Raw genomic sequence first — 144179 nt, 5'->3', positions numbered from 1 at the left:
GCCCTACGCTCCGATATGCCCCATTGTCTAGACAAGGGATAGTGTCCATGAGAAGTAGATGTTAGCCAGATAAAGATAAGCCAGGGGGCTGGAAAGATGGCTCAGCAGTTAGAGGTGCTTACTGGACCCATGTTTGTCTCTCAGCACCCACAGATGGCTGATCACTGTCTGTAATTCCAGCTTCAGGGAGTCCAATGCTCTCCCAGCCTCCTAAGAACCTGCAACTGTGTGCACACACGCATACTCACACACACATATACATATAATTTTAAAAATTGGGAGGCAGAGGCAGGCAGGTCTCTATGAGTTCGAGGCCAGCCTGGTCTACAGAGTGAGGTCCAAGCCAACCAGGGCTAAAAGAAGGAGATGAACATGGTCACGGGAGTTTAGATTCTAGAACCCACATCAAAGCCAAGTGGGCAGCAGCCTGCCTGGAATTCCAGCACTCACTGACAAGCTGGATGGCTAGACTAGCAGAATCAGCAAACTCCATGCTTAGCTGGAGACATGGCCTCAGTAGACAAAGAGGAAAGTGATTAAGGAAGACCCCCACTCAACCTTTGGCCTCCACATGCACGTTCACACATGTGCACCTGCTCCTGAACATACATGTACTATATACATGTGACATTCATCTACACATGCATGCACATTACGAGCACACACACACACACACGGTAACAAGTGTCAGCTTCTTCTCTAACAGTATACACATTTAGGCCAGCCCCCCAAACTCCTGGGGAAATAGTTCAGACTGTCTGAGGAAGGGTGAAGTCACTGTACCACAGAGGCAGAGTGCAGAGAGGGAGCATAGTCAGGAATGTGGCATGGGGCGCTTCTTGTTACTTGGGGAAGTTTATATGTAACCTTTCATCTGACCCCACAATCTTTAGTAAGCTCAGCTTATGGGGGAGGGAGGATGGCACAGTTAATAAATCGCTTGCCTGCAAGCATGAGGAGTAGGATTTGAGCCTCAGCACCAATATTTAATAACGTTTCTTGAGGTCATGTGTGCTTGTAATCGCAGCACTGGGGAGGCAGAGACCAGCCAGCCTACCTCAGTCAGCATGTTCCAGGCCTATAAGAGACCCTGTCTCAAAACAAGACAGACAGGACCCTGAAGAATGACATGAGAGATTGCCCTCTGGCTTACACACACACATACACCCACGCACACACAGAGGTACACTCACACTCATGCGCACACACACACACACACACACGTGCGCACGGACATACACATACACATATATGCACATGCACACACATGCATGTGCACACACATGTGCACACATACACACACGCATACACATGTGCATACACATGCATGTAAAGAGGAACCTGCACAAATACACACACACATACATTTTAAAATAAACTTTCCTTAAGCCATGCTGTTTTCCTCCTTGGAGTTGAGGAGTAAGCTTGGTTCCTTGATCAAGCTGGATCTGAGGCGTAACCCAGAGCACTGCTCACAGCAGAGCCAAACCTGGGTTTTAGCTGTGCTAGCGGCTATTGCCAGTTGAACTTGTACACGTGCAGTGCTAAGTGCAAACATACACTGAGCATCCGATTTACTCACAGCCCTACATGGTGGAAACTGACAGCCTTCTTTTTTAAAAGAAGGAAAAACTGAGACTCTAAGTTAAACTCAATTAGTGACGAATCTGAACAGCCCAGGCCTGTGACCTCAGATCTGGGTTTTAAAAACTTTCTCTCCCAGAGGTGGTTTTCATTATGCCGGTGCAATGAACAATCTGAGGCCTGTGACCGGCAGCCAGGGCTGGGGGCGTGGGGCATGAGTATTGGCGAGAGTTCTGGCATGGACAACACATACATGTTGTTATGGTCAGCGTGCCCCGTGTGTTTGAAGATACACCCATGTCTTTTTGCACACTTCTGCTGGGAACAAACCTTCTGCACCTCTACTCTGCCCAGTCTTCCCCTGAGAACCCTGAGAACTTCTGATGGGAGACCTGGAGCCATGGGAGTTTGGCAGAGAAAAGACTGCAGTTGCTTCCTCCGGTCTACAGATGTTGCCTAGTGACCTGGCTGAAGCCATGCAGGGTGCTGCAGGGCACACAGGAGCACCAGAATCATTAACCTCACTGCTCTCATGGAGAAGTCACACTTCAGTCATCTCCCCAGACAAGCACTCAATTGCACTGACTCTGCTGTGATGGGGAAGGCTCAAGGGACAGATATTTGGGCTACAGAGGCTGAAGAGTGGAAATGAGCAGATAGTTGTCACCCAGGTGACAAACAGGAGGATCATTTCAGGCAGGGGGAATAGCCCGAGTTCAGGGACCCTGTGGTGGGAAGGATGCAGGGGAGCAGCCAGGGCCAGCATGAGGTCCATGGTGACAAAGCCCTACGGGGAGCTGAGACGCATAGGACTGACCCTCTGAGGAGAGTAGGGAACCAAAGACCACACACAGGAATTGTGACAGATGTGCATTTCTGAAAGGGAAGTCTGGCTTTCGGGGGAACAAGGGGGCATACAGAGAACCCTAGAGGGAAGCACCTGTTTAGGACATAGCCTTGGCTATCTAGACGATGATGACAGAGGCTGAGGCCTTTAGAAGCAGCTTCCCCCATAGCTCCTAAGTCCTTAGGATCTTCCAGGGGTCCATCCAAGAAGAGAGGCCCAGCCTCTCAGTCTATGTGAGAGCAAAGCAGTCCCTGGAGGTAGGGGGGATGCTCTGCCATATTCTCAGAGTCTCTTATGTTTGGGCTTTGCTCGGGCTTTTTGGAAAAATGGTAGAGGGATAGGGGAAGGAGCAAGTTCTCCGATTTCTGGGCCATTTTCCCACTTTTTGTGGGAAAGTGCCCTGCAGTTATCTGTATAGATTGTCAGAGTGGATGGCAGGAAGCCCAGCCCAGGCCCTTTAGGGGAGAAGAAATGCATGATTCAGCTGGCAGGAGCCAGGGAGGTTAGTAATTGATGACGGAGGCCAGAAGAAGGCTGGGGGGAAAGGGGAGACAGTGAGGGGCCTGAGTTCCTCTGGGCAGAGATGCTCTGGAGAGCATGAGGAGACAGGGGCGAGACTTTGGGGCCCCTCTGCAGGCAGAGAGGCTCCTGGGCACTGCTGCCTGGAGGCAAATCTGCCATGCAGGGAGCCAAGAATTAATAGGCCAGGACCAATGGGGTGGCTGATCCAGTGGTAGAATTGCTCTTGGTCCAGGTCCAGTCTGCAAATTATAGGCCTAGGTTGCTGCTTCTGGAACAGCTACTGGAATCAGGGCCTGCTGGTGACTGTGGTCAGCAGTCACACCACCCTGCCTTGCCTTTCCTGGGCCATGGTCATTTCTGATGGGGGGGAGGGGCTCTCCAATGTGTCAGGAGCTTTGACATCACTGAGATGTCAAAGAAGGATTTGAGGGCTCCTGGTTGTAAAAGTGAACCTGGCTTCACTGGGCCTAAGAGACAGGAGCAGCAGGGCTAATCCTCGCGTGCCTGCCTGGCGTCCTAAATGGTATCCAGGAGGCAGGAAGTGGATTTCCTAGCTTGGCCATGACCACATGGCTTTGGAAAATTTGTTGCCTCATTCTGAGCCTTGGTGTCCCAAGCTGGGAAATGAAGATTTTCGATGGCCAAGGTCAACACCAAACAAAAACAGGATGGCCGTATGACTTTGACAAGCTCATGTCCACCGGAATGGCGCTTCCTCTGGCCTTCTGCCTTATAAGCTACCCTGCTCCCTGGATAAAGCCAAGGCTACAGAGTGAAGGGTTTTGACTTCGATCACGTGGATGGTGACTAGCTGAGCCAGCACTCTCTCCCCACCCCACCCCCAACCCTATATGACTGCCTGTGGGTTAGTCTGGAGTCAATTTACATTTAAAGAGGTTTTTAAAAATATTAGTTCTGAAATTCAGACCCAGAGACAACAGTAGCCTTGTTAATTTTCAGGCCTCAAAGTGGGGGGAGACTGAGGGGGTCAGCTCCAGCCAATGCCATGTGAACTCCAAGCAAATAAAAAGCCTGGAGCAGTGCCACCAACATCTTTGGAACCTGTGTAGTAAGGTCAGACGGGGTGGAGTTGGTTTACAAAGATCACAAAAGATCAAAGATTTCAGACATCGAGTATTTGCTTACTCCATCCCAAAGTTTTTATTTATTTGTTTTGCTTATTTCAGAGTATGAATGTATGTAGTGTGTGTGTGTGTGTGTGTGTGTGTGTGTATGTGTGTAAAATAGGTATTTGGGTGTGCACACATCCAGAGGCCAGAGGTTGATATCAAATGTTTTCCTCTATAACGCTCCACCTTATTTTGAGACAGGGTCTCTCACTGAGCCCAAAGCTTACCAATCCAGCTACACTGGCAGGCCAGCCAATGCTCTCGTCAATGCTGGGACTACAGGCACACACTGCTATGCCAGGCAGTTTTTGAATCTGGCTGCCAGGGAGCCAAACTCAGGTCCTCATGCTTGTCTGGTAAGCACTTTACCAACTGAGCATCTCCCCAGACTCCACCTCCACAGTTTCATAGCTACAGAACCTGAACTCACATATCCAGCCAGAGAGAGACAGAGAGAGAGAGAGAGAGACAGAGAGAGAGAGAGAGAGAGAGACAGAAAGAGAGACAGAGAGAGACAGAGATGGAAGAAGGGAGGGAGGGGAGGGAGGGGAGAGAGAGATAGAGAGAGTCAGAGAGAGAGAGAGACAGAGAGACAGAGAGAGAAGACAGGGGGAGAGAGAGAGAGAGAGAGAGAGAGAGAGAGAGAGAGAGAGAGAGAGAGAGAGAGAGAGAGAGAGAGAGAGAGAGAGACACAGGGAGAGAGAGAGCTGTCTGAGACCTTGAGTCTTCCTTCTCCACAGAGCTTCAAAATGGCAGCAGCCTTCTGGATTCATCACAGATGACCAGATAATCTCAGGAAGTGAGGTGCTATACGTCCCAGAAGCCCTTCGGCAGTCACAAGGAGTCCCGCCGGCCTCTACAAACATGCTCAGAGGCCTTTAGCCAAAAGCTCATCCTTACCTCTGCCCCTGCCCCATCAGTCGTACCACAGGGACCCCTCAGCAGCCAGCTACTACATCCACATGCTCCTCACTACCCCCTTGCCCCAGTTTCACCATTGCCAATTGTTCGAGATTTTATTTGCTTGCTTGTTTGTTTGGCTCCAAACATGGCCTTTGCACGTGCCGAGCTACTGATAACCCTACCACTGATCTGCAGCCTCAGCCCTAGTGTTTAGTGAGATGTGACCTCGTGTAGCCCAGACTGGATTTGAACTTGCAGTCTTCCAACTTCAACCTCTTGAGTGCTGGGATTACAGGGGGTACCACACCGGGTCTAACCCCCCCCCATGTAATTTTAATAGTAAGTGCTAGGAACTGAGGGCAGTACTCCAGCTGGGGCTACAGTCTGCCTGCTACTCCATTTTTAAGGGTGTGGCCCTGCCTGTTTGCAGAGGACATACCCACTCTCTGAACCAGGAGTATGACAGAACAATGGTTTGTAGATGCTTGGCCCAGGGAGTGACACTATTAGAAGGTGTGACCTTGTTGGAGTAGGTGTGTCACTGTGGGTGTGGACTTTAAGACCCTCATCCTAGCTGCCTGGAAGCCAGTATTCTGCTAGCAGCCTTCAGAGGAAGATGTAGAGCTCTCGGCTCCTCCTGCACCATGCCTGTCTGGATGCTACCACGCTTCCTGCCGTGATGATAATGGACTGAACCTCTGAACCTGTAAGCCAGCACCAATTAAATGTTGTCCTTGTCCTGGTCATGGTGTCTGTTCACAGCAGTACATCCCTAACTAAGACAGACAGTGATAGCAACTGATGCCTACTGAAGTGTAGTACACTCTCAGAAGGCTTTGTGCCAAGGCCACCTCACTGTAAACCCTGGGCACACAATCACTCCCTGTAAGTACATTTGCACATTCTGAAGATGTTAAGGACTTTCCCAAGTCAGCAAAACTGAGTCACAATCCCAGATTGAATGGTACAAAGAAAGAAAGTGAAGTCCTATGGGGAAGGTTCTGGCCAATCACAAGAGAGTGGAGAAAGGCACCTTCCCAGGGCAGTGCTTGTGGTGAGGGGTGTGTGAGGGGCATAGAGTGCAGGTAGGGGCTCTGACGGATGAGAGCGCTGGCTTCATTTACATAGCCAGCTTAGTTCATTCTGGCTTCACTTACCCATGTGCTTTTGGTCACCACTGTGCTTTTGGTCAGCCTTACCTCCGTGGTAGACTGCAAGCTCTCTTCTTTTCTGTGCTGTGCCCCCAGCACCCCCGGGAGCTCTCTTCACAGCAGCATTTGATAAAGAGCTGGGTGAAAGAGCAAGACATTTTTATCCCTAGGCCATGAGGATCCCAGCTTCCCTGACACTGGCTCCCCAATCCCCTTAGTTACTGTATGTAATCACCTTCTCCCATTTATGACTTTTTTTTATACTGTCTGTGTAGAACAAAAAAAAAAATTCATAATTTTAAAATGTTTTAATATACAAAGTATTAGTTTTCCTTATGGCATCTTTGAATGTAACTTAGTTTGGTTTGTCCTCCCCCCCCCACCTCCTTTCCTTTGCTGCTTCCCCACCCCCACTGCCTCTACTTGGCTTCTGTCACCTGTGTTCTGTTGAGCTCCCCCTCCCTCAGGACCTCCCTTTCCCTTCTCTAGGTCCCTTTCTATTTTCATGATCTGAGCCCACATAGATACATACATAAACATTAAAGCCGGGGTTCACATATGAGAGAGAACATGTGGTATTTGTATTTCTGAGCTTGGGTCACCTCACTTAATATAATAATTTCCAGACCCATCCATTCTCCTACAACTTTCATATTTCCATTTTTCTTTATAGCGGAATAAAATTCCATTGTGCATTGGGACCACATTTTCCTTATCCTCCACCCCCAGCTGATGGGCATCTAGTCTGGTCTCATTTCCTGGCTACTCTGACTACAGCAGCAAAGACCATGGTTGAGCAAATGTCTCTGTGCTAGGATGTAGAGTCCTTTAGGTATAAGCCCAGGAGTGGACCCAGGCTAGGTCATATGGTGGTTCTACAAGAAAATACAATCTTCATTTTAATGTAGTTTATTTCTACAATGTCCTCCTTATGACTAGTACTTACTGGGTTTGGTTTAAGAACTCTTTCCCCAGCCGGAGGTTGTAGATATATTCTCTTATATTGTCTTCCAGCCGTGTCATAGTTTTCCCTTCGTTCCATCTGGAACCAGTTTTTGTAAATCACTTAGGGTAGAAATCTAATTTCACGTTCCCTCATATGGATAAGCAATAGGCCAGCGTGATAGACCCGCAGTGTCTGGCCACAGCCACAAGCTTCCACACGTGTGAGGGGTTATGATGTCTGGGCCCCCTCATCTGTTTCATCCCTGTGCTGCTGGCATGGTGTGTTAATCTCTGATTATTATGATAAGTCCTGGTATCTGATATAGCAAGGACACCACCTGGTTTATGGACTGTACTTAACTTTTTTCTAAAAAAAATAAAATTTTTGTTACTTTTGTATTTGATATTTTAAAATGTTTATTGGTGTCCACTAGAGAACACACACACACACACACACATACACACACACACACACACACACACACACACACACACATATTCCTAAGTTAAACACACATTAATTGTTACAAACTGAACATATCCATTTATATGGCACCAATTTGAGAGTCAAACATCAGTATAGATCCCAGATCCCCTCAGGCACGGGCCACTCCCCACCACCTAAGGCAACTTCCTCTTACCCAGGTCCCAGTTAGCCCCACCTGTGCTTCTGAATGCCCCTTAATGAAGTGAGACCAGATGTTCAGCATTATTTTGGGGGAGAAATATTCACATTGCTACGTGCAAAATAAGAGCCCTCCTTCTCATGGTGACATTGGAGGAAAGACCACAGTTTGTGGCCCTTTCCCCTTTGATCATCAGCATCTAGTAGCTTTTAGTTTGGAGTTACTACACCCAATACAGCTTAAGGCATTCCAGGAACAGTCCTCTGGGAACAAGTCGTGGGGCAAAGTTGCCACTTCGAAGGGTTCCTGTGTGCTCATTTGAGAGCTGCTGTCTGACTGTGTCCCGAAGTGACTGTGGATTTATAGCCCCATCAATGCCTTTACCCGTGAGCCTGCCCTGCTCACTGGCTTGTGACCCTGGACTTCTAAGATCCTCCTGCTTCTACCTCCCAGTTTCTGGGTTGATGGGCGTGTCCCACTATGCCCAGCCTTATGGAAATGGGATCCATGGCTCCTTGTACACTATGCCATCACCCTACCAACTGAGCCATTTCTCCCACCCTTGGGTGGGTTTTTTGCACATCTCCATTAGACCCACTCATATGGCCTGTCTGTGTCTGCCACCACCTTCCGGTTCATAGGAGGACCCTGGGGAGCACAGAGAGATGGCAAGTTTCCTTTAGCTAGAAATAGACTCGTGGGCTTCTTCCTGCTTATGACCAATTCCAGGAAATGTCTCTTTCCCCTCATGTACCCATCCATTGTCACTCTCTGGCTTTCATCTGACCTCCTAGGCTTCCTGTCTCAAACGCAGCAACACTCACCTAACGTGGCCTTATGGCCAGAGGGACATCAGCCTTCATGCCTTGGGGAGGGGTATAAGGGCAGCCTTGAGGATGAAGAGCTGTCCTCCGGTCCCTGAACACCCTGTACTTCTCTGTCTGTGTGTCTAATGAAGAGGAAATGGAACCCAAACTCCCGTCCCTTCATCACTGTGAGAATCCATCAGTCATTCAGTAAATGCTTGCTGTACATTGGCCTGCACTTCTCCACACAGTAGGCAGCAGCTCACCCAATTCCCATGCAGACCCTGAAGTTAAGAGATGTTGGGGGAGAGATGGCTCAGTGGTTAAGAGCACTGGCTGCTCTTCCAGAGGTCCTGAGTTCAATTCCCAGCAATTACATAGTGGCTCAGAACCATCTGTAATGGGATCTGATGCCCTCTTCTGGTGTGCATGCAGACAGAGCATTCACATAATGAAGTATATAGATATAGATATGGATATAGATATGAACTCATTTACATAAAATAAATAAATATTTTTAAATAGAAAGAGATATTAAGTCATTGACTCAAGGTCCCACAATTCAGGGTAAGTTCACCTGATTCCAGAGCCCATAACTTTGACTCACTCACTGCTCCTTCCTTATAATCCAAACACTCGCATGATCTGAGAAAGCCAAAACAACTTAGTCACGCTATCAGTGGGTTCGTGTAATGGTTAGCTTTAAACTGTCACCTGGGAAGACGATTAAGGAACTGTCTAGATCTAGCTGGCCTGTGGGTATGTTTGGTTGGGGCTTGTCTTAATTGCTATGTTGAAAGACTCGGTCCACCGTGGTTGGCAACATTCCCTAGGCTGGGAATGCTGAATTGAGGGAAGGAAGTCAGCCAAACAAGTAAGCAGTCCCTCATACATTTATTTCCCTCCACTCAATTCAGGTAGCTGCTTCGAGTTCCTGCCACTGTGACTGCTCAGCTATGACGTACTGTAACCTGGGACTGTAAGCTGAAGGAACTCCTTTCTCTCTTAAGTTTGGTCAGTATAGTTTATCACAGAAACAGAAATGAAACTAGGATACCTTGTCTGATTTGCATTAAGTTTTTTCCCTTTTGGTGCCCTACAGCAATGAGTAAAGAAGAAGCTCTCTCTGTCTCTTCCAAGGTCCTTCATGGCCCATATGACACCATCAACTCTCCAGGGCTTGCATTAAAGAGAGATTAGAGGGGGTGGGGGTAGGGAACCTGCCCCTTTGACACTCTGTCTACAGCCGGGCACACAGAAGCAAGAGAACTTGTAGGAAGCGGCCCTTCTCTCTTCTACACTGTTACATAGCCAGTCACTGGAGGCAGGTGCCCAGGGTCCTCCTCTCCATCCTCCCTCTGTTGCTGTGGTTGGGAAGCTGCCCAGCATGGAAAGTATGGGGTCCGGCTGGGTTTCCATCTTCTCATCCCGTCTCAGGCCTTCCCAGATCCTCAAGCAGTAAGTGGATTCGGAGAAAACTGCAAAGTTGGCTCTTCCTTCTGAAATATTGTGGAAAGAGAATTCCAAACAGAGAATTTGGAAATATGGAACCTCCAGGCCATGGCACAGTTAATTGAAAGACGAGTCTTCCTCGGGACAAAGCCAGGCTGGCGAAGTGAGCCAGCTGCAGACAGGAAAGCGGCAGGCAGCAGCCTTCTGTTTTGACTGTTCTGTTTTGGTTGCTTCTCTCATCTCATGTTCCTCCTGGGAGCAATTTTCTGAGAGAGTTGGTCCCTGCCCAGAAGTGCACTGTGTATAAGAGAGGATAGGCAGATAAATATGTGAGGAGTTGGGGGGGTCTTTATGTATTATTTTTAAAATATGGAACATTTCATGAATTTGTGGGTTATCTCGCACACAGAAGGGCCATCCTTATCTACTCTGTATTACTTTACTCTTTTTGTGCATGCTGCTAAAGCAAGCACTTTGCAGCAGCTCTGTAGAGGGGAGTAAGGAGGAAACGGAAGCTGGCTGAAGGAAGGAACGCTGTGGCTTGTTGCAGTAAGGGCCTCTCTCCTTGAGGACCAGACAGCATCCTTCATTGCATTAAGAAGCTGGGGCACAGGGAGAGGGAGTGACATGCCAGAGGTCACACACACAGCTTAGGGTCCAGAGTTCCTCGTCCCTGAGACAGCTTTAATTCAAAGCCTGACATTTATTAGGGGTCTCAGTGAAAGAGCTCCTTTCACTGTGGGCCAGAGGAGGCATCAACCCAGTTTCATGATGGTGGAACTGAAGCTAGTCCGATGGGCTTCACTGGAGATCTTCCTTGGTGTCTTTACAATCCATCTCTCACCTCCAGGGCTGTGCTGTGTCATCCAAGACACTGACCTCCAAAGGTGTAGCATACACAGTTCTCAGGCCACACCTCCATGTCAGAATGTGAGCTTCTGAAAGACCATCTCATTGTGCCAGCCCCAAGCACACAGTAGGCACTCAAAACATGTTGAGTGTGTGAATAAGTAAGGGGATGAATGCATTCACGTTAGACCAATGGATGAGTGGGCCAGTAATTCTCCAGGAAAGACCTGTTTAATAAGACACACAGTCTCCTGTGCCTGGAATGGAGAATGGACGATTACATCTGAGCTCTCTGCTCTCAGAATAAACTGTTAAATCAAGTCATGCCCTTTAAAACTCTTCACAAACAAATCAGGTACCACTGTTCCCATTTTACAGATGCACCATGGTGTAGAACCCATAGTGAGTCTGGGGCTTGACTCAGTTGGTAGAGTGCTTACCCAGAATGCACAAAGCCCTGGTTCCATCCCCAGCACTGCACAAACCCAGGTGGGGTGATACACACCTGTAATCCCAACACTTGGGGTGTGGGGGGTGGGAAATTCAAGACCATTTTCTGCTACATCATGAATTTGGGGCCAGTCTCAGCTACATGAGATCTTATCTCAAGAAAACATAAAAGGCAAGACATGGTGGTACCCACCCATAATCCCAGTACAAGGAGGCAGAGGCCAACAGATCTCTGTGAATTCGAGGCCAGCCTTACATAGCTGGTTCCAGGATGGCCAAGGCTACATACCAAGGTAAGTATGCATGCGTGTGTGCATGCGTGTGTGTGTGTGTGTGTGTGTGTGATTTTTGTTTTTAATTTATTCTCTCATATATTATGCTCTGACCATCATTTCCCCTTCTTCCTTTCCCCCAGCCCCTCCCTCTTCCTCACTCCCCCTTTTCTGTTCCTCCTCCATTTCCCCTCAGAAAAGGGCAGGCCTTCAAGGGATATCAACTAAACACGAGCATATCAAGTTGCAGTAGGACTAGGTACCTCCCCTTATATTAAGGCTGGATGAGGCAACCCGGTAGGAGAAAAAGGTCCCCAAAGCAGGCAGAAGAGTCAGAGACAGCCCCTGTTCCCACTGATAGTCCCACAAGAAGACCAAGCCACAGAACCATAACATCTATGCAGAGGACCCAGGCCAGAGTCGTACAGGCTCCCTGGTTGGCAGTTCAGTCTCTGTGTGTGATTTTTAAAGATTTACTTTTTATTTATGTATCTGCCTGCTGTATGTATGTGCACCACATATGTAGATACCCTGGGAAGCCAGAAGAGGGCATCAAATCCCCTGAAACTAGAGGTACAGGCAGTTGAGTGCATCTGGTATGAGTGCTGGGAACTGAACTCAGGTCTTCTGCAAGAGCAAGAGTTCTTAACCACTGAGCCATCTCTCTAACCCTCTACATAATATTTTTTTAAAAAGAGCCATGATGTCATATCAGACCTGAAGTCCAGGCTCAGTGCTATATGCTGTCCTGACATGGGTGACATCAGGAAGTCCCCTTGCATTGTGTTCCCTAGGCAGAGTCCCCTAAGTCAGGCAGGTTAGCTGGAATTTCTGCTTATCCCAGAATAGCATCTCTGAGTACCCTCATAGCCACAGAAATATCCAAACAAGCCAGCCCCATCCCCCTGTGGGAGCCCAGAGGCAGCTCAGCCCTTGATGCTACACAGCCAGCCTCACACAGACCCTGTCATTCACTCTGTTCCAAGGGCATCGGTATAATCTGTGTAGTCGGGGTTTCCTCCTCCAGGGTGTGAAACCAAGACTCATCTGCCCAATACGGATGTGCCCACACCCCACACTCCATATCCCAGGGTTGAAATCACCCCTCACCAGATGGGTAAAGAGGGGCTGATAAACCAGAGATTCCCCTAAGTCCTACATCTGTGAGTCTTAGGACCGCAACTTAAATTCAAACACCCAACAGCAGAGCTTCCCCTCTTTCCTTTTGTGCCATAGCATCCGATCTTACTGTCCCACAAGTCTGTTCAAAGGTCAAAGGCAACGCCTTTTTGGAGTCTAATGTAGGCCCTGGAGTAGGGAAGGTGGGGTTTCTGGGAAATATTTCTGAACCTCCATTTCGTCTTCCAAAAAAATCAAAATCATGGTAACCTCCCCCCAACAACAGTGCATCTAAGAAGTTAAAATCAACTTTGGATTAACTCCAGGCTCCACCAACAAGTGCTCTGTAACACTCTGTGGCTCCTTGGTCACTGTAAAAGGATAACAACAGGATCTACATCGCCAGGCTGTTAAAGTCTGTGATTGGCACGTGTATAGCCATGGTAGACTCTTACCACTGCTTTTCAGGGTTAGGGTGAGGAGCGCATGCGGGGAAACCTCAGGGGATTGTGGGTCTAATGGTTGCTTCTTGATGATGCTGTCTCACTGCTGCTCCCAGACACCTACAGTGGACACCACCAGCTGCTTCCAAATCCCATTCACTTCCTTCCTTCTGCTCTTTCTCTTCTTCCTCTTCCTCCTCCTCACTCTCCCCCACTGCCCTACTACCTCAATTTTGCTGAGGAATTAGCTTCTCATGCAAGCAGGATCCAGTTACAATCAGTCTAAGCCATCATGACAATTTGGATTTTTGTCTTAAGATCTGTTTTGTTTTTAATATGTATGCCATGTATGTATGTATGTATGTATGTATGTATGTATGTATGTATGTATGCACATGAGTTGCCCACAGAGGTCAGAAGAAGGTGTTAGACCTCCTGCAGCAGGAGCTGGTGTGGATGCTGGGATCTAGACTCGGGTCCTCTGCAGGAGCAAAAGCAGTGTGTGCACTTAACTTAGCCACGTCTCCAGCCTCCAGCAGTGATTTCCTTCCCTCCGCCATGACTGGAACAGAAGTGAACATAGATCCCAGTTCTGACCAGATAGAAAAGTGGGAAAGTGTGCTAGGGGGCTCTGGGTAGCCTCCTCCACCCCATGTTGGCATGCATACACAGAATAAATAACTTCAGCTGCCATTTTGAATCAGTCCAAGAACAATGAGAAGCAAGAGACTCAATGGCCTCTGTTGGTAGCCTCTGGGCTTCTTGTTGTGACAGATGATGCATTCAGTCATTATTGAAATCCATTTAGACTTGGTTTTCTGGTTCTTGCAAACAAAGCAACACGATGAATGCAGCTCTTGGCTCTCCCTCACCTTCCTGTCACAATCGATTGCTCTCAACCAATTTTCCTCTCCATCTCTCATTATATTTGAGAGCAGCTTTTAAAAAAGTAAAGCACTTTGTGCCTCCTTCTCCCTGTCTTTCTCTTGAGAAAGGGTCTCACTGTGTAGCTGTGGCTAGCCTGAAACTCATAATGTAGACCAGGCTGGCCCCAAACCCAGAGACCTCTGCCTGTCTCTGCTTCCCAAGTGCTGGAATTAAAGGTGTGCACCACCACAGCCAGCCCATCTTTCTATTCTTTGTGAAGGAAATAAGGGAACCTGCTTTGCCTAGACCAGTTCTTGAAACACAGCACAGATTTGATAAATGTTTCTCGGATAAGAAAATATTCTACTCCTTGAATTATCCTTTAGATTTGTCTGGACAAGATGACTGTCCCTGAAGTGGTTGGATTGAAAGAGAAAATTCTTGTTAAGTTTTATGAGCTATTAAGGGCAACCATGAGGAAACAACATTGTCATATTTTGGATTATGTGTCCAGTTTTGACAGCCTGCCTGATCTAGGCAAATTCTCCCTCTAAGGAGAATTTGAAAAAGTGGGCAAAATGCTTTCCAGAAAAGTCAGCTTGAAAGTGTGGGGAAACTATTAAGGTAGGGAAAAAAAAGACAACACAACAGGGCTGGCTGAGATTTGAAAGAGGTCCTGAGCCTGGCAGAGCACAGGAGCCTACTGTGGCCCTACGGCATTTTTGAGTCTAGAAGAGGTGGCTGAGGGACTGAGAGACGTCCTGGAATATCTGTGTAGAGAAAAGTGTCAGGGTTTGTGATTTGTGATGAAGACCTTCCAAGACCTGAAGGCCTATTCCCAAGTACATGAGTGTGTGTGAGCTCCTGTGTGTGCATGCTTGTGCATGCGTGCATGCATGCTTGTGCAAGGGAACTGTTGGAAAACCAGGTCTCACACAGACCCTGGCCCAGCTTCTGCTTAGATGGCATCTCAGTACCCAAGAGAGTTCCAGGCCCTGCAACATAACTAGCATGTCATGTGATCAGGCAATCCTGTCATCTGGAGAGAAAAGTTCAAGTCTTCAGTCTATTCTCACAATCTTCCGTTAGAATGACTCATGGCCAAAGATAACTAGCTACAGAACAGGACAACCTGTATAAACACTGGGAGAAACAACATACAGTAGAAAAAGACCCTAAGATTACAGCTTATGGCTTGGACTTTAAAAGGTTTACTGCAGCCAGGCCTGGAGGCAGAGGTGAAGTGGAAACTTACAGTTTCTTTGAAAAGTCGGACATGTGTAGGACGGTATTTTGCTAGGTAGGGCAGACAGACATGTGAAGCAATGTTTCCTGAGGCAGACACAGGTGAAAAGATGTTTTGCTAAAGCAGACATGTGAAAGGACACGTGATGATAAAAATGACCCTTCAGACTTCAGATGATAGACCACCCTTGATGGTATTGGTATGCCCCGCCATTCCTTACTGGTCATCGTTTGCCATGACTTCACAGAAAGAAATGCACCAAAAAACTTCCAGTGGTGTTCTTGGTGGCTTCTTGCTGTTTCTGAGGACTTCGGTCAATTGACAAAGTGATATCAGCTGATATAGAGTCATATAAAGTTTTACTAAGGCACGGCCCATGAGAGAACACAGGGTGTTTGGACAAAATATAAATTAGATTCAACAGACGGTGACAGGGTGGGGGTGGGGGACTGACTTATGAAGGTAGTTTTACATTGTGTCTTTTTATTTATTTTTATTTATTTTTTAAAATTTTTTTATTGGGGTTGGGGATTTAGCTCAATGGTAGAGCGCTTACCTAGCAAGCTCAAGGCCCTGGGTTCAATCCCCAGCTCCGAAAAAAAGAAAAAAGAAAAAAAAAAAAAAGAAAAAATTTTTTATTGATTATTTTATTTATATTTCAAATGCTATCCCCCTTTCAGATTTCACCTCCGAAAACCCCCCATTCTACCTCCCCTCCCCTGCCTCCACAAGAATGTTCCCCCACCTACCCACTCCCACCCCACCACCTTAGCTTCCCCCTACGCTGGGGCATCGACAGGACTAAGGGCTTCTCCTCCCTTTGATGCCAGACAAGGCCATCCTCTGCTATGTACGCAGCTGCAGCCATGAGTTTGTCCAAAACACAAAGCTCGAAACAGACTGGAAGCAAAGAATGGACAATGAAAGGCTGTGCAGGCCCCAACCGTAGGAAAATAGGGGAAATTATGCTAATGCTAGATAAATGGATTCCAAGACACAAAGCATTGCTAAAAAGTTAATTTAAGAGGTAATTTAAGTTACAGAAGTCCTGAGTTCAATTTCCTGTACCCATATTGTGGCTCACGACCGTCTATAACCATAGTCCCATGGGATCCGATGCCTTCATCTGGTGTACAAATAAATGAACACACAGACCAGACATCCATAGAGATAAAGTACATTAATAATAAATCTTTAAAAAAGAATTAATTTAAGATTCTAGTCACTGAGAAGATGGGAAATACTAATTTCAAATGCATCCAACAACTTAGCCTTTAAAAAAATCTATAAAGCAAAAAAGTGTTCCAAACTATAAGGTAAGATAAAATCCCACAATGTGTGTAGGAGAAAACCATACACTGTTTTTATTTCATATAAACAAGGAGCAGTTACTACACGCAAGGCGCTCTCCCAAACACTGTACATATGTTAGCTCCTTTAATCTTCGCAGGAGGCCCAGGAAGCAGCTGCTCTCACTTACTAGATGTGGCTTTGGAAATACTAAGAGCTTCATTAATTTGCCCTAAGTCACAGATTTGGTAAGCATCGGGGCTGAGACTCAAAACCAGGCGTGGGTCCCAGGAATAATTATTTACAAACTCTCTGAGAATCCTTTAACTCAGTCGAGTTGACACCTAAAATCAACCATCACAGATGTATGGGGAGAGTGTAGGAGGGCTCCAGATGTGGAGCCTGGGAAAAAAACAAAAAGGAAACCCTGGAACCCAGGGGCGTCATTTACATTAATCTCTTAGTAGCTTTTTAAAAATCGAGTATCACAAGCTTGAGATGAGAGCATGGCAGTTTGTGGATGATTGAAGCTGCAGTTCAAATGTTTATTATCTGACACCTGATCTGTGAGTTTCATTCTTTATTTGCGGGTGACCTTGTGAGTTTGTGGCATGTGCCTTTGTGAGGATCCCTTCCATTCGCTTCTGCATACAGGTAGAGTCTGAATTATACCACAGCCTAGACAGCTGAGTGCTAAAATGTTTGTGTAAACACAGTCTGAGCTAACCATACTATAAGGTCACGTGCTGTTGGCCCTTCAGCCCACACAGGCTCTGGGATGTCCATAGAGACTTGCTGAATGATGGAATAAACTTCTACAGGCCACTGACCCTCTCCTGCCTCCCAAGCCATCTGCTGCCTCCATGGACTTCAGGGAGGATTACAGGGCATATCCTTCAGAGAGCTTTCTGGATTATAGACACAACTAAATAAATGTCAGGCGTCATTAAGAATCTCAAATGAGGCGGGAAGCTTGACTAGTCTGCTCTGTGTTGCTTCGTGTGCTGTTAATAATAAAAGCCAACATTTATTGAGGGTTTGCTCTGGGGTAGGCACCAAGCCAAGCCCTTGTTCACAGCAGCTTCAGAGGCAGGAGCAGAGGGGTCAAGAGTTAACACAGCCAGTTTGCCTGAGGCCATCTCCAGGCTCCACCCAGCACTGCTGAGAGTCCCCGACAATCTCTTGTGCCTTAGTTTCTCCTCTAAAAAAAGGGGAGTGGAAGACAATGCCAGCTTTAACAAAGCTGCGATTTATTAATAACAAAAATATGATTAATAATTTGAAAAATATTACGGGAAGCAGCATTATAATTTTGTTGCTATCGGTAAATCAAAATGTGTCAAATACTTAGTGTGGCACTCTGTGTGACACCTGGCAAACACTGTGCAGAGGGCTGAGACATCCTGACTTATAAATGGTGGTACGTGAGTTGTAAGTGTGAAGTCCTCTAGCTGTTGATGGGCGTCTCCCTGACAGCCCCACAACCCAGAGCCCATGCTCTTTGAGACCCTGCATTAGCTACTTTACAATTTACAGGTTCAAAACACATGGTAAAAAGCAACTTAAGGAAGAAAGGGTTTGTTCTTGGCTCACAGTTTGAGGGTACTGTCCAGCAAGGCAGGAGTGTGAGGCAGCTGACTACCCATAGTCAGAAAGCAGAGAGGGATGCGGCTGCTGCTTGGCTTGCTATTTATTTATTTATATTTATTTATTTATTTATTTATTTATTTATTTATTTATTTATTTTTACAAAGCCCAGGATCTCATTAGCGATGGTTATTTTACTTGTCAACTTGACACAGTTGAGGAAGGACTGGGTGGCTCAGGTTAGTCTGTCGGTAAGTCTATGGAAGATTTCTGCGTTATATTAAATGATGTAGGAGGATCCAGCCCACTGTGAGCAGCACCATTCCCTAGATTTGGATGCCGCACTATATAATAGTGTGTAAAGTGAGCTGAAGAGTGAGGTAAGTGTGCAATCATTTCTCCCTACTCCTGGTTTCGGATGAGTTGTGACCAGTTGTTTTTTGGTTTTTTTTTTGTTTTTTTTTTTGGTTCTTTTTTTTTCGGAGCTGGGGACCGAACCCAGGGCCTTGCGCTTCCTAGGTAAGTGCTCTACCACTGAGCTAAATCCCCAGCCCCGTGACCAGTTGTTTTTGAGTTCCTACCACCCCGGCTTCCTGTTATGATGGACTACAACCTGGAATTGTGAGCTAAAGTTAATGCTTTCTCCCCCCACAGCACCAACATTTTAGGCGGGTCTCCCACTCAGTTCACCCCATCAAGGAACCCCTCATGGACACGCCCAGAGGTTCTTCTAGATACCGTGAAGTTGAAATCGATAGATTCCCTGCTCATACCACCCTAGAGAACTGCAGAAGCACCAGTCACTGGCTGAGTCTGTGTCATGGCTTTGTCGAGACCAGAGGCAACTTCTCCATTTCCCTTGCAGTGGTCTTCCATGCCATGCTTAGGACTTGACCTTTCCTGAAGGAGATGTTCTCCAGGGGCCTTTGACCCAACACTGGTGCCCATCTTTTTCTCACTAACACCCAAAAGAGACAAAGAATATTCACAGAAGCATCTGTTCCTCAGACGGCAACTGCAACGTCCTGCTCACCAATCCCTCCAGCCACCACTGCTTGGCCTCTGGTCCCAGCTGCAGATTGCTCCTGGAATGTTTACTTCTGGTGCATACTTGAGATGAGCAGCAGCAGCTGGGGCAATCTGGATTGACCTTTGCAAGACAGTGGGTCGCCACCCTTGCAGAAGCAAGTGGGGAACCAGCTAGCTTTATGTAGGCTCCTGTGGGTGGCTGCCCCAGCCTGGCAGGCACTTGTTCCTCAGTGGCAAGCGCCTCAGTTCAGTGGCAAAAATATAGATAGTAGAGAAAAAGTCCTTTTTTTTCTGGATGCTCTGTTTAGTGATGCTGGCCAGGAAGTCCGTCTGGCGGCAGAGATCAGAGAGTAGCTGTTGTTACTAGTCCTGCAGTCACGAACGTTTTTTCGTGGTTTGTGTCTATGTTTGCCTTGGGTCTCATCTTTCAAGATGAACTATGAAGCTCTTTAACATCCTCCCAGGTCGACAGCATCCACAAAGAGGTCCAGGCTGGCTCTCAGCCAAACAAACAGATAGAACCTGTTGATTTTTGTGGCATTTTTTCAGTTGTCCCTGCACGGGTCTGCTTCTCCTCCTGGCCAGGGGTTCCTGCATCATAATACCTCCAAATCCCCTATTAAGGTATCCACTCTGCTCTGGGATCTTGGGGAAGAAAAAAGATTTAACAAGTATATTCCCATTGTGAGTAAGTAAGTAGTTGATAATAGTTTTAGATTTCTCTGGTGTGTGTGTGTGTGTGTGTGTGTGTGTGTGTGTGTGTGTGTGTGTGTGTGTGTGTGTGTGTTCTTCAGGAACCAGAGATGGACCCTCAAAGGTCAGGATGTCCAAAATTCCTCAACATTCTAGGCATTTGCCCAGATGTGAGTGGGTCTAAAAGCAGTGCTATAGGAGTGGATGGGAGAGACCATCAATGCTGCATTCATCCCTGGGTTCAAATCCTGCCTCTGCCACTTGCTGTCTGTGAAACCTGAGATAAGCTGCCTCATAAACCATACCTCTATAAACCATGGGCCTTAGACTGAGTTATTATTCAAGTTACGAGCTGGGTGTAAGTAGTTTTCTCTGGGAAAGGCAAGGTAATGTCAGGATAAGGAAGAAAGGCAACCCAGGATATGGCCATACTGAGGATGGCACTGCTGGACTGTGGGGCAACATCATACTGTCTCCCCTGGAAGACTCTGTAAATCACTCCCTAGAGTTATCTCTCTGGAGTTTGAGTCTGGGCCTTACCTCCTGTAGGTCCCCTCAGTTACTGACTCCCATTAATTACCCAGCATTCACAGCCTGCGGACAGAGCTCTAAGTTGTAGATAAAGGTCATAGAATCCAGCACTCACAGGAGTGGAGAATGCCAAGAGAACAGAGTGCTGAGAGGGAATGGGGTCCCTTACAGGGGAGAATGGAGTCCTCTGGTCCATGACCAGTGAGCATCAGTCCTGCTATTCACAGCCTGGGGTGTGCTTGGGTGTGCCTCCCATGCTTTGAGAGTGAGGTAGAAAACCAAGCAAGGAAAACAGGAGTAAGTCTTGTTTCTCAGAACCCTGTAGGCAGGCCTTAGATCTGCATGCAGAAGATTGGGGTGCAGGGTCTCACAGAAAGCAGAGGATATATACTTGCAGAACCCAGGTAGGAGGAAGGTGCCCTCTTGACAGAAGTCTGAGCAATGTTACGGAGCACTCAGCATCCCAGAAGCGATGTGGTATCTAAGATGGTCCATTAGCAGCAAATCTCCTCCTGAGTAGTTGAGGGCACATAGACCCCCCCCTTCTCCCTGCTCACTTTTTGAGAGTCCTGTGCTCTATCAACTGAGCTACCCAGTCCCCCTCACTTTTTAAAGCCTTTTAAAATATTATATTTTTAGAATTGTGTGTACCCATGAGTGCCAGTGTCTTCAGAGGCCAGAGAAGGCATCAGATCTCTTGGATCTGGAGTTATAGGCCATGAGTGTCTTGACATGGGTGCTGGGAACCAAACCATTGGTTCCCATATTGCATATTGCAAAAGCAATATGGTTCTTAACTGCTGAGCCGTCTCTCCAGTCCCTTATCCCTTTCACTACCTAGGAAATGAAGACCACAGTCTGTCACTACAGCACTGACAGACCCCCGTAACTTGACCTGAAGTGATATCTCTGTATTTAACTATGTATCAACCCTCCCTCAAAACTCCGAGATTTGCCTCCTTAGAATTTGTTTTTTTAAAGTGGGAATGTAAAGGTTTTGACTGTGACCTTTTTGGTAGCCAGAGTGTCCTGTGGGGGCTCTGTCCCTGGCACTTTAGACATGGTTGCCATGCCATGACTCATATCCTCCCCCACAACGTGGCACTTGAAAGCGGGAGAAAGAATCACAAGGCTCAGTGCCGCCCTGAAGAATAACACAAATCTACTCTGAGCATGCCCACAAGGCTCCTTTCGGAGTGAGCTCTCAGCTGTGATGTGGGTTTGGACTGTGCTGGGCATAAATAGTGTTATTCCTGGTGTGTGTGTGTGTGTGTGTGTGTGTGTGTGTGTGTGTGTGTGTGTGTGTGTGTGTGTGTCTGTGCTGTGTCTCTGTGTCTGTGTCTGTGTCTGTTGTTTCTGTGAGATGTGTATGTGTCTGTCTGGGTGGTGTTTGTATCTGTGTGTGGTGTGTGTGTATCTGTGCACATGTGTGTGTGTGTGTGTGTGTGTGTGTGTGTGTGTGTGTGTGTGTTGTGTCTGTGGTTGTCTCTGTTTCTGCTTGTGTGTGTTAGCGTGTTGGAGATGTGTATGTGTCTGTCTGGGTGGTGTTTGTATCTGTGTGTGTGTGTGTGTGTGTGTGTGTGTGTGTGTGTGTGTTCTGATCATGCCTCCTAAAACCCACAGGTGAGGTAGATCTGAATAGTCCTCCCCTGCTAACACAGGCTAAAGAACAGCCTCAGACCAAAGTAGTTGTTCATAAGGGGCTCCTCAGGATACAAGACATGTTTCCCCAACCCTGGCAAGTCTGCACACATCTGCCACCTCTAACTTTTATCCTGTGTGGTCAGTTAGTGTTTGTTTTTGAGACAGGGTCCCAAATAGCTCAGACTGGTCTCTTCCTTTACATATAGTTGGTATTCTTGACTCCCGATCCTCCTGTCTCCACCACCTCCCAAGTACTGGGATTACAGGTCTTCTTCACACTCCACACACTGGATCCCAGGGCCTGGTGTATGCGAGGCAATCACTCTACCAACTGAGCCGCATCGCCAGACCCTCCCCCTCCCCACCCCAGCACACTGAGCCTTTGTGGGTTTGCAAACTCTAGTGTTTGCAATTTCCCCTGCTTAGAATTCCCATTCTTCCCTGGAAGAGCTCCTACTGCAAGGCCCACTCAGCTGTGACCAACCTCCCGACCTCTCTGCACGCCCCTGCTCTCCCTACCACAGTCCCCTTACCCAGGCTGAGTCAGAAAAGCGACAAAGCTTAGAACTTGGGAGCTCGGAATGTAGTCAGACAAGACTAGGTTCAAATCCCGGGTGTGCTCTTTTCATGTTCTGTGCCCTGACTAATTTGGTCTCAAGCAGAAGGCTGCTCCACGTTCCAGATGTAGATGACAAGGGGTCTGAGATGAGAAAGCACCTAGACCAACAAGCAGTCAGTCAGTGGCTGCTGTCGTTTTGGCCTTTACTGTCCACATTTGTCTCTTTTCCTATTTTGGAGCTTTGAGGGGAGCGGGGGTTGGGGGGAACCACATCTGGTTTGCTGCTGCGTCTCAGCATGGTGCTCCGTGAATGCATTAGAGGAAGGCTCCTCTGCTGCTGGTTGCTAGCCACGATGTGCAGGGGCCCTGAACCCTGTGCACCGAGGCTATTCTCCGCCCAGATCATGTTAATGTTGTGACTGCTTCCCAAGTGTCCTCACTAAGTCTGTCTTTATCTTTACACGCTCAGACAGACCCTAACTTCCACGGCTACTTCCTGACAGCTCAGTCAGTCACCTGCAGTGTGGGAGTTTTGATGAGCCCCTCTAAGAAAATGAACGTGGGGTATGAACAGCATTGAGCCCACGGTGAGCGATCTGCTGAGGCTAACTCCACACAGCGTTTCTGTTGCCACGGTGGCTTTTCTGAGATGATTCTTCTCACTTGTTTATTTTTTAGACAGGGTTTCATGTAGCCCAGGCTGGCCTCAAAATCCCTAAGTAGGCAAGAATGAAGTCTAATCCTACTGCCTTGAGTCCCAAGTGCTAAGATGACAGTCAGGCCTGCACTACTGTGATGCCTGGCTGTGGTTTTTCCCCACCAGCTCTGGTGTCAGAGGTTTTGACATCATAAGTCTCATCTGTGCACTGCCCTAACAGGATGTCTATACCAACCCTCTTCCAGGGCTGTGGAACACTAGAGAAAAGGAGGCAGAAAGAACGCAAGAACCAGGAGCTGAGGAGGACAGCTGTGAGATGCTTCCAGACACAGCGGGACATGGCTATTGCACTCACGGACTCAAAGCAGCGATGGTTACCTACACAACCCGATCAAGCCGGTCAAGTCGGATGTGGTGGCCCACACCTCTGATCCTGGCACTGTTAAGGCAGAGGCAGGCAGATCTCTGAGTTCAAAGCCAGCCTGGTCTACAGAGTGAGTTCTAGGACAGAGAAACCCTGTCTTAGCCAAAAAACAAAAACAAAAAAAATCAAGCCAGCCAGCATTCCAGCCTGGAATGGGTGATGCCAGTGGAGGATGGGGGATGCTGCTGGGGGTCCTGAGACCCCATGCCTAGCTGGAGAGATACTGAAGACTGATGTTTTCTGAAGAAAGGAAGAGTCATTTTTCTTTGGAGTAGACCACTGATAGGTGTCCAGGCTCCAACGGATAGGATGCAGTGAGTGTTAAGAAGATAAAAGGACAAGAGGATGAGAGGGAAAGTATGGTGGGGGTGGGGAGGACCTGAGGTGAATGGAAAGGAGACTTGAGGTGGCCATGAGCAAGATAGAACAAAGAAAGAATGAATTTTAAACATTCATAAAAACAGAGGGGGCGGGGGTGACCTCTCAGTCAGGATGTTGATAGCACCTGATGGGGTTCCGAGCCATCTATATTCTCCATACCCTTCGCCTCCCTTTTCCTCTGAAGGGAGGCTCCTCTGCTCTGCGTGTCTTGTTTGTGCTTGGGACATATTTCTTTCCTTTGATATCTTTCCTGCAAATGCTGAGCATATTTGTGGCTTGAGAAGCAGAGATCTCAGAATAACTCCCTGTGCAGTAGAGAGCGTGTTCAGGGCTTGCTCACTGCCCTCAACTGTGGGGATACAGCCAGGCCTCAGGGGACAGGATTGTGCAGAGTGGTACGCCCGAGAGGTAGCCTTGTTCACTTTACTGTTGGTAATGAGACCTGGCTTGAGAAACAGGAAACAGGGGGACCCTCTAGGACTATCTGTGCATAAGAAACGTAGTCACCTCCCACTGCACAAATCTTACCCCGGAGGAGTGGCATGTCACTAAACTGCAGCTAAGGAATGCAGTATGGTGACTTTTTCTCTTTTGATGGGGGTGGAGGGCTTTGGAATTTATAGGCTTCGGAGTTTATCATTTCGTTTTGTTTTTGTTGGTTTTTTACTAAGGTGAATCTTCCCAGGAAGATTGCTCAAGTTTATTTAAAAAACAAAACAAAACAGAGTTTGCCTATCCTAAACACAAACCAACTGATGACAGAGGAACATGAAGCCATCTCTGCCGGAGGTGACCCGGCTGCAGAGAGGGGCCTGGAAGCCAGGAGTGCCTCCAAGGACTCTCCCAGCCTATATGGAAACTGGCTGCACTGGGGTTGGGGCAGATCAGAGGAGAGGGGCTGGAGAAAAGTAATCAGGAGAGTTTGGAACTAGGCTTGGAGAAGAGTCAGAGGAAGGCTGGGAAGAGTGAAGTAGATCATTCAAGAAAGAGATGGGCAGCAGGGTGTGTGAGTGTGTGTGTGTGTGAGTGTGTGTGTGTGTGAGTGTATGTATGTGTGTGTGTATGTGTGTGTGAGAGTGTATGTGTATGTGTGTGTGTATGAGCGTGTGTGTGTGTATGAGCCTGTGTGTGAGTGTGTGTATGTGTGTGTGAGTGTGTGTACGTGTGTGAGTATGTGGGTGTGACTGTGTGTGAGTGTGTATGAGCGCGTGTGTGTGTGTGTTAGTGTGTGTATGTGCGTGTGTGAGTGTGTGATTGTGTGGTAGTATGTGTGTATTTGTGTATGTGAGTATGCATTAGTGTGTGAGTGTGTGTGTGTGTGTGTGTGTGTGTGTGTGTTGTATAACAGAGTGTCACTGTACAGTTCAGGCTGACTTCAAATTTACCTCTCTCTTGCCTCTGACTCTCCAGCATCAAGGACACAGGTTTGCACGACCATGCCCCACCATCTTCCCAATTTTGACTCTGAACATCCAGCAACCTGGGAAATCCCTCAGTCCAAAGCAAACCAGGACAGTCATAGTCTCAGAGGCGAAAAGACAGAGTAAGAGTAAAAGAGACGCCTTGCCAAAGCAAAGGCAGACCAGGCTACCCCAAGTGCTTCCCTGGAAGAACTTAACAGTCCCAGAGAAGTCAGGCCTCACCATCGGTGCCCACCCACCACAAGCTTACTCTTAGAGAAGCCACCAGTGGGGCCTTCCTTCAGGCTGCCCAGGATCCTGCAGTCCCGGCGTGGAATGCCTACCTCCTCCTTTTAGGAGGGATGTTGTAAGTTCTAAATATGTTGACAGAATCACTAGGTTCCCATTACAGCTCTGCTTGTAGGTGCCGTGGGGACTGGAGGAACTTTTCTGCTGTTGCTGCTGCTGCTCCTTGGAGCATAGGTCTTTGCAGTGGCTTTGGCAATTACGGGCTGTGTGTCCAGCAGGCCTTACCCTCCCGCCCCTCTCCTTTCCCTGGTTCCATAGAGAGCGTCTGTTCTATAATACGAAGCCTTGGTAGAACTACCATCATTGTGCATCTCCTCCCAAGGCCCCAGGGATGGGTGTGTGTCCCAGACTGGGATGGCTATAATATCATGTCCTCCAGACACTATGATTTTGTGCAGTGGAGGGTGTGAGCCCAAATCCTGGGCTTCTCTGCTGGTTCTAGAGGAGATTGCTTCTGCCCCTTTAGAATCAGTGAAGACAAAGGTTGGGAAACCTGACTGCTGTCTTCCCAAAAAGGCAGAGAACCCTTTGCTAGATAGGAAAGGAAACCAGACAACTAAGACAGAGAGGAAAGGAGGGACATTTGTTTGAGACTCTTGATCCAGCAGCTAGCCCAGTGCCAGCAGCTAACCCAGTGCCAGCAGCTAGCCCAATGCCAGCAGCTAACCCAGAGCCTACAGCTAGCCCAGAGCCTACAGCTAGCCCAGTGCCAGAGCCAGAGCCTACAGCTAGCCCAGTGCCAGCAGCTAGCCCAGAGCCTACAGAGCCTACAGCTAGCCCAGTGCCAGCAGCTAGCCCAGTGCCAGCAGCTAGCCCAGAGCCTACAGAGCCTACAGCTAGCCCAGTGCTTGCAGCTAGCCCAGTGCCAGCAGCTAGCCCAGAGCCTGCAGCTAGCCCAGTGTTACAGTTCCTTACATGAGGAGTTTTACATTGCTTTTTTTGCTTCTTCCAGTGGGTATTGAGTTTCAATACCTTGCAACTAGAATAATCTTCGCCTATTTAATATCTTTATCTACAAAAAATGCACCAGCCCCTCGCAGGGATATTGGGAGGGTGAAATGAGGTCATTGTTGTGAGGCGGGTTTCAAAAGAGAAAAACACTACATACAGCCATTGCGTGTGGCTGGTAGGGACACAAAATGGTACAGAGACTGTGGAAACAGTTTGGGAGTTCCTCGAGCGATCAAATATAAAGTTACTCTATGACTCAGCAGTGCTGTTCCCAAGTGCAGCCATGCATCCCTTACCAACTGACAGAAGTGAATTGCTGGGCCTGCTCGCTCCTGTATCGGTCTCACAAAATATCCTTAAGCAAACCCAGACTGCATGGTCTACTACGTGGCCAGACTTGGTGGGACCACCTACTCCTGGCACAGTATGTGTCACTGCATATTACCCAGAGAAGTGAAGACATATGTTCAGAGGGAAACGCGTGTCCAGATGTCTGTAGCGGCATTACTCGCTCACCAGAACCCAGAGCGGAAACACCCAGAGAGCATCACCTGCGGAATGTATAAACACTGGGGTACCGCCATCCAATGGAATGACAAAAAGAAACAAAATGTAGACGCCGCTGTGTCCTGCATGAAAGTTGGAGACATTACAGAATGGGAGAAGCCAGACACAGAGGCCGTGTTCTGGATGATTCCATTTACGTGAAATGTCTAGAACATGCAGACCCAGAGTCTGAAAGGTTAGTGGTTGCCCGGGGCCAGGGTGAGGTAAGCAGAGGCTCATGGGTGCAGGGACTCTTTGGAGGATGATGACAGCATTATGAAGTTAGTGGTCGTGGTGAGACAACCCTGTGACTACTCGAATATGGCTGCACTCTATGTACAAGTGTTGCCCTTTTAAAGAGTTAGTAGGAGCAGTGGCGCTATCGGTCACACCAAAGCCCAGCTCCCATGAGGCTGTTCATTCAATTCTGAGTTCCTCGTGGCCTTGGAATCCGCATCAGGAATCTCTCACATGCCTTGTGTGATGTGAATAATTTGGCTGCGATGGCTCAGTCTGTAAAGTGTGTGCCGCATAAGCATGAGGACCTGGTTCAGACCCCGGTAACAACTGAAGAGCTGGGCATGTCAGGGCATGTCGAAGCACATCGATAACCTCAGCGCCTGGAAGGTAGAGACAGGAGGATCCTGGGAGCTGGCTACCCACCCAGTCTAGCCTAGTTGGTAAGTTCTGGGTTCAGAGAAATCCTAGCTCAAAAAATTTAGTGGAGAGGGGCTGAAAAGAGGGTTAAGGAGCTAAGAGTGCATGCTGCTCTCCCAGAAGACACGGGTTCAGTTCCCAGCATCCAGGTCAGGGGGTTCACACCTACCTGTAACCAAGGGGCTCCAACGCCTCTGCCTCTGGCCTCCGTGGGCACCTGCATCCATATGCACGGATCCACATAGAGACACATGTATATGCACATAATTTTTAAACCTTTTTATTGGTTCTTTTTGAACTGCACATCGTGTATCCCAATCTCACTCATCTTCCCCTCCCCTGTACCTGCCCTCCACCCTCCCCAACAAGAGAAAAAAACTTCGTGGTGTGGAAACTGTAGTGTGTCGCAGTATGTCCCACAGTATACCCCTTTGTCTTTTTTTTTTCTTTTTTTTTTCTTTTTTGCTTGCAAATGTTCATTGCAATGGGTCAAGTATGAGTCCTCTGGCTTCTACTACACCATCAATACTGGATCCTCACTGGGACTCCTCTCAGGTATCCTGTTGTTGCCCTGTGTCATCAAGATCTTGTCGTTTTGGATCTGTAGGACTGGACCCTTCTCACCCTCCAGCAGTTCATTATTGGGGTAGATGTTGGGGTGGACCAACTCAAAGCCCTGGAGCTGGACCTGAGAGGTGTGTGAGCTGGTCAGCCTGCCAGACCTCCCACACCATCCAGTGCCACAACCAGTAAGGAGCAGGGGCCGCTCTCCCACTCTCCTGCGTTAAGGCTGGCTCGTTCATCCCCATGCCATCAGGGCCAGCTCTACTGTGCTGCCCAGGTGAGGTACAAGGCCTGCTCTCTCCTCTCACACTCTCAGGGCTGCTCACCCACAAACCCCGACAACCAGAGCCTGTCCAGGGAAGATGCGGGGCTTACTTTCCAGAGTACTCCAGAAGATGAAGGGCGGGGACAGCACTCCTGCCTGCTATGTGGCAAGGGCTCTCCCACACTCATACCCTTGGTGCCAGTTCACCCACAGCCCCCCACATCCAGGGCCAGATCTACTATGCTTCCCAGGCAAAGTGCAGGGCCTGCTCTCTGGAATGCTGCTGTAGGTGAGGGACAGGACCAACTCTCCTGCCTGCTGTATGTGAGGAGGGCATCTCTCCCTCACCCACGTCACCATGTCACCACGTCACCACCACGCGGGCAGACAAGTGGTGGGGCCAGCTCTCACATGCTTTTGTCCTCGGGGCCCACCCACCAGGGTGAGCTCTACTGTGCTGGCCAGCTGAAGAGCAGGACCTGCCCTCCTGAGTGCTGAAGTTCTCCCTCCCCCTGCCCCTCTCTCCCTCCCTCCCTTCCTCTCATTCTACCTCTCCCCACTCCCCCAGGATAAAAACAGCTTCCTCAGCCCTTGTGAATGGTAGACCTTTTCAACACCCAGCGCATCCTTCAAGGATCCTCCCTGAAAGCCAACTATTCTGAGACGCCCTTCCCATCTCTCCCTGATACTTTCCCTCAGGGCTCCTATGCATCCTTTCTATTCATCCATCTATTTATGCAAACACTAAAAAAAAAACCTCTTCTGCTCCTGAAGGCAAGGAGTTAAGTGCCCTTACAAATCAAGGAGATTTGAGAGAGAGAGAGAGAGAGAGAGAGAGAGAGAGAGAGAGAGAGAGAGAGAGAGAGGTCAAACAAATACACCAGTTGATGTTGTTAGGGTGTGGGGTGTGTGTGTGTGTGTGTGTGTGTGTGTGTGTGTGTGTGTGTGTGTGTGTAAATCAGTAAAGACAAGAGCAGGGAGAGACCAGCTTGCACGTGTCTGCACATCTGCGCGGTAGCCTTGAGAAGGTCCTGAAAAAGTATGTTCCGTACTCTTCGTATCCCCCACACCGGCTACCTTGCCGCCTTCTGCTCCTCCCTTGCTGGGAAGGCCAGCCACCACACCCACAGGTTGTGGCCCAAAACCTGATGAAAAGCTCAGGCAATAAATGTGCATTGATGTTAACTGTCCATGGGTACAATGGCCGGGGAGTAGAGTCTGGGTTCCAAAGAGAAGCGTCAAGTGTAGTCCCTGCTCAGATGTGGAGATTGAGATGGTGGAAATTGGAGGTATTCTGCCCAGGGTTCCAAGAAACGCTGTGCTCTTGACATTTTAAGGCCCAGGAAACGGGGAGACAAAGGAATGTTGTTAAGGGAGGGGGAAATCCATCCACCTTGTCCGAAGAAGACCTGTCACAGAGTGGCCCTGGGTCATCTTAGGTTCGCCTACGGTATTTATTCAGCTCTTTCCCCCTGGAAAACCGACACCATAGCTCACTTTTCCTGAGCAGACCCTAATTTGGTTGGGAATGGAGGAGAGGCAGGTACCAAGCTGGCAAGGTGGCTGGTTCCCAGAAGCCATCCTCTAGTATGACCCTGAAGTTAGATGGGGCTGGGAGTTGGGGGAGGGCAATATCTGAGGGCATCGGGGCAGCAGCTTGCTGCCGGCTCAGGTGGCAGAGGGGCCGAGTCTGGCCTGGAGCCAGGGCTGCCGTGGTGTCCGCGCCCCTCCCCGCCGCCGGAGCCCTCCCACTTCCTCTGCGCCGCTGTCAGGGAGCTGGAGCTCGGAACAGTGCTGGCTCAGGACGCTGCGCTCGAACCGAGGCTGTCGCTCTGGCTCTCAGCCCCGCGACCATCGCGACACCCTCTGCCTCACAGCGGGCCATGGACTTGCCCAGGGGCTTCCTGGTGGCCTGGACCCTCAGCCTCTGGCCAGGTACGTGTCTCCCTAGCCTCTCTTTCCTTCGCGGAGCCCCTTCCTAGTCATCCAGGACCTTAGCACCAGTTGAGAGAGATGCGACGCGCCTCCTTTGGCAGCACTTGGGGACACAGGTCTGCGGGGAAGGGCTACTGTTAAAAAAAAAAGTCCCGCCAAGATAGCAGAGGGAGGTGTGCCTAGGAACCTCTTTCTAGACTTTGATGTGTTTGGAAAGAGAAGACGGGACTCGGGTTGCCGAGGCCAGTGAGCATTTCTGATACCCCCCTATCCCCCATGCAGCTCTGGGGACAAGTTCCCGAGTGTGCACTCTGTCATCCAGGCATCCCTCCATTGACGAGGGACCAAGACTGGGGAAGAAGACAGACCGTGCCGAATGACGGTGACCCGACTGCCCGCAACCCGCCCCCCGCCCCCCGAGGCGGAGCATCCTAAAGCCTGGAAAGCCAGGTTGTGGCGACACTGGAGACCCGGGAGTCCTAAGAGACCCCGGAGTCCTAAGAAACCCCGGAGTCCTAAGAGACCACAAATCCCTCCAGTTTGGCTTCTAGGCATTGGTAAGCCCTTTTCAGCCCTACCAGAGATAGCAGGCACAATCCCTCAGCCCAGGGCCGGTGGGAAAGATGCTTAACACTAGTGTAGGGACAGAACAGTTAACACTAGTGTAGGGACAGAACAGTCCGCAGCTCGCGATCGGAATTATGCAATTATTCAGTAATTCGGGGGAAGCCGCCGTCACTGAAACCAGCGCCACTACTTAATGTACTCCAGGTGTGGGGGCGCAGCGGGAACCGCGGCACCCGAGGGAAGGAAAGAGAGACAAGTCTTTGGGTTCTCAGCCTGGGGTACCCCAGTTCAGGCCTCCACACTGCCGGTGCCCAACCCAGCTTCAGCCAACAGCATTGTGCTGCGGACGGACGGCTAGTGAAAGTTTTCCTGGCCCCTTCACAGCGTGGCAGAAGGCTCCAGCCAGAGCCAGAAGCCAGAGCTAGATAGAGCCTAAGGAACAAGCTGGCTGGGTACTGACTGCCAACCTTGCCGCTCTTTCTGAGTGGCTCTGGCTCTAGCTGAGACCAATAGGAGAGGAGAGAGGCAGTGACAGCTGGACAGGTGCCCTAGGGTAGTACAAGTGGAAACTCACCCCTACCCAGTTGAGTGGCTCTCTCCAAGCTGTGGCCGGTTGTCCCCATGAGGGGACAAAAGTACATCTTTCTGTCCTTTGCTGCTTCTGGAATCGCCTGCAAATGAAAGGCCTCTTGAAACTAGCTGGGTTTCATTCTGATCCCAGAGAGACAGTTGGAAAGCAAACTTTCCTACTTGAATTTGGGTTGGGGGAGGGGCGGGGAAAGGGTTACCGCCAGACCAGAAGCTTTTAGAAAGCTCCAGGGAAAGAAACCCACTAGAGGTCCACTTCAGGGAGGAACTGTCTGCAGTCACTAGAAATCCATCCACAGGAAGGAGATAAAAACTCCTGGGGACACCCTAGGCAGGTGTCCCCAGAAAACAACAGTCCAAGCACCCCGAAGCTAAGAGCAAGACCTTGTGGGCTCTCTAAAAGCTTTTCTCATGAGGACAGTGGAGGCAGAATTCCGAGTTGTGGAAGTTGAGGCTTGGTGCACAGTGGGGTTCCATCAGTGGTTGCTAATGTTGGTGCAACTGAAGTGGGTGGAGCTCTGAGGGATGGGGTGTTAAAGAATGGCTCCCTTTATGTGGAGAAAACCACTTCTGCGTTATGGCTGCTCAGTTTGGGTTTTGGAACATGGGACTCATTAAACATATCTGTCAATGCTAGATGGGCATCTGCTTGCAAGAAGGTAGGGCTCATGTGCCCCTGCCACCTGGGCTCATGGCTGTGGCTCAGGGTAGAGCAAGAACTGAGGCGTGAGGGAGTGTAGGGAGCAGAGGAACTAAGGCCTGTGTGTGTTCAGACAGGAGAGACTCAGTGTGCAGTAGACAAGTAAGGAAGTCTTCCTGGAAGAAGAACTAGATTCCCCCATCCTGCCCCAAAAGAATAGTGAGTGGAACTTAAAATGACATCGTTCATAGTTCTAGGGACTAAAGAGTAAAGGAGGGACAATTTGTGTATGGTGCTCAAGTGTGTGTGTGTGTGTGTGTGTGTGTGTGTGCGTGTGTGTGTTTGGGTGTTGTGTGTGTGGGTGCTTGGGTGTGTGTGGGTGCTTGTGTGTGTGTGTTTGGGTGTGTGGGTGCTTGTGTGTGTGTGTGTTTGTGGTGTGTTTGGGTGTGTGGGTGTGTGTGTGTGTGTGGGTGTGTGGGTGCGTGTGTGTGTGTGTTTGGGTGTGTGGGTGTGTGTGTGTGTTTGGGTGTGGTTGTGTGTTTGTGTGTGTGTGTGGGAGAGTGTGTGTGTGTGTTTGGGAGTGTGTGTGTTTGTGTGTGTGTGTGTGTGTGTGTGTGTGTGTGGGTGCTTGTGTGTGTGTGTTTGGGTGTGTGGGTGTTTGTGTGTGTATGTGTTTGGGTGTATGTGTGTGTGTGTGTGTGTTTGGGTGTATGGGTGCTTGTGTGTGTGTTTGGGTGGATGTGGATGTGTGTGTGTGTGTGTTTGTGTGTGTGTGTGTGTGTGTGTGTGTGTGTGTAGATGAGTATGTAGGCCTTAGAAAGGCTTCAGGTGTTGTTCCTGGCACTATCCAGTACTATTCACTATTCTGAGACTGTCACTCACTGACCTGGGACTGACCCTAACTACCTGAGACTGTCCCTCATTGACCTGGGAATGAGAGGAACTCTTTCTTCTCCACGATGCCCAACTTTTTTTTGCCTCTCTTTTTTTTCCCCTCCAGTATGGGGATAGTATTGAACTCAGGACCTCATGCATCCTAAGCAAGCACTGAGCTAGATTTCCCCCCATCCTCCACAGCTTCCACTCTTAATTCATGCAGGATGTTCTCTTAAAAACTGAGCCTTGGTCCCCAGGTGGTGATTTATAAGAGCCGGCCTCTCCCGGGGTTCTATCTCCTGCCTGCCTCCAAGTTCCCACAACACTGAGTGCCCAGGTGGTCCCACAACCCACTATCTCCCTCCCTACCCCGCCCCAGTCAAAGCCTGCTCAGAGTTTTCAGGCCTAATAAGCTAATCGGTGAGTGAGGACAATTTGATGTGTCCTACCTACCGGAAGGCATTTACATTTTAACTGAGTGGTTTCTTGAACCAGAGGAACTAAGGGCTGGTGGCAGGCCTCAGGTGAAGCAGGGGCTCTGGTACGGTCCAGCCCCTCAGTCTCCTAGGCTGACAGGCCTCTGATGGAGAACCCGATGCTACAAGGAGGAAAAACCCTGTCTGGGGCTTAGGTGATGCTGCTGCTCAAAAATAGGCTGAAGGTTTGTTTGTTTGTTTGTTTGTTTGTTGTTTTTTCTCTGTGGCATGTAGAACAAGGTAGGTGAGTTTCCATGGCAATACACCCCAGGATGCCAAACAGAGTAATAGCTAGCTCTCTTCCCCCAGCATCACCCAACTAAGCAGAACTTCCAGGACTCCTGATAGTGCCACACCCAACAGTCTAAAAAGAGCACTCCAGGTGTGCTGTGTCTCAGATGGATGGGGAACTGAGGTGCATGGTTGAGTGGGTCCCATGATTTTTCCAGGATCACATGGGGACTGGACCAGGTCTCTTGGCCTGGGGTTAGATTTAGAACCTAATTAGCTACACCCACCAGAGGGAACTGAACAAAGAATTACAAGGAATGAGGCTTGGTAGGTTTTCTAAATCTGTGGCAGGTAGGTAGTATAAGGTCATTCAAATGGTTCTCTGTAGACCACTGGGGGTTCTGGGTAGACTATTGATGATTCTCTGTAGACTGGTGGGGGGTTCTCTGTAGACCACTAGGGGTTCTCTGTAGATCACTTGAGGATTCTCTGTAGACCACTGGGGGCTCTCTGTAGACCTCTCTCCATCTTCACCACCCTCTTCTCTGTCTGGTGCACTCTTAGGACCCTCACTTTTTTTCTTTCTAGGAAAGGAACCACAAAACTATCTTATTTCCTCACCTCCTTCTGGAATTGTTCTTTTCCTGGAAATCACAGCCCCTCATAGTAATTGGTGGAAATGATGAAAGCCATAAATAGTATGTAGACAAAGCTACATCAGTCGGATCACCCCAATTACCATACATTCAGGACTTACTTTATATAAACTGTAGTAGTCCATGCAAAATCAAACTCAAGGCTTTTTTTGTTTTGAAGCTATTGAAAATTTCAAGAAATAGGCTGTGAATCCAAGTATGGAATCCTTCTGATTATGGTTATCTCTGGATTTGGGGGGCCTTGTAAAGTGGATGGAGAGGCACTCAGGGCCAGCTCAGCTAGAAGCTCAGAAGCTGATAGGACCAGTGTTTGCATTGGGAACCGTCCCACGGCTGCCTGTAGGGACTCACAGACCGAGTAAGTTCTAGCACCCAACATCACAGAGGCTGTGTTCCTCTACCCCCCTTCCAGGCCACAAGCAGTGATTCATGCCCTAAACTTAAAGAGAACTCCAATCCTGGTTTTTAAAGAGCAAAAGAAACCATCGAGAGAGCCAGGCCAGACCGCAAGCCAATCACCAGTCATGGAATGTGCTGGCTGCTGACGGTGAAGCCAGCCAGAGACAGAGGCACTGGCAGACCCCGAAATAGGCCCTGTCTGTCATCCCAAACAGGACCAAATTGTCACTCAGATGTTCTCTGGTCCTTTCAGTATGGACCTGCCTGACTTCTATCCCACACATCTTAAGCCCAGCCCCTCATGCCACCTCTGCACTAAAGCCTGGTCCCACACCACCCTGGACCTCAAGCCTCCCTTCAAACCCTCAGTGTCTGAATCAGTCATTCCAGAGGACCAAGACCAGGAGGCAGGCAGAGACTGGGGGGCTACCACAGGGAGGGCTTGAAGAGGTCTCCATGGCTCGTGGTAATGGGTATCTAGCAGGTCTCCCTGACTTTTTCCTTGTCCTGAATGCTGTTCTGCCCTACAACCAAGAGGATGCTGCTAGGTTAGCTTGGGCCATGCTGCCCACCCTCCTGGGCTCCCCGGCTCTCGATGAGTAGACCCCTGATTTTCTGACTCTATCTTCAGCTAATCCCAGCGTCCCACAGCCCCTGACTCAGGAGTGTTGGTTACTTTGCGTTAGTTATTCTGGTACTAAGATAAAACACTGTGACCAGAGAAACTTAAGAGAGAGTTTTCTTTGGCTTATGCTCCAGAGAATAACCGTCCACCATGACTGGGCGGAGGCATGGCAACAACCGGCCGTCATGCCAGCAGATGTGGGCAGCTGAGACAGCACAGCTTGGTGAACAGGAAGCAGGGTGAGGCTTTAAGAGAGGCCCTGCCAGTGACATACTTCCTCCAAGGCTGTACCTCTCCGTATCCATTTTCTCCACAAAGCAACACCAACTGGAGACCAAGTGTTCAAATGCCCGAGCCTATGGAAGACATCACTCATTCAAACCACTGCACCTCGAACGCCCCCCGGGGACCCTATCTCACTTCTTTTTCCAGCTCCCATCTCACCAAGGCCCTAATTTTAGTTACTACTCACTAAGATCGTACCTTCCTCTGCAAACTCTCACAGAGATGGGCTGTGTAATCCAAGGAGAGCAAGAGTGTGTTTCCTTAGATACTCTAAGGTCCAGTACTGCATCTGAACAGAGTAGGCAAGCAATAGTTGTAGAAATGAGCAGGTGAGGCAGTGGAATTAGCTTCTAGCTCTCACTCGTAATCCCAGTGGCTAATAAATAGCCCCAACTTGCCTTTCCAAAAACGCCAGACTGCTGTACCGATGTTTATAATGATAAAATTTCCCAGCCATCTATAAATGAATGTTTCCAGGTTAGAAGCGTTTGATAGCAGTCTAGGGTCACAGGTAGGTGTGGCAAGGAAGCCTGTTGAAGGGTACGGAGGCTTCTTGAAAGAAAGACTTTAGAAAGTAGGGAATGGGTGTACCACAGGCTAGCCCAGAAATACCACAAGCTGGCCTGGATGGACCACACTGTTCACTACCATTCTCTGAGAGGCTTCAGGAGCACAGAAAAGGCCTTGCTTTCCTGTGGTGGACATGCAGGCATATAACAGGACAATGTTGTCCCCCAAGCAACAGGGGACAACGGAGAAGAATTTTTTTTGCCACATTCAGTTGCCATTCATACAGTATAGAACGCAGCATATGTCATCTTCCACCTGAGAAGATGGGGAAGCTGAGCATGGACCCAGGTTAGCCCTCAGTCTCTGATCTGAATAGTCCCTGGTGGCTTATGGGAAACCTGGGTACAGGTAGAAGGTCTGAGTCTGCACCCAACAAAGCCCTTCTCAGGAGCATGGCCCTCAGATGTGGGGATTCGGACCTGCCCTGAAAAGTCCTCTTTTTAGAGAGTGCAATGGAAACTACAATGCCCACCCTATAGGATCTGTGCAAACAATCAGAAATACTACTCAATACCCAATATTGGCCAGTGGTAGGATATTCTGCAAATTCTAGTAGCAATAGCCATATTTGCTGATATAGACATGAAGTCACTTAGTCACGGTCACTTAGGTGATAAACTATAGCCTAGGGTTCCATCCAGGCAGCACTCCACAGACTGATTCTAACAGACTTAGAAGGGGCTTTCCCAAGGCCAGACCTCTGCTGTCAATCAAGAGAAACAGACCCCAAGCTCAGCACAGTTTGACTATCTTTGGAAACTTTCTTCTTGGGTTTTTATTTTTATTTTTTTATTTTTATTTTTTGGTTTTTTTTTCTTTTTTGCTTTCTTTTTTTTTTCCATTCCTCTCTTTATTTCTCCTTCCCTTCTCCTCTTCTCCAGGGTCTCATGTAGCCCAGGCTAGCCTTGAATGCACTAAGTAGCCAAAGATAACCTTGAGCTTCTGATCCTCCTGCCTCTACCTCTCAAGTACTAGGCCCAAGGGTGTGTTCACCACATTCAGGTCTCCAAGGTCTGGAGAGGCTAGCAGGTGCCCAATTGTCAGGACAGTCGTTTTCTCTCACTTTCCTCAGGGTGCGATGTGTGTTCTTGTGTGTGCAGGTACACACAGAGGCCAGGGGACAGCCTTAGGTGTTACTCCTCAGGTGCCACCCAACTTGTGGAGAAAGTCTTTGACTGGTGTAGAGCTTGCTGGTAGCTTAGGTTGTTTGGGCACTGAGCCCTCTGGTTCCACCTGGCTCCACATGCCTAGCACCGGGCTTACAAGTGCACATTTGCCATATCCAGATTTTTGTCATCGTGTGTTCTTGGGGTTCGAACTCAGGCCTTCATGCTTGTACAGCAGACACTTTACTGGCTGAGCTATCATCCATCCCTAGGGACTCTATTTCAAGATAGTTTCTTCTAGCACCAGGAAACAGGCTACACATTGATCTTCCCCACATTGGTGAGGAATTCTGGATTCCAAGACCATCCCTTGCCCCTCGATGCTTAACAACAGGACCTTCATAGAGTCTGAGCATCCCAGACAGGTGGCCCGCCCTTGGCATGCATTGTTCGTTCTGGTGTCAAGATGCTTATGTTCACCAGGCAGTCCTCTGTTTCCATGACAACAGATGATTCATGAGAAAGTACAGAGGAAAATACAGATGGTTTTGCAACCACAAAAAACAAACAAACACAAAAATCTGACCCATTCCCAGTACTCAGGAAGCAGAGGCAGGTGGATCTCCAGACTCATCTACAAAGCAAGTTCCAGGACAGCCAACGTTGTTATACAGAGAAACCCTGCCTCAAAACAAAAACAAAAACAAACAAAACCCCTAACCCACACCCAAACCCAGAAGGACATGCGCGAGAGCCTCAAGCAGTCAAAACTTCCCTCTTCGAAGTCTCCCAGCAAGCAAGCCAGTGGCATCTAGTGGGCCTACGTTGAGTCCTACGCAGCTGGAGATCTTTCTAGATGGGTGTGGGCATCCACTGCAGGGTGAGCCTGCTGGCTTGGAAGGGAAGGGCCCCCCACAACTCCTTTTTTTAGTTGACATTCAAAGAACCAGATCAGGGTGGCCGGCAGCCCTCATTACCCTCCTTCCTCTTGTCCCAGGGAAAACCCTGCCACAAATTACACATTTCCAGCTTTGCTCTGCTGTTTGCCCGGCTTTGCCCACTTCCCTGACTGAGGCTAATCTTGGATGCACAGATCTTTTTATTTACACACCCAAGGCAAATGAGACCCAAGCCCAGGAACTGGAAACCAGGCTCTCAGGGCTGGTTAGTATGTCAGGGAAAGGGGGTCACGGGGCAGCTGTCGAGGTGGCTACTGTCCCACTTACATCTGTGCAAACAGCACCGGGCAGCTGTGCTACATAGTGACCTCAGGAGTGGAGACACAGAGTGAGAGTGCAGGGGTTTCTTTAAACCCTATGCTAGGACTTAGAGATCAGCCTCTTAGTCCAGCACGTTACCTTTTCAGGAAAGGAAATTGAGGACCAAGACAAAGAGCCCCACTGGGAATGGAGCTAAGACTTCCGGGGCCCAATTCACCACTCTAAGCTTCTCCCTACCCTAAGGTTGTAGCTACGATAGCCCCGGTAACCTCTATCGGGAGGTTATGTCTCACAAGTGTATCCTTACTTTCCTCCTTCTCAAACAATCCCTTACTGTGTGCCAAGCATTGTCCTGGGTGCTCAGGATAACGGAGAAAGGGCAGAGTCCCTTCCAGCTCTGAGCTGTGAAGCTGTGAAGCTGTGAAATGTTTATCAGTTAATGTTGTCTCTTGGGATGAAATGGAGTGAGTGAGTGTGTGTGTGTGTGTGTGTGTGTGTGTGTGTGTGTGTGTACAGCTGAGGGCATTGATGTGGTGAATGCATGGCACATGTGGAGGCCAACCCTGCACGTCAGTCCTCAGGCACCTTCTGCCGTGACGGAGACAGGGTCTCTCATGGGCCTGGAACTTGGCTAGCTGATCTACAAGTTTGCAGGGCTCTGCCTCCCAGAGCAGGCGAGCACCACAGCACCTGGCTTTTTTTCTCGTGATTTTTGTGGGTCTGAACTAAGATACTCAGGTTTATGAGGCAAATGCTTTACTGAGGGAGCTGCCTCCCCAGCCCTGGAGTAGAATCTTTATTTGAAGCAGGCGTCAATTACCCTGGTATAAGTCTTCCCACCCTGGTCAGTGTTAAAACTCCTAATGCATCATGACTAAATGTGAACTTGAGTATGATAAACTCCGTAGAGAACTGCAGCCATTTTTGACTGGTAAGGAAGTAAAGAAGATGCTATGAGGGAGAAAAATGGGTTCTTCATAAGATGGTCAAAAAAAATCTCAGAGGCTTGGCATTTAAAGTTGGTGTTGAGAAGAAGCCACCAGAGGAGCAAACATCTCATGGAAAGGGGCTGGCAGATGACTCAGTCAGAGAAGTGCTTGCTCGGAGCAGGGCTCAGTCAGAGAAGTGCTTGATTGGAGCATGGCTCAGTAAATGCTTGCTGAAAGGGATGAGGTGGCTTCGTTAGTGAAACATTACCTTGTGACTATGAAGGCTTCAATTTGATTTCTACAAGTCAGTAGCTGGGGCACACATACTTGTAATCCCAGATCTGGTGAGCCAGTGACAGGTGGATCCCAGGATTGCCTAGCAGCAGCCTAGCCTAGTCGGTGAGAGACCCTTGTCAAAGGCAAGGTGTATAGCATCTAAGGAAGGGCATTTAAAGCATGGCACTAGACAAGCCTCCACACACAGTTAGAGAAGGCTTGCACACACATGGCCAGTTAGACAAGTGCTTGCTCAGAGCATACAGTTAGAGAAGACAGACAGAGACAGACAGTAAATGAGATGAAGGAGATGAAAAGAAACAGACCTTGTGACAAATGAAGGAGATTTGGAAAGTCAGATGGGGCATACATACGGTGTTCCCAGATTGGTGAGCCAGTGACAGGTGGATCCCAGGATTGCCTAGCAGCAGCCTAGCCTAGTCGGTGAGAGACCCTTGTCAAAAAGAAAGGTGTATAGCATCTAAGGAAGGGCATTTAAGGCTGCACTCTAGCCTCCACATACACTCAGGCACACACACCAGTACACTACACGCACACATACATACAAAGACAGACAGAGACAGACAGAAAGAGATAAAAGACAGAGAGAAAGAGACAAAGAGAGATGGAAAGAGATGGGGGCAGTGTTACCTTGGGGAAGATTGTCCCAGGTAAAAAGAACAGTTTCCAGGTCTGTGTGTGTGTCTGTGTGTGTATGGTCTAGACTACGTATTGTATGTGTATGTTTGTGTGTGTGTGTGTGTCTGTGTGTATTGTGTATGTATCTGTGTGTTTGTATGTGTGTCTGTGTGTCTGTCTGTCTGTGTGTATTATATGTGTGTGTCTGTGTGTATATTGTATGTGTGTGTCTGTGTGTGTGTCTTGCGTATGTGTGTCTAAGTGTCCGTGTGTATTGTATGTATGTGTCTGTGTATGTCTGTATGTCTGTGTGTCTGTGTGTCTGTGAAGAGTACTGGTTGGGGTTCCAGAAGATTTTAAGCAAGAAAGTTACAGATTGAGTCTGGCTTTAGTCTTTGTTTTTGTTTTGGATCACTCACTGTGTGAAGAGCGGAGCATGAAACTACAGTATTCTTCATGGTGCTCTGAAAGCTTGTAGATGGAGTTCTGTCCAGACCAAATCCAGGACCCAGAGAGGAGGAGACGTGGTAGTAAGAAAGAAAGACACCTTATAGTCATGATATAATAATAAAATGACAAAAATTACAATGTAAAAAAAAAGACAGAAAGAAGGATACCATGGCCTCCATCCATCTGTGGTCCTTATTCTTGAAGGGGCCATGCATGTGTCCTCTGCAGGCATCAGACAGGGGTCATGTGTGTGTCCTCTGCAGGGATCAGACAGCTCTCTGGGGTGGAGAGGGAAAACCATGTTAATTACAGCCAACTACAGCATGCTGTTTGCTGCTTCCAATCTCCAGGCCTGTTTTCTATGAGTTTGACATCTGCTTAACTAGCACATTGGCAAACTCCTGACTTACCCCAAATGGACTGGGCCGTGGTGGCCCTTCCCTCTCTGCTGCCTCTCTGGGTGTTTCTCCTGCCCCCCCCCAAGCCCCACCAGTCCACCTGGCCTGCAAACTCCTGCTCTCCATAGCCCAGGTAAAGGCATTTCAGTTCCACCCAGGCTGCCCAGCCTCCACCTAGCTGTTTCCCATCCTGAAAAGTCTTCCTCATGTAGGTCTGTAAGAGCTTTAGAGAGCTGTGGGAGATCATATTGGCTATAGCAAGTAGTCGCTCTAGCACAGACTGTGGCCCTAAGAGAATGGACAGACTGAAGGTAAGCATTTGCTAAGATGAGAAGCTGAGGAAGGACAGAGGCAGGGGAATAGCCGTCTTGTGACCCTTCTCTGAAACTCCCTGAAGGAGCATGAGGTGAATGGGCCATGTGATGCCCTCAGTGTGCTCACTCTCCACTCCTCCCAGCTTCTGTCAGATCCTCGGAGTCTTCCAGACTCTCAAAGCAGGCCCTGTCAACTCTGGAGTGAGGAGGTCCAGCCTCTAATTATTTGTGAGAGGGAGTGTTCAGACACCTGGTGTCTTTTTCCACGTTAGGAACTCATATAGTGTCCATATAGAGCCAGGGACCAGGATTTGCTACTTCCTGCTGGCATGCTCAGGGCCAGAAGCATGCTGACTGCCAGAAGCAGCAAGGGTGTGGCCTGGGGACCTGCTGCTTCCCAAATGAGATAATGTCCCTATGGATTCCTCTAGAGCCAGGGGTGTTGCTCATACAAGGTGCAAGAGGCAACGCCTTTCCAACGAAGCCTCCCCCTCGGCTTAAGCCCCCTCATCCATTCTCTGGTTACCCCCAGCACTGACCCAGACACCCTCCTCCCTTAAGCCTCACCCTTTTCCCGGAACTTAATTGGAAGAAGACATTTCTTCCTCTGTGTATCATGCCCCCACCTTATTCCAATCCCTTGATTCTGTTCACACACATGCACACAGCCCAATTTCTATTAGAGCATGGAGTTCTGCACCTGCCTAAGGGAAGGAAACCTATACAAGCCCTACCCAAAGAAACACCTCTGTCCTGCTTCTCAACAGGAGAAGAGGGAGAAGAAGGAGTAGGAAGAGGAGGAGGGTGGGGTGGGAGAATAGAAGGAAGTAGGGGACATGAAAAGAAAGAGAGGGCTGGAGAGACGGCTCAGCGGTTAAGAGCACTGACTGCTCTTCCAGAGGTCCTGAGTTCAATTCCCAGCAACCACATGGTGGCTCACAACCATCTGTAATGAGATCTGATGCCCTCTTCTGGTGCGTCTGAAGACAGCTACAGTTACTTATATGCATAAAATAAATAAATAAACCTTTAAAAAAAAGAAAGAAAGAGAAAGAGTACATGATGTCTGGCCACTGATACCAATGGCTGGAGGAATATAAAGTTAGACGGTGGGCCCCATGATGTTGCCTTCAAAGGAGAATGCACAGTGAGCCAGAGGTTGGAGGTCCCTAAAGGCACTGTTGGCTAAAGAAGTGTGACACTGTTGAGTTAACTGAAGTAGAAAGTGTAAGGTGGACTTTGCAAGAATAAACAAGGGCTCGTGTCTCCCCTGGGAAGACCCAAGTGTGGGCAAGTTTACTGTATAGAACAGAAGACCTGTGGTAAGAAGGGACTTGCTGTCACAAAGCCAACACCATCCCTACCTGTTTCCATTGCACCCCTGACTCTAACAGCAAGCAGGCCAGGCTAGGTGCTGAATCACTCACAGAGGTGAGGGTATAGTTCACCTTCACAGGAGCCCTAAAGCTGAGGGACACTTGTGTCGGACTCAAGTGCTAGCAAAGAAGTAACACCCCTGGAGACTCCTGGGGAAAGCCACCAGTCTGCCCATGGGGTACTCCCCAACAGGGTGCTGCCCCCCCCGGAGGGCTCCCCAACAGGGGTGCTCCCAGGGCTGTTCTGCAAGCTCCTCGTCTCTGATGAATGATATGGAAATGAGGACAGAGAAGCACACAGACTCAGGACATCATCAGAACTGGAAATGGTTACCCTGATGGTGCCCAGAGAGACCTAATAGCTTCTTTAAGACCACACAGCCAGTAACAGTAAAAGCAGGGAAGAGACTCCTTACACTCAGCCTCGCTCTTCCTACAGCAATCTCAGCTCATAAGAGCTGTCCATTCTGTACCCATACACCCTTCTCTCAGCCCTGTAAGGAGCTGTTTCAGTCAGAAGTCCACTCCTGGGCCTTTGACCTTGACACTTGCTCTCCAGCCATCACTGTTTCCCACCCCCTCTAGATGGTCACATCCCTAAAGATGTGTAGAGACTCCTTAGCCACTCCAGCACTACACGGTCCTGAGGGAACCTAGTAGGCAGCTGTAGGATGTTAAGAGTTCTGGTGGAGACTGTGTAATGGTGACTTGTTATTTCCACAAAGGACTCAAGAAGAACAACTTCATCAGGACTGGAAATGGTTAGGCTGATAGGAGACTGGTGCCCAGAGCTAGTTTATTCTCACTCACAGTGTGAGGGTACAGTACGCCATGGGGCAGGAGCCTGTAGCAGCTGGTCATACTGTACCCACAATCAGGAGGTAGAGTGCAATGAATCCTGGTACTCATCTCATTCTCTCCTTTTCACGTGGTTCAGAATGCCAGCCTAGGGAATGGTGCCACCCACATTTAGAGCACAACTTCCTACCTCAATCGTGATAACCTAGATAATCCCTTACATCCAGAGATTTGTCTCCTAGATGGTTCTAGATCCTATCAGGTTAGTAATCAGTATGAACCATCACAAGGATGCCCTGCTCTCTCTTGTTCTGGAACCCACTGAGGGTTTAGTAGCACCATCCAGCTCTGGGGATGAAGCTAGGATTTATATGGAAAGAGGACTGCTCTCCCTGGTCACCCACCAGTGCTCCATCTTTCTGGTGTCTGATGTGTTCAGAAGCTCCGGTCTGTGGCCAAGTCTTCATGGTGCAAACACGTGGAGGACAGCCAAGCCTGGATAGTGCAGAGTGGGAGCTGATGGTTTCCCTTAATTCTTCCCCTTGGCTTGGGAATGCAAAATATTATCATTTTTTGCCTGGAGATTTCCCTTCCCAGATGTGTTTAGCCAACACTCAGATGAGCTTGCATTCTTCCTGGCTGCCTGGTCTCCAATTCTCAATTGTTTGCAGAGATTCAGGGCAGATGCTTATGCGCTGACAACTGGAAGTCAGCTGTGTCTCCCCCAGAGAACCACTAATATATGTGGAGATGCACCTACGGTGTGGGGCTGGACCCGCTCATGTCACAGTACCGAAGGCATAGAGAAGCAGAAATAGTCTCCATGGAGAGAAAGACAGACAAAGTATAACAAAGCTGAGATTAGAACTCAGATCGCCCCACCCTATCCACACTCCTCTTGGCATCTCTTCAAACTCTACTGACTTACAAACAAGCCTGTTGGCCCACTCACTGCGGCTGAGGACTCTGACGACCTTGTATCTTAGCAGCCAAGCATTCCAACCCCCAGAATAGATCCCAAGCAGACACTTTTCTGAAGCGAAGATTTGTAGAAAAAGTCACACCAAAGAAGAGGTAGAGAATAAGCAGGTGAACCGGCTCCGTTGGTAAAGGATTTGCCTCACGAGCATGAGAACCTGAGTTTGAACCCCCAGAAGCCGTGTGTGATTGTAATCCTACAATACACGAGTGGTGTATGTTTGTAATCCTAGTGATGGCAAGATGGGAAAGACAGGCAGATGCATACGGCTCACTAGCCAGCTACTGCAGCCTAGCTGGTGAAATTTCAGGCCAATGAGAGACTCTGCCTTAAACCAAAGGTAGAAAAGGCAGGTGCAAAACAACATATGACCTCTACATGCACTCACACATATGTACACATATGCATCGACACATATGTACATGCATGCATACATGTATGCATACATGCACATACACACACATACACACATACACACACACAGAATAAAGAGGGGCATGAAGAAAGGCTGGCAACTTTGGGGAAACCCCACTCTTATGTTGCTTTACTTTGCTCACTTACATCAAGGGTCTTAAACCCAGTAAGAACAGCTCCCAAAGTGCTTTGCAAGAATCCTCGTGCTCTACAGAAGTATCTTAGACCTGACAGGAGATCACTCACTGTCGACATCTGCCTCTGAACCTTGCACAGCAAGCACTTTGCCAACCAAGCCAATCCCTTGACTCTCACCGGAGATGGTGGGCACCCTCTCCTAAAATCCCTGGGAAGCTATTTGGGAGAGCAAGGTGAGCTGGTAAGAAAGTGTGGACACCTAGCACACGTTCCTTACGCTATCTCGGAGCACTGAGCTGACAGCAGCCAGGGTCACACTGGGCCATAACCCTCAGCCCTGGAGACCTGATGGGAGGCAGCAGCTCCACCCTAGTCTCCACCAAGTGGATTGGAGAACTGGTCTACCAAGTGACATTCAAGCGTGAGTCTGCGGCTCTGATTCCTTGGGACCAATGGGTCGTTTTCAAAAGCCAAATAAGAATCTGAAAAAAGAACAGGACTGCCATCGGCCACAGAATGAGAATCATCAAGGAACTGTGGATTCTCCTTCTGTCACCAGACTTGAGGCAGAAGAGTGGCACACTGCCCAGCCAGCCTCCCTGGCATCCCTGTAGCCAGCCTACTGAGTCTCATCAGAAACATTTTTGTTTTGTTTGAATCTGAGGTCAATAATCCTTGAGAAGGGTATACTCACCCCCACATCACCACCAGGGAAAGAAAGCCATGGATTTCAGAATGACCAGAGATTGGTGAAAGCCAAGGTCAGGGGGACAGGCTCAACATTGTTCTTAGAAAATCCACCCTCTGGTTAGTTTGGTTTGGGTAATGAATGCTGTAACTGGATTCTGGTAACTTAAATGTCTCTTTCCTGTGGCCAAGATTTATTCCTCTCTTCCCCAAAGAGACTGGGTGAGGGTGGCAGGGGGAAGGGGCAGACAGTTCTAGACAGAACTCCATGAAGGACACCGTAATCAGACCCCAGGGTGAGACCTGAGGTGCAGAGGGGGACCCTCTTTGGGTTGATACAGCCTTCTTGCTCCTCAGTCCTCCAAGTCTGGCCCTTAAAGAGGGTGACCCAAGCGCTTTGATCCTGTCCCCAACTTGCTTGCTGAGCAAGTTCCCACAGATTAAGCTCATAGAGGTGCTGATGTCCATCTCATAAGGCTGGTTATGAAATCTACGGTGCAACATAAAAGTAGTGGGCGTTGCCAGAATCCTGGTCTCTAGTTATTCAGTCAGCCACTATATGTTAGCAAGACCTTGGCTCAAGTGCTGAGGTACCAGCAATGAGAGAAATGGTCCTCTGTTGAAACTGTATCTTCTCAAGGTAGGGTCTTCTTGTACCTTTCCCGTCAGACTGTGGGTTCTCCTAGAGACTAGTCGATCATCTCACACAAGGACTCCTCCAAGACAAGGGCACCCACCTGCCTCACAGCCCAGCCTCTGGGCCCAGACACACCCCTAGGGAGTACCTGCATCCTGCACACTCACCCGTTTCTCTTTTCTGTGCCCACACAGGATTCACGGACACCTTCAACATGGATACCAGGAATCCCCGGGTCATCGCTGGTCCCAGTGCTGCTTTCTTTGGCTACACAGTACAGCAGCACGATATCAGTGGCAAGAAGTGGTGAGTGACAGATCTGGGGGCCACCTAGCCCAGGGCTGTGTCATACCAGTGCCTGCTGTCCTACCCTCCAGCCAACCAGCTGCCCAGACGGGATCTCCCAGGCTTTCTGATTCCTATGAATCTACTCTCCATCCCACCGGGTCAAAATCCCATAGGCTGCATGCATGAGACCCAAACATCCAACGTCACGGGCTTCTCATTGCCTCATCAGTGAAATGGGGGTGGGGTTATATGACAGAGGGAACAGGCACTGGGAGCCACTGATGAGGCACCTCAGAACCTTGGTGCCTGGACCGTGAGATGGTAACTCTGTCCTCATCCGCTTAGAGCGCAGAAGGTGGCAGGGTATCTGAAGGTGGGGTGAGGTTGCTCACAAGATAGAGACAGCGGGTTGGAGGCTGAGGAAGGAGGGGAAGCTTTAACCTCTGAATTTTAGTAACTTTGTTATACAACAGCCTCCTCGATCATAGAATCTAATCGTGAGAAGGGTACAAATCATTGGTGATTTTACTAAGTTTACTGGGTTGCCTGACCGTCCCCAGCAGTCAGCATAGGGACGTTTCCATTGCCCCCAAGCATGTTCCTCACACACCCGCACAGTTCATGCAATCATTCTCACTGCCGGCTCAGCTGATAGAAGTACTTAGCCTTTCAGATACTCTCAGAGCCTTCCCAGTGAATGCTGGCCACAGATGCCCCACACCTGCTCTCCCCAATCTGACCCCTGCCTGCCCTCTCACCTCTGACCTTTCTACTCCCCTCCCTTTCTTCTGCTCAGCACTCTCTCCAGTGACACCGTTCACTGCTCGGTTCTCTGGACCTTCCTGTAGACTCTCCGTCCTCCTGTGACCCCTTCTCCTGCACCCCTGCTGTGTCTGTCTCCCAATCCAGACAACCCTCTTCCTTTTATCCTTCCTCCCCTTCCACTGCTACCTTTTGCTCTTCCTCTCCCTTCTCCTCCACCTCCTCCTCTTCTTCCTTCCTCCTCCTCTTCCTACTTTTCCTCCATGTCCCTGTCCTCCCCCTCCTCTTCTCCCTCCCCCTTTTCCTATTCCCTACATCTCCATTCTCTCCTCCTTCTTTGTCTTATTTATCTTTCTGTTTAGGTCTCGCTTACCTAGTGCTGGGATTAACTTGGGTGTACAGTGAAGTTTTTACCCATCTGCATGCAAACAGTCAGTTCCCAGTGTAGACGTACACCACACAAGCACCCGAAAGGATCATTTGTGCCCCTCCCGAGTCAGCACCCCTCCAGATAGCCATGACTGGTGCTTCTCGCCATAGATTCATTAAGCCAGGCTTTGTGTGTGTGTGTGTGTGTGTGTGTGTGTGTACACATGCATGTGCATGCATGTGGTGATGATGTCATTTTGCAGGCACTCATTTCCACCCGGCTTTTTAAATTCAAAACCGTGCCTGTGCAGGTTATCACATGGTCCTGAGCATTTGGGTTATCACATGGTCCTGAGCATTTCGCCGCATGCCTTTTCGTTGCTTGTGGAGTTCCGTGGTATCCCTATGTCACTATGATCTATAGTGCTACTGATGGATTCTGGAACTATTTCAAATGTGGGCTGCTCACATGGAGCCATTGCTCTCCTCCTTCTGCTGCTAGGCGTGTCTTTTAATGAGCATTCATTATCCTTTGCTTGGCGTGCCAAGGTGGTTGAGGTTGCAGAGATAAAGGGTAGGTAAATAACTGACATTACGAGGATCTGCCAAGCATTTTTTCCCCTCAAAGTGGTTTACTATTTAAACTCTCTAATAAAGTAAGAGAGCCCCAGTCATCCCGCTGCCTCACTAACACACGGTAGTATCATTTTAATTGTAATCACTCCCACTGTGCGTAGTGCTGGTGCCTTGCATAACCAGTTCATAAAGTTGGTGGGCATCCTGACATTGTATTTAGTGAAGTTTCCGGTCAGGTCTTGTGTCCTTTATCTCTTTATCTAAACTTGTATCAGTGAAGCAGCAACTTCTGTCTGGAACTGGAAATGTACCTCAGTTGGTACAGTGCTGGCCCACTGTGCACAAAGCCCTGGGTTCAGTTCCCAGCACCGCCGAAACCAGGAGTGGTGGTGCACATTGTAATTCCAGCATTAGGGGCAAAGGTAGGAAGATCATGAACTTGAGGGCATCCTCAGCTACATAAGCAAGCTTGAGACTAGCCTGGGTAACATAAGACTGTCTCAAAAAAATAAATTTTGAACTCGGGCATGTGAATTCTCTGCATTTGTTCATTTTGGGTGAGATTGTTCCATCTATCTTTAAGCTCTGTGTTCTTCCTTCTGCCAACTTTCCTCCAGTGACATTTGCTGATATTTTGACTATAGCAATACTAAACGTATGGGTAAATTTGAGAATAAATGAAATCATTATAATAGCAAATGCCCTGATCCCTTAATTTATTTATTTTTAAAATTTTCCTCATAGTTTTCAATGTAAAAGTCTTGATCATTGCTAATTACGCTAATATCTACACATTTGTACCTTAAGCTGCTAGAAATGAGATGTTTTTGTTTTCTAGTCATGCTGCTACAGAAGAATGCAATTGATTTTTGTGTACATTATATCTCACAACTTTACTGAATCTTTTATCATTTCTAATAACTTGGTTAGCTTGGTAGATCCTTTTTATAAATTTATTATTATTATTATGTTGTTGTTGTTGTTGTTGTTGCTGCTGCTGCTGCTGCTGTTGTTGTTGCTGTTGCTGTTGTTGTGTTATTGGAGACGTGCCACAACCATGTGCAGAGGTGAGAAGACAACTTTGAGGGGGGTCAGCTCTTTCCTTCCACTTTGAAGTGAGTTCTGACGTCCAACTTGAACGGCCAGTCCTGTGTGGCAAGCATCTTCGCACACCGAGCCGCTCATCCTGTCCTTGCCTGTGGCTCTTTAGGTCACCCCACATGATCACTCTGCTGCTTCTTTCCTACCTCCATAGCCCCTGGATTTGGGGTTTTACTGACTCCTGCCCAATCTGTTTATGTTCTGCCTCGTTGCAGAGCCTAGAGCTGCCCGGTCAAGGCTGGTTAGACGCGGTGGCTTTATACGGAGCATGTCTGAGCACAGAATGGTGGACTAGGATAGTGTCTGTGCTTCACTCGTGTGTAGGTTGTAGACGCCACCAGACTAAAGAAGTATTTCTTCTATTTCCAGTTTGCTGAGGTTTTGTTTATTGGTGTGTGTGTTTGGCTGGCTTCTTTTCCTTTCTAGACAGGGTCTCACACAGCCTCGTCAGCTGGCCTCAAATCTGTTATATATAAGAATGGCCAGGTCCCCCACCTCCACTTCCTGAGTCCTAGGACTGCAGGCGTGTCCCACCGTGTTTGGAACTGGTACTGGAAATCAAACCTAGGACTTGTGTGTGCTCGGCAAGCACTCTACCAACTGGGCTGGATCCCTAGCTCCCTGGCACCATTTTTTCTTTTGTTTTTAATGTTATCAACAAGTAAGTATTCCGCTTGACTAGGCTCCTTTCTTGTAAGAATTGAGACATATGTAATTTTTCTATATTTTGTTAGTATGTTCTTTTGTTTTTAATGTTATCAACAAGTAAGTATTCCGCTTGACTAGGCTCCTTTCTTGTAAGAATTGAGACATATATAATTTTTCTATATTTTGTTAGTATGGTTTTTTTTGATGGGTTGAGTCTTTTAAATTATGAGTTTTTGTTTTGGCCATTGTCATTCCTTCTCCTTTTCTTTTTATCCTTTTCTTCTTTGTAGTTTGAATTCAAACTTGAATTCTTGAGCTAACATAGAGAAACGCATTATCTATCATCTATGTACGTATGTATGTATGTATGTATGTATGTGTGTGTGTGTGTGTGTGTGTGTGTGTGTGTATGTATGTATGTATGTATCCATCCATCCATCCATCCGCTTGTTTGCTTATTGGTGTTTCAAGACAGGGTCTCTCTGTGTAGCCCTGGAACTGAATCTATAGACCAGGCTGGCCTCAAACTCAGAGATCCACCTGCCTCTGCCCCTTGAATGCTGGGATTAAAGGCGTGTGCCGCCACCCATTGAGAAAGACTCTAGCAATACTAACACAGGCAGTTGGAAACCTTGTACTTTGAGAGATGTTTCCTTAGAGTCATCCACTATCTGCCTCTTATAACCTTTCCATCTCCTCCTCCAAATAGACACCCTCAGGTTTGATGGGTAGGGGCTGGGCTGGGGGATAAAACCATCTCACTGAGAACTCAGAGCTCTAAAGTCTCTCACTCTGCTCATTGCTGTGAACAGATTTTCAACTTCCTAAAGAGAAATGGTCCATGCAGATCCCCAGTTGCTTGTGTTAGCATTGATAATGTGTTTCTCCAGTGATTCGACAGTTTCATTCAAGTTTTACTAACAAAGTATCAATCACTGGCCTCCTGTTTATATTTTCTGGGTCTTTGAGTTCTATAGCTTGTCTCCCTCATTTCCATGCTTCTCTGTCTGTCTCCCTTAGTCACAATGTGTCTTGCTATAGGAGTGCCAATTTTATTAAAGTTTTATAAGGAGAGATTTGGGTTTTGGGGTTTTGATTTTTAAATATTTGTTTCTTTTTATTTTGTGTGCATTGGTGTTTTGCCTGCATATATGTCTGTGTGAGGATGTCAGATCCTCTGGTGCTGGAGTTACACATGGTTATGAGCTGTCATATGGTTGTGAGGAATTGAACCCAGGTCCTGAGGAGAGCAGCCAGTGCTCCTCCAGCCCCTGGATTTGGGGTTTTACTGACCTCTGCCCAATCTGTTCTCTTTCACTGGTTTTTACTTGTTTTTTTTTTTTTTTTTTTTGGTTCTTTTTTTCGGAGCTGGGACCTAACCCAGGGCCTTGCGCTTCCTAGGCAAGCGCTCTACCACTGAGCTAAATCCCCAACCCCTGGTTTTTACTTGTTATGAGTTGTTTCTTTCTCTCCTTTGGGGAGTTAATTTGTCCTTTCCTAGATTCGTATTTAAGGTGTTGGTTTCCTTTACACACAGAAAAAAATACACATAAAGGCTGTAATGCTCTTTTGCTTAAGCTGCATCTCATATTTTCATGGTTTTAATTTCATTGCAATCACATGAATATCTGATGCCTTTTTTGATCCGTGTGTCGTTGAGAAATGTGTTGCTTTAGTTCCCAAATATTTGCCAATCTTCTGGTTATCAGAATCCTAGCTTCATTCCTGGTAATCAGAAGCGGCGTTATATTTTTTAAACTTATTTTTTTTTTTAAAGATACACGTATACCTGTATGCATGTCTATGTGCTGTGTGTATGCACAGTATCCATAAAGCCCAGAAGAGCTTTAGGTCCCCAGGAACTGAAGTTACAGAGCTCTGAGCTGCCTTGTGGGTGCTGGGAATCAAAACTGGGTCCTCTGGAAGAGCAGCCAGTGCTCTGAACTGCTGAGCCACCTCTCCAGCCTCATGCTGTATAAATCACAACATGATCTATTTTAATAAGTTCCCAAGTCATTTGTTAAGTCTCTTCTGTGATTTTTGTTGTTTGCTTGTCTTTGTTTTTGTTTGTTTTATTTTGGTTTGGTTTTTCCAGCCAAGGTTTCTCTGTTTTACAGAGCCCTGGTAGTCCTGGAATTCGATTTGTAGACCAGGCTGATCTTGATCTCACAGAGATCCTCTTGCCTCTGCCTCCCAAGTGCTGGCACTAAGGACGCACTACCATGCCTGTTCTGGTTTGTGTTAAGTGTTGCTCTCTATGCCATTAGATCGACATGGATCGACACGTTATTTTCGTGTCTACAGCTTTACTGTTTGTGTTTGGTGGCTTTGTTTGGAGTAGGGAGTCTTTCGATCTAATTCCGTGATTCTGAGATATGTGTTAAAATCTCCAGCTATCATCGGGAAGTCACCACTTAGTTCCGTCAGCCTTGCTTTGTATTTCTTGAAGTTGTTAACTAGGTATATAAATTAGTTAGGTATGTCAATTTAGCATGACAGCCTAATACTCCATTTTTGCCTGGTTGCTGTGACTCTAACCAAAAACAACCTGGAGAGGAAAGAGTTTCCTGGCTATTTCCAGGTCACGGTCCGGCAGAGGGAATTCAGGTCAAGAACCAGAAGTCAGAACTTCTCATTACTCCACACAGTGTCACCTCCAACCTGGGAACTCAGTCACAGCCAAGGGAGAACAGCAGAAACTGTGGGATAACGTTGCCTGCTAACCACTCTCAGGCTCATGCTAAGACAGCTTTCTTGTATAGCTGAGACCCACCAGCCCAGGGAATGGTGCCGCCCACAGTGAACTGGGCCCTCCTCATCAATTTACAATCAAGACAACCACTTCCCAAGATGTGGCCACAGACCAGTCAGTGTGATCTGGCAATCCCTCTGTTGAGACTCTCCTTTGGTGATTCTAGACAAATTGGCTGTTAAAGCTAACTAGAGCACCTAATAAATCTTACATTGTATCTTAACATTTTATATTGTAATCATATTGCTACTCCATATTTATTACACACACACATATATATCAATGTATATATATCCATGTATTATTTATATTTATATATATATATATATATATATATATCAATGTACAATAGCTATCTTATGGTACATTCCTGTGTGGTTTTTTTTTTTTACATCCTTTTGCTTTCAACCTTTCTGTATCCTTACCTTTGTTTTGAAGATTTATTTTTAATCTTTAATTATGTATATGCATGTATGCCTGTCTATGTGTGGGTATACACACATGAGTGCAATTGTCTGCAGAGGCCAGAAGAGGGCGTTGGGTCCCTTGTAGCTACAGTTGTAGGCATTTGTGAGCCATCCATTGTGGACTCTGGAAACCCAACTCAGGTCCTATGCAGGAGCAGTTTGTGTGCTTATCCAGTGTGCCATGTCTTCAGCCTGCTGTGTCTTTATATGGAAACATTCCTCTTCTAAGTGACATATGAGGTTTTAATCCATTCTGATAAGCCTTGTCTTTTAATTGGACATTTAATAGAACATAGTTGGATTGATAGCATAGTCTCTTCACGTGATGTACCTGCTTGTCTCGTGGTCTTTTTCCTTCCTGGCTTTCATTGTTCCTGTTATTTGTTGTCCTGTTGTTTCCAGTGCTGATGTCTGTCCAGCGTCTCACAGCTGCTAGGCAGGATTCTGCCACTGAGCTACTCCCCTGATGGCTCAACCTAGACATTTAAATGTGCATTAGTGACTTACTAAGGTCTATCTCTTCAATTACATTTGTTTGCTTTTGTTAGGAGGCACTAAGGCATGCATGTGAAGGCCAGAGGTCAATTAGACTATCTATCTTTTGTTATATCTTAATATTTTATATCATAATTATATAACTAGTTATGATTTTAATTAGGAGGTTTTTCCCTGCTTCCCCCATGTGGGTTCCAGGGATGGAGCTTGGTATGTCAGGCTTGGCAGCAAGCACCTTTACCCACTGAGCCATCTTGCTGACCCAAGATCTATCTTAAATTCATTGCCTAAGTAACATTGTCCCTTGCACCATTTCTGTCATAGATTTTTACCTTTGCACAGTTGTAAGTTCCACAAGGCCATTAACTGTCAGCGTCCTATCTGCTTACTCATTTGAGTAAGCCACTGTTCTGCGGCTCTTCCTTATCTTCACACAATGCTGTGCCGGTGTTTGGAATAATTTTCTTTATAGAAAATAGGAGACAACAGCGTCAGCGCTCCTGTCTCTAAGCTTTGAGCATTGCATTGGACTTGATGTTTGTTCCTATGTCTCAAATAAACTTTATTTCACCCGGATTCCTCAAACGTATCTTCCGGGCAGTTTTTCTCCCATCATCTTAATATTTCTTCCTGTTACATTTGTATTGTTTTATCATGCATGCACGTGTGTGGGTGGGCGTGTCCAACTGTGATGTACCACAGTTCAAGCATGGAGGTGAGACGACCGCTTTCAGGAATGGGTTCTTTCCTCCCATCGACTGGACTCTAAGGATAGAACTCAAGTCATGAGGCTTAGTTGCACGCGCCTTTACCCGCTGAGCCATTTAGATGGCCCTGCCAATTTAAATGGTGGTCCACGGCCTCCTGACTTTGCAGCACCTATGGAGATGTCTTGTCTTTCTGATGTCTGTATTTTCCTTTTTATAGCATCTTTTTTCTCAAGCAGGGCCATAATTCTTTGCGGAGTCAGTGACATATTCCCTGCTCAAATTCAGCTACTTAAGCCTCTCTTCACTGGCCACAGAGGAGCAGGACATCTGTACTCTTTTCTTCAAGGCTTTTTATTTTTTTGTAATGCTAAGGATTCATGATGCTAGACAAGGCTACACCATCCTAGTCCTGTATACATATTCTTTTTTTTTAACTTCGTCTTTATCATTTTAATTATGTCTTTGTGTTTACATGGTGGGGGGAGTCAGATATGATGTCAGTGAAGGCGCCTGCGGAGGTCAGAGGTATCAGATCCCCTTGGAGCTGGAGTTACAGGGAGCTGTAAGTCACCTGATGTGATGCCAGGAACAGAACTTGGGTCTTCTAGAAGAGCAGTAAGAATTCTTAGCCACTGAGGTCTCTCCAGCTGCCCAGTATACATATTCTTTACAAGGTATGAAAGACAGAAAAAAGCAAGGTTGAGGAACTGGGGAGGTAGATCAGTCAATAACTGACTGCTGTGCAAGCTTGAGGAACTGAGCCTGTACCCCCAGCACCCACATAAAAAGCTGGTCATGAGGGCAGATACAGACAATCCTAGTGCTGAGGGAGCTCATGGTCAGCCAGTCTTGCCTAGTTACTGAGTCCAGGTTAGGGAGACACCTTGTCTCAAGGAATAAGGTGGAAACTGATGGGGTAAGCACTAAACATCAACCTCTACATGCACACACACACTAACACACACACACACACGTACACACATGCATGAGAGCACACATGTACACACACATGCATACAAATGCATGAGTGTGCACATGCATACATACATGCACACATACCACACATGCATATACAACCACACCCACACATGCCTTTGCACACATGTATACATCACACACATACATATGCACATATACACATATACACACATACAAATATGCATACTCATACACTACACATGCCTATACAACCACACACATATGCCTTTGTACACATGCATACATCAACACACACGCATGCCAGTATACACAAGAGGTTGAGTTGAGGAGTTGGTTGATAAAGCACGAAGTCATGGGTTCGATCCCCAGCACCGCATTAACTGGCTATGGTGGCACCTGTACTGTCAGCACTCAAGAGGTAGAAGCAAGCGGATCAGAAGTTCAAGGCTGTCCTTGGCTATATAATCTGAAGCCAGCCTGGACTACATAAAACCAAGTCTCAAAAAAAAAAAAATGCTTTCAAGATAGAACTTATTTTGACCAATAGTGTTAAACATCTGTTAATAAGTTTACAGGCTCTGCACAGTACTGGAATTCTAAATGCATGGTTTCACTCTGGAGTAAGCCTTAGACCCACTGAGGAGGCAATGACTCAAATGATTGAAAACAATACAAGATGCAAGATGACCTGGTAGCGTTTATACCCATCTTGTGGGTTACTTTCTCCATCTCTCCATGAGGGCTCTCTGGAGCTTTTTCCTGTCCTGGAATGACCCTTCCCTCCTGAGGCTCTCCCTCAGACTTTGACTTCCAAGGTACCAAGGGAGTCTTTCCTCCTGATGTCTCCTGTCCACGATGAGATTGCATCGAATCCCTGCAACCCGAGAGCAGCCAGCACAGCACCTTCCTCAAGGCAGAAACCCAGCCAGGTTCTAAAATGGGGAGCCTTGGGCAGGGTCTCTGGAAGGCCTCTGAGCAGAAGACGCCTCTGAGGTCACGAGACGCCTTGGCTTCTTAGACGCTTTGGCTGACCTGAGCGTGACCGGAGTGTGCGCCCCGGGAGGAATGGACAAGGCCACACCCACTGGAGCCCCTACACCTGAGCTTATTTACTGCTCCTGCTGAGCTTAGAGAAGCGGAGAGAGCAGCCTTGGAGACTTGGGAAGCTGCAGGACCTGTGAGGTGGACCGCGGCACCCTGGGCCTTTCAGGGGATCCTGTCCCCAATGATAGGAACCTCGTTTACTATGCTACTTGTGTCAGCCATTTGTCTTGTTGCTGTGACCAATACCTGAGAAGCGCACTTTCAGGAAGGAATGGAGCGTTTATTTTGGCTCACAGCTGGAGAGCACAGCCCAGCACTGCAGGGGCATCAGGGGCAGCGGGTCCACTGCATTTACTCAGGAAGCAGAAAGGCAAGTGCTACAGCTAGCTCCCTCTTTGCTTTTACTGCAGTCGGGGTCCCAGCCCATGGAGTGGTGCCACCCACATTCAGGGTGGGTCTTGACACCTCCATTAACCGAATCTAGATCATGCCTCACAGGCATGGCCAGAGATTTGTTCCCATGGTGACGCTAAGCCACATCAAGGTGGCAATCATGACTGACCGCCACATTCCTTTCTCTGCTCCTCCTCTCTCTCTCTCTCTCTCTCTCTCTCTCTCTCACACACACACACACACACACACACACACACACACACACACACACACACCCGATGCTTTTCTCACCTTGCAGCTTTTTCTGGGAGTTTTATTCACAGAGAGGACCCATGGGTGTTGATCTCAGGGTGAGAGACTGATGGCAGTCTCTCCAGGGAGAACACTGGTTGATCACTATGCATGCCTCAGTGGCAGGTGTTGATGTGGCCGTCAGGGGGCACCTCAAAGAGGGACAAGAGAGGATTTGAAGCTCAGAGCTCTGCCACTTGGAGACAGGCCTTGGAAGACTCAACCTTACCGAACCTCTGTTCACTCACACGCCAAATGAGACTGGACCCTCCCCCGCTCCATCTGGGCGTGTTGAGCAAGGTTAAAGAGCACTGTAAGTGCAAGTTCACACGTGTTTCATAAAGCAGGAAGTGACTTGCAGCTGGAGGCAGGGAATTCTGAAATCAAGACAGTGGCTGAGGCTTGGGAAGTCCTGTGCACCCTGGGCAGAGCTCATACTCACAGGCTGCCCCCTGGGTCAGAGGATCTGTGTAACTCAAATTGCTCCCCGGTAGCCTCCAGCATCGAGATGGGCCTCGGAAGCTCACCTTCTACACCACATCATGAATCTAGAACAAGGAGATGCCACCAGAGGGGAAAGCGTCACTCCCAGACACCAGTGTGTCCCAGGGGAAGAACTGGCCCAGTGCCACCCACTTTGGGTTCCCACAAGGAGGCCTGGGCCATCCTGCTGGAGCCTCATGGGGCATCAGGGACACAGTAACCTGACTAAGAGGTCAAGGGAAGGTCTGGTGGGGTGGCCAGTGGCTTTAATTCTTAATCCTTCACCTTTTCCTACCATGCCCAACTCAGAAGCCTCCTTGGGCTCTGCTGAGCATCCCAGGGATGCTGCGGGCATCTTGAACCGTTTCTGACATGCTTCAGGCTCAGCAACAATAACAACACTCACGGCACACAGAAAGGAAAGAGAAAACAAATTCCTCAGGGACTGAGTGTTCTCTGTCTCTGCTCTTTAAGCCCTTGTGTATTTTCAGAGAAATTCAATCCACATGACTTGAGCTCGTTTACATTGAAGTGATTAAGACCATTTGATGTCCCCATGCTCCAGCGCCGGTCTGCAGAAGCCCCTGCCTGTGTCCTCCGGAGCAGGAAGCCTCCTGATGCTGGGAAGAAAGAGAGCTGGGCCCCATAAGGTCCCAGTTTGTGCTTGAAGCTCTGCCCCTCAGCTCTCTATAAGGCAGAACATTCCGCTAAAGGAGACACTGTTAGACTTTGAGACACAAGGCCAGGGTAAGCTGCCTGCGTGTGTGTGTGTGTGTGAGTTACATTTCAATTCTAGGACGAAACACATGGCAGAGCAATTGAAGGCAGGAAGGGCTTATTTAGACTTCCAGAGAGAGGGGAAAACACATCACGGTACAGAAGGCATAGAGTGTGAACCAACCAGTCACATCTGATCGCTTCTGCCATTGGGGAGCAGAGCGAGGCGAACACGGTGCTCAGATGGCCGTCCACGTCTTATTATTGGGGCCCAGATCTGGTTTTGGGAGAGCCAGGGCTGGGGATTCCTGTATTAAAAAGATAAAGGGGGAAGAGGGAGGGGCCAAGCCCAGCTAGGAAGAGACAGGCGTGCTCAAGGAACACAGATTCCAGCTCACAGGTACCTAGAGAAGGATGCACGAAAAGGCTTGGGGTTCATTCGTTTGAGGTTCATTTGAAAGAATCAGTTTCAAACATGGCAGGAAAAAGTGGTGGAGGAATCAGAGGAGGATGGGATTTTAATGTCAAAACATCTTCCTGATTCCCACCCTGCCACCCTCGCCCTTCCCCTCCTTGTCTCCCCTCCCCATCTTCTTCCCTCACTTGCCTTGTCTCCCTCCTCCCCTTCCCCTGTTCTCATCTGGCCCCTCCTTCTTATCCTCCTTCCCCTTTTCTCACCTTCCTTCACCTCCCTGCAACCCCTGTTCTCCCCACCATACCCCCTCAATCTCTCTCTTCTTTTCTCCCTCACCCAAATCTCTATTGGGGCCAGGATAGAGGTTGCAGGGTACCAAGCAAAAGGAAAATACCTCCCTCCTGCCCCCCCCCCCCGCTTTCCTAGGAAGCCATCAATATCTCAACAACTCAACTCTTACCTTAAGGACAGGGAGAGAAGGTGCCAAAGCTGAGCTTCCCAGAACCTGGAACATTCCCTGGGTGAACAAGAGCCCTGGTGGGAAAGAGGGAGGCCCTGTGCTTGTGCGCATGCGCATACGAGAGGGCAAAAGACAGGGAAGATCCTAGACAACAGAGAGAACAGCAGAAAGTGAGTGGGTGGAGACTGTGTGGGAAACCGGTGAGGTGCAGTCTCTTCAGGAGTTACCTTGGGTTGGTTCCTAAATTCAGTCTACTCTAGAGGGTAGAAACTTCTAAGGGGAGAGAACAAGTGGTGGGCCTGGGTCAGAGCGCACGGCTTTACTCACCCAATCTCAAGTCCCAGCCTTCTGATCAGGGTGTTCTGGCAACCATTTAACTGGGCTATGTGGTCAGGAGCTTCAAGAGACATGAGACTGCGCGTCTTACAGGGGGATTGAGGAGGGGGAGGGTGCGACCCAGACACCTGCAGAGTTTGGAGTGAGGTGCACCATGCACGATCTGGCCACCGTGCTCACCATCACCTCCACCAGAAGCGGGCCATCACGAGGTGGTCCTAAGATGATGAGGGCTGAAATACTCGCTCAGGCCACTAACGCCTTCTGCTTAGGTTTTATTATCAACGGGACGAGCAGGGCTGAAGAGATGACTCGATGGTTAAGAGTGCTCCCTGCTTTGCAGAGGACCCAGGTTCCCAGCACCCATATCAGGCGCTTCACAACCAACTGTAACACTATTCACACCCTCTAACCTCCACCGGGACTCACATGCATGTGGTGCACGGAAACTCGTGCAGTCTCACATATACACATACATAAACCGAAACAAATAAATCTAAACAGACAAACTCAACACAACCTAGAGTCACTAGGGAAGAGGGACCCTCAACTGAAGATTTGCCTGTGGGCTTGCCAGTGGGGTGTTGTCTTGATGGCTGATTGACTCAGGAGGGCTCAGACCACTGTGAACCTCACCCCCCCCACCTCAGGCATGCGATCCTGGGCTGTATAAAAAGCAAACTGAGCAAGGAAGAGAGTGAACTAGTGAGAGGCATTCTTCCACGGACCCTGCTTCAAGCCCCTGCTTTGATTCTGCCTTAACTTCTCTCAGTAAAACATTGTGACCGGGAGTTATAAGCTAAATAAACCCTTGCTTTTGGTCAGAGTATTTCATCACTGTGACAGGAAAAAAAAAAAAAGTAGAACACACCCTAGTCTCTCCTCAGAGTCCTATCAGGCATGGTGTCTTGTGCTATGGAGATGCCAGGCAGAGCAGACAGCTCCTCATCCTGAAAGCAGGGCCACCATTGCAATGTCCTCCAAGGACAGTTCTCAGAAGCAGAGATGAGTTCGGGGTCGTCCAGGGCTAGGAGCATCCCGTAGGATGCCCAGATGGACCACACGGAACCATGGGTGGGCCTTCAAGGTTGCTGTGCCCTGTGTCAGTTCTACCTTACATAGAGGATGGTCTGAAAGGTCCTCCCAACCTCCTTACTTCAAAAATGAGGAAGCCGAGGCTCGGGGTAGAACAATATTAAACCAAGTCCCATGACAAGTCAGTGGGAGAGCGAGGGCTGAAACACATGTCCAGCTGCCAGCCCCGGGCAGCATCTCCATCCTGGGACAGCTCCACCTGACTAGTGAGCACTTAGATGAGACCTACTAGAGGCAGTTAGTTCACCTAGCATCCTGGGTCCCAGAGCACAGGATGCCCTAGATAGTACCCATCCAGAACAAGACACAGGTCCTCTCCTAGGACTTTCCACAGCTCCTTACTTGTAAGCTTGTATTGCCCTAGGACTCTCCGTATAGTCCCAGAGGCTCACTGAGGGAGGACACTGAGAACACTCCCATCTAGTCTTCAAAGTCGCACCAGTGGGGCAGGGATGCTGGCTCAGTTGTGCCTACCATGCACAAGGTCCTGGGTTCAATTCCTCGAACTGTATAAACTTGGCATGATGGCCCACTCCTGTAACCCCTGCACTTGGGAAGTGGAGACAAGAGGATCAAAGGGTTATTCTTGGCTACTTAGTAAGTTCAAGGACAGCTTGGGTCATATGCTGCTCCCACTTTCCAAGCCATGAGACTTGAACAGGTCACAGCCGTTTTCTGTACCAGTCCCTTTATCCAACAAAAGGGTCCAGGGATGCAACTTGGAGAGCATCCTTGTGAAGGAAGGCAGAGGAGATGATGTAAATGTCTATCACAGAGCAATCACCGAGAGAGTTTGTCTCCTTCATTGTTCCTTTCCTGAGGGGAGCAGACAGGGGCTTCAAGGAAAGGGCAGAATGACAGGTCGTCAATCTGTTGTTCTTCCTCGGGGACAGGCCTAGAGCAGGCTTGACCTTCATGCTGTGGGAATCTCTCTGAAAAACTATGTGTCTTCTTCCCCAACTCAGGCCCCCCAGAGCAGGCTCCCAACCCCGTGGAGCAGAAATGCCGTCCGCTATTTTCCCTTGGAACAAATCAAAAATCCACACCCTGACTCATTCTGGTTTGAGGATAAATCACGGTAGAGGCAAAGCTGGTGGGTAGGATGACATCCACTGTGTAAGGGCCAAAGAGAAGGGGAAAACCATATTCTAGGGAAATGCTGGCTTAGGCCCCAGGCCAAGCCACCAGGCAGGCCCTGGCATGGCAGGCAGGCGAGCAAGGCAAGAGGGGATTGTGGGAGGCTCAGTGAGGGGAGTAGAAGGCCAGGCAGTTGTCCTCGTTGAAGGGGTTGGGAGCACCTTATGCCTCCAAATGACAGGCAGCAACCTTGAGAGGTGATACAGGGAGGGGGGAGGGGGCTGCCAGCCCCAGAACCCAGTACAAACTCAGGAGCCGTGTGTGTGTGTGTGTGTGTGTGTGTGTGTGTGTGTGTGTGTGTATGTGTAGATGTGACAGCCAGCCAGCTAGCAGCTCTCAAGGCTCTTTCAAGCCCCCAAGTCATTTCTTCCCCTGCTGTCCCCTTATTTATTTATGTTTTTAGTTCTAAATCAATGCAGGAAAGTGCCAGGACTTGAAGTACGTGAGTGATGGCTTCGGTAGTTCTTCACAGAGTCAACCGCAGAGCTGGAGCCAAGGGCATCTTACAAACAGCGAAGGTTCTCAGTGCTGAACTCTGAAAGGCAGGGAGCCAAGCAGTGTGCGTTGTGGGGGAAAAAGAAACACGGTCTTGGGAGTGCAAACACTGAAGGGAAGCCTCCTGGTTACTAACCTCCAAGAGAGAAAATAAACGGGCTTTGGTCAGTTCAGGGAAGCCAGGGAGAACTGCCAACTCAGCATCTTCTTGGCCTGCCTGGTCCTGTTCTCTACCTCTCCTCACCCCTGCACAGTGACCTGAAGCCTCCTCACCCTACCCTCTTCCCCAAAGCCTACACCACCCATCTGTGACTCCCAACCTCCTACTAAGTCCAATGCAAGACAGACAAAGGGAGCGTCTTACGTGAGCAAGAGAATAAGATCAGAATGAAACCTACTTCGCCTTCAAAACAGATCCCTATGATTTCAAGGCTGGTACACTCCGCCCTCCATGTCTGTGAGTCCCAGATCTGCAAACCCAATAACAAAAGAGTGTCTCTACTGAGCATGCCCGGGTTGCTTCCTTATCATTATTCTCTAAGTCATACATCACAGTAGCCATTTAAATAGCTATTTGATTTGACTAGCCTAGAGGTGGCTTAAAGTATATGAGGTTCTATGCAAACGCTAAGTCATTGTGTGTGCATGTGCGTGTGTGTGTGCGTGCGTATGTGTGTGTGTTGTATGCACACGTGTCATGGATATGCATGCGCCTGTGCATGCACTTGTAGAGACAGAGGACATTAGGTTCCTGCTCTCTCATTCTCTACCTTATTCTGTCAAGACAGGGCCTCTCATTGAACCTGGAGGTAAGCTAGCAGCCAGCAAACTGCAGCAACTCTCCTGTCTCAGCTCCCATCCCACACAGCACTGGGGTTACATGGACACATGGACACACCCAGCTTTTTATTCAGGTCCCACTGCTTCTGTGGCATTCTTACCACTGAGCTGTCTTGTCAGGCCCCGCCTCGAGCCATTTTATGTAGGAATCTGAGCAGCTGCAGATTTTAGTGTCCATGGAGTCCTGGAGCCAATTTCCCATGAACACTAAGGAACGGCTAGAGTCAGTTTGAGGAGGGGGTGTTTTTGAGACATGGTCCCACTATGTAGTCCTGGCTTGCCTGAAACTCTTAGAGATCCACCTGTCTCTGCCTCCCAAGTGCCAGGATTACAGGTGTGCCACCATGCCATACGTCACAGTCCGTTTTCATGGCTCCTTACAATTTTAGCTTCATCTATCCTAACTGGCACCAGAGGGCACAGGTTGGCCCCTCGTGATTCTGCTACTGATTCTGTGGGTTCACCATAGGTGTGACTGACCAGCAGTGTGAACTTCCCATCAGCAGGCTGCACCACAAGAAAACAACAAACAAACAAACACTGACCTTTTCTTGACAGTCAGAAAGCAGCCACATTTTCAAAGGTTGTATACAATTTTACCACACTGATGAGGCATAAATGTCTTCCTCACTAATCTTAGTGATAATCAACTCCATTAATGAAACCAGGGTTTTCCCCAGGCTTAGAGAGGATGCTTCCTTTGAACTACCCCTGACTGCAACACAACCAAGATCTTGGTGCTTTTAGCCTCTCTCCATGCCTCCTTCCACGCATGGCCAGCGGTACCATGTTTGTTTCTGAACAGAGCTGGCTGTGGTTTTTCTCTTGAGTTCTGAAGTCTATCCCTAACCGCTGGAATGTTTCCCTCCTTGTTCTGCTGCCATGAATCAGACAGACACAGTAGCACGGAGCCACCTGGAAAGAGCGTTGTAAGAAAAACCAATTAGGAGAAGTGGAAAAAGGGAGATGGAAACAGAGGTGGATGGAAAGAGGGAGAGAAAGAGTGTGAGCCCCACGGGCAGGGCTTTCCTCGTGTGGTCTTTGCAGCTTCAGGGTGAGACTCAAGCTCACAGAGGGGAACGAAGGAGGAAGAGGACTCTAGAAGTCTGAGTGAGAACCATACTAAACCTCAGGGAAACACAAAGCTAGACATCTTAGATGGGGTTCTGGGACCATGGTCCCTGTGTAGGACACACTGAGATCCCTTTTCCCTGCCGAGTAGGGAAGGATCAGCCACAGTGAAAGCAAGAAAGGAGGTGGGTAAGAGGAGGGCAGGCCTGGCCCACAGCAGACAGCACAGCCTGTGGCTGCAGCTCCTCTCTTTCTTGTGCTCTGCCCCTTCCCAACTGCAGAGCTCACAACTCTGAAATGCAAGATGAGGGCATTTTCAAATGTGTAACAACAGACTTTACTCACTAGTAAAGGTTCAAGTGACTATGTAGCCCTTTTCTTTCTTTAGGGCTCCTCAAGCTAAGATACATTCTATAAGAATGGCCAGTTGCAAGGCTGGAGAAATGGCTCAGTGGTTAAGAGCACTTGTTCTTGCAGACCTGGGTTTGTTTTCTAACACCAACATGGCAGCTCACAGCCATCTATAAATCCAGCTCCAGGGGATCCAATCATCTGGCCCCCATGGATACAAAGCACTCAAGTGATCAGACACACGTGCAAGCAGAACACTTTGCTTTAAAAGATTTATCTACTATATATGCGCACACTGTAGCTGTCCTCAGACACACCAGAAGAGGGCATCTGATCTCATTACAGATGGTTGTGAGCCACCATGTGGTTGCTGGGAATTGAACTTAGGACCTCTGGAAGAGCAGTCACTGCTCTTAACCACTGAGCCATTTCTCCAGCCCCAGAACACTCATACATAAAATAAGTAATTTTTAAAAGAATATTCATTCATCATGATCTGGAGGGGGGAAATGAAGAGAATCTGAGCTTTGAGTCAAAAAGTGTTTGAAGGATGCATCATAGCCAGCATCTCTGCTCTGACACTACACTGGACCTGTACCCACCCCTCTGCTTCTCAAGGAGGGTCCGGGACAAAGGAGGAGGCCTACACATGTTGAGTCTTCATGAACTTCCAGCTAACTTAGCATCTCTAGTAGTTTCTGGAAACTTCAAATATGAGTTCTCTTCTCTCTCTCTCTCTCTCTCTCTCTCTCTCTCTCTCTCTCTCTCTCTGTGTGTGTGTGTGTGTGTGTGTGTGTGTGTGTGTGTGTGTGTGTCTGTCTTCTGTGGGGTCATTGTGAACTAGGACTAGGGATGAAGCCTAGGGATGAAGCCTAAGGAGTAGAGTGCTTGCCTAGCACACAGGAAACTCTGGGTCTCATCCCCATAACCATAAATATCGGGTGTTGTAGTACATGCCTGTAATTCCAACACTTGGAAGTAGAGACAGGAGGATTAAAATTCAAGGTCAGCCTGGACTACATGAAACTTAGTCACAGAGATAGATAGATAGATAGATAGATAGATAGATAGATAGATAGATAGATAGATAGATAGATAAGAAATGTCATGGGACTTCATGAACACTAAGGGAACCTCAGGGGAAGTCTTTAGCATGATCCCTACCAGAAAATTAGCTCCCACAAAGTATCTATTCATAGAACCACTTCCTATGGCTTCTTCCTATGGAGGGATTTGAGAATGGGTGGGCGGGAGCTCCAGTGCCCAATCAGTTGGCATGGCACACTTAGGTGAAAGCAGATGAACACGTGCCTCGGTTTTTGTTAATTTGGAGATGGGGCAGGGCAGGAGATGAACCCTGGGGCTTGCTTTTGCTATACACGTGATCCTGCACTGGGCATTCCGCCCCACTACGCTAAGGATCCCTGCCTGTACACCCAGGTGCTGTCATTTCCAAGCCCGGCGAGTACCAGTTACTACAGACCAAGGCTCCCAGAGCCCTGAACAACAGAATCACCTACTGAAGTGAACCAACACTCGGGTGTCTCAGCCAATTCCCAGGGCAGACTTGCTGGGGTAGAGAGGTAGGCCTGAGACTTCCACTTTTAACCAATGCCAAGATGAGTTTAGGGGCCCCTTTTGAAGACCACTGATGCCTCCTTGGTGAGAGGTCTGTGGTGTGAGAGGCTGAGGTACCCCAGTAGGTACCTTTAATGCCTGAATCCAAGTACGTGACAGATGGTAGGAATACATCCCCCTGAAAGCAGGTGGGGACAGCTCAACCAGAACCATAAGCTTAATTACAACACTTAGAAGTTTGTTTTGTTGTGATTTTGGTGTGCCGTTCTTGAAAGCAAACTGTAGATGACAGTGTTGTTTTTGCTAGATCTGAAAGCTGGGTATGACTGGATATGTAGACGTGCCTTAGCTAGAGTTCTTTGGACATGTGAAGGGAGAAGAGATGGATGGGGGTGTTGGTGAGGTAGGGTGAGAAGGGTCAGGAAGGATTGGTAGGACTGTCTCAGGGATGTCTGTCTCGGGGTTCATCCCGGCACAGCCTTCCCCAGGAGGCATATGTTAGAAGATGCACAGACAGGCACTTGCACCTTGACATGGGAGTCACACCATTCTCCCCATGGGTCCAGACCTGCATCCCCAGTTGACACTATTCACAATGCAAGCCTCTGCCAGGGCCTACTATTCAGGAATGGGTTCTCAAACGGTCAAACAAGAGCCATCCCTCTGTGTCCCTGCCTAGGCCCTGTCACAGCATGAGTCTCCATTCCCCCCTGTTCAAGCACACAGTACCCTGCACACAGAACCTACTCAATACCAAACCCATGCAAGTCCCTCGTTTTACAGATGAGGAATGGAGACCGGCCTAGGGAAGGTAATTCAACCCAGGTTGTTTAGCTCAGTGGGATAGAACAGCGTGAAACACAAGCACTCCACGGGGCCCAGGAACAATAGAGTGTCTGTCCCTCAGCCTCCAAGTCCTCTGCCCTGTCCCAGGTCTCTGTGCTGGAGGAAAGATCGCTGAACCCACCAGGGACAATGAATGTCCCATGATGCCTCAGCCAGCTCTGCCAGCAAAGTGGTTGGAGGTCGGCGGGTCCTGACATTTGTGTGCTTGCTTCCTTCACTGTCTGGCCATCTCCCTAGTCAGGGACACCCTGAAAAGGGTTGCTGGGGTGCACTGTGGATTCGACTTAACAGTGAGCGTCTGCACAGAGGGCAGCAGGAACTTCAGAGGCCCTTCCTGACAAGCAGGCAATAGCTGGGGAGCCAGTCAGATGAGCCTCACATCCCACTGAGAAACATCTGTCCAAACGGCCTCAGTGCTTAGGTTTCATTTCAAAGGAAAAGATTCGTTACAAAATGGAAAGAAAAAAGTCTCCAAGTGTGGCTTGGACAAATAAGGCAGGGCTTATCAAGCCTTCTGGAAAGAGGAGGAAGGGTTTTTACATGTGGCTCTCAGCCTTTCTGCCCAAGAGAACAGAACCTGAGGCATGCAAAGAATGCTGGGAGCAGGAGTTCGTGTGCAAAGCTGGGGCCAGGAGAGCTTCAGCGAAGCTCACCAGGAAGCTTTATCCCAAGAAGCAAAGAGGACTCAGCCTGGCATGGCAGAGTGAGTGCTCCTCTGTCTGTCCACCCGCTTGCTCAGTAGTTACCAAGCACGGACTGCTCAAAGGACCTTGACCAACTCTGGAAGCCAGTTCTCTATAGGAGAAAAAGGATACACCAGAGGCAAAAACAAAGCATCATGGGAATTAAAACTACTTCCGGTCCGGAGATTTTAGAGGGCTTCCTGAGGAAGGAACATTGGGAATGGGTGGAATGAGGAGAGGTAGAGAGCTTGGGGTGGGGGACTGCACAAGCGGAGCGGAGTGTGACGTGCTGAGCAGTGGGCGCATGCGTGGCGAGAGAGAGAGAGAGAGAGAGAGAGAGAGAGAGAGAGAGAGAGAGAGAGACAGAAGCCAACAACCCCAAATCTTGTTTCCCTTCAGTGGGTTGAGAGCCTCCCTTGCAGCTACCATCCCTCTCTCGTTCCCTCTTCTGTTCTAAGTGGACACAGAGGTAAAGTCACAGGCAAGGACCCAGACCTGTGAGGTCAGCAGAAGGGAAGGTGCAAGTTAAGACCAGACACCAAAATGCAAAAGGTCACCCTCATAACCAGCCCTCAGAGTGACACCACATCTGGTGTCTCATCTACCCATTCCGCTGGGGCTTCAGAGCGCCTGCATTGATTAATATTGACCGTGGCTGTGCAATAGAAAGTTTCCCTGAGCATGAGCAGATGGACTACCAGTATGAAAGTGTAGCAGTGTTTTACCACCATGAAGAACTGGGCTGGACCATATTCTCCATCCATACCAGATGGTCCCAGGAAGGCTGAGAGACCACGAACAAGGTGTTTGGCCTCAGCCGACACTGTTTCTCCCCACATACCCACCCTCTCCACTGCCAATCTGCCTCCAGGGGCAACACTCTGCCTACACCCTGGCAAACTGCTTAGCTGCCAACTTCTGTGATGTGGAACTTCATCAGGAAGATTCAGGGAGGGGATGGGGAGGAGAAAGATCCGTAGGTAAAGCACTTGCTGTGCAGGCGTGAGGACCTGTGTTTGGTTCTTAGATCTGGGGCACTGTGGTGCATTTTGCAATTTCAGTGCTGGGGAGGCAGAAGCAGATGGATGCCAGGGGTTCCCTAGCTAGCCGGCCTAGCCTAACGGTCAATCCCTGGTCCCAGTGAGAGACCTGCCTCAGAAAACAAAGTAGGGGGGCAACTGGAAGTTGATCTCTGGCTTCTGTACATGTAGGTGCACACACACGCACATACACACACACAAATACACATGTGTGCATTCACCCACACAGAGAATGAGGGAAGGGGGAAGAAAAGGAGGAGGAAGAGAAAGAAGAGGAGGGAGAGGAAGAGGAGAGGAGTAGCCCCAGACTGTCAGGAGACCCAGACTCTCTGGATCCTGTTCCCTTCACCCTAGGACTCCTCACTCCACAGGAAAGAACATGCCCAAGAAGGGCTGCAGTGAAGCCTAGATTCAGGGTCCGAGGTATCACTGGGTATCCAAGAGTATCACTGACGTAAAGTGATGTGGGAAGGTGTCCATGTGTAAAGCATCCACATACGTGAAATGATTCCAGTTTTCCCAGCCTCTTCACATCTGCTTGTACAGTGCAGCCTTCTAGAAAGTCTGTTCACAAGGAAGCCAGGGTCTTTCTGGTCTCACCCCCCACCCACCCCTAACCTGAGGTATGAACTCTGCTCAATAAACTTGGACTCCCTTTGTAATGTAAAAAGAACTAAATCATATGAATGAGTACTGTTTCAGCTAGCTAAAGGAGAGCGTGTGTGTGCAGGAGTGAGATGACTCGGTGGGCCCCATGCCTCACAACCTGAGTCCCATCCCTGGAACCCACATGGTAGAGGAGGGAACTGACTCCCACAAGTCATCCTCTGGCCTCCACTTGCAAACTGTCTGTCAAGGCTGTTGGACAGTTAAGGGCAACATCTGCAGAGTGATAAAGATAGTAGGAGAAGCATATAAAGAAAATAACACACACCTCTGGTTCAGGCTGAGACCGGAGGATTGTGAGTTCTAGGATAGCCTGGCCTATATAATGATTCATTTCCAAAAAGAAAGAAGAGTCCCAGTTAGTGAAAAGAGAAAAGAGGAGGAGGAGAGGGAGGAGGAGGCAGAGGAGGAGGAGTAGGAGGGGGGAGGCAGGTTGTGACAGGTGGCAGGGAAGACGACCTTGAAGAAGACCCTAAAAGACGAGCAAGAGGAAAGGAGGCCAGCAGCTATGTCGCACTAGTGAGCCTCAGAGGCCATGGCAGAGGAGGGAGGAGAGCAGAGACTCAGACCTTAGCACCCAGGGAAGCCATAGACTCTGCTCTCCCATGTAAAGATCCCACAATCTTCAGATTCAAGGTCACATTAACATCCCCTGAAAGCTTGGGAAACAGGGACTGGGCCCCATCTCCAGTACCTGACTCTATAATCATCTGAGCTTGGACCCAACGCACTTCATGCCCACAGGTCCCTTGAGGGGACTCATCCTGCTGTGGGACTGGGGCCCAGTCTGACAATCACTGAGAGGTCACTGCCTGCTGGCCAGCCCGTCCTGTCTTTCAAACCAGCCTCTTGGAGGTGCCTGTGATTGGTACGTCAGTGGAAGGCCCGTCAATGCTGCCAGTGACTGAGGGCGCAAACTGCTAATCACAGGAAACGAAGTTTGTAAAGTTCTCAGAACATTCTAGATGCTCTGCTATTCCTATTACAGTTTTATTTAGTGTGTGGGTCAGAGGGCAGCCTGCCAGAATGTGTTCTCTCCTTTCACCGTTGTGAGTCCCAGAATTAAGAGTGTCAAGCTTGGAAGCCATCTTGCTGAGAGGAGGTGTGGTGGGGGTGGGGGTTGGATTGTGTGATCATGGAGGTTAGCCATTTCTAAGACCTGTGAGGAGAATGGGCAAACTAGAGACCACAGAGCAGATGACAGCATTCCAATCAGAGGTTGGCAAACGTGAGAGCCAAAGAAAGCTTTATTTCTGCTCACATCTGAGGACAGGGGACTCTGGTGCCTAAGCTCAAAGGCAATCTAGCAGGAAGATTCTGTCAGTTGGGGCCAATCTTGACACTGATCAGGCCTTCACCATCCACATCACAGCGAATAGTCAACTGATTTCATTGCTTGTCAGGTACAAGGACACTCACAGGAACACGTGGATGGTATTTGACCAAATATCTGAGCTACCTGTGCCAGTCACACTGACACACAACATTAACCCTTACGGTGGCTGTGTTTGTCTAAGACCCACACGGAGGATTCTGGTCTCTAGAGAGAGTTTTACAGAGCCAGGGAGAGTAAGGGAAGCATTGGCAGAGTGGCCTCCTTCGTTTGCCCAGCTGCTCAGAGACCAGGCTTTGCCAGGTGTCTGGGCCAAGGTGGGCATGAGCCCCTGTGGCTCTCCTCAGCTTTGGCAGCCCGTAGATTCTCCCTGTACACACACACACACACACACACACACACACACACACACACACACACACACACACACACACAGCCCTGCAGCCCTGAGCCCCGATGCCTCAGGCTCTCTGTCTGCTATGCTCAGCACTTCCCCCACTCCATCTTGAACATATTAGCCACTAGGCTCACACTGGCTGGAGGAGATTACATTTTCCATGAAAGGAGGAGAGAGAGAGAGAGAGAGAGAGAGAGAGAGAGAGAGAGAGAGAGAGAGAGAGAGCCTCTCGGAAGGAGAACTGTCTTTCATTCTCTAGATTGGTGAGCTCCCACACACCGTGCCTCTATCTGATGTCAGAGGGGAAAGTGAAGGCAACACAGAAATGGGGGACAGATGGCCCAGGGCGGTTTTGGGGTCGGAGGCAGTAGAAGAGGACCAAATGATGAAGGGATGGATGAAGAGAGGAGAAAATGCAGGTCATCGTTGAGAAATGAGTCCATTTGGCTTTATGGAGGCCAGCCCAGTCCACACTGTGAGCTTCTAAAGTCTTTGCAGTGAGGAGGGAGCACTGAACCTGGAGTCCTAGCTCTGAACCTAGACAGGCTTCCGACGTATACGAACTGACCTTGTAACCAAAAGCATGTGTCCGTACGTCCTGTACACGTGACTCATTAAAATCCACTGGGTCGACACTGATTATTGAGGCTCCTGGGGTACAAGGGGGAAGCATTACAGAGAGTTGCTACCAATGGCCAGGAAAGAACCAGAGCCTACAGTCTGCCCTTCCTCAGCAGTCCCTACTAGCCTCTAGACTCGAGATCTCTGCAGAGGCTGGCCTGGCTCTCGGAATCTGCTTTCCTAGACATCCAATAGCCACTAGTGCTCACGGCTCTGGCTTCCACCATCTGTGTGGGAGTTGAGCTGCTCACACCTGCCTTGGCAGACGCAGGCAATAAAAGATGCGGCGGGATTTAGAGCACAGCCCTGCCTGCCAGCTTTCTACCCTCCTCGACTTGGCGCAGAGGGTAGACACCCAGAGACAGGACACTGGGCCCTAACATGGCTTTGTCTCCTCCTGTCCTACCTGGCACAGCATCCATCCTTGCTCTGGGTTCTGGGTGCCTCTTCCAAGGCTGCCAGAGGGTTTTCCCAGCTCTGTTAGCCTCAACACCCATTACCAGGTACGCAGAAACATCTGCAGTCCGGGGTTCCCTCTCAAGGAGCTGTTTTAAGGAGGTCAAACATAAAATGAAAGAGTTTCTGTTCTCCTGAGACTAGCTGGGGGACAGTTCCGGAGTTCAGTGAACAACAGAAGAGGGCAGGCAAGATGGCTCAGTGGGTAAGAGTGCTTGCCACAAAACCTGGGACCCACATGATAAAAAGAGAAAAGCGACTCCTGCAAGCTGTCCTCTGACTTACACACATGCACTGGGGCATGTGTATACAGAGAGAAAGAGAGAGACAGACAGACAGACAGAGACAGAGAGACACAAAGAGGCAGAGACACAGAGAGACAGAGACAGAGAGATGCAGAGACACAGAGAAACAGAGTCGGAGAGATGCAGAGACACAGAGAGACAGACAGAAAGACAGAGACAGAGAGGTAATGTTTTTTAAAAAGAAGTAATGAGGGGTTGGGGATTTAGCTCAGTGGTAGAGCACTTGCCTAGCAAGGGCAAGGCCCTGGGTTTGGTCCCCAACTCCGAAAAAAAAAGAAAAAAGAAAAAACATAAAAAGAAGTAATGCACATGATGTAGTCACCACCTGAGCTGGAATTGGAATCCACCCCTCATTGCCACATGTCTCATGGCACAGTAATGTGGTGGAGCGTGTGCACACGTATGTGTCTACAGGTGTGCATGCATGCAGAAGCCAGAGGAGAACCTCAGCTTTTGTTCCTTGACCACCACCCATCTTGTTTTCTTTAAAGCAGGGTCTCTCACCAGCCTAAAGCTAGGCTGAGCTGGGCAGTGAACCCCAGGGATCCACCTGCCTGTATCTGCCTCCCGAATACTGGAGTTACGAACACATACCACCACGCCTTTCTTTTTGATGGGGCAGGGGAGGGGAGGGTGATCAGGAGACCAGGTCTCCTGCTCTCAAGGTGAGTGCTCTTGGCAATAAGCTACATCCACAGCCTGAGCTAAATGGACGTCAGGATGCATCCTGCAATCTTGCAGGGGATGCTGTGAGGTGGAATGTCAGGAGGGAAGCTTACAGGTCAGGCACGCATGTGCGCGCACACATAGACACAGACAAACAAAATACACACATATGTAGACACACACACACACACACACACACACACACACACACACACACACACACACACATACCACTCCTAACTTATGTCCTACTGGGAGCCCAAACTGTCCACAGTAGACTTCTCCATAGTGTCCTCCCTTGGCTCAGCCTTCCTTATAGAGTGGCCACAGAGGAAGGCCTACAGCTACAATGCTGGCTGCCAGCCCCCCTTCAGCCAAAGCACCCTTGCCATCACCTCCCTAGGAAGAATGTTGGGAGGCCGCAGCTGGTGACGCATAGCCCTCAGCCATGGAAGGCCCTTGTTTGCCGCAACCTTTTGGTTTCCCGTGCTCTCTGATGCCCATACCAGAAGATATTGAGTATCTAGTACAAACACCCCCTCGGGCTCCGAGGTTGCATATGGCCACTTAAAGCTGAGGCCACGGTGGGTGGTGGGGCTGCCAGACCCCAGGAACAATTTGGCTGCTCTTGGCGATGACGTGGCCCTTTTCTCAAACTTCAGCAGTTAGCCCCTCAAAGCAAGCCTGAATCATTCCCTCCAAACCTCAAACCCGCCAGGCACACGTCATGCCCAGACTCCAGAGGGAGGAGAGGAGGTAGCCCAGTCCCCCTCTTTGGCAAGACATTTGGGGCAACACAGAGGAAGCTGTTCCATGAGCCCTGTAGTCCCAACCTTGCCACAAACTGAATGCCCAGTCAGCTTCCCTCTCAGCGCATCTCATTTCTGTGTCTGTATTGTGGGAACAGTAAACCCTGCTCTGATCCCCAGAGAAATGAGGTCTGGGGATAATGGAGATAGGACATACGGACACTCTTGTTCTTTGAGGAGGACAAACCCAGTCTTGCTGCAGATTTGGCCATAAGGACTTAGTGAATTTAATGTCATGTTGCCCCATCTTCACCATGCCAGGACACATGACTAGCTGCTAATGGCCACCAGTCTTTATGCATAGCTTACACGTACAGTCCCCTGTCTATGTCTTATGCCTTAGCATTGGGGAGATGGTGAGAGGCTGGCAGTGAGGCAGTGCTAAGCCCCATTTCTGTGCCAGGAAAACTGAGGTTTGGTTGGTTAAATTTCTCCAGATCATGCGACAAGGTCTGGGATTCTCAACTAAGTTCTCCCACTACCAGGACCCTTCAAGTAGCCCTGGACTTCAGTGCTCCACTTAGAAGTGAGAAGTGCAGTGAGGAGCTCACCCAGGGCATGCTGGGAGTGGGTTTTAGAAGATGGACTGGCTGTTCCAGAAGACAGCAGCGTCTGTCCTAATCTAGAACAAGCTATGGCGGGTCCGCCTTAAAATTTCAGCATTCCATCTAAAAGGCCCTCCCTCCTCCTTCTCTCTGAAAGAATGGAACAGTATTGCCTACCCAATCTGTCCCAGAATTAAGTAGCCAAAAGTTGTCTAGACAAACAGATTTTATAGGCCCAATTAACCCCTGCCAGTCAGACACAGGCACACCTAATAAGGGGCTATATTTAGAGGCTGTCATTATCTGGCTCCCTGGGGAGAAACCTCGACTCTTATTTCACAGACATTTCCTTTCTAACAAAGCTCTGTCAAGCCCCAATTCAGCCTGGCAACTTTTCCTAACAGCCCAGAGGTGGAACGCCCGGCCACAAGGAGACGCTGCTGTCCTGTGCAGAAGCATCGTGGTGGGCAGCTGCTGCAAGAGCTGGGTCAGGAGAGCTCCTGACTCCTTTATCCCATTCCTGGGTATTCTATAGCTCTCAGGGTCTGTCAGCCTCACTGTGGTGAGCTGGGTACACATTCCATGACAACACACTGCCAACACATTGCCTCCAAAAAGGGATGGTGTGTGTGTGTGTGTGTGTGTGTGTGTGTGTGTGTGTGTGTGTGTATGTCTGTGTACACACCTATGTATGGGTATTTGAGCACTCATGCACATGTGAAGAGGCCAGAGATCACCCCTGGTGCTTTTCCTAGACACCATCTACATTGTGCTTTGGAGACAGTCACTCACTGGCTTGGAACTTGCCAACTAGGCTAGACTACCTGGCCACTGAGCCCCAGAGAGCCACTCATCTCCACCCCACCACCACACCACCCCACTGTTAGGATTACAAGCATATACTGCTAGTTCTGACTTTGCTGGGACTCAAACCCAGGTCCTCACCCATGTCCAGTAAGCACTTTACCTACTGAGCCATCTCCCCAGCTTAGAGGCCACCCTTCTTAGCTCACTATTAGCTGTAAGCCTTGGAGCAGGGAGTGGTACAGCTGCCCAAGTCCCAGAGGCCTCTGGTTGTACCAGAATGCCACATACTGACAGGTGAGCCCTTGGCCATCTAGGCTTCACCTCAGGTCACTCGTTCCTGTGGCCTCCTGGGATAATACTGCCACCTGGAGGTTGGGATGAGGCATAAACGCCAGGGGTGCACATTTAGGTCCAGCAGAGCCAGTGTCCGTGTGGAACTCGCCAGCCACAGGAGTGCTGCTCTAACAGCTTGTATGAATGTGTCCCCGACAGCACAAGATTTCCCTCTCTGCACAGTGTTCAGCTCACTTCCCTGAGGAATGTGTGTTTGTGAGCAAGGTGTGCTCTTCCTTTGTAGAAGTTGGGGTCAGGAGGTGATGGCTGCAGGGACTCGTAAACAATGTTGCTTAAATGGCAGGAACAGGTCTCCCACAGATGCAGAGGCCAAGACTAAAGCAGCCTTCAGCCTGCTCCCTTCTTGCTCTGGGGCAGAGTCTTTTATTGATTCTTCTAGATGCCAGAGGCACCCGGTGTGTCACCCCGCCCCCTGCTCCCTGTCCCTGTTGTGGCAACAGCATCTTTGATGGCCTAGTCCCCTCTTCTCCTCATGCCGCTCCTCTGTGCATCCCTCCTAAAGCATCTTCCCTGGTCATAGGGCCACCAGACTCATTCAAGGTACAGCCTTGCTTTATTTCCATTTGCAAAGGGCCTTCCTCCATATAACACGAGATGGCACAGGCACGGGCACAGGCACGGGCACAGGCACAGGCACGGGCACAGGCACAGGCACAGGCACAGGCACAGGCACAGGCAGGCACAGGCACAGGCAGGCACAGGCACAGGCACAGGCACAGGCACAGGCACAGGCACAGGCACGGCACAGGCACAGGCACAGGCACAGGCACAGGCACAGGCACAGGCACAGGCACAGGCACAGGCACAGGCACAGGCACAGGCACAGGCACAGGCACAGGCACAGGCACAGGCACAGGCACAGGCACAGGCACAGGCACAGGCACAGGCACAGGCACAGGCACAGGCACAGGCAGGCACAGGCACAGACACAGGCAGGCAGATTCCGTGGCTCCTTCTTCCACCTGGCGCTGTGTTCACCTGAAGCAGACTTAGTGACCCCTGATCAACACACCTCAGCTACCCTGAGCAAGACAAAGTGTTCCTGATGAGAGAGAACGAGGCTCTCACGGCTCCTCTGCCCTGCAACCACCATCCCTCCCTCTGCTTCTCCCATGCACTGCCCTTCCCATGGCACAGACGCTGCAGGTCTTCAGCTCTGTACACCCAGACCTGGTACAAAGTCCCCCCAACACGCTACTGAAAGCCCAGCTTCCCTCAGCAGGAAAGCGCTCCACCCTGTCCCATCTTCCTCTCCACCTCCCCTAGCCCCAAGAGGCCAGCTTCCGGGGGAAGGAATGCCACCCCAACCACTTGTCTCCTCTTCTTTCTCTTCACAGGTTGGTCGTGGGTGCCCCACTGGAAACCAATGGCCACCAGAAGACAGGAGATGTATACAAGTGTCCAGTAACCCAGGGCAACTGCACCAAACTCAACCTGGGTAAGCTCTTCTTAACTCAGGTACAGAACAGGGTCTGGCACACTCCCGTGTTCATAGTCACGTGGTTCATCTCAGGTCATGTTACATACAGAGCAGACCGACGAGTGTCTGCATCTGCAGTCACCTGCCTCTTCCCGGCCGTCTAGCAAGATGCACCCCTATGCTCACACTGCAAGGAAGCTCGTACTCGCCTTGCAAGCTTGAAGACTCAAGTTCAAACTCTAAAAGCCACACTTGAATAAAAAACCCAGACACGGGAGTACATATTTACAATCCTGGTGATAAGGAGGCTGAGATAGTCATGTGGTTGGGGCTCCCTGGTGGGCCAGCCTAGCAAACATGACAAGGTCCAGGCCAGTGAGAGAAAGATAGGCAATGGAAAGACACCCAAGGTTCTCCTCTGACACCTACCTGTGCATATACATAAAGAAAGAAGGAAACAGACACAGAAACGGGGTGGGGTGGGGGTGGAGAGATGAGGCATCTTTCCCTCAGTCATACCGCTTGTTGCTTAATGCCAGGCCTCCAGTGCCCCACGCTGCACATCTTCCTAACCCATCCACTGCCTGTGTGCTCAGAGCTTTTCTGTCCCCCTGGAGCAAGTGTGCTCACGTTTCTGATCTTGAAGCAGGAGCATTGGCACCAGATCTGTGTGTGGTCAGCAGCATCCACGAGGCTGGGCATGACCACACCCTTCTAGGCATTCCTGCCCATCAGTGAGACTGGACCATCCAACAGATGAGGAAGTGACAGCAGAAGGAAGCAAGGGGACAGGCCCAGGACCAATGTGCTAGGACCTCAAGCCACTCAGCATGCCCGCCCTGCAAACACTGTGCAGTGCTGAGCCCACATGAAGGCTTTTCCTCATTTTCCCCATGGAGGCACTCTCCAGCCTATTCTAGAGCAGAGACAAAGGGAGATACTGGACACACACACACACACACACACACACACACACACACACACACATACACACTCACACACACACACACACACACACACACACACACACACACACACACACACACCCCCACACACACTCATACACACTCACACACACACTCACACACACACACACACACACACACACACACATACACACACACACACACACATACACACACACACACACACACACACACACACACACACACACACACACACACACACACACACACACACACACACACACACACACACACACACACACACACACATACACACACACTCATACACAGTCACACACTCACTCACACACACACATACACACATACACACTCACACACACACACACACACACACACACACACACACACACACACACACACACACACACACACACACACACACACACACACACACACACACACACACACACACACACACACACACACACACACACACACACACACACACACACACACTCACACACACACACACACTCACCCCCACACACATACACACCCACTCACACATCCACTCACACACTGTCTCTCACACACACACACACACCCTCTCTCTCACACACACTCACAATGCACACTCACGCACACACACACTCACACACACACTCACACACACACACACAGAGCTCCACTCTACTTAACGCTTCCATCTTTTCCTAAAGGGCAGAGAGGTTGTGTGGTTTGTCTTTCTTTGCCCACAAAAGGGAAAGAAATCCTAAGTGGGCCACAAAGCCATAATTCTCGGGCCTTTCCTGGAAGATTGGCCTTGGCCTTCCCAGGCCTTTTTCTCCTCCTCCAGCAAGGTCCTCTGCCCTAGAAACTCACCTGAGGATCTGAGGAGGAGGGGCTGGGTAGGGTAGCCAGCACAAGAAAAGATGGCTGTAGTTCCAGATATAAACAGATGGAGGGAAAGGCCATCGTCCAAGAGAAATCCCAAAGATGGATTCCCAGGGTCACCAATGTCTGTCGCATGATGTCAGAGGCTCCCACGAGCCACGTGGGTGAAGAATCCAAACCCCAGCACTGTTGGGGCCTAAGCTTCAGTGAGAACACAGGGGAAAGGTGTCTGACTGGTGACTTAAGTCCCCATCATCCCCTCCCCCAGGTACAGGCTACCAAAACAGACCCGGGAGAGCCTCCCCTTCCAGCTGTGCAGCTCCGTATTCTTGAGAGCTTCTTTCTGTCTCTGAGCCTCAGATTTTGACTTGATGACCCCTAGGACCTACTCTAGATCTGACCTGCACTCTTACATGGCTGGGAATGTGGCTCCGTCCGCAGCGTGCTTGCCCAGTGTGCAGAAGCCTGGCTTTCATGTCTAGCATCTGGAACTGAGGGGTACATCTGTAAGCCTAGCACTTGTGAGATAGAGGTAGAAGGAGCAGAAGTGCAAGGCCAACCTTGGCTACACAGTGATTTCTAGGCCAGCCTAGGCGACATGAGACCCTATCCAAAAAACAAGAATAAACAACAGTGAAAAACACCACATGAGAGAAGCAGGAAGAGGGACCTTACAGCTGCCCTGTCTCCACCCTCACTCCAGTCTGTCCTTGCTGTCATGGTCACCTGTCGTTCTGCTCCTAGCCTGTTCCCAGTCTTGCCTCTGGAAACAAGGCCACTCTTCAAACTGCAGTACCCAGCACAGCACAATGTAGACTCTGTTGGGTTGTAGAATCCCAAACCCCACAGCAGGGGCCACAGGGCTCACTACAGCAGCTGAGGACTGACACATTCCAGCCACTCCACTCCTTGTCTCCTAAGTCCTTGTGCACACACACCTATACATACACATGTACATACACGCACACATACACACTCTCACACATACACAAGTGCACACATGCACATAAACACAAGTACATATGCACATACCTACACTCTCACACATACACAAGTGCACACATGCACATAAGCACAGGTACATATGCACATACCTACACACATACACATGTACATACATGCACACATACACACTCTCACACATACAAGTGCACACATGCACATAAACACAGGTACACCTGTACATACCTACACACGTACTCATGTACATACATGCACACGTACATACTCTCACACATACACAAGAGCACACATGCACATAAACACAAGTACACATGTACTTATACACACACACGTGCACCTACAGGCACACATATACACTCTCACACATATACAAGTACACATGCACATACACACACATGCACTTACAAATACACACACATATATGTACATACACATACACACATTCATATACACATGTGCATGAATACATACTTTGCTTCTTGGGAATGCAAGCTCCTTTCCATCCCTTCAGTGTCCTGAAAAGATGACCTATATCATTGTCCCATGGTTTCTGACCTGCCACAGAACCACCTGTCCCCACCACAGCTGAAAGGACACCATCCACATAGGGTGGCTCCCTGTGAGAGATTCTCAGCAAATGGCAGGAGGGCAGGTGGGCAGGAGGGCAGGTGGGTAGGTGGGTAGGAGGGCAGGTGGGCAGGCGAGCAGGAGGGCAGGCGGGCAGGTGGGCAGGAAGGCAGGTAGGGTAGGTGGGTAGGAGGGCAGGTGGGCAGGCGGGCAGGAGGGCAGGCGGGCAGGTGGGCAGGAGGGCAGGTGGGTGGGTGGGTGGGAGGGCAGGTGGGCAGGCAGGCAGGAGGGCAGGCGGGCAGGAGGGCAGGCAGGCAGGTGGGCAGGAGGGCAGGTGGGTGGGTGGGTGGGAGGGCAGGTGGGCAGGTGGGTGGGAGGGCAGGAGGGCAGGTGGGCAGGTGGGTAGGAGGGCAGGAGGGCAGGTGGGTAGGAGGGCAGGAGGGCAGGTGGGCAGGAGGGCAGGAGGGCAGGTGGGCAGGTGTTTAGAGAAGGGGTGTTGGATGACTGAACCTCAGATGGAAAGTGTTGCTGGGAGGGTTAGGTGGGTACCCCGTGTGGGTAAGCCCTTGCACAATGAAAGCCACCTCTGTGGATGCCATGGTATATCCAGGGTGCAGTCAGCTGCCTAGAGAAGGCAGAGTTTGTGGCAGAGCTCTGAACAAGGAAGTAAAGCTGTGCCGTGTGTGGGCTTGTTGTATGACCTTGTGACCTTACTTGGACTGTGTGAGCTTCAGTGAGTTCATCTCCCAGAGAGCTGTGAGGAAGGTATCGGGACACATCTAAGGAAGATCTGTGCTGCCCTCCAGGCATGCCAGGGGGTATGGGCTCACCCCAAGTGACTCACTGCAGCACACTCCGGGCAGAGGACAAACCAAAGGGGCTGTAGGCTGAGTACCTTGCCTCTGTTCTAGGCAGGGTCACTCTGTCCAATGTGTCTGAGAGGAAGGACAACATGCGCCTCGGCCTGAGCCTTACCACCAACCCCAAGGACAGCAGCTTCCTGGTAAGAGCACCAGCCCTACTGCTGTCGCCAGCCTTGCTGCCTGCACAGCCGCACTGCACAGGGTGTGGGGCCCAGCCATACATCCCACACACATGCTCTGTGCACCCTCTGCATAACTGTCCCTTCCACCCTCCACATGGCCCATCCCTACAGACCACCAGGGACAGGTCCTGCATTGGTGTGGGTCTTCTGTTGGCTGAGCCCTTCGTTTCGGTGGAGAGTCCAGAAAGATAAAAAGGGTTGAACCTTTTTGTGTCTGTACCTGGGGAGTGGCATGGGAGCTGGGCTCCCTTCTCAGTGGCCTTGCCTCCCAGGGAAACCTATCTTTGGCTCTTGGCTAAGAGCCTGACCCAGTGGTTTGGGCAGCAAATTCCACAGAACAGAAGCATTCTTCTTTCTCCTTCTCCTAGTAAAAGTGTCATTGGGCCCACGCCTGGAAATTTGCCCAGTGAGGGCCTTTACAGACAAGAACCACCCTAGCGATTCTTTGTCATCCCTACAGATGACAGGCTTCCTCAGGTCTCACCTGGTGTATGGGGTGGGCCCCAGATGACAGGGTGGAGAACAGGGAATCGAGGTTCCGCTGTTCCCCCATTATACCTGAAGCCAAGGGCACTGCAGTGAGACAGAGAGTTCAGTGGGACTCAGGTCTCACACACTAGGAACGCCAGTACTCAGATAAAGAAGTCTGCCTTCAGTCCTGGAGAGTGAGGCTCGCCCTGTCTGAAGCCCTGTGACTGGGCTCAGTGCTGTGCTGTTTCACAGGCCTGCAGCCCTCTCTGGTCACACGAGTGTGGAAGCTCCTACTACACCACTGGCATGTGCTCCCGGGTCAACTCCAACTTCAGATTCTCCAAGACGGTGGCCCCGGCACTTCAGAGTGAGTACCTTAAAGGCACTGCCAGGTACTGAGGGAGTCCAAGGAGGAGGCTTCCGGCTCTGCCCACCACTATCTTGTACCTACAGGGCAGCATGTAGGTTCTATGACTGCTTTAGCTCTCTGGATGATCTGAGAGGAGTCACTTCTAGCTGGTCCCCTATAAGGTCCTCATCCCAGGCTTCTTCCCCCACAGCGTGATGTCTGATAACAAGTTAGCTAAACTTACGAAAACCATCCTGGTATCTGCGAAAGTTTCTGGTAGAATCTTGGGCACGGAGGGAGGTTGCCAGGTCACCATGAACAACAGGCCAAGCTGAGACATCCTTCATTTAGACTACAGTTCCCTGAAATCCTGCAGTGGGGAAGTCCATGGGTGGAGAGCCAACGAGAACAGAATTAACCTGGGTGATGGTTACACCAAGTCAGCTCTCCTGGGCAGCTTGCCCAGAGCCTCGCGTACACAAATCCTCCCCATCCCTCACAAGCAAACATGGGGAGTTAGAAGCCTAGACTTCTTGGCTCTGAGCCTCACTGTTCTCTCTGGACTAAACATCCTCAGTAAGCAGCTGTTGTCTGCTTATGCAGCACTAGGGGATTAGCACCTCTGGCTCAGGCGGCCTCTCCTCAACACTGGCTGCCAGGGCAGAGAAAGGGCAAAACATTTTCCAGTCAGGCTCGAGAGCTGTCTTCCATAGGGTGGGGAGGCACAAGGTTCATTCACACATTATCCCTAAAGGCAGTTCAGTAACACAAGGAAGGTCAGGGCGTGTGAAGTTTCTCAGGGAGCGGAGCATCATGGGACATCACGGCCCTGACATTACTGTCTGCAGCTGTTTGAGATGCTGTCTGCTGGGCAAAGGCATCACTCCCCTGGAACTATAGCAGGATACCCTTTACATAGTTTCTCAGGCTGAGGAGATGGCTCAGTCAGCAAAGTGCTTGCCATGCAACTGTGAAGACCTGAGTTCCATCCCCAGCATCCACATGAAAAGCACAACCCTAGCACTGGGGAGGAAGAGGAAGGCGGCTCCCTGCTAGCCAGTCAGTCTAGGCAAATCTGAGAGCTCCAAGCTCAGTAAGAGACCTGGTGTCACAAAATACAGAGAAGAGTGATTGAGGGAGATGCCTGATGTTGACATACACCCATACAAGCACGCACGCGCGCGCGCGCGCGCGCGCGCACACACACACACACACACACACACACACACACACACACACACAAATCTTACTGACCTATAAACAGGTTCTTCCCAAGGTGTTTTTTAATTTTTTTATTTACTAGATTTACTGCCTAAGTGGTTTTTTGTTTGTTTTTTTGATTAGTTTGGTTTGGTTTTGGTTTTGGTTTTCTTAGACAGGGTCTCTACATACCCCTGACTGTCCTAGAATTTACTATGAAGACCGGTCTGGTCTCAAACCTACAGAGATAAATTTGCCTGTGGAATGCTGGGATAAAGGTGTGCACCACCACATGCAGAAAAATTTATTTTTTTATTCTATGTGTATTAATGCAAGCAGGTATGTGTACCATGTGCATGCCCGGTGCCCATAGAGGCCGAAAGAGGGCGTGGAATTGGACTTACAGATGGTGCAAACCACTGTGTGGTGTCGGGAACTGAGCCAGTGCCCTCTGCAGCAGCATCAAGTGACCTTATCCACCAAGCCATTTATCCAGCCCCCGCCCCACAAGCTGTCTTTTTAAAAACAATGAAATTAAAAGAGAAAGCAAGATAACAAATCAGTGATCCCCATGTCTCAAGGAGAGACATCCCAGATTGACCTCTGCCCCCAGAGGGAGAGAGCGGGGGACTGGACACAGTGTCACATGTCTATAATCCCAGCATTAGGGAAGTAGGACATCAGGAGTTAAAAGCCATCCTCAGTCAAAGAGCCAGTCCCAGGCCAGCCTGGGCAACATGAGACCCTGCCTTAGAAACAGGGGGAGGGGGGCTGAGGCTGGAGAGATGGCTCAGTGGTTAAGAGCACTGACTGCTCTTCCAGAGGTCCTGAGTTCAAATCCCAGCAACCACATGGTGGCTCACAGCCATCTGCAATGGGATCCTCTTTTGGTGCATCTGAAGACAGCTACAACATACTCATATACATTAAATAAATAAATCTTTAAAAAAAAAGAGGGGGATGAAAATAGGATCAGCTAAGACGTATTGAGCTCAGCCCTTTAGAAACATCTCATTAGCCCTTAATGACAACTCTTGGTTATTATGTGGCTCTTACAGGGCAGAAAGCCAAGAGCTGTCGCATGACAGCCCTTGGGTCACACAGCCAGTGAGTGGCAAGACCAGGAGTCACAGGCTAATGCCAGAGTGCACATTCCCAGCCTTCCCCCATGACTCCTCCATTAAAACCTGAAACCCATTCATCTGGCTTGCTCGTGGAAGACACCGCCTACCCAGGGACGTAAGGCAAATAGTCCTAAGGTCCTGTTCCAGCAGGAACAGTGACCCAGGAAGCACACTATTCAGTTCAGTCTCTGGTGGGGACTTCGGGGTGGGGACATAGCTCAGCTGGTGAAGTGCTTGCCATGAATGCATGAAGCCTTAACCTCCAGCACCCATGTAGAAGCTGGGCATGGAGATGCAAACTCACAATCCCAGCACCGGGGAAGCCAAGACAGGAGAGATGCCTGGGGGCTTCTTGGCAGCCCAATAAGAAAATAAGAAAAGTGGGCTTCAGACCCCAAGGGGACACCCTGTAAAAGCAGAAATAAGCTGGATGGCTCCTGAGAAATTATACTCAAGGCTGACCTCTGACCTCTATATGTGCGTCTGCGTGTGTGCGTGCATACGCCAGCATATGCACAAAGAAGAAAAGTTTCTTTAAGCGACATTGGTTGTTCAATGGCCCTGACTGTATCCCTGCTCCCAGGGTGCCAGACTTATATGGACATTGTCATTGTCTTGGACGGCTCCAACAGCATCTACCCCTGGGTGGAGGTCCAACACTTCCTCATCGAGATCCTGACAAAGTTCTACATCGGCCCTGGCCAGATCCAGGTGAGTGTCTGCAGACCTTCCCTCTGCTGGGCAAGAAACCCACGGCCCGAGTGGTCCTCCTGCACTGGGAAGCATCTTCCCATGAAATGGAAGGACTGCCAGCCAGCACTGGGACCCGCCACCTCAGACTCCCATTGCTGTTGGGCACACCAAGGGCACCTTCAGGGGGAGACTCCACTCACGAAGATGACCACTGGAAAGTCGTAAGTCAGGAAACGGAGAAAAGGCATAGAAAGAATGTGCAGAAAAGCTGGGGAGACTCAGGCATGTGGACCCTGGGGAGACTCAGGCACGTAGACTGAGTGGAGAAGTGACGTGGAGTAGACCCCAGCTGCCAGCACATCTGTGAAACACGGATGGATAGGCGTATGTTATTTCCTAGCATTTTAGCTGGACAAAGACCAAGAGACCAAAGTGTCAAAGTAGCAGGCGTGAACTCTAAGAATTCTTTCTATTCCCAAGAAGTGACCCAATTTCCAAAAAGAATCCATGAAAAAAATGCCAGGTGTGGCGGTGTGTGTTCGGAATCCCAGTCCTGGGAGGTAGAGGCCAATCAGTCTGACCTGATTGGCAAGCACCAGCTCAATGACAGACCCTGTCTCAAAAGACGTGGATGACTTCCTGAGGATAACATCTGAGAGTTTCCTCCAGCTTCACCAACATCACACATACAGACATACACATACTCCACACAGATATAACACACACACACACACACACATACCACACACATACTCCACACAGATATAACACACACACACACACACACCACACGCCATACAAACACATACATATACTCCACATACATATACCACATACACATACACCACACACACACACCATACAAACACATACATATACTTCACATAGATATACCACATACACACCCACCACACACACATACACACACAAACACACATACTCTACACACATATGCTACATACACACACACACACCACACACATCATACACACATACATATACTTCACATAGATATACCACATACACACTCACCACACACAAATACACATACTCTACACACATATGCTACATACATACACACACACACCATACACACATACATATACTCCACACAGATATACCACATACACACACACCACACACCACACACACACATCATACAAACACATACATATACTACACATAGATATACCACATACACACACACCACACACACACATACACACACAAACACACTCCACACACATATGCTACATACATACATACACACACACACACCACACACACACCATACACACATACATATACTCCACACAGATATACCACATACACACACACCACACACATACACACATACACAAACACTTATTCCACACACATATACCACATACATACACAGGAATGTGAACACACCACATACACACACACGTATATCACATATACATACAGGAATGTGGGCACACTCACACACATGCACACACACAGATTTTTTTAAATGAACTTTCTAACATGTAGGGCTGCTAACGGGAACAAACTCCTGCAGTAACAAGCCCCCTCCCACCAGAAGATCGTCCTTTGGTGCACTGCGGTAAATACCCAGTATTCAAAGGGTTCTTGGACCCAGTAAACTTGGTGAGCTCACCCGACAGTAATGCAGTATCTCCGAGATACCAGTTCTATGGCTCAGTGTTTATTCTGAAGCCAACAGTACTGAAACATTATCCACTTTGAAAATGCCAGGCCTCCTCTGGTCTGTTTCAGGAGCTCCACCCTTTGGAGGTTAAGTGATTCCTTCACAGGGTCACACATCAGATCCTGCATATCAGATTTACATCACCATCCACAACAGTAGCAGCATCACAGTTACAAAGTGGCAGTGAAAAGAATCGTATGGCTGGGGGTCACCACAACATGAGGATCGCAGCATTAGGAAGGTTGAGGGACATTGCTAAAAAGAGTTTAATCGACAGCTCAGTGATGCTCCCCACACACTGCCCCTGATACATTCTAGGGAGTGGGGACACGAGTGGAGCTTGGGTGTATAGGAATACATGTATGTGTTCATGTGGATATGTACATGGGTGCATACACATATATGTACACATGTATGTGAGTATGTGTGGAGGTTGACATCAGCTGTCTTCCTCTATTGCTCTCTGCAGTTTTTGAGACTGAGTTTCTCACTGAACCTGGAGTTCATTGGCTCAGCTAGGCTGACAGAACAGAGAGCTCTAGGGATCCACCAGCTTCTGCCCTTGGGATCAGCACCACACCCAGCACCTGACAGTCCTTTCATCACCAAGTCCCCTTTTCAGTGTGCCCCGGGTTTGTCCCATCCAGCCGTTCCCAGAACAGCTTCTTTCCCTTGTGCCATGGGAAGGGTGGGAAGAGTGACTCCTCGCAGAGGAGCCCCCGCAAATGGAGGCCTGAGCTTCAGGTTTCTGCTGCCCTTGCTCGGATTTGCAGGTCGGAATAGTTCAGTATGGAGAAGACGCCGTCCATGAGTTCCACCTTAACGACTACAAATCTGTAAAAGATGTGGTGGAAGCCGCCAGCCACATTGAACAGAGAGGAGGGACGGAAACCCGCACGGCATTTGGCATTGAATTTGCACGGTAAAAATGTGCGCGTGTGTGTGTGTTTGCATGCATGTGTGTAAATCTCAGATATTGTTTTGGCTAGCCCTGCTGTGCACAAAGGCCCCCACCATTTGGTGCTTTCAAAGTAGCAACTTGTTAATTCCTCAAAGTTCCAATGGTGGGCTGAGCTCAGCTGCTTGGTTCTCTCTTGGGTCTTCTCACCTGGTTATGATCTGCATTCAACTAAAACTGCTGTCACCAGAAAGGTCACCTAGGCTAGACATACAATACAGAACATCCATGCCACCATCAACAAGAGCACAGCAGCAACTGATGATCTGAGTACCCAACTGTGGTGATTTGAATATGCTTGGCTCATGGAGTAGCACTATTAGGAGGTGTGGCCTTGTTGGAGTAGGTGGCCTTGTTGAAGGAATTGTGTCGATGTGGAGATGGGCAATGAGACCCTCCTTCCAACCATGTGGAAGCTAGTCTTCTTCTAGCGGCCTTCAGATTGAAATGCAGAATTCTCAGCTCCTCCTGCACCATGCCTGCCTGGATGCTGCCACGTTCCCACCTTGATGATAATGGACTGAGCCTCTGAACCTGTAAGCCAGCCCCAATTAAATTATAAGAGTTGCCTTGGTCACGGTGTCTGTTCATAGCAGTAAAACCCTAACATGGTTATCCACCAACCATGGTCATCTGGCTTGGTTTTCTGTATTCTTACAGTGGTCTCTCAGTTCTTGTCTTCTTGAAGGAGACAATGTGATCCAAGAGACAGAAGTTTATTCACAAAGCAAAGTGAATACCCAAGAGGGAGTCTGGAATGAGCTGCCCCAATGTTGGGAGCACCCCTGTAAGTTCTGCTTTGTGGCTACTTCTAAGTGTTTATGAATATTTGTGATGGATCATGTCTTAGTCAGTGTTCTATTGCTGTGAAGAGACACCATGGTCACAGCATTTCTTATTAAGGAAAACATTTCATGGAGCTTGCTTACAGTTTCTGAGGTGTAGTCCTGTAACATCACAGTGTGGGAGCACGGAGGCATACAGGGAGACATGGGGCTGGAGAAGTAGTTAAGAGTTCCACATCTGGGTCAGGCAGTAGGAAGAGGAGACACTGAGGTTGGCCTGGGTTTTTGAAACCTCAAAGCCCACGCTCAGTGACACAATTCCTCCACCAAGACTACACTCCTCATTCCAATTGTGCCACTCCCTAAGCATTCAAATATGGGAGCCATTCTTATTCAAACCACCACAGATCGGGTCTCCTTTTTAGGGTATTCCTTCCCATGAACCTCACAACAGGAAGATGGGCTTCAAAACCACAATGCAAGTGATATTATAATAGGTACACATGTGTGGACCAATGACCTGAATGTTAGCCTCTGACATATCAGGACCAACCTAACTGCAGCTTTACGAATGTTTGAGCATAAAGGGGTACTCTGATCATCTACAAATACTGCTGTCCAAATCCAGCTGCTGTCTTCCTCAGTTGCTTCAAAGCTAACTCCTTTGCCTACTCAGTACTATATCATGGTACTAAGGAGTTCCCAAGACCCTCAGCAGAAGCTAAGAGAGTGCCTATGACCTAGCCAAGAGGTTCCTGAGTGTGACTTCCAAAATGTTCCATTACCAAAGCAAGTTATCAAGATCCAGGTCCTAAACAAAGGTATGATTCTCCTTGATGGAGGACTGGCTGGGTCAAATGGAAGAAAGGCCATTGGGGAGTGAGGTGGCATGCAGTCAACTTTGGAAAACACATTCTGTCATAGTCTATAGTCTACAGAAAGTATGAGGGCTTGGGGATGTAGCCCAGGTGGAAAGGGCTTGCTCAGCATAAATGAAGCCCTAGGTTCAATCCCCAGCACGGCACTCACTGGATTTGGTAGTGTAAGCCTGAAACACCAGGATCAGTGGGACAATGTTTGCCTAATATGGATGGGTGAAGCCGACTTCAATCCTGAGCCCCTGAGCAGCTAAGGGAGGGAGGGAGGGAGGGAAGAAGATACGAGAAAAGCATGTTGGTTCTGAGTGCAGAACCTGTCTATTTGGTATGTGTCATTGGTGGCTTGTGACAGACAATCTAACTTCTGAGGTGGTAAAGAGACTCGTTCCTTAGGACTCACACCAGAAAGCACTCACCCAGCTACATGTTACCTCCAAACATGGGGATTAAGAAGCTTATTCTAGTGATGTCACTGCTGAAAACCCTGTGGTTACCCCCCCTCCCGGCCCACATCCCACGTAATCAGCCAGCCAGTATTAAAGGTCTCACCGTCCAAGGCCTAAGCACCTACCTTGACAACGTGAGAATCACTTCTATTTTATATGTTTAGATTGTACAGCCATTAGTATGACTTCCACTATAGTCATTGAGGCCACAACCTCATTGCCTTACGGTCCCACCTCTTCAGAGTTGGTGATGTGTTTGGCAGAACCCCACAGTGTGGGGCCCATTTAGATGGAGCAGGATTTCATGTGGTCAGATCACAACTTTTCCAACCTCAGCGGGACTCCTGATGACGTCACCACGGGACTCCTGATGACGTCACCACACAGCTCCGGAGCTTCTGTTTGTGAATAACACTTCCTTCCCTCAGTGATGGCTCTCTACTCTTCCTCACACAGAATGGGCCGTTTTGCTCTTTGGCCATCACTAGATTGAATACTGAGACTTGCAGTCTTTTCTGATTGGCGATGATGGAAGCCAGTGACCACAGAGCTGTCACTTTCCCATTCGGAAGCTAAGTGACTCGTGTGGGGATAAAGGTCACTCACTGACTTGGGTTCATTTTGCAGCCGTCCAACCTCAAGTCCGAGATGTGACATGACTCACAGGGCAGTTTGAGCATCTCGGGGCCCAGGAGCACTCCTGGGATTGCAATCCCAGCTCCAGCAATGTTTTCCTAACGTTGGAACCTGCCATGTTTTGGTCCCAAATTATAGCTAAGGCTTTGATTGAGGGATGTGTGGATTGATTTGCAGAACTTGGATGGAACCGTGACCTTATTGTTCTAGATATGTGTTCTGCAGCTGAGCTGTTTTTCCAGTCTTAATTGCTTTTTCTTGAGACAAGGTCTTGCTACACAGCCCAGGCTAGACTCAAGCTCTTGAGTGGTTGCAATTGTAGGTTTGTACTATCAGACACTCACCAGCATCTTAAGGGGAGCAGTATTCTCTCCTCGCTCCGTTATCTCCAATTTGTTCTGTGGTTGTTCACTTGGTTTTGTTTTGTGTTTTTGTTTTTGTCTTTGTTTGTTTTTTTTTTCCCTGTGGAACTACTTCAAGGTCAAGATCTAAGCTGCAGATTCAAGGGGTTACAAAGATGGCAATCTGTGGTCCCTGACCTTGGTGGCCTCCAACCAGCCGGGGGCTCTCAATGTTAAGTCAAATTTGAGAGGCATGACCTCCTCCAGGGAGGCCCGTTAATATGGGGGGCAGGGTTGCCCCCACTGAGAGTGACCTTGAGCTGAGCTGAAGATGCTGACCAACCAGGGGACTGCAAGGGAGCATCATGGGTTCAGTAGGCAGCCCTGAGGCTCAGTATAGGCCTAGCACCTTCTAGAAATCAGCAAGGGGCCCAGTGTGTACCAAGGGGAGTGAACAGTCACAGAGGTGACAGGGGACCACCAAGAACCTGTTACCTCTGTCAAGACCTACGCGGGGATAAAAAGACAGCTCAGCAGTGAAGAGCACTTGTCACTCTTGCAGAAGACCTAGGCTCGGTTCCTAGAACCCATGTGGTGGCTCTCGACCATCTGTAACTCCAGTTCCAGGGGATCTGATGCCCTCTTCTGATAACCTCAAACACCAGGCACATACATGGTGCACACATCTACATGCAGACAAACAAACATACACATAAATAAAAAATAAAGAAATAGTTTTTTTTAAAAAGGAGAGAAGAAAGAAAGAAAGGAAGAAAGGGAGGAAGGAAGGAAGGAAGGAAGAAAGGGAGGAAGGAAGGAAGGAAGGAAGGAAGGAAGGAAGGAAGGAAGGAAGGAAGGGAGGAGAGCTAGTTAGTTCCAGGACTTCCCTAAGAAAAATTTAGCCAGTGCTGGTTTGGGCAGGAAATGGGCTACATTTCCATGATGTCTGCTCTCTAGAATGGTGCCACCAGCTGCAAGTGCAAAATTCTTCTGGAAGAATTTGTAATCTAATTTACAAAGGAGAAAACCCAAGTCCCTTTACATAACACACAATCACAATTTAAACCCCACTGTGACAGACTCAGAGAGAGGCACACGCTAGTCACCATGTGGAAACATGTTTCTGGGTTTATCTTGGCTCCATACTCAGTGAAATGTTGCCCTGCACCAGACTGTTTCTTATTACTTTTATTTATTTAGTGTGTGTGTGTGCGTGCACATGTCTGAACACTTGTGCCACAGTGTGCATGTGGAGACCAGAGGACAACTTGCGGGAGTCCCTTCTCTTTGTCTCCTTCCACCATGTCAGCCCCAGGGCTTAGACACAAGTTGCCTGGGTTGGTGGCATGTGCCCTGATGAGCCGCCTTGCTGGTCCCTGGTGCTGTACGTTTTTGCATGGAGTTTTCTTCCCAGATCTAACCCTTCAGTGAAGACAGAGAAAGATCTAGAATGTCCTTTGAGATAACTGATTTCTTCCTCCATGAGAGTGAGCTTCAGCCCAAACTCTAGCCATGCTGTGTGTCCTGTGGCCCTTCCATGACTCATACTAAAATTCTTAGGTTTTTCTGAGCCATCACATCCAGAATATGTTAGAGCTGCTGAGAGTGTCAGGTGGCGTTTGCTTTTCACAGCTTCCTCCTGACAGACTGAAGAAGCTCTGAACTCACTCAGTCCAGGAGGTGTGACTCTCGAGCCATATGCATCAGCCAATAGCTGGCCAGCACACAAAGAGTCGCTCTGTGTCCTAAGCCTTCTGATCCTGGGACTTGCTACTGTAAAACTTAAGTCAGTGGGCCGTCTTTCCTGCCTTGCTGACCACCAGAACCGCAGGAATTACTGGTGTCTGATGTGACATTCAGTTTTAAATCTTTATTGTTAAAATCTACCACCTGCAAGGTCAGACGCTCAGAGACATGCCTGAACCTCTCAGTCTAAAATGCCATAGATGCACCGAGAGCCAGTTTCTCATTCTTTGACACACTGGATCATCAGGTTAAGAACCTCTTGGCCAGGCTGCCTGGGCTGACAAGAGATTTAAAAAGAAAATCAGAGAAATATCTTCTGTGAATTTGATGTTTAGTATTTCCACAAATAGAGAGGAAGGATGCTGGTGGGGAGTCAGAAGTTTATGCAGTAACATCGCACATGTGCTATGGGCCAGAGGTTAGGATGTTAACTCCCCAGGCAGTCAACCTGCCTTAGGGAAGGGGCGTGTGAGTCTGAACATCCTGTACACTGTTAAGAATGTCAATGCCAGGGCTGGAGAGATGGCTCAGCGGTTAAGAGCACTGACCGCTCTTCCAGAGGTCCTGAGTTCAATTCCCAGCAACCACATGGTGGCTCACAACCATCTGTAAAGAGATCCGATGCCCTCTTCTGGTGTATCTGAAGACAACTACAGTGTACTTATATATAATAAATGAATAAATTTAAAAAAAAAAAAAAAAGAATGTCAATGCCAGCACAGGGCGATACTCAGCTGGGCAAGCACGAGACCAGAATTCAGAGCTTCAGCACCCATGTAAATGCCAAGTGGACATGGCTGCTGCCTGTAATCCCAGTGGGAGTCAGAGGGCTCCCTAGAGCAAGATGGATAGACAAGCCAAAGACCCTGCCTCTGTGTATAGCCTGTAGAGTGAACCAGAATAACACCCGATATTGAACTCTGGTGTACACACAGACACACACAGACACTCATACACACACATATGAACACACTGTGTATAACATCACACATGGAAAAGTAGAAAGAAAAAGGGAAGGAAAAGGGAGGAAGAGGAAGGAAGGAAGGAAGGAAGGAAGGAAGGAAGGAAGGAAGGAAGGAGAGAAGTTGGTCCCCAGGCCATACCAAGTGTCTGATCTCATGGGTCTAGATGGGGCACAAGCATCAAAAATGCTTAAACCTCCCAAGAGATTCTAAGGTGTTTGTGCAGCCAGGTTTCTAGCCACTGACTTATCCCACTCAGGGTTGCCCACCCGTGATTCCCTCTCCTCCCCATCACTCTGCCTACCAAAACAACAGGGCTGTGACTCAAAGAGGGCTTATACTTTTTAAACAGCAGATCCGGAGCCAGGAGGAATGGTTCAGTTGGTAAAGTGTTTGCCACACAAGCATGAGGACCCGAGTTGAGATCTTCAGTGCCCACAGAGGACTGGCTGCATATCTGTAGTCCCAGTGCTTGGGAAGGGAAGACAGGCAGATTCTAGCAGCTACTGACAGGCTAGGTCTTGGCGAATCTGTGAGCTGTATGTTCAACAAGAGACTGTCTCGCAAAGATAAGATGGAGGAATGATATAGATGACCAGCCATCCCTCTAGCTTCTACATGCAAATGTTCACTCTCACACAAAAACACTGTACATGCACATGCACATCCAAGACCCAGCTGAGCAACTGTTGAGCCCCTAAGCTGTTGAGGTGCCCATGGGGACTCAGTTGTGGCTTTGGTGGCTGCCCCTTAGAGGAAGGACACCAGGCTGTCCCAACCCCACGTTCTTCTTCTGACCCACCCCTGTGTCTGGTTCCAGCTCAGAGGCTTTCCAGAAGGGCGGAAGGAAAGGGGCCAAGAAAGTAATGATTGTCATCACGGACGGGGAATCCCACGACAGCCCAGACCTGGAGAAGGTGATCCGGCAAAGCGAGAAGGACAACGTGACCAGATACGCCGTGGCCGTAAGTCCTGCCCCTGCGCGGGGATGCCAACTACACTCGAGATTCTGGCCTCACCCACCCACCCACACAAACACCACAGGCTGGGATTCTGGGAAGCGCGTCTCCGTAACAAGGCTCAAGCTGCGTCCTCTTTCGAAGAACAGGTTGAGCGGGCTGTGGAGAGGATATTTCTTCTTTTTCCAGGGAGTTTCAAAAAATAGGAAGTACCCCAATCCTCCCAGACTCCAGAACCCTAACTAACCCCACAGGGGTCTTATTGCTACCTCCAAAGAATATCTTTTTCAAAATGCCAGTGGCGCCTTAAGAAAGGCTGATGTCTGCAGTCCACCTCGGAATCTTTGGGGTCGGGCTCTATGGGTGTGTGGAGAAGTCAGTACTATATTCCGTTTTGTCGTCCCTGCCCTGTTCCCTGGCAGGTCTTGGGCTACTACAACCGCAGGGGGATCAATCCAGAGACTTTTCTAAACGAAATCAAATACATCGCCAGTGACCCTGACGACAAGCATTTCTTCAATGTCACGGATGAGGCGGCCTTGAAGGACATTGTTGATGCCCTTGGGGACAGGATCTTCAGCTTGGAAGGTGAACGACTTATAAATTTATACCTCAGTCCAAGGACTATAATTTCACCGAGCACCGAGCTTAGCAGAACCCGTTGCTTTACCCAAATTGCCCACTAGAGGGCACTACTCTGTTGGGTCTGACTGGGCTGGGTTCTCTGAGACTTGACTGCTGAGCACAACACGGGGTGGGGGCATTGAATTAGGGTTGCCAAACTTAGCCGACATATAATATAAGTGTTTATGACAGACTTATACTCAACAATTGTACACTGTTTCCCTAAGTTCAGATTCCACTGGGCAGTCTATATTTTATGTGTCAGCCTCAGTTTGAACCCAGTCAGGCTCCATTTCCTGACACAGACCGTACTATCCCTCAAAACCGTAGTTGAGCCTTGTGATGTGGCTCAATTAGAAGATTACTTACCTAACATACATAAAGCCCTGGTTTCAAGCACCAGCACTGCATAAACCAAGCAAGGAGTGCTTGCCTGTGATGGCAGGAGTTGCTGAATAAGGCCATCCTTGGCTACATGGTGAGCCTGGGCTATATGAAGCTCTGTCTCAAATAAAACAAGAGCATGATTTAATCCCCGAGTAGAGCAGCCTCTGGTCCCGCAAAGAATCCTGTTTGCTGAGGCCTCGTTCTTGCTGCGTATTTCTGAGATGGACCATTCTCACATGGGGTTCTGTGACGGACTGTTCTCACACAGAGTTCTCAGCATCTGTGGAAGTTATGGAAAGAAATAAGAGGCTTTGAGCATCCCAGAGCTTGAGAGGTCTGCAGTGTGTAGACTCAACAGACATGTGCAGAGACCACGCCTCCCAAGCTTGGGCTTGAGCCTTGACTCAGCCCTAGAATTTAGCTAGTCAAACCAGCAGGCCCTCCTGTGAATGGTCCCTTTCAGTGATGAGAATGTGGTCGTGATGGCTTGCTTGTTCAAGGGCCCCTCTGTGCAGTGGGCTTTCAGCACATGTGACCTTTCTTGTGTGAGTCCATAGTGGTGACCAGCCTCAGAAACCAGCAACCAAATCCTGTGGCCAATGGGAATGAGCAGTAGGAGTAACACTTCTTTCCCTAAACACACATGCACTTCACATGTTTTTGTTTGGTGTGCCCTACCCCACTACACATGCATATTAACAGTCATTTGTGAGCACATGTTCTGCTACATGGTTTATCCCAGGCTTTTTGCAGAACTGAGTAACTCTGCAGATGCACACACACATAGGAGCACACACATGCAGAAGCATTCACACATACACAGGCACACACACAAGCATGCACACACTCTTCAATAGTCATTGTTAACATTCAGTAACAGTGAGATGGTAAGGCAGAGTAGGCCTTGCCTCAGGGTTCCTCTCAGAAAAGAACTCAGTTCCCAAGGCACCCCAGGAAACAGGACCCATGGCTAAGAGCTGACATCTTCTTGTTCCTGTTTTAGGCACCAACAAGAATGAAACCTCTTTTGGTCTGGAGATGTCGCAGACCGGCTTTTCCTCACATGTGGTAGAGGTACAGAACCCTCTCCCTCTCCTGCTCATCCGTCCCCTCCCTCTCTCTTTTCTTATTTGTCCTGGTCTAGCTGCTATCCCACCCCCTATGGCTCTCTTGTCTCTTTCTTGATGTCTCTTTGCCTCCTAGAATCTTCTAAGGACTGGGATGGGGAAGTTAAGGTCTTTGACTTCTTTCTATTGTCTCCTGCCTGCTTCAGAAGCCCACTCACTGCACATGTTAAACACCCACCAACCCCCTGGCAAGAAGCAGAGTATGGAGTGGAGGTCCCTCCCAGGGCCCAAAGTCTCATTCAGTCCAGAGAATTCTATGCAAAACCTAGGTCAAATGACAAAACCAACAGCAAGTGCTTGATGGCCTCAGGTGACCTGTGCTAGCTGGGGCAGAGCTTACATCTGTGTGGGGGAGGGATCTACAGGTTCTAGCTTTAGCAGGTGGCTTGAAAAGTCCATCTCTGTTCAGACTCTGCATTGGACCACAGCAGTGCCCCAAAGTAAAGGCTACAGGTGTCGATAACAGTATGTAGCGTCAGGGGCCATGTTCACCTAAGACTTGACTGAAAGGGAGGCTGAACCTCCACAGAGAGACAAAGTCAGTGTTTCTGGAAAAATTTAATAAATGGACAAGTAACCCTGGGAGATGCATGTAGGGAAGCATGCCAACTCAGAGCATCTGTGTCAGGGTGTGTTCCTCCAGGTATGCTTCAGACAGCAAACAAACAGACAGAAAGACCTTCCAAGTAAAGGAGCGGCTCAGTGGTGGGCTACAAGGCCCAGCCATCGGGTTTCCGTTTTAAAGTCATGGTTTTCCAGAGCCAGGCCACCGGTGTCACAGTTGACAGCAACTGTCCTGTCCTAAGAACCCAGTGCCTCTGTTGTCAGAGGCATCCAGGTTGCTATAGAGACCGTGGCACTAGGTCTTTAGGGTCAGCCAGGCTGCTGTGGGCATCGAGGCAGTGTGCCCAGCCTTTCAGCTTGGGTCTGAATCCTGCACCACAGTGGGCCTGTTTATGGGAAAGCTCAGAGTCATAGTTGGACTTACTGCTACAGCAAAATACCTGACCAAAGGAACTTAGAGAGGGAGGAAGAGAGGGAGGGGGGAGGAGAGGAGGGAGAGGGCAGCAGGACTTATCTGTGCTCACACTTCAGAAATGCAGCCCATCGTTGCAGGGAAGGCACAGTGGCAGGAGCTAGGGACAGCTAACCACACTGTTTCCAGAGTCAGGAAGCCAAGAATGGATGCTATGCCCGGCCTGCTTTCTCCTCTGCATTCAGTGCTGGCCCCAAGCCCACGGAATGATTTAGGGTGTGCCTTCTCAGCTCAGTTAACTCAATCTAGACACCCCCTCACAGATACGCCCAGAGGTTTGTCTTCGAGGTGATTCCAGATCTGTCAAGTTATCAGTCAACCATATCCTGACTCCTCCTCCAGAGGTGGGCACGAACGACCTCCCAAAGCTACCATCTGAAAGTGTGGTAGGGAAACCCGAAGCTCCCTGGCCTGTTCAGTTCTGTGCAAAGAAAGGTCCCCAGCCCCACGGAGTATTGTGAGAGCAGAAGAAGACCCCCAGTCTCACCTGCCTCACTCTGGAAACAGAGTCTGGGCTGAAAGCAATGAAATAATAAGCAGGATCCAAGCCCACAGCACTGACAGACCCCCAGACATCACTGGGCATTCATAGAGTCCCACTGTCCCAGGTCAAGGACAGAAGATTAAGACCACAGGGGGAAAAAAAACCAGATAGCCAGAAACTCTAGTTTGCAAAAAGTAGAAAGAACATTCCAAGAAAAAAAAATGGCTACCAGGAAGGCTTGCTACAGATTCATGGTCCAACCTTGATGGTTTCACTGGCATCTGGAAATGAATGCAGAGATCACCCACCAGGAGTTTCAGTGGCTCTAACGAATGGCGGACTCCATGACAACTAGGGAGCCGAGTTGCATGACTATGCCAGGAAACTTCTAGGCGGGATCCCCACCTCCAAATAGAGAACAGACTCAAGTCTAAGGCTCCAAGGCCTTGGAGGAAGATGGAGGAAATTATAAACCAGTGACGCCGCCTTATGTGGGGGTGGGGGTGGGGTCCTAGAGATCTCGTCCTAATCAGGGTTCCATGAAAGCAACACCATTTTGACCCTCTGCAGTAACACCCTCCCCCATCCTGAAGTAATGTGGCTAAGAATGTCTCCAGACATTGCCAGGCATCGCCTGTGGGACAGAACCACCCCAGTCAGAAGCCAGGGCTCCAGACATTCTCTGGAATGGTCCCTACAGTTAAGGCCGTCCAGGTAGAGGCACCCCAGGCTGTGTCATGAAAGCTCGGGTTCCATGTCATGGAAGCCCATAATTCTAGGGTCTCTGGGAGCCCATAAATCAGGAAACGCAGACAGGCCCGTGAAGAAACGTGGGACGCCAGATGTTAGTCTTCCCAGATGATTCACCATCATTTCACAGCTGGGCCACACACCTGCCCTCCCCCACCAAAGGGCTGGGCTTTCCCCATGAATCTTCTGGGTTTATTTTTTTCCCCAGAGTCAGGGTCAGGGGGTCAGGGAGGGGGCTCATCTGGGAAAAGACTGTGACACAGGGAAATGTGTTTGGATGGCCTTCATGTACACACTCCCTAGTACACCTGTCCCCAACAAGGCCACTTTGGAGAAAGGTCGCTCACTGAGGACGCAAGGCTATCTGTAGCCAGGGTGCCTTGCTCCTGAAGTCCAATGCAGTCCTCAAACTCAACCCAGGGAGGGCGGAGAGTGCCCTCCCAGCAGGGCCAGGTGCCGGGTGGAGCTGGCCTTTCCCAGCACACCAGAGGTCCATGAAACGCCACAAGCACCTCTCCAAAAGCCTCACCAGAAGCCACAAAGTCGAGTGTGCAGCTGCTTGGCCTCAGCAAGCTGACAGGAAGAAAGGAACGCCCTCCTCCCATTGGTGGGAAACCAGAAGTGGGAGCTTTGGGGAACCAGAGGGCATTTTTCTCTCTGCCCCATCCACCCTCTGACCAAAGACCCAGCCTGCCTCTGACTTGCTGAGAAACTTTGGAAAGCTGCTGCCTCTCTCTGAACCTCGTGTGCGGATAAGGATCAGTCTGGCCCCTCACAGGGCCCTGCGGGCTCTCCCATGGGGCTGGCTGAGAAAGTATGCCACAAGAAGGAGAATACTCCAAAACCGAGGGATGTTGGCAGGGGTGGTAAAGAACAGGAATTTGAGTTCTGGACCTCAGTCTTGGCCCGGCCCACTGGGCTTCCCAGCTAAGTGGCGCAGGGAGCTAATTAGAAAGCCGGGCCCTTGAACAGGACAGAGCATCAGGCTTTCCCAGGGACAGTATTTATAGTTGCCAAAGCATCCTACAAGGAAAGTTCTCCCTTCAGAGAACTTTGCAACTGTTGGATAAGATCAACTTGCCTTTTTAAAATGCAGGGGAACTGTGAATCCAGCCAGCTGAGCTCATGGAGGACGGGGGGAGGGGGGGTTGTGGTGAGGGTGGGAACCTTACCTTCCTGTGCTGCAAACACCAAAGCTGCTGCTGCTGGCAGATCACTTGCTGAGCTCAGGTCAGGCCCTAGATTCTACACCCACGTGTGTGTGTGTGGGGGGGGGAATATCTCATAGAGCCTGGGCTAGCCTCAAAGTCACTATGTAGCCAAGGATGACTCTGATTTTAGTTCCCTCTGCTTTCACCCCACAAGTGCTGGGATTATAGTCGTACACCAATATGCCCAGTTTACGCAGTACTGGGGATGGAACCCAGGGCTTTGTGTGTGGTGTCGGCAGCTACTCTACCAATTATGCCACATCCCATGTACACTGGAGCCAGAGACGGACCCTGAGTGTTTGGGTTGGGTTTTTTTTGTTTTTTTGGTTTTTTGTTTGTTTTTGTTTTTGAGGCAGTCTGACACTAACCTGGAGCTCACCAAGTAGGCTAGGCTGGCTGGTCAGCAAGTGGGGACCACCTGCTTCTCCCTCCCCAGCACCGAGTGCCTGGCACATGCCTCCATGCTGGTCATCAAGAGTTCTGAGGCCTGAATGCAGGTCCTTGTGGTTGCAAAGCAATCGCTTCCCTGCCTGAGCTATCTTCCCGGACCCTTAAACAAAAAGAAAACCGTTTATTGAAAGGAATTTAAAGCCCAAAGCTAATATACTACGGAATAAGCCACCTTCGCCCTGGATCTCCCAGCAGGGAAGCAGAGGGCTGCTGTTCTCACCGACCTCCTCCCGCGCTGCTGGCCAGGCCCTACTCCCCCATTCAGAGCTTGCTGTTTGCCTTCCTGTACCCACTGGTCATGTGGGTCATTCACACTAGGGGTGGGGAGGGTACAGGGACCCATTTCTGAGGAAATGATAAGATATTCAGGAATATAGACACTTCCCGCCTTCACACACAGGCATGGCAGCATGCAGTTCCTGCAGCCCAGGGTAGGCAAGAGGCGTCCTCCAAGCAGTGAAGAAACAGACTGCATGCCCCTGGCTCATCTACCCAGCCCAGCCCAATCCACTCTGCTTGCGCGCTACCAAACAGCTCCCAGTTCCTAGGAAGCGAAACTCTGTCTTCTCTCAGACCCAGGGCACTTTGTGCAGCTGCTCTAAAGAAGGTCGCCTGTGCACAGCAAGGCTTGAAGGCGTGCGGGGGTGGGTAGGTAACAGGAGATCTGAGCCGTCTAAAAGCTGAAAGAAATGTGGAAGGGTTTGCCCTGGGCTTGGAGTTTCTTTCTAGAATGTTCCTTTTTCTCTCTTTTTTTTAAGATTTTTATTTTTTTTTATGCATATGAGTGTACTGTAGCTGTCTTCAGACACACCAGAAGAGGGCATCAGATCCCTTTACAATGGTTGTGAGCTGCCATGTGGTTTCTGGGAATTGAACTCAGTACCTCTGGAAGAATAGTTGGTGCTCTTAACCGCTGAGCCATCTCTCCAGCCTTCCTTTTTCTCTTTTTAAATGCATGCCCTTGTGATCAGCTTGACCCATTCTGGGCTTTGGATTCAATGGGGCGCAATGGTCTCTGAGGCTTGGTTAGAAGCCAAGAGCCATAGTTGGAAGCTGGGTTTCTCTGTTACCACCCCTGGCAAAGATACCCCAGGTGGCTGGTGGGACCTCAGAAGTTGCAAGACCTGAGGTCCCCTCGTCAAGCTGTCCCTAGAAACTGGGTCTGATGCTGTGTTCTCCCCTGCTGCCAGGATGGGATCCTGCTGGGAGCCGTGGGAGCCTATGACTGGAACGGGGCAGTGCTGAAGGAGACAAGCGCAGGAAAGGTGATTCCTCTCCGAGAGTCCTACCTTAAGGAGTTCCCGGAGGAGTTAAAGAACCACGCCGCATACCTAGGTGAGGCCCTGGTGACAGAAGGTGAGAGGGGCCCTGGATCGAAGGGCCCGTCTGTGTCTGTTGGCAATCCCAGACCTAGCTACAAGGCTGGCTTCCCCCTAGCTGTGTTCCATGCCCCATGCCAACTTCTAAACACATAGAATAAATGAGTTCTCCGTATCTCCGTAGCATATGGAAGCTTCTAGACTCTCTGTCAGTTGTCAGGGTCCTTAAAGCTTCAGGTCCAGGCCAGAGCTACATCACACTGGACCTGCCTCCCCTAGTATGAAGTGCAAGTCTGGTCGACTCCTACTCTCCCTTTTATTAAATAACTCCGGGCTTTGTTTTGTGTTTGCTATTGTTGTGGGTTTTTTGTTGCTTTGTTTTAGTTTGGTTTGGTTTGGTTTGGTTTTGTCTTGTTTTTTTTAGCGCTGGGGATCAAGTACAGGGCTCTGTTTGCATAAGCCAACCACATGCTCTCCACTGAGCTAGATCTCCAGACTCTTTTATTAATCCACATGCACAAGAGAAGCGGAACTCAATGCTCCGCCTCAGGCCTGACTGAGCTCCATGACAGAACCCAGCAAGGCCTACTGAGCACCTAGCACCAGAGACCAGCCTGTTTCCTCCTTCTACAGGGTACACGGTGACATCGGTTGTGTCCTCCAAGCAGGGGCGCGTGTATGTGGCTGGAGCCCCCAGGTTCAACCATACTGGCAAGGTCATTCTGTTCAGTATGCACAGCAACCGGAGCCTCACCATCCACCAGGCTCTTCGGGGCGAGCAGGTAATGGACGGCAGGCTGCAGGGGGCAGGCTGTGGGCAAGGGTCAGGGTCTGACCTAGGGGACTGGATAGAGGGGCTTTTCCCTCTCAGCAAAAAGGTCCCACACCCACAAGCATTCCCCTGTGGGGGTGGACGCACGTCTAATTCTCTCTGTAGTTGAAGGTGCCTGCAAACACAATTACTACCCTAACAGCCATAGAACCTGCATTGTCCCCTCCCCTCAAAGCCAACCCAGCTCTACATCAGGGGGGAGCCTGGGACAATTTCTTCCCTCCAGCTTATAGACTTCTTGCCTCTTGAGTGCTGGATGATCTCTGCTGCTACCCTGCCCGCCACCCTGCCCTGTCAGTCCCTGCTTCATGTGCACTGGAATAGAAGCTGCAGGCCACATTAGTATAGAACTACCTGATCTGGGATTCTCCTGGCCCTGGGGCATTCTGAAAGGACAGTCACCTCCTTGAGCTGCCTTGTGTTATCTCTCCACCCCACAGCAAGACCCACAGGGACACTTGCCACTGCCCCAATAGGGATGTGGCTGATCTCAGACTGTGTGACAGACAGTGGCAGGTGATCATGATGCCAATTAAAAGCACGGTGGCAGAAACAGAATGAATCATTGCAGCAGCCAAGGAAGCCTTGGTCCCGGGAAGCAACACAGCTTCTCCAAGCCCTCACAGCAGATTCCTGACCAGGACAGGTTAAGAACCCAGGATCTTGACTCCCCAGCAGCCCCTAGACCAGGCCTTGGCATCGTCTCACTGACAGCATCCTCTGGTACCCTGGAGCCAAGCTAAGCCCCACCCAGGTCCCCGACATGCCTTCCCTCATTACTTAGAGCGAGAACAGCCCATCCTACAGCATCTCCTGCCCATGGCCTGTTACGAAGACACACTCCTCGCATGGCAACATGAGCACTATCTACAGTGGGTCACAGTTCTGCCAGTCCTCTTCGAGGCCAGTGGGGCACTGCTGTGCTCCATGTTCAGACTGGGAAACTGCCCTACTCCCCCGTCTCAACTCCAACCTGCTCCACTTCACTCCACCATCACCCCTGCTCCACTCAACTGCCCCTGCCCCCATACCCCACACTCCACCCCATCCCCCAACCCCCATACCCCACACTCCAACCCATCCCCCAACCCCCCCCCTCCTCCCCACTCCATCCCACCTCACCCAGCTCCCTCTGCTCCCATTTGCTCCAGCCTGCTCTAACCCACTCAAGGCCAGCTCCTTCAGGAGGAAAGGCTAGACCGAAAGCTGCAGGAAATTTGCTGATAACTAACAATTTGTTCCTGCCCAGCTCCACCTTCAACATCAGAACAAGAAACCATATGCCAGAAGCAGCAAAACTAAGTAGATTCCAGATTATTATGACACACACAATTGAAGCCTCAAACTTAATCACCCACTGCCTTATAATTACTCAGTAGAGACCTCTCTCTCTCTCTCTCTCTCTCTCTCTCTCTCTCTCTCTCTCTCTCCCTCTCCCTCTTCTTCACCCCAGCCCAAGTTCATTATTTCCTTTTTCTTCTGTCTGTATTTCTTTAATCTTCCTCCTTATTAAAGGTTTTGTGCTTTATTTTGTTTTTGAAAAATGGTCTCATACGTAGCCCAAGATGGCCCTAAACTCACTATGTAGCTGAGGATTGCCTTGAGCTCCCGACCCTCCTGCCTCTGCCTCCCATGTTAGGATTACAGTCACACACCACCACACCCGGTTTACGTGGGGCTGAGGCTCCGACTCAGGACTTCAGCGTCCTCGGCAAGCACTCTACCAACTGAACCACATCCCAAGCTCACACTGTTTTTAAACCGCGGAACAGAGTTCCGAGCTGAGCATGGCTGCTCACTCCTTTAGTCCTGGGAGGAAGAGGCAGGTGGACCTCTGTGAGTCTGAGGCCAGCCTGGTCTACATAGCAAGCACCAGGACAGCCAGGACTACGTGGTCGTATGCCTAGAGATAATGGCACAAGGAACATTAGGCTTCTGTTGTCAGAGAGACTTGGCCAAGCAATAACCAGGCTTCTGACCTTGGCCAGACAACCAGAATTCTTTGGGTTTCAAGTAACTTGTATAAAATGAAATAACCAGGCTAAGGTATAGGCTCAGTCCTTCTTTGGGGGTATGGTACTAGCTTAGCATGTACCAAGATCCGGTTTTAACTCTTTTTCCTAATAGCATGGTGTACCCATGAGCTAACCCAAGGCTGTAACCTTTGTCTCACAAAGGGCCCTGCCACAGGCTGTTCCCTCTAATAAGCATTTATTGAGCCCATCCTGTGTGCCAGGGCCTACCCTCATTAGGCTGCCATGAAGGGAGCAGGCCCTGATGAACTTATCACAGGCAGTGAGTGGGGGAGCTCAGAGAAACCTTTTACAAAGCAGTGACACATCTGCTGAAGCCTGAGTGACTGCAGGAGGAGAGGGTTGGGCAAAGATGTAAGGAACGGGAAAGCTTATGCAGAGGGAAGCTGAGATCCAGCCCAGGGCCTGGGCCTTAGGGAAGAGAACTGGGTCATGAGGGACAGGAAGGAGGCTGGCGGAGGAGGCTCTGAGGCTCTGTGCTGGGAGCCAGGGGCTGCTGAGCAGAGGCTGGGCTGGGATCCCATGGAGTTATGCTAAAGAGTTTAGGCTCTCTCCCAATCACTGGGTTGTATATGGCCAGGGGTGGAGGCCAGGCTACCAGGACAAGGGTTGGAAGCCAAGTCTAGAGGAAGAGCAGTCAGGGGGCAAATGAGATGTTGGCCAATATTAGAGATGGAGGCAGAGCCAGAGGTCCTCAGTCACTAATGAATGGTGAGTGGTGTCCACATAGGAAGTGCTACACCAAAGGACAGAGAGGAGAGCAATCAATCACTGAGATGGGCATAGACAACCGCAGTCACTATCAGCAACAGGAAAGCCAGTGAGCTCCTTGACACAGAAACCTGAAAATGAACCAACTACTGTGGCTCAACCAAAACCATCAGGGCTGGGCTGGAGAGATGGCTCAGTGGTTAAGAGCACTGATTGCTCTCCCAGAGGTCCTGAGTTCAATTCCCAGCAACCACATGGTGGCTCACAACCATCTATAATGGGATCCAATCCCCTTTTCTGGTGTGTCTGAAGACAGCCACAGTGTACTTATATATAATAAATGAATAAATCTAAAAAAAAAATTAAAAAACCCATCAGGGTCCATACCTCACATTGAATTAGCAGCAATCATGTCATAAAGCACAGTCTGTCACCGTTGGCTGCAGCAGTCATGAACTCACAGCAGCTAAGGTTACCAGAGTAAGATCAAGCGTAAGTGGGGGAGGGGCTCACAGGGCCCCACCCCCAACTGATGAGCTATTAGTGATCCATGGCTGCTGAATGAAGGAGAGTCATTCTTTGGGGATCTGGCCTCTAGTATGCACATAGGCAACACTAAGTAGGTTTAGCCTGCTACTGTTTGAAGATACAATGTTGAGAGGAGTTGCATGGGGGGGCTGGGGAGGAGGGGGGGGGGGGGGAGTTGGAGGGGAGAACTGGAAGTGGAGAGTGGATAGGGCTGTGTTTTGTTACATGCATGTCTGAAATTATCAAAGAATACATTTCTTAAATGGGGCCTTCATGAGGAAAAATATTGTCCTGGAGAAAAGGCTCTGGACACATTGTTATACCAATAATTAAGAAAGATGAAGAACGGTCTCATTGTAACAATAAGGACATATTCATACATAAGAACTGACAATGTAAAGGCACAGTAGAACAGAGTAGAGGAAAACACAGTGAAACATTCCTGCTGGCTGGGTCTGAGTGTTGAGACTTTAAGTAACTTTTATTTTTAATCTTCATACTTTCTTATAGTTTCCTCTTTTGCTGTTGTAATATTTCTGGGTTTTGTCACTATAACATATTGCTGCTCAGGAGAATAAATAACCATGTTAAAGTTAAGTAATGGGGACCCAGCTTGATCCTTTTCCCATTGTGTGCCGCAGATAGGCTCCTACTTCGGGAGTGAGATCACCTCGGTGGACATCAATAATGACAGAGTGACAGATGTCCTGCTGGTGGGCGCACCCATGTACTTCAGCGAGAGCCGAGAGAGAGGCAAGGTGTATGTCTACAACCTGAGACAGGTACTGTGGCCAGGGGAGTCCAGGCAGCTCTGCAGGGCATCAGAGCCCTGTTCTGACTTGGTCAATCTCAAGGAAACCTGCAGGAGTCAGCTGGGAAGAGCAGGAGTCGCTCTACCCAGGACTCTAGTATCTGGGCTCCTGTCCTTAGGAAGGGTTCTTGGGGATGGAATGGAGAGACGCCACTTGGTGCAGGCTGGGGGATCAAGCCTGTACTCAGTTCCTCCGTCTCTCCCTGGCTTTGGTTTTACAGAACCGGTTCGTTTTTAATGGCACTCTGAAGGATTCCCACAGCTACCAGAACGCCCGGTTCGGGTCATGCATTGCCTCCGTTCAAGACCTCAACCAAGATTCCTACAATGACGTGGTGGTGGGGGCCCCTTTGGAGGACAGTCACAGAGGGGCCATCTACATCTTCCATGGCTTCCAAACCAACATCCTGAAGAAGCCCATGCAGGTGGGGCTCTGTGGAGACTGGGTAGAGCAGAAAGCAGGGTGTCTGAGCAGCACCCATGAACTCCTGTGGTTCTGTTTCCTTTCACACCCTCTTGCAGAAAGGATCCTATCTGTCTGTCCTGCCTCACATGGAAATATTGCCAAGGATGCACTGTATGTTCTGGCCCCCCTTCCTGTCCTCATATACACCTTTATCTTTTCCACATCCATTCAAATAGAAATCCCAGGCACAAACATCACTACCTCGACAGGACCAGCTGGGACTGGACAGCTCCTACATGGGTCCATTTTTACTACAAAGAGACCTCACATCTCAGTTTCTCAGGGTCTCATCCAACAACACAAATTTACTAACACTTTTTAAAATGTCTTTTCTCTTTAAAGAGAGCAATCTGTATATGGATGTTTTGCTTGCACGCATGTGTTTATAGTGCCAGAAGAGAGAGCATTGGATTCCTTGGAACTAGAGCGATAGACCATTGTGAGCTGACGTTTGGGTGCCAGGAACCATACCTACGTCCTCTGCAAGGGTGGCCAGTGCTTTGTGGTTTTGGTTTTGGTTTAGATTTACTTATTCTATGTATGAGTGATGTCTGCATGTATGCGTGTTCCTGGTGCCATGGAGGTCTCAGATTCCCTGGAACTGGAGTTAGAGATGGCTGTAGACTGTCATCTGAAAGATGGCTATGAACCGCCATGTGGGTGCTGGGAATCAAATCTAGGTCCTCTGTCAAAGGACAAGTGCTCTAACCACTAACTGTCCCCAACTCCACTTTTTCCTTCTCTCTTTTCTCTCTCTTCTCTCTCTCTCTCTCTCTCTCTCTCTCTCTCTCTCTGTGTGTGTGTGTGCACGCATTTAACATGTGGGAGTGCATGCATGAAAGTGTGTGTGTTGTGGGGGTTTTTGGTTGTTTGTTTGTTTGAAGAAAGGTTGACTTAAATGGCCCTTGCTGACCTCAAACTCACAGAGAGCCACTACCATCTCTGTCCACCCCGATCATGCACACACAAATCTCTCTCTCTCTCTCTCTCTCTCTCTCTCTCTCTCTCTCTCTCTCTCTCACACACACACACACACACACACACACACACACACACAGACGTCTGTCTGTTTTGTTTTGGGAACCTCCTCTAAGATTATTCAGGGCCTCTGTGTGACCCGGCCACTGTGTGATCCTATGCATTGGAACCTGGTGGTTCAATAGTGGATACTAAAAGGCAGTGAGTCCCTGTCTCCCAGAATCTATCAGTAGATAACTGTGCACGGATAAAGGGTAGGACCCCAAGCCCCACCCACTTCCCTGCCTAATTGTGAATAGAGCCCAGTGTAGGTACCTACAGTTGTGAGCTAATGATCTAAATAGTTGTATCAAGTCTAGAGAATTAGTAAGGTGGTCAAATAAATACACCAAGGTCAGAGGTGCCAGGGAATTCGTTATCTGCCCGGTAATATCCATTGGCATTCAGTAAGTACTTCATTTTGTTTTTTATGGTGCTGAAGATCAAAGGTAGGGCCTTGCACTATCCAGGTAAGCACCACACCACCCGGTTACACCTTCAAGCCCTTGAGGGTTTTTTTGTTTTGTTTTGTTTTGTTTGTTTGTTTGTTTGTTTGAGGCAAGGTCTTGCTGTGTAGACCATGCTGGTCTTGAATTCGTGACCTGAAATTTCTATCTCTAAAGTACTGGGACTCTTAACTGTGAGCCATCAAACCTTGTTGGGGAATATTTTGAGACATGTTTTCACCCAAAACAGTGACTTTAAAGGTAGTGATTTTCTAGGCGCCTCATCAAGCAGCTGTCAGGTTCTCAGAGCTCAGGATTGTGTCTGTCCCGCTAGAGCTAACCTGGCACACAGTACACACACCCTTTCTCCTCTCTCCCTGCAGAGAATATCAGCCTCGGAGCTGGCTCCCGGCTTGCAGCATTTTGGCTGCAGCATCCACGGACAACTGGACCTCAATGAGGACGGGCTGGTGGACCTAGCAGTGGGCGCCCTGGGCAACGCTGTGGTTTTGTGGTTGGTTCCCCTGCTTTCCCTAACTGGAGGGCTCTCCTGGGTTAACTGAATAGAGTGTTTCAAAGGTCTGCTTCAGGGTTTTCCCCTCTTGATGAACCCTAAGCCTCTCCCAGCCCATGCAGTCCTGGAGTCCTAATCTCTGTTCTCAGTGGAGTTCTAGGACTGGAGACCACTCTCTGTCCCCAGCACTCAGAATTTTTCCTATGCCCTGCTCCCTGCAGCATCTGTTCCACTCATGCCTTGCAGGCTCCTTAGAGGAAGCATTGAGCCCCTCCTAGAATCATTCTCCTCTCCTCCTGTGTGGGAGAATGGAATATGGGTTTTTTTTTCTCCCAACCCCTCTGATTTCATTTCCTTCTGTGTGGTTCCCTATCAGTGTTTGAGGAAATCCTGTGAATCTCCTTGTGTATCGCTGCTTTTAGAATGTAGTCCTGGTTTGCCTGGAACCCACCGTGTAGACCAGGTTGACCTCGAGCTCACAGAGATCCACCTGTCTCTGCTGAGATTAAAGGCATATGCCCGGCTGATTGGAGCTTTTGTAATATAGGTTGCCGAGAGAGATTTCATCATTTAGGTTTTCTGCACTAACTTAAAATGTGAAGAAAAAAAATAAAAAACCAGCCAACGTTCCGTCATTCAGCACTGACACTTTCGAGGCCTGGCTGTGCTTCCGGTCTTCCCCCTCAGTTGTACTGCGTGTGCCTCCCACTCGACCTCACTCCAGCACTCATTAGACTTGCAGAGTCTGTGCCAGCAGACGGCATCTGGCTCTGTGCTGTAACAAGATATCTGCAGGACGTAGCGGTGCATGCAGATTAAAACTCGAGACACGGCTTTAGAACATGTTCGTGTCTCTCTCAGTTTAGTGTGACCTGGGCTGCATGGGATTCCTTTTCTGTCCCTTTCACTGGGAAGCCAAGGATGGCTTTGAGCTTCTCATACTGTGACTCTGTCTCACCACCTCACCTTGTTTATGTGGTGCTGGGAATCAACCCCCGAGCTTCGTGCATGCCAGGCAAGCACTCTACCAACTGAGCTACACCCCCTGTACCCGGCATGGAGTTTCTTTTCCTTTTCTCTTCCTTTTCTCTTTTCTTTGCTCAACTGTTCCATCCTGATCTGGATCAACAGGTTGCTCCTCAGTGACAGGTCCCAAGAGAGAGGACCAGAAAAGGGAGGGGATCAGAAGATAAGGAGACAGAGAAGTTTAGGATTGGGAGATCTTACACAAACTGTCTTTGCCGGGTGTCTTAATTGGGGTTTTACAGCTGTGAACAGACACTATGACCATTGCAAGTCTTATAAAGGACAACATTTAATTGGGGCTGGCTTACAGGTTCAGAGGCTCAGTCCATTATCACCAAGGTGGGAACATGGCAGCATCCAGGCAGACATGGTGCTGAAGGAGCCGAGAGTTCCACGGTTTGTTCAGAAGGCAGCTAGGAGAAGACTGGCTTGCAGGCAGCTAGGACACAAGAGTATTAAAGCCCACACCCACAGTGACCCACCTACTCTAACAAGACCACACCTTCTAATAGCCCCGCTCCCCGGGCCAGCATATATAAGCCATCACACCATGCAAGCTTATTTTGAAGTATAGTATTTTTATATATGATTTTCAGGGGGAGAAATGGAACAAAGTCAGCAGAACCATCATAGACTGGATGAAATTGCAAAGCTGCACAAGTGAATGCTGGGTATCTCCAGAGCATTGCAGCATGCAGCAGCCAGGGGACTGTAACCTCCAGTCTCTTCAGGGGGAAAACCCGAGTCCCCAGGAACTGAACTTTACCTCCTGCAAAGCTCTAGCCTCAGCCCCAGACTGGCCTTGCCAAGTCTGCTCCTGAGCAAGCACATGGAGCTAGGTTCCTTCTGTCCTTTCACAGGGGCTTCTGAGAAAGCCTTGGGTCAGTCCAGCTCTCAATACTTCTGTGCATACAGATGCCCGTGACGGCCAGAAGGGGATGTCAGATCCTCTAGAACTGTAGCTACCGGTGGTTGTGAGCATCCACATATGTTGGTTCTGGAAACCAAATCCAGGTCCTCTGAAAACGCAGACCTGAGCCATATTCCCAGCCCCTCTCTCTCTCTCTAGTGGATTCAAATATATCTCGGGCCTACTAGGAAGGACGGTAGAAGTCAGTAGTTCTCAACTAGAACAACCCTGGAGAAAAGGAGAACAGGGTGTCCCACAGCCCAGAGGCTGCTAAGGCCCAGTCCTACCCTCTCTCTCTCTGACCCTCTCCTGTAGCGTCCCGAGCTCTCTCTGCTCCATCTATTACACTGCACCCTGTAGGCAGGTTTTACTGACTCCGCTCCCATCTGGATCTGTACCTTCACCCCACGGTCCCAGGCAGGCAGGCAGAACTCCAGCCCTACCCTAGCTTACCTGCCTTTCTGTTCCAGGGCACGTCCCGTAGTTCAGATCAACGCCAGCCTCCACTTTGAGCCTTCCAAGATCAACATCTTCCACAAGGACTGCAAGCGCAATGGCAGGGATGCCACCTGCCTGGCTGCCTTCCTCTGCTTCGGACCTATCTTCCTGGCACCCCACTTCCACACAGCAACCGTCGGTAAACCAGCCTCCCCGGGCGGTCAGCAAGCTCCAGTCTCTCTGTGGGCCTTGTGATTGTTCCAGTTCACAGCCTGGGGCTTTCCCAAAATGGGGTCTGAGTACCAGGTCACATCCTGAGACACCTTTGATGCCTGCTGGATTCTCTGATGATGCTCTCCCTTCAAGGGCTTCCTGGCAGGGCAAGAGGGGCAGTGGGCAGGACTGATGGGAAAGACCAGGAACAGAGGAACATCCCCTTGGTTGTGTTTTGAATGGGATGCAAAAGGCAGGCAGTAGAGTACAGAGAGGAGGCCAGGAGTCAGCCAGACACGGAACCAACCTGGAGCTAGCAGTGAGGAGCTGAGAACACAGTGGCTCACAGCTGCCACCCAGCAGGGACATGGGCTTGGGAAGGGTCCTCTCCTTTTACCTCAGGCTGGATTCGGGCACACACTTCCTGAACCAGGCAGCCCTGGAAGTGATGGATGCATTAGTGACCACAGGTAGTGTCCCCTTCAGTGATAAAGGCACAAGAGCAAAGACAAGAAGGGTTTGGGAGGCATAAGAGGGCACATCCCAGCCTGGTGGCTGTGCACTTTTCCTGCATGTTCCATCTATGGCAGGACAAGGATTCAAGGACACAGCCACCAGAGGGCAGCATGGGGAACAGAAGGCACTCTGCCATTCTCTCAAACTTTTGTAAGCTAAGTGCTGAGGGCCTCAAGCCACAGAATACAGACAAGAGTCTGAGGAGCATCCTTAGTGTGAGTGAAGCCTCCAGGAGAAGCTCCTACAGGCCCAGAGCAACGGTGTGAGGCAACGGTGTGTTGGGGGAGAGCTGAGGAGGTCATTTGTGGGCAGAGCTGAGCAACACTGGCCTCACTCAGGTCCCTCGCCTTCTCCCAAGGCTTACGTCCCTCTTTCGTCCTCCCTCCTGCCTCTCACATCTCCTCCTCTTCAGCCCCTTCCTCCTTAACACAGTCCTTGCTCCTCATATAGAAGCTTCTGGCTTCCAGCCACCTGTGAGGGATGAGGGGCTGAACAGGTCAGCAGATGTGGATGAAGCCCCAGCTTGGTCTTGCCCTCTCTCCTCTTCCAGGCATCAGGTACAACGCAACCATGGATGAGAGACGGTATATGCCACGGGCACATCTGGATGAGGGTGCAGACCAGTTCACCAACAGGGCTGTCCTACTCTCCTCTGGTCAGGAACACTGTCAAAGGATCAACTTCCACGTCCTGGTGAGCCCGGCAGCCCATGAGCGGGTCAGGTCCTAAGCCCTACAGAGGAAGGGTACAGAGGAACATCTGTAGGAGAAGTGAGAGCCCCGTGGTTGCCAGGGGCTTGTTCTGAGCCCTCAGTAGAGAGCCAGGAAGTAGCATGGCTAACCTTGGCCAGTGCCCCTCCTCAGGCCCCAGATAAAAGCCTTCATGGCTATCCTGCCCACCTGCCTTCCCAGCTCTTCCTCCCCAGAAGGGATGAAACTAGGGAAGTGAGAGCCCTCTGAGAAGATGAGGGAGAGAGGGGGCCACCACCCATCGCTAGAAAGGGCAGAGCAACAGAATGGAGTGAAAACTGAATGAAGCAGGCAGAGGCGTGGACACATGGGCCAGTGGCATCCCAAGAGAGGTGGTGGCCTGGTGCCCATCACTGAATGAGAAAGAGGCTTACTCCATACAGAAATACCAAGTATGTTAACCACAGCTCTAGAGCATGGGTGCCTTTAGACTGCTTGGAACTCCCCGGTCACTTGTCATCCATAGTCAAGACTAACTGAATCACATGTTCACTCATTCATTCATTCATTCAACATTATAAGGCTCAATGGTTGGGCTACACCTAGAGGTTTCTAGATTATTCCTTGCTGGGGAAAAAAGTCAGACACACAGGTGGATTTTTTAGCTGGGTGTGGTATTACATGCTTATAATCACAGCACTCAGGAGGCTGTGTTTGGGGCCAGCCTGGGAGAGAGAGAGAGAGAGAGAGAGAGAGAGAGAGAGAAAGATAGAGAGATATATATAGATATAGGAGAGAGATAGTGATAGATATAGATATATGAGAGAGAGAGATAGTGATAGATATAGATATGAGAGAGAGAGAGAGAGAGAGAGAGAGAGAGAGAGAGAGAGAGAGAGAGAGAGAGAGAGAGAGAGAGAGAAAGTGGGCGTCAATGCCGTGGGAAAAGCTGAAGTCACAGATCTGGAGGGAGGAGAAAGCTGCCTGCCAGGCTTCCTGAAGGGTCAAGTTATCTGAGTCCTGAGAGTTGGGCTTCGAAGGGCAAACAGGAGTGTGGTGAAAGTTCAGGACGCCGAACTGGCATACACTCTCACCCGCAGACCTTGACAGAACCGTTACCCACACGGGGACTTACCCTGAGGGCCACAGGCTACTGTCCGCCATCTTAGAGAGGTGGAAGTTCTATGTGTGCAGTCTTGGCCCAAGAAATCGTAGTCTCCCCTCTCTGAACTCCGCCTTCCTCTCCCCACAGGACACTGCCGACTACGTGAAGCCAGTGGCCTTCTCCGTGGAATATTCCCTAGAGGACCCTGACCATGGCCCCATGCTGGACAACGGCTGGCCCACTACGCTCAGAGTGTCGGTGCGTCCTGCCCCTCTGCCACCCTGTCTCCAGACCTGATGAGAATGACTGAGTCCTTCCCTCACCCCGCTGCTTCCTGTCCCCAGAGAGCCACAGCCAGTAACAGCAGGACAAGACTCCTTCACTAGGTTCCCCTGCCCTCTGCACAGGAAGGCACTGAGTGGCCGCTGGGGAAATGAGATGCCCAGAAGGAACCTGTGACCCTGTGACCTCTGGTTCTTACCTCTCTAGTTTTCAGAAAAGGACTCAGCTGCATTGAGCTTGCTCTCGTTGTTCAGTAACAACTCAGTAACAGACTCCCTGCCTGCTACTAAGTAACTCCAAAAGCTTTCTTTGTACCAGTGCTTCCAGCTCTAGGGGTCCCTAAGTCCTCTGTTAACAATTTGGGGTGCTTGCTCCCTGAAGAGTCCACTGGAGAGCACCTCCTCCATTTCTGTCTAAGTGGACTAGAAGAGCAGGCAGGATTTACATAGGACTGTAAGCATTAGGAAAAGACTTCACCAGCTTCTGAGGCCCAGGCACCCAAGCAAAGCCCCTCCCATAGCCTCAGAGTCACCAAGTGCTCCCTTGCTTGATCTCTCCAGTACTGTGAGAGGACTGTAGGGTCTGCAGCTGTGTTGCACTGCCTTGCTCACACTCCCACGGCCCCTCAAATCCTCCATAGCACCCCATCCCTGCACACTCCTCCAGCCCTCCCCACAACACCCATCCTCCCTCAGCCCCTCCCAGCTTCTCACCAAGCCCGCCCTGTTCTCTCTTGTCCCTTCTCTCCCATGTGAGTCACTGGGCCGGCATGGGAGGGAAGCCGCTCCTAATGGCTGACTTACCTAACACAGTAATTACAAAGTCTGTACCGCAAAAGAATGGGTGTCTGATGCTCATTCACGAGGCCCATGAGGCAGATTCACATGCAGTCACCCATGATGCCCCCTGATACCCTCAGGATCCTGATGCCAGGTGGAGATGGAGGACATGAGTCACCCTAGATAGTGGGCAGGGGAACTTCCTGCAAGAGGTGGTTTTGAGCTGGACTTTAAAGGTCAATCTGAACTCAGAGCTGCAGAGCCAGCGGGGTAAGGAGTTGGGGGGAAGGCCTGCTTTAAGCTGGGAGAACTGGCTGGGTGTCTCCAGGGTGTGGGAGTGAGGGAGTGGGGTAAAGGTGAAAGATAGATAGGACCAGAGAGAGTCACTGAGCGTATAGGGGGAACAGGGCACCAACTGAATTCTGGGATTACAGGTGGGCACCACCACACCCAGTTTATGGGGACCTAAGGGGCTGGGGATGTGGCTTAATTGGCAGAGTGCTTGCCTGGTATGCTCAGTGCCCTAGGTCCCCTCTCCACCCAGCATAAACTTGGTGTAGTAGCACCCAGGAGGGGAAGGCAAGAGGATCAGAAGTTCAAGGTCACTATCTGCTACATAGCAAGTTCAAGGTCAGCCTAGACTACAAGAGACCCTGAGCTAAGCCAGTTTGTGACACTGAGTGCATCCTTCTTCATCATCTAGCTGGAACTTCTGAGGACTGGTTCTGTCTTCTGCAAGCTTACTGGGTGGCTGGCTAGAGACTTGAACCACCAGGGCTGTGGCCGGTGTTTAGTGAAGTGTATGCAGTGTCTTTGTAGACTGGGTCCCTCTAACAATATGTCTAAACTAGGGTCCAGTCTGTCTTAGTAAGAGCTAATGAGGGGCCAGGGAACAGCGGTTAAGAGCACTGACTGCTCTTCCAGAGGTCCTGAGTTCGAATCTCCTGGTGGCTCACAGCCATCTGTAATGGGATCCAATGCTCTCTTCTGGTGTGTCTAAAGTGAGTGACAGTGTACTCACATTAAATAAATAAATAAATAAATAAATAAATAAATAAATAAATAAATAAATCTTAAAAGAAGAAGAGGAGGAGGAATATTGAGACAGGTGCCCTGTCCCCAACCCCCTCACTTCCCACCCCACCACCACCAATAGCTTTGACTGCCACTGATGCCTGGGCTTCAGCATCCAGACCCTGTGGATGAGCCACAGGGCACACCCCATGCTTCACACACTTCCAAGCCAAGCTTCTGAAATATATCTTAGGGTTCTGAAAGAATGGTGCCGGCATTACCAGAATATGAAAAAGAACCCCTCCCTCCCTTGGCCCCAAGAGCTTCTAGTTCCTAGTGACCCACCTCTGAGACCTTAAGCAAGCCAATGCCATCCTCACCCCTCCTGAGTGTCACCCCATCTCCCCGGGTCTCTCTGCCCCGAGCCCTGTCCCTCCCAACCCATCCTCCCTCCCCTGTCAGCTTGTCTAGCAGGCCCTCCTGTGCTAGTACTTACTAGCTAGCTCCTGTTCCTGTCAGGTACAAGGGATGACCCAAGGCCCTACAGGATCTGACGGCTTTTTATTCCTTCTCCTCCTCTGCCTGATCTCTCTCTCCACGGCGCTGAACTATGGAGTTGTCTCCTCCGTTCACCTCGTCTCTTCAGTCTCAGGACCTTTGCACTTCCAGCCTTCTCTTGGATTCCCCACTCCCCTTGGGGCATCCGCTTCGCCCTCTCATGCTTCAGAACTCTGACCCACTGTCCCCACCTTGAAATTTTTCCTGAATACCTAGAGACCCAAAGAGCCAGCCCTACCTCTGTCTCCCTTGCTCCTGTCTCTGCTTTTCTTACACATTTCACACGAGCCCCGTCTGTTCACATGTCAGTCATCCGCACAATCCAAGAGCAGATGCGGTGCCTTTCTCAGCCTATGTCTCCAATGTTATGGACCTTAGACACAGCAGACGGGCAGTTCCTTTTAACTGGAACTGTGCTGTTGGGCGGGGAGCCTGTGCTGCCAGCCTGGCTGAGCACTCTCTCTTAGAGGAGGGAGAATCTATGCAGGAGTGAAGGAATGAGCAAGCTGGTGTGTTGGGGGAGGGCAAGGCAGGCAGAGGCCCATCTGGCATCAAGTGATAAATGCTGGAGGCCCTGGATTCTAAGGGTGGAGGCCATGGTCCCCTCCCATACTGGTTCTCCTTGCAGGTGCCCTTCTGGAATGGCTGTAATGAGGATGAGCACTGTGTCCCTGACCTTGTACTGGATGCTCGAAGTGATCTGCCCACTGCCATGTAAGTGACTCATTGTCCCATACACCTCGGACCCATCTCTGCTGGTGGCCTGGAGCTCCCCAAGGGCTGGATTGCCCTGATGCAGCTGTCACTCAGACAGCATGGCTCTGATACTAACAGAACAATAGCTTCTAACTCCCCTGTGATCTCAGGCAACTCCCCTCCCTCTCTGCTGGCCTCAGCTGCTCTGTTGAAACCATTGGAGAGCGAAACAGAAAGTGGAGCTAGGGAGACAGGGATGTAGCTCAGTGGGTAGAGCACTTGCCTAGCATGCACGAAGTCAAGGGTAGCGTAGGTGGATGTGGTGGCCCATTCCTCATGGCAGCACTGAGGGAAGTGATCAGAAATTCAAGGCATCTGTGGCTACTTAGTGAGTAATTCAAGGTGGGTGAGTAATTCAAGTAATCAGTCTGGGCTACACGAGACTCTCTAAGAAGTGGGGAGAGGAGCTCAGGTGTGGTAGGGCACCCCTTTAATCCCAGCACTTGAGAGGCAGAGACAGGCAGATCTCTGTGAGCTCCAGGCCAGCCAGAGTGAGACGAGACTTGTCAGAAAACAAATGAGGAAGAGGGGAAGCTGGGCAGATGGCTCAGTGGTTACGAGCATTGGCTGTCCCTCCAGGGGACCCAGAGAACCCAGCTCAATTTCCATACCTAAATGGAGGCTCACGAGCATCTTTGACTCCAGTTCCATGGGATATTATGCCATCTTCTGGGCACCAGACGTTCACATGATATGCAGGCATATATGCAGATAAAACACACGTACACATAAGTAAACAAAGTCATAGAAAAAAGAGACAGATGATCCAGAGTTCTGATCTTGTCCTCTAACCACAGACCCAAGGTAATGCCTAAGGTCCACCAGATGAACAGATGAACACCAGGGCTTTCTAGTCCCTCTAGTGTAAAGATGGTAAGAGGGTAAGAGGGTGCTGGTGTACTTGCTTAGGACTTATACGGTAAAAGAAGAGAACCAGCTCTCTGCATGACATGACTGAGCACAGCACCCACGATCTCCCGGAGGAAACAGACTGGGGCACCAGGCAAACTATGGTGGAATACTCATGAGCACATTTTTAACGTATATAATGAACTTTACGATCATCTCTGCTCAACTCTGATGTGATGAGACATAATGTAAACGACAGGAAAGTCATCAAGATTTAGTGCTGAGCTTCCTGGCAGCCAAGGCCAAAAGGAAGTAAAGAGATGATCTGTGATTAACGAGGTGAAACAGGAGAGCTAAGTCCTGAGGCAGGCACAGCCTGTGAGAGCAGGGGCTTTAGTGCAAGCCGTAGGCTGGAAGCACGAGCTCTTTGCTGGCCCCTCCATCCACTTCCTTCTCTCGGTGTCTGTTCCCACAGGCCCTGACAGGCCAGGGGCCCCATCCCCAGGTCTCTGCACCAGTCCTGAGGCTCGGCTTCACCCCTTCACCCTTCCCATCCCACCCCCGCCCCATCTCGCCTGCCTGATAGCCAGCGACCTCTTCCCACAGGGAGTACTGCCAACAGGTGCTGAGGAGGCCGGCCCAGGACTGCTCCAGTTACACACTGTCCTTCGACACCACTGTCTTCATCATAGAGAGCACACGGCGCCGGGTAGCCGTAGAGGCCACGCTGGAGAACAGAGGAGAGAATGCTTACAGCGCAGTCCTCAACATCTCCCAGTCAGAGAACCTGCAGTTTGCCAGCCTGATCCAGAAGGTAGGACCTCCGCGGCTCACTCGGCTGACCTAGGCCAACAGCAGAGGAGTAGAGGAGATATTGACAGAGCTATGTCCTGTTCCTCCTCCAAGGGGTTCTCACTGGGTCATCTACACTCAGGTAGCTTTGAAAGCTTCCTTTAGACTTCAGCGTCCAGAGCTGGGAATCATGGTTATCCGGGAGTCTGCATCTTTTGAGAATAGGAGAGGAATGTCTGAAGCTGCCGTCCTGGCCCTGCTTGTGAGCATGTGTATGTGCTCACAATTGTTCAGACCCACAAGGATCAGACTCCTACCTCTTTGCCTACAAATCTTAGATACCTTATTGTCACATTCAAGGCCCCTCCTGCCACTTTTTCTCTTACCCTGATACCCTGATGCCCCTCCTCCCCCCACCCCTGGTCACCATTGGCTCCCATATGCTCTGTTCATTCACGCCTGGGTCCTCTGCTTAACCCAGGGCCTGCCTGGGATTCTGTTCATTCACGCCTGGGTCCTCTGCTTAACCCAGGGCCTGCCTGGGATTTCCTCTACCTGTGTGCTGCTCCCTCAGGCCACTACTTCATGCTAATACTAAATACATGGTCAACACAGAATCCTTGGGAGGATATCGTAGCTTGGTTGGGAGGGAGTTCTCTCCATTGTATTAAGGAAGACCGAGTGAGACATAGAGCGGGTAGAGGATCACACAGCTAGTTAGTGAGCGTGAACCACTCTAGGCTGTGCTTCATGACAGAGTTCTGTCCTGGACCAGCTCTTTGCATATCTTTTCCCAAGCCCCAAGGGGGCTCCCATCCCACATTGTTGCCAGGCTTCTGGGTATGTTCTCTGAGGATGCCATCATTGCCTCTAACTAGGGACTGGGCAGAGGGTTCCGACAATGAGGGCTCACACCACGAGCTTGTGGACCAGTGTTCCATCCCTAAAGCTCCCATGTGAAAGCCAAGCACTTACAGCCCCGACACAGGGAAGGTGGAAACAGGAAGATGCCCGGAACCAAATTAGCTCCCTGCCAATGAGAAAGCCTGCCTGAAGAGACAGGGTAGCTAGCTCCTGAGATAAGACACACAAGGTTGTCCTCTGGCTCCCATGAGCACGTGCACACACCTACATGTGCCACGTACATGTTCACACGTACACAAGAGGAAAATCCCAAACTTCCCGAGGACATGTGCCCTGTCTCAAACACATCTTCCCTGGCATTGTTCTGAGCTGGACCAAAGCTAAATGCATAGAGGGAGCATCCCTCAAAGCGTGTCCCCTGAGTGAAGCAGGACACTGCTGTCAGGTGTGGGTGTCAGGGGCACCTGGGACCCCTCAGACATGATTCCTGTCCTCTTGGGTCTCAGTATCCATGTGGAGTACAGAGCACATGTTTGAGGGGACCTTCTGCCCTCTCCTCCTCCTCTTCCTCCTCCTCAGAAGTGCTACCTAGTACTACACCTAGAGAGGAAGCCAGGTAAGCACCTCCCTGCTCCCTGGACTTCTGAGCTGCTTCATAGCCAAGGGGGAGAAGCAGAGGAAATAATGTTATCCTGCAAAGGGAGAGATCACCTATCCGTGCCCTTCCATCCCCTCACTGGGCCTCAGGCAGGCAGCCCTCAGGATGTCCCTCCATGAGGGCCTGTTGGTAACGAGGACGAATCCTTCTGTCAGACTCTGGCCTAGGAAAACTACACTGCTGTCCACTGCTAGAGCAGTCATTCAGTGGCCCTCTAATCCCAGCCATGGGCAGAGAGAGACAAGCCAAGGGATCCCTAGGGTTTGCTTGCCAGCTAGACTAGCCTACTTGGTGAATTCCAGGCCAGTGGGACTGTCTCAGAAGAGGTACGGAGCCAGCCCCTGAGGAACAAGAGCCAACATGAGCATGTTGGTGTGAATGGGCACACAACACACACACACACACACACACACACACACACACACACACCAGTGGGTGATACGTTCTACGAAGCGCTAGGTCCCTCCACAGAGATAGAGAGCTAGGCTAGTGGTCCTTGCCTTCTTCACATGCCATCCATGTCCCCTCTAGCGAGAGGACTCTGGGATAGGAGCCCCTTCATGGCCAGGTAGAAATACATGTTAGCCTGCTCAAACCATCTGAAAGCGCAGAAGCCTGGAATCGGGCTGTCTTTACTAGGTCTCTATTGATGTGGTAAAGCACATGACCAAGAGCAACTTAGGAAGGAAGGGTTTATTCATCCTGCATTTCCAAGTAACAGACCATCACTGAGGGAATTCAAAGCAGGCCCTCAAGAAGGGCAGGACCTAGAAGCTTATGCCACAGCCATGGAAGGTTCTGCTTACTGGCTTGTCTCCATAGTATGTTCAGTCTGATTTCTTATAGCACCCAGGGGTGGCAGTGCCTACCATCAGCTGGGCACTCCCACATCAGTCACCTATTACAAAAAGGCACTATGCCCTTGCCTACCTAGGCCAATCTTAGGGATGCATTTTCTCAATAGAAGAGTCTCTGTTCCCAAAAATGCCTCTAGCCCGTGTCAGGTTGACATAAAACTAGCCAGCCCAGGCAATGCCATGGAGACCAGATTGCACACAGCACACACTCACACAGCACACACAGCACACACTCACACTCATACTCACACTCACACAGCACACACACTCACACAGCACACACACTCACACAGCACACACACTCACACAGCCCCCACACTCACCCAGCACACACTCACACAGCACACTCCCACACTTGCACACACCGCACACACACTCACACAGCACACACTTACACACCCACTCACACAGCACACACACTCACACAGCACACACACTCACACAGCACACACTCACACACTCACACTCACACTCACACAGCACACACTCACACTCACACAGAACACACTCACACACAGCACACACTCACACTCGCACTCACACAGCACACAGTCATACTTGCACTCACACAGCACACACTCATACTCACACGTGAGTGTGGTACCTGAATGAGTGCCTGAGTCTGGCTCTGAATCAAGCCCTCCCTGCCTTGGAGCGAATCATCACAGCTGAGTTATGGGGAAGCCCAGCCAATGGCTAGCTTTCTGGATTATAAATTATATTAATTACTTCTCTCTTTGCTGTGGTCCAGCACTGGACAGAGGGATTTAAAGGAGGAAGGGTCTGCTTTGGCTCATGGTTTAATGGTACAGTCCACCATGGCAAGATGACAGGGTGGCTGATTTTATTGTGTCCAAAAGGCAGTGGAGAAAATGAATGCTAGTGGTCAGCTTGTTTTCTCCCTTTTGATCCGGGACCCCAGAGTATGGAGTAGTGTTGCCCATACAAAGTTGTTGGAGACCAGGCAATATAATTCTGTGGCTCTAGGACCTGGAAACTTGAGGCGGCAGGGAGGTCATAACCTGGAGCAGCTGCCAACCTTTGAGTGGACCAAGTGTCCACCCCAGCCAAGCCACCGTCCACAGCCTGAGTGAGGTCTAGACTTCAGAGTCCCAATCGCAGCTCCAATTCCCCAGTCACAAGGGGACATCAACATACACCTGAGCACTTGTCTACTGACCTGGCCATTGGGCAAGACCCTCCCCTTTATTGTTGCAAGCTTTTAGTCTGAACCAACCATACCCGTCGTCATCCTTAGGGGCCCCTGTGGTTCAGGTAGTTGGAAAGTGGCATTTCGGGTGTCTAGTTCCCATGGTCAGGATGGGGTGGTCCCTGAGATGGGGTGGAGACTGGCTGTGGTGATCATGCAGACCGAGGACTGGAGCCTCCCTGATTATGGCTGTGTCCCTCCCAGGATGACTCAGACAACAGCATCGAGTGTGTGAATGAGGAGAGGCGGCTACACAAGAAAGTCTGCAACGTCAGTTACCCCTTCTTCAGGGCCAAGGCCAAGGTAAAGGCTGAGGGGCCCAGCAGGGAGGGACAGAACCTGGGACCCAGACAGTGGGGAGCAAACAGAGGCCCAGAGAGCAGGAGGAGGGTTGAGCATGGTTCTAAGTATAGTTTCTTTCTGGGGCCATAACTCGGTTGGTAAAGCGCTCGCCGAGAATGCATGAAGCCCTGAGTGGAGCACGCATGTAACCCCAACACTCATGAGGTAGACACAGAAGGTCAGGAGTTAAAGTCCATCTTCAGCTTCGCAGCAAGTTTGAGGCCAGCCTGGGCTACATGACACTGTCTCAAAAAAAGAAAGGGGGGGTGGGGAACACCCACACGGGGAGCTGCTGTCTTTGCTCCTGTGGTGACCCAAGTTCACTATTCTACAGCCCTGCACCTCCCTCCCAGACATTCTCTGTGGGTTCGTGAGGTGATAGTCAAAAGCAGGCCAGAACCAGCCCACCTCAGTGCCCCAGCTTAGGCCCACTTCTCCACAGGTGGCTTTCCGGCTGGATTTCGAGTTCAGCAAGTCTGTGTTCCTGCACCATCTTCAGATCCATCTGGGTGCCGGCAGGTCAGGCCCCACCCCCCAGAGTCTCCCCCTCACCCTCTGCTCCCCCATGCCCACTGGATCCCACTGACAAACCTGTTGTTCCCTGACCCAAGTTGGTGGAGGGGTTGGGGTGGGGGATGGGAGCTGCTTTCCGACCATCCCAAAGCTCAGTCACAAGTAACAGTGGCTGTCCCTGAACTTGTGGAGAGAGCTTTAGGCAGCAGTCAGTCAGAAGAGCTCCGGGTCATCAGTCAGTCCGCACAGCAGCCCCTTACAATCAGCAGAGGTTGTGTGGACTTCCAACCACAGAGCCTGTAAACAACTGAGAGCTGGACACTTAATCGCACCCCTTCTGTTCTCGCTGCTGTAACAAAATGCCTGGCACAAGGAGCTAAAGGCAGAGGGGTTTGTTGGGGTTCACAGTCTGAGGGCACAGTCCATCATGGTGGGGAAGGCATGGCGGCTGTACTTGAGGCAGCTCTTCATGGCGTCCGGGAAACAGAGGTGGGATTCTGTGCTCAGTGCACAGTCTCCTTTTTATTCAGTCTGGGACCCCCGGACATGGTGCTGCCCACACTCAGGGTTCACCTCAGTTAGGCCAATCTAGACAAGCCATCACAGCCAGGTCCGGATGTGACTCTGGCTGACGGTCAATATGGACCATAGTACTTACCTTGGGCACTTCTATTTTTAAGGGGATTTTCCTTCCTCTATGTGGGTCTTTATAGCTGTCCCTCAGGCTTCTTGGAGGTGGCTTGCTCCAGCTTGACCCATGAGTCTCCCTGGGCCAGCAAGAAATTGTTTCCTTTCTCACAGTATCACCTCTGTGTGAGATGGAGAGAGGAAGAAGGGGAGGACAGGGTAGCTTCTGTCTGATCAGAAGCCTCAGAGCATCCAAAACCCTCCACTAAGTAGTAAACCTCCAGGAAAAGCAAACGTCACCGTCTTTGCCCTGAGTCACAGGTGGGCTGGGGATCTCCAACGCAAGCCCGTGCTGGCCACCAGCTATACTAAAATATGTCCTCAGACACCTCAACTGACACACGGCTGAGTTTGTGAACTGTCTTGGTATGCTGGGGCCTCCCGGCTCTTCCCTGGGGCAGAACATCCTCCTCTCATGGAAAGTAAATACACTTCCACAGTGGTGGTCATGGGCATTTGTAAGCCAGGGGTAGGCAAGAAGGGTCAGGGGTGTCAGTCTATTTCTGGGGATCCCCTTTTCAGCCTCACTCCCTAGCTTGGGGAGTAGAATCAGTTTATGTACAAGCTGAAATCTTGGGGTCTTGCAAAGACTGCAGCCTGTGGGACCAGGAATCAGTGAGCTCCCTCACAGTAAACCCCACTGTTCTTCCCAGGGCAGAGTAGGTGACTTTCCTCAAGGCTCATCTTTCTCCCAGTCCCAAGTTCATCCTCACTTTCAGTTCCACAGCTGGGGAGGCTCATCAAGAAGGTGGCACAGCCAGGCAGTGGCCACGAACTACCCAAAGGCCTCTCTGATGGCGTGTCTACAGAGAGAGCTGGCCCATTCCCACCTACTAGCCCAGCCTCTAGGAGACACCCCAGCTTTCCCTGGTGGCCTGATCATAACCCAGCAGCCTGGAAAGCCAGCCCATCCTCCCTTCAGCTTCTAGAATCCCTGTGGCAGTGTCCTCTCTAATCCCAACTCCCCCTGTAGCGACAGTCACGAGCAGGACAGCACCGCAGATGACAACACGGCCCTCCTTCGCTTCCACCTCAAATATGAAGCAGACGTCCTCTTTACCAGGTGGGCTATGCATCTGCAGGAGGGAGGTGGTGGAGGGAGGGACCTGAGCGAGTGAAGGCAAGCATGAAGCTGGTCAGAAGGAGGTCCCCAGCACACAAAGCTGTGAAAGAAATGAAAAACAGAACTCTTCAAAGTCAGTGCCGTGGGTTGGAGAGCCACTCAGTGGTTAAGAGATCCCAGGTTAATTTCCCAGCACCCACCTCAGATGGCTCACGACCAGTAACTCTGGTCCCAGGGCATCTGACATCTTCTTTTGAATTCTGTAGGCACTGCTTTCACATACACCCTCACACAGTCATATATGTACACATACACATAATTCAGAATAAAATAAATCTTATTTTTAAGTCAATCTGGGTGGGGCCAGTGAAATGGTTCTAGCAACCTGAGCCGAGTTCCTAGAAGCAGAGACAGGAGAACCATCTAGAAACCTGTGGGTTAGCTAGCCTTAAGTGGACAGAACAGCAGAGGAAATAAGAAAGACCCTGCCTCAAAATAAGATGGAAGGCCAGACCTAGCCCCACACACACACACTCACACACACACACTCACACACACTCACACATACACACACACACTCACACACACACACTCACACACACACACATCACACACACATTCACACACATATACACACACACACACATACACTCACACACACTCACACACACACATACACACACACACTTCACACACACACACACACACACTTTCTCCTCTCTCTCTCTCTCTCTCACACACACACACACACTCACACACACACACACACTCACTCCTCACACCTGTCTGGGGATGTAGTAGAGTGCTGGCCAAGTGTGCATAAACCCTCATTCCATCCCCAGCACCATATAAACCAGACAGATCCATAATCCCAAACTCAGATCCCAGCACACTAGAGCTGGAGACAGGAGGATCAGAAGTTCAGGGAATCCTTTGCTATATAAAGAGCCAGCCTATGCTACATGAAACTCCGTCTCCAAATTAAAAAAGAAAAAGAAAGAAGGAAGGAAGGAAGGGAGAGAGGGAGGGAGGGAGGGAGGGAGGAAGAAGGGAGGGAAGGAGGAAGGAAGGAAGGAAGGACAGAAGGAAGGAAGGAAGAAACTCTGTTCTGATTATCACTGCACCAACAATTCCCAACAACAATGTCACTGAGAAAGGAACTCAGACACCAGGCCACACTGGGCCTGATCTTCCACCACTCTTAGAGGGCGCTAGCCCCAATCTGCTGAGGAACCAGCTCTAATCCACTGGGAAGTCCCCAGCCACCAACCACAGAGAAAAGAATTATGAGGTGGAGGGTGCCCAGGAGACAAGGATGCAAAGAAGTCCTGCCACGGACGGAAAGACCAGGCCATGGTGCCCAGCCTAGGACTCCCAGACGCACATGGCAGAAAGCAGTCTCTGCCCAGAGCATTCATTTCTACCAATCCTATGAATCCTCAAGACAGTGCCCTTGTGGCCGCATAAGACACAAGGTTCCAGGAAGCCGGCCCAGGTCTGTCTCTGCCCTGCTCTGGATCATCCTGTCAGCTCTGACTCCGCCCACACCCATTTTTTTCCTTGGTCTCTGCAGAAGCAGCAGCCTGAGCCACTTCGAGGTCAAGGCCAACAGCTCGCTGGAGAGCTATGATGGCATCGGGCCTCCATTCAACTGCGTTTTCAAGGTAAGGCTAGAGGGCACCTGAGAAAAAGTGAAGGAGCAGAATGGAGAACCCTGAACCCCAATTGTAAGGCAAGACCTAGAGTGGCTGCAGGGCCTCAGCTCAGCCTCTCAGCTCTGCCACCAGCTCGCTGTACAGCATGTAGAAAGTTATTTTCCTTCTCTGGGTTTCACCCTCATCTGAAGGATGTCCAGGCTGGACTGGGAGCAGTTATTAGCATGTACCAAAAAGTCAGGTGGTGGTGGCACAGGCCTTTAATCCCGGCATTCACACTCAGGAGGAAAGAGAGGCCGAGATCTCTGAGTTTGATGTCTACAGGTTGAGTTCCAGGGCAGCCAGGGCTACAGAGCAAGTTTTCAAAACAGAGAAACCCCGTCTTGAAAAAACAAAAACAAAACAACAACAAAACAAAAGAACGGTAGTGTAAACAGGGGAAGGTTTTCTTTCTTCCCAGAGTTGTCAGCTTTGTAGACCCACTCAGGCGTCTCACGGCATCCCAGACACGAGATGCCCAGCTTCATCTCTCAACCCAAGATGCCTGCAGCTCCACCCACCCTACTGTCAGCCCAGGCCGCAAGAAAGCAGAGAGAAAGAAGTGTGCTCCTTCCTGTTAAGAGCTTCCCTGGGCATCCCATACCTGCAGCTAGCCCTCACATCTGTGACACAGTGTTCAGCTGGGAGGGGTGGCTTTGCTCTTGCTTCTGTCACGTAAGGAAGGAGAATGACAGTCAGAAAGCAGCTGAGCAGCCCCTGCCACAGAGGACCAGGGTTCCCTCACCCACCTCTGAAGCTGTGGTAGGCTGGGGACGGTTGGTGGCTAGAACAGGCTGCACCCCAAGCCTCACATGGTTTGTCTTACTCATGACCTCGCAGCTCATTCAGGGGAAGCTCGGGGCCATAGTCCAGATCTCAGCCCCCAAAGCCCAGCTTGAAATCCTGACTGTGCTCCCAGCAGGTAGACAACACACATTCATTTCGCCATCCTCCCCTGATTAGTGACAGCGACACCTTCAGTCCTAGTCTCCAGACAAGTGACCCCTGACAAGAGCACTCTGTGGTCATAGAAGTTCTTGATCTCCAGACTTCTTGCCCACTGAACATATTCCAGGGTCCCAGAGCCCGTCTTTGGTACCGTCTTGCTTTCATGGTGCAGGCACCGGGCCTGCCGAGGCCTGTGTTCAGGGCTGACGGGTCCCTGCGGGCTCACAGCCCCTGGACTGCTGCACTGCTGACTCCCCTCCTGCTGCAGGTGCAGAACCTGGGCTTTTTCCCCATCCACGGGGTGATGATGAAGATTACTGTGCCCATTGCCACCAGGGGTGGCAACCGCCTGCTGATGCTGAAGGACTTCTTCACAGACCAGGTAGCTGTGTTCCCTCGGGAGCAACGCGGGAGAGGGACGAAGGAAACAGAGCACACTCCTCGCCATCCGGGTGCTCCCGGGGGCTGGGCCTGTCTGGGTGGAGGAAGAAAAAGGGGAGCTGGGAGTGAGGTTCAGAACCCTGCATATGTGTGTGCCTTCCATGCAGGTCAACACATCCTGTAACATCTGGGGGAACAGCACAGAGTACCGGAGTACCCCAACTGAGGAAGACCTGAGCCATGCCCCTCAGAGGGTGAGTATTCCTACGCCAAGAGCCAAGGAGCGTGGTTCGAGTGCCTCCCCATTCCAGGGCCTTCTCTCTTGCCCGAGTGTGGCATCAGTGAGACGGTCCATGGGTAAAAGACCGTGCCACCAAGCTGACCGCTTGAGTTCCAGCCCTGGTTCTCTCTCAATAGATAGATAGATAGATAGATAGATAGATAGATAGATAGATAGATAGATAGATAGATATAGATATAGATATCTCCGTGTGTGTCTATCTGTCTCTCTGTCTCTCTCTGTCTCTCTCTCTCTGTCTGTCTGTCTCTCTCTCTCTTTCTCTGTGTGTGTCTCTGTGTGTCTATCTCTCTGTCTCTCTGTCTGTGTGTGTGTGTGTGCACGCGCACGCACGTTTGTATCTCTCTTCTCTGTCTCTGTGTCTCTATCTCTCACACACACACACATTTTTAAAATGTAACTTAAAAATAGCTTATTGATCTGGAGTTGGGAAGAGGGGTTAGCAGGAGTCTGAAGAGGGCAGGAGAGGGTAACAGGGTATGAATATGACCCAAACATAATATACACAGTATATACAAATCACAATAAACCCAGTACGATGTATAGCTAATGTATGCTAGTGAAAACCTTTTTTGAGAGGGTCTCACTGTGTAGCTCAGGCTATCCTAGAACTCACTATGTAGACCAGGCTGGCCTCAAACTCACAGAGATCTGCCTGCCTCTGTCTCCCAAGTGCTGGTATTAAAGGCAGGCACCACCGCTACCCAGTATGAAAAACATTTAAAAAATAATTTATTAAGCTAAATATGATACATGGAGTCCTGGGTTCAATCTCTAACACCACATAAACAGGATGGACTAGGTAGGCTCAGCCGGGAGGACTGGCTAGACAAAATAGGCATAGCCTGTGTATGGGGGAGGAGAAGAGAGAAAAAGAAACTTTCCGAATTCCTACCTGTGCCCGGCAGCTTTGTTCAGTGAGTTAGCTCTCATTTCCCCAGATTTCTTACATGAAGCACTCAAAATTTTTCACATCCATTCGTGTGTGTGTGTGTGTGTGTGTGTGTGTGTGTGTGTGTAGGTGTACATGTGCTATGACAGCCATGTGGAGGTCAAAGGTCATACAGGAGTCACTTCTCCCTCCACCATATGGGTTCCCAGGGTTCAGGTCATCAGACTTGGTGGCATTCTGGCTACAAGTACTTCTGCCCACTGAGCCATCCTGCCGGCCCCCACACAGCACTTCTGAAGCCTGCCACACTTCACCCATGATTTGGGTAGAGTTGGGAGGGCACAAGACCACCTCAAAAATAACTTTACCCTAGCAAAGTTCAGTTGCTCCAAGATGAAGGTGTTTGTATCTTTCCCTCCGCCTCTGCCACTTTTCCCAAGCAATCCATACAAAAGGCTTTTCCTGTCAGGACTCTGGCTCTGACCTCCAGGGCAGTGGAAACAGAACTGAGGGCAGGACGAACAGAATTGTCTTGATCCTGAATACGATGCTTGCTCTAGGCCTGTGCATGTGCGTATGCATGATCGATTGACCGAGACACTCCCTGGAAGTTTGCATCAGGAAGTTTAATTCCTGCAGTACTTTTCTGTATCTGTTGCGATTTACCGCACTGTCCTTTATTTATCTTTTGGCTTGTTCATATGGTGATTTCCAAATCCTCGAGGTTGAACAGAGGTTCTGCTCATTATGCACAACTTCAAAGGGAATGTCAAATCTAGCCGCCTTGCTTTGTCTTCCAGGTGTCCCTTGTGTCCCCACACACCTCTATCCTTGTCCCTGCCATCTGTTTCCCATCCCCAGTTGCTCCAGCCTTCGTCTGTCTGGTGGCCCAAGCTCTTGTTCACATTCCGGGCCACAGGCCCTGTCCTCCAGCCCCTGCTGATCCCCGACAACTCTCTTACAGAATCACAGCAACTCCGATGTGGTCTCCATCATCTGCAATGTGAGGTTAGCCCCCAACCAGGAGACCAGCTTCTACCTGGTGGGGAACCTGTGGCTGATGTCCCTGAAAGCAGTAAGTTAGACACCCCACCCCACCCCAGCAGGACTGGAAGGAAGGGAGGTGGCGGCTGTGGGGAGTCTCCTACCTGGGGCTGCCTGAGAGGGAACAGAGGCTCCCAGAGCCAGGCTCTGAGGAGGCCCTGGTTGTACAGCTCAAGTACAGGTCTATGAAGATCACAGTCAATGCCGCCTTGCAGAGGCAGTTCCACAGCCCCTTCATCTTCCGAGAGGAGGATCCCAGTCGACAGGTGAGCCCCAGGGATCCCTCCCCTAGGGGAAAAGGGGAAAGCTGGGGCGGGAACTGGGAGGTAGCTCAGTTAGTATAGTGCTCGATGTACAAGCATGAGGACCTGAACTCCATGCTCAAAACCCAGAAAAACACAACCCAGGTGTGGCTTTTTGTAATCCCAGCATCCAGGAGGTGAAGACAGGTGCTTGGCTTGTTCACTAGCTAGCCTAGCTCCAGGTCAGTAAAAGACTCTCAAAATAAAGCACACACGCGCACACACACACACACACACACACACACGCACACACACACACATACACCACAAACATACAACACAAAACATATAACACATACACATACACTGCACACACACATACAATACACAACATACACATATGCACACACATACATACACATACATATACACCCACATACATCCAGATACAGAGAGAGAGACACACAGAGAGAGAGCACACTGGCAAGGACCAGACTCAGGCATTGGCACAGTGCCTCAGTGCGCCAGGCTCTGGGCTATGGGGAAGTATAAAGGGGTACCTGTGTGTCTCACACAGAGTTTCACACAGAGGATACTGAGACCAGACACCCACATCCATGTACCTAATGGTGGCTCCCAGATGGGCTGCCCTGCCAGTGAGGTTGTTTTGGGCTTGCTGGAGCCTAGACTAGCATCCTTCCCTTGCCTGGAGCAGCTCTAAGGGAATGCAGGCAGCAATGGGTGGGGTAGGGGTGGAAGCAGGGTTTAGAGGCCTCAGTGATGGGCTCTTTTTTAACCTGACACAACCACATAGACCTGGATTACCTTGACTTCAAGAGGTAGAAGAAAGAGGTGAGACTCTGGGAGAAAGCTACTAAACAAGTTGTCTTAGAGAAAAATCAGGCCTTCCTTGTGTAAATGGGGCAGCTGGGCGTAGGACTTTGCTGCCCCCAACTGTCCATAGCTCAGAACTGCTGGCTGAGCTGTAGGCTCTGGATACCTCACCTACCGGTCTCAGGAAATGCTAGTGAGTTACACACAGGCAAGGTTAAAGGGGAAGGGGAACAAGACAGGCCAGGCAAAGGGACACCATCAGGCCTGGTTTCAGTAATTGCAGCCTTCCAGGTACAGGCCATCAAGGGGCTAAAGCCCAGGAGCTGTAGCCAGGGATTCTCCTAAGAACTGTGGTGACCGAGGGTTAGTTTCACATCCTGGTCCCCAGCCTAAGCCTTGTGTCTCCTCTCCGGGAGAGGGCACCAGCTGCCTCCTTTGCAACCATGTTTATTCGTTCTGCATGTGATGGGGCTCCGTCCCCCTTCCCGCAGCCTGGGCAGCAGATTCAGAGGTGACCTAAGCAGTAGAGCTCGGTAGTAACCAAGCGTGGTGAAGTCAGGAAGCACGGCTACGCTGAGGGAAGTAACGGATGGAGGGTCCAGGATACACTTTCTGGAGACGCCCTGTGAAAAAGTTCTTCAAAGATGTGTCAGGTTTCCAGGAAGCTGCCCCATCCCCAAACCATCCCTCTCCCAACATGAGTAGCTCTGTTTTGTTTTGTTTTCTGTTTTGAGACAGGGTTTCTGTATAGCCCAGAGGCCCTGGAACTCAGAGATCCTCCTCTTCTGTCTCCTGAGTGCTGGGACTAAAGGCATGGGCCAGCACCACAACCTGGCTATCTTTTAGATGAACTTTCTTCCTAGCCCAAGATGACATGATGATGATGATGATGATGATGATGGTGATGATGATGATGATGATAGTGATAGTGATGATGATGATAATAATAATAATAATAATAATAATAATAATCCTACTGTACTGAGTGCATCACTTTCAGGAAATCAGCAACCCGACAGTAGGTCATGTAGTGCCCAGTATGGCAGGGTCCATAGGCAAGGAAGGCAGCACAAAGGCCCACCCAGACATTGGGGATGACGCAAAAGCATGTAAGTGTTGAGCCCTGTGAGCACGCAAGCAGATCCACCTCACACCCCTAAGGCCTGCCCCTTGCCTCTGTCTCAAAGGGAAAGCTGAGGCTGTGTGAGGTGAGGCCTGAGTACTGTGACCTGTCTCAGATGCACAGGGAGTGAGGTGAACAGTCCACCATCCCTCTAGCTGCTGTGGCTGCTTCTGCCTCACCCCAGGCTCTGAGGACAGAGCAGTGGGCAGAGCCAAGAAGCCCCACTCTGCTCATCCTACCCTGGACAGTGTTCTGTTTTGTTTTCTGCCTTCTTTCCCAGAAAAAAGTCCACAGGTGAGAGTGAATCCGGACTGAGTAAACACAGTTCCCTCAATTGAGCTCTACACAAGGAGGTTGAGGAGAGCTTCTCCATGCTCTCCCCAGCACCATGGGGATATGGGAGCTTGTGCAGATATGTGGGGGAGTCGATCACTCAAGGGCAGAGAGAACAGCACAGTGGTAGCACAGAAAGGCATGAGGTAGAGGCTGGGGCAGAGTGAGGACAGCGGATGAGGTCAGCGAGGTGGAAAGAACCACTTCCGCCTGAATGCCATGAGAAGATTCCAGGTTCTGAGCAGGGGTCATGCTGTCATCTGAGGGGAAGTGTTCCTCATTCTGCAAGCTGAGGACAGCTGGCGGGAGGGGAGACTGAGGTAGGAGGCTGATGCAGACTTCAGCAAAAGATGGCAGGGTCAGAGCCAGGAAGCAGGAGGGCTGGCCACACTCTAGGGATTTCCAAGGTAGAATGAGATGGTTTGCTGATGCGCCATTGGAGGAAAAGGAGTGTCGCCAGCAGCTGCTGAGAAAGAAGTGGTGGAAACAAGTCTAGAGGTGAGGGGTCACAGTCAGGTGGGCTGCTGGATCATCTAGAACCTGGAGTGCAGAGGAAGGCAGAAGTGAGGCAAGGTCGAGAGCATAGTGAATGCCACCTGGCTGGGCACCTTCACCAGCCCAGTAGTGACTCCCACAGCACTGGGCCATCCTTCATTTGAAAAGAAAAAATGTAATTTTCTCTAACTGTTGGTCTGAGGAGGAGTGGAAATGACCCAGGCTAAGCTATGTTTGTTTTCTTGCTTTTAACACTTATTTCAAGGCTTAAAAATGTGTATGTTTGTGTGTGCACAGGTGCATTGTGTGCACACATGTGTGAAAGTGCTTACAGAAGTTAGAGGAGGGCATCAGACACCCTGGAGCTGGAGATACCAGTGCTTGTGACCTGCCCAGAGCAGGTTCTAGGCAATATGCAATATGCACACCATCTCCCCAGCCTCCGGGCTCTCTCTCTCACATCAGGTTCTTTGTAGTTCTGCCTGTCTTGGAATTCACTATATAAACACCACACTGGCCTTGAACCCACAGAGATCCACCTGCCTCTGCCTCCCAAGTGCTGGGGTTAAAGGTGTGCACCACCATTCTTTTTCCTTCTCCTATGTTTTTTTTAAAAGGCAGCTTCCTTGATGGAACGCTTGCCTGGCAGACACAAACCCTTGGGTTCAATCCCAGGACCACAGAAATCAAGAGTAGAGGTGGCACACGCTTGAGAAGTGGAGACAGAAGGGTCAGGAATTCCAGGTCCAGGGCTAGGAAAATGCCTCCATTTGTAAAGTGTTTGCCTCACGAACATGAGGGCCTGGGTTCGTTTCCTATGTAAAGCATCTGTTCAGGGTCATGCACTTAGGTAAAACCACAGCTTGGAAGCAGAGACAGAAGGCTCCCTGGGACTTGCTAGCCAGGCAGTCTAGCCAAATCAGCTAGCTCCAGGCTCAGTGGGAGACCTGGTCTCAAACACTGTTCTGATGGAGAGTGACTGAGGAAGACAGCTGATGTAAACCTCTGCCCATTACATGTGCACATGCATGTGTGCGCTCGAGTCCTACAGTAAAAACTAATGTTGAAAAGGCAGTTCAACAATAGCATGGAAAGAAAGGGGTCCGTGACTTCCAAAGGGAGCAAGGTGGGGTCAGAGAAGGGGGTAGAGAAAGGAGGCAATGCAATTTTAATCCTAAAAATTAAATATATACTTATATTTAAAAGGTAGATCGTGGTCATTGTTGGCTACATAGCAAGTACAAGGTCAGTCGACCCTAAACCCCACCCCCAAAAGAAGAAAAGGAAGGAAAACAACAATTGGAACAGCCCTCCTGGGTTCAGCCCTAAGTTCCCCAAGTGACCCTGGGGCTCAGAAGTCACACCTGCAACAGAGCAACATGGGGAGCATTTGACAGAAATGAGGATCAGCCAAGAGGGCTGTCAAAGAGTAGCTTGCGTGGAGGAGAACTGGGGAGAGCAGACAGCTAATGCCACAGAGAGCACAGCTCATGGAACCCATACCACCGTTCAGCCAGTCAGAGGTCAACTGGGCAGAACTAGCTGCTGTGAGACAGCTGTACCACATGTCCCTTCCCACATCTCCCAAAGGAACAGATGTGGCCCCACCCTGCACATGTGCCACCCTTTGCCCTGGGCTGCTGTCGAAACCCTGCAGCTGTGACAGTATTGCCCTGGTCCCCTCCTCTCGCAGGTCACGTTTGAGATCTCCAAGCAAGAAGACTGGCAGGTCCCCATCTGGATCATCGTGGGCAGCTCTCTGGGAGGCCTCTTGCTGCTGGCCCTGCTGGTCCTGGCACTGTGGAAGGTGAGGCTCCTGTAGGGAGGGGACAGGAACAGCATCTCTGTCTGAGGAAGACACCTGTCAACCTCTGCCTGCTACACGAGCACATGCACGTGTGCACTCGCTCGCGCCCCACAATAGAAAATAATGTTTAGAAGGCAGTTCAACAGTAGCATGGGAAGGGGGGCCATGACTTCAAAAGAGAGCAAGGTGGGGTCAAAAGCAAGGTGACCTCAAAGCAAAGCCCTAAGAGGGATGCTAACTAGGGCTGGGTGACCCAGCTTGACTTCTTGTCTCTTGGCCCAAGACTCCACCCATTTGGCGTCAGTCCACACGCTGAGTTAGGGAGTAAGGGTACTCAGGGTGAGCTGGGGAGGAGGGGTATTTCGGGAAGCCCTCTTAAGGAGAAAACCTGAGAGGTTAACAGAGGAGCAGCAAACCTCGCCTAGCCTGTCCACTCCTGACACTTTCCACTTTGCCTCCCCACAGCTTGGTTTCTTTAAAAGTGCCAAGCGCAAGAGGGAGCCCGGCCTGGGCCCCGTCCCCAAAGAGCTGGAGTGAGGATCCAGAGGAAGCTTCAAGTTGATGGGGGCCAGACACCAGTCCAGGGGTGTGTGGGCCCAGGCCTGTGGCCTCACAGAGCTGGAGCAAAGAGGACACCCGTGGACTTTTGCATTGAGCTCGTCTCTGCAACGATGGTAACTGATCCCTGTGGGATGGACCTCAAGCCCGTGTCCGGAGCAACTTCTCTACTAGAGGTTATGACGCTTCCAGTACAGATCCCTAAAGACTAAAAGGGACCCTTCGAAGCCTTCCCCCAAGGCTCCGTGGAGGCAATCTGCTGCCCCAAACACTAAGGTGCTAGGGTTGTTTTTATCTTGCCCACTTCTGAAGAAACTCAAGGGGAAGCTAGCAAATACACGCCCACTGTGCACGCCCTGTCTAGACCTAGAGTTTCAGGACTCCAAGGCCCGCAGCATAACATCCCCACCTCTCACCCTTGCTCTTGGTTCCCAAGCACAGACATCCCTTCTCCACAGATAGATCCCAAAGAACTCCATGAGTGAACAAGAGTTGTGTGGCTTGATATGACAGCTGCAGGCCAGTGGTGGAAACGCATCCAGGGACTGTGCCAGATGGTCAGGTGGGAACCAGGATGCTGGGTACCTCCGGAACATCGGAAAGCGGCAGAGCTCTCCAGCAGTAACCACCACCCACTCACTCCTGCTCTCCTGCCTCCCCCGCAGCTCCTCTCAGCAGCTTTGGTTGCTAGGCAACTCATGCTAGGAAGTCTGAGGATGATAAAAATCTGTGGCTCTCCGTACCCACTTGTCTGACAACTGCAGCTTGTCCCTGGCAGGCGCACTGTGGTTGGAAGCCTCTGTTCTTTGCATATCACACACACACACACACACACACACACACACACACACACACACACACACACACACGCCCCCGCGCGCGTGCACACACACTCACGCATGCATGCATGCACACGCACTCACGTGCACCCATATACTCACACACCTCCCAGGCACTAATGCGTGGGGGAAGGGCTCCTGTGGAGGCGCTGTACAGAGGCCTTCTTGGCATGCACTGAACAAAGCCCATGCAAGGCCACTCAGAACCTTAAACCTCAGAGGCAGATAGGCATCTCACCGGCCAGCTCTCGGGACAAGCCCCAAGGACAAGGGGCATGTCGGATGCCCAGCAGAGTAATTTATGCCTTAACCCTTTGTTGAGATGGAAATCGTCACATCAATGTTCCCTTGTCATCTGTTTCATCTGAACAATGTCATCTGTTCCCCTGTGCAGTACGACCTTTACTGTCAGAAATATATTTAAGAAAATGTTCTAAAAGGTATTTAAAAACAACCAACAACAGACATTCCACTCTGTGACAAAGCAAGGCTGCATTCTGTTTTAAAGAGGAAAGGGAGGAGGGTGTCTGCTCGTATCTAAATGTTGGGGTCAGTCTTGTCCATGACATAGCCATCTCTCTCCCAAGGTCTACCCGGCCTCTCTTGCGCCAACATCTCTGCATCTTGGTAGTGGTGCACTGCTCGCCCACCATCATCACCACCTTTGGCCAGGGGCTCCCTCACTCAGGTTCCCAGACCCTCCAGGCTGGCCCTTCAGTGTCAACCCTCCCACACACTGACTTAGAGAGAGGCCACTCTTGGACACAAGCATCTCCATTCTATGCTTGTACTGGTAATTCATTTTTCAGAACCCTAACAAATAATTTAGAAAGTATTTGGGTCTTTTTTTTTTAAGTTTATGAATGTGTGTGTGTGTGTGCATGCATGTGTACACATGGGCATGTGCACATGTGCACACAGGTGCCCAAGGTGGCCAGAAGAGGGCAGCGCAACCATTCTCCACAGCAAAATTAAGACTCCAACCCAGGGGGTTGGGGATTTAGCTCAGTGATAGAGCACTTGCCTAGCAAGCACAAGGCCCTGGGTTCGGTCCCCAGCTCCGAAAAAAAAAAAGAAAGAAAGAAAAAAAAAAAAGACTCAAACCCAGGACCACCATCTCCCCAGCTTCAGAGGGACTAAATTGAAGGCCAAAGGTAAAACAAGTGGAACTCAGCCCTGAGCTCAGAAGCCCACTTCCCTCTAACAGAATATCAGTGGTCGCCCTATGTGGTCACTGGTGAAAAGAGAATGAACAAACCACACTCAAAAACATGTGACTTGACTAACGTTTTCTCTCCAACACCGTCAGCTCTCACGAGAGTGCTGCTTCGGAAAGCCCGGTGCTGACAGGTTGGCTTATTTGTGGAAGCTGACACCTGTGCTACTGATGGTAAACTGTGCTAGTTGCAAACTCCGGACTCCATCCCACCATGCCCTCTGCCCACTCCCAGACAAACTAAATGGCCAAAAGGTGGATGAATCAGACCCACTTGTACCTCCCTGGCTGTGAGCCTTCACTTTCTCCCTTTTTTAGCTCTACCTTTCTGAATCTGTTTCTTTCTAAGCAGAATTGTCCGGGACTGACTGCTAGAGAACCTGTGCTTGAGGGAGCAAAGGTCATCTAGGAGGCAAGGAGAGGTCCCTGGGGATTCTGATCTGAGAGCTCAGGGAGGGGCCGGGCATCACCTGGTTATCAAAGCCTCTGCAGGAAATTGTGCTGAGCTGAGCTCCAAACAAAGGGACATGACAGACAGAAAAGCAGAGGATGGGGGAGTTTGGCACAATGGGCAGCTTTCTATGACGAGTCCTGGGAACTCTTTCATGCTCAAGGCTGGTTAAATTAACCCAGCCCCAGCCTAATCTAGAGGGTCTTGTGATTACTTACCGTAAGTCTTCAGGGTTGAGTTTATGATAGATCTCACTCCAAGGTCCTGAGAGCCCCAGTGACACTGAAAGAAGCTGGGCAGTTTTGCTCTGAGTGGGAAGTGAGATGAGCAGCAGGCTCTGAAGACAACTGTCATTAGAGAGAAGCTCCAAACGCAAACTCCAATCGACAGTGGAATTCCTAGTAGAGTGGCATGGTAGCAAACACCTAGAACCCTAGCACTGTGAGGTGAAGGCGGGAGATTGAGCTCACCCTCATTTACATAGCAACTCAAGGAGGGCCTGAGATTAAAGGAAGGTGAGCTTAAAACAAGCCTGGGCTACAGAAAACCCTGTCTCAAAAATATAACACTGAAGCCAGGCACAGTGCCCCACACCTTTGATTCCAGCACACTAGAGGCAGGGGCAGGTGGATCTCTGAGCTCAAGGCCAGGGTGGCCTACATAGTGAGTTCCGAGACAGCCAGAGCTATGTACTGAGACCCCGTCTCAAAAGAAAAACAAATAAAAACAAAAGACCAAAACAACGAAAAAGGAAACACTGTAGCTCACAGGTGGGAGATAATAACAGTGTCTTGCTGCTAATTCCTTATAATTATTTGTAGTCAGGGTTGGTATACACCTGTACTCCCAGCACTTAGGAGGCTAAGGCCTCAAGTTCAAGGTCAGCCTAAGTAACACACTGAGACTGTGTGTGTATATTATATATATATATGTGTGTGTGTGTGTGTGTGTGCATATATATATACATATACATATACATATATATATAAATTTTGAAATACTTGCCATACAGCCCAGGGCATGCAAGGCCCTGAATTTAATTCTTCAATCCCTAGTACTGTGTGTGTGTGTGTGTGTGTGTGTGTGTGTGTGTGTGTGTGTAGATTGTTTCATAGCTGTCAGGATTCCTGAGGTCTCAGCTTGCTACCTAGTAAACAGCTACAGGAAGCTGAGAAGCTAAGGCTTGCAGAAAGCCTCTGAGAAGATTCAGAAGTAGAGGGTCAGCCCGGGGTAGACTTGGGAGAAGCTTTTGTTATGTGCTGGGGGATGGGTATCATATAGCATCCCTCAGTTGCAGTGTGCTGTGAGCTGAAAGGAGGAAGTCAGTCAGGAAGGTTTCTTCCTGGCACTGGACAATGAGGCTCAGAGGGCAAAGTACTCCTCATGCCTCATAGGGCAGGTTGTGCTTCAAGTATGGTCCCAGAGTGGCCTCAGTAAGGATGCTGACTCCCGAGTGCCATCCTGGATGTCACAGGTCCAGCTTCTGTGCAGTGATTCTGAGCTTTCACAACTAGCTGGGTAGAGCCATCAGCATTTGTTCTGATTGCTGGTGTCTGTTTCCTACACAGCCTGGCCTCATGGCCCTTCAGCTTTGTCCAAGCCTAACCTGGGGACATAATAGTCTATAAAAGCCCCAGGAACTGTCCTTCTGGTACACACAGTGGGTATTACTTGTGCTAAGAAAGTTACTGGTTCTTGGGAGGGACACATTCAGAGAAGCGGCAGAATAGGGCCACACATGAGCACTTGTGAGAAGATAGAGACCTCTCCCTCACCCAAGGTCATCACAGACTGCTGCTCCTCTGACATGCGATAAGACACTGGGATTGTCAGTCCCTCTGGCTTCAAGGCCTAAGATGTCAGGGTGTAACAGGAACAGTTGGCTTCATTGTGCCTCTTTCCTGGCATGAAGAATCACTGCCAATTTCAACTACCAGACAAAGGATAGGCAGGTTTCTCTCCATCACAAGGTACCATCTGTAGTTAGTGAGTCCCTCTACTGATGGAGAAGAAAATTCTGTCTGCTCAGATCCATGAGCACACGGTTTGACAGACTGGAGGGTCCAACTCTGTCTAACCCTGTCTCCAGGTGAGACGGTGTGACCTGGGCTTCTTGTCACATTGTGGTCCTCCAGAGCAGATACTGCAGTTGACCCTAGTCCTGTCATGTCAGTACACAGATGTCACCTGAAACAAAGAAAAACATGCTCTCTGGTCTCTGGATTCTTCAGCTGCATGGCACAGCAACTGGAGAAGCCTCACAGAAGCTTCACACAGAGGTATGCCTGGTCTCGGAACACAGCACCATGGTGCAAGAGACACAGAGGCCACTTCCAACTCTGACAGTCTTTGTGACCAGGGACAAAAAGTCCTTTTTGGAATTAAATCCTCAAGTATAAAATGAGAGGGTTTCTGGGGCTGGAGAAATGGCTCAGCAGTTAAGGGTGCTTAACTGCTCTTCCAAAGGACCCAGTTCGCAGGCCTGCACAGCAATTTACAACTCTCTGTAACATCCTCACACATATATGCTAGCAAAACACCAATACACATAAATCATTCTTTACAAACAAGAAAAGGCTGCGCTAAGTGATCTTTTTCAGATCTATAGGCTAGGATGGCCACCCCAAATCTATTTGAATTTGAGCCTTTAATATAAACACTTACAAGTGTGTGTATAAAATCACAATAGATGCAATACATTTACTATACCCGAGAGAGGGAAGAGGAAGAGGAGGAGACTGAAGAATTAGAAACTGGACCGAATGGGACAGACCTGCTACGCTAGCTACTCTGGAGGCTAAGGCTGGAGGATCCTAAGTTCAATGCCTGCCTAGATGACCTACTAAGACTACATCAGATAAAAGTAAGAGAGGCTGGAAATAAAGCTCAATGGTAACTCTGCCCACAAGCATGAGATCCTGGGTTTGAGTCCTGCAGTTTGAAAACCTTCTGGCTATAAGGCCATTTTATGACTCAATTAAAGGGATGTGTCTTTCTTTGAGGGTGTGGGCAACTCTTGGGCCGGGTATGGTGGTTTGCATCTGTAACCCCAGTGCTCAGAAGATAGAGACAGGCTAGCCAGCCTGAGCTCTGTAAGACAGTCCTATCTCATACAGATCAAAACATCAGAGAGAAGGCTCGAAGGTTAGGAGTGCTTGCTGCTCTTGGAGAGAACTGGGTGTGGCTTCCCAGGATCCACACTAGGCAGCTCACAATCACCTTTATCTCCAGCTCCAGAGGATCTGGCTTGCTTCTGGGTTCCATGGACACACGCCCTAATGTGTGCATACACACAATTTAAAATAAACATTAAAAAAGAAAACAAGGGCTGGGTACGTGGCTATCAAGTGCTTGCCTACCGTGCACTAAGATTGGATTCGGTCCGCAGCACCACACGACTGACCAGATGTGGACTTGGAAGGTGAACAGCTCAAGGTCCTCCCCAGTCACGTGAATTTGAGACTAACTAGGGCTACCTGAGACTCTGCTGTAGAGTTGTGGAGGAGGAGCTCGAAATTACAAACCTGTCTTTCGAAATGAATCCATTGACTTGGTACTACACACGATGATTTTTAAGATGTATTTTATTAAGTGGTTTTTGTCTGTGTGTATCTGTGCACCACATACACAGCTGCTGCCGCAGAGGCCAGGCTTTGGGTCACATGAAGACGAAGGTAAAGTGTATGAGCCACCATTGTGGGAGCTAGGAAACAAACTCAGGTGCTCTTCAGAAGCAACAAGTACTCTAGACTGATAAGCCTTCTCTCCAGTCCCACACAACAAAATCATCTTTTTTTGGGGGGGCGGGTGTGTAGTGGTGGCCATTCAGATGGCTCAGCAGGAAGGGTGCCAGCCCAAGCCTGACAACCTGAGTTGGAACCCTGGAGCTCACCCAGAGTAAAGAAAGCCAGCTCCTCTTGCAAGCCACCCTGACTCCACACACAAGTAAATGTGAAAAAGTTTAATATTTTAACACACAAAATGACACTGACGTTCATGTGGAGAAACAGACATACAACAATGAGAAGGCCGCTTCTCCCTCACACTGACACACAGAGGTAAAGAGATAGTAGCCTACCTGAAAGCGCTTGGCGTTTAACTGCCAGGCACTGTGACTGTCTCATTGGTCTGCCCTCAGAGCTGCTTGGGCTTCTAGATCAGCACAGGGGAAGAGGAACTAAGACCCAACTGCATTGCAGGAATTTTTTTTTTTTTCCTTTTTTTTGGAGCTGGGGACCGAACCCAGGGCCTTGTGCTTGCTAGGCAAGTGCTCTACCACTGAGCTAAATCCCCAGCCCCAGGAATTTACTTTTTAATTCAAATCTATAGAAAAGATCTCTTTGGTTAGCTGAATACTTCTGTCAAATTATATTCCTGGTAGGTCAAAGTTTAAACCAGGGAGCTGGAGAAATGGCTCAGCAGTCAAGAAGTGGTCTTGCAGAAAACCTGGATTTGGTCCCTAGCACCCATACTAGACGGGCTCACAACCATCCGTCACTCCAGACCCAGAGGATTCAACACCCTCTTCTGGCCTCCCTGGGCACCTCTATGAACATAGTACACACAATTCACACAGGCACACACACACATACACATAAAAATTTAAAGTCAGTCTCTTTTAAAAACTTAAACCAAAGGAGAAAAGTCATTTCTAAAAGCTTGTGAATTTCACACAGAAAAAGTACACATTAAAAAGACATCTAATCTTGGAATGAAGACAGCCTGACAGGCAGGTACTAACCCTAGAATCCACTAAAAAGAATTATGGTAAATCTGACAACATAAAAAAGTAAGTTCTGGACCAGTAACATGGCTCAGTGGGTAAGGACACTTGCCCCCAAGTCTGATGAC

General features: G+C 49.7%; 1 protein-coding gene and 1 long non-coding RNA gene across 2 annotated transcripts; one reads left to right on the top strand and one right to left on the bottom strand.

Annotated features, from left to right (window-relative positions):
• Nucleotides 1-30487: 30487 nt before the first annotated feature.
• On the top strand, nt 30488-137417 carry Itga11 (integrin subunit alpha 11). Its single transcript, XM_032910844.1, has 30 exons — nt 30488-30635; nt 47104-47215; nt 77588-77688; nt 81932-82023; nt 82789-82903; nt 85793-85920; nt 88369-88517; nt 95168-95312; nt 95729-95894; nt 97321-97391; nt 102566-102710; nt 103328-103476; nt 107440-107580; nt 107831-108034; nt 109922-110052; nt 112459-112625; nt 113706-113848; nt 115097-115207; nt 118211-118296; nt 119794-120001; nt 123773-123871; nt 124353-124429; nt 126084-126173; nt 127747-127837; nt 129084-129197; nt 129364-129450; nt 131351-131461; nt 131601-131696; nt 136151-136264; nt 136730-137417. Exons 1-30 carry the CDS (start codon nt 30584-30586, stop codon nt 136799-136801), a joined length of 3567 nt encoding a protein of 1188 aa, XP_032766735.1. The 5' UTR covers nt 30488-30583; the 3' UTR covers nt 136802-137417.
• Nucleotides 58647-59903, bottom strand: LOC116907720. The gene is made up of 2 exons (XR_004388839.1): nt 59820-59903; nt 58647-59252 (listed from the first exon to the last, which is right to left on the bottom strand). It is a non-coding gene; the product is annotated as an uncharacterized LOC116907720 (long non-coding RNA).
• Nucleotides 137418-144179: the final 6762 nt, after the last annotated feature.

Source organism: Rattus rattus, chromosome 8 (assembly GCF_011064425.1).
Source record: "Rattus rattus isolate New Zealand chromosome 8, Rrattus_CSIRO_v1, whole genome shotgun sequence".
Lineage (NCBI taxonomy): Eukaryota > Metazoa > Chordata > Mammalia > Rodentia > Muridae > Rattus > Rattus rattus.
This window is presented reverse-complemented; position numbering and strand designations above follow the sequence as displayed.

Bases quoted from the DNA above. Each gene is read 5' to 3' on its own strand.
- Itga11 (XM_032910844.1), top strand. From the start codon at position 30,584: ATGGACTTGCCCAGGGGCTTCCTGGTGGCCTGGACCCTCAGCCTCTGG. The intron at 47,216-77,587 runs GTGAGTGACAGA...TTCTCTTCACAG, and splicing joins GATATCAGTGGCAAGAAGTG to GTTGGTCGTGGGTGCCCCAC. The intron at 124,430-126,083 runs GTCAGGCCCCAC...CTCCCCCTGTAG, and splicing joins ATCCATCTGGGTGCCGGCAG to CGACAGTCACGAGCAGGACA.